The 107625-nt window shown below is 49.7% G+C and overlaps 1 protein-coding gene across 1 annotated transcript; it reads right to left on the bottom strand.

Annotated features, from left to right (window-relative positions):
* Positions 1-8471: 8471 nt before the first annotated feature.
* GALNT16 (polypeptide N-acetylgalactosaminyltransferase 16) lies at positions 8472-92238 on the bottom strand. Its single transcript, XM_037127071.2, has 15 exons — positions 91756-92238; positions 38422-38579; positions 34823-34921; positions 33932-33999; positions 33296-33361; positions 30902-31023; positions 28675-28762; positions 26874-26958; positions 26492-26595; positions 20842-20968; positions 19829-19921; positions 18394-18477; positions 14837-14978; positions 14042-14164; positions 8472-10666 (listed from the first exon to the last, which is right to left on the bottom strand). The coding sequence occupies exons 1-15, from the start codon at positions 91930-91932 to the stop codon at positions 10529-10531; spliced, it is 1674 nt and encodes a 557-aa protein (XP_036982966.1). The 5' UTR covers positions 91933-92238; the 3' UTR covers positions 8472-10528.
* Between the last annotated feature and the right edge of the window lie 15387 nt (positions 92239-107625).

Genomic DNA, 107625 nt, shown 5'->3' with positions numbered 1-107625 from the left:
GTATAATATTGAAATTATAATTATAAAATATAAATTTATAAGTGTGTGTGTGTAAAATTCCAGGAGCCAGACACCCTTAGAGTTCAGGCCCTATGATTTCCTAGCTCTCTGACCTTGAGCAACTCACATAACATCTCCTAACCTTGATTTCCTCACCACAAATGAAGATGGTAATAGTGTCTACCCCACAGAGTTAGCTTCAGAATTAAAATAATACTTAAAACTCTTAGGTCGGGTTCTCGGTGTTCCGAAAACACGAGTTCAATCTCCCAGCTCCCTTCTCCCTGCTCTGCTTCCCCTGACTTTGGCTCCTTCCACTCCCTGTAGTAGACGCTCCTGGGTGGAAAATCTGGGTCAACTTTTGTGGCTGCTAAATGAGAAGAATATTGAGAAAAACCAAGGAATTATAGCCTTCAGGGAAGCAATAACATTTTACTTAAAAATTGCTTGAGCTGAAGATTTTGTAGATGTTTGCAATTTATATGCAAATAAACTAAAGACTTATATCCCGAGCAGAGACATGGCCCATGGCCAGGGGGGGAAATCTTCAAGAAGCCAAGGGCTTGGAGCAGAGGAGCCTTCATTGCTTCCTTTCTGCTGCCAGTTTAAACGAAAACCATAGATAAACGCAATGCTGCAGTTTTCACTGCCTTAGCCGGACTGTAACGAATTCATCAGCATGTAGTCTTCTCACAGGTAGGTGCATCCCCACCTGTATTTGCTGCATCATCTCCGCTCTGTGATTTTTGTTTCCACATTTGTTGCCTGTTTAACCAGGAATTGATTTGGCATTAACTTGCAAATGCTGGGCCTTCTGTGCTGCGGGAAAAGGAATTTTCATGGTCAAACATCAGCTGATTCCTGGGAAACCCAAATCAGCCAGATCAGAAGAGAAAGCTGAGAACAAACCTGACGGGCATCGCAGACTCTGTGGTCCAAGAGCGGACTCCCAGAACGGAGGGGTGACAGCAGTTTTATTTTGCTCATTCAGTCATTCACCGCACACTTACTAAATACCTACCGTGTACCGGGCACTGTATCGGTTGATGTGGACAAGACCTTTTTCATGCAGTTTGCGATCTAATGGGAGTGTAGAAAAGTACAGGCCAGCCCAATACAGCCTCGGTTTGAGGTAAAGGGGAGGTGAATGGACACCCGGGGAGCCCCTAGGAAGGCCATTCACCCAGTGACCTAGAGATGGAGCCCGGGAATGTCAGGGAAGCTTGAGGTTGTAATTCTTGCCCATGAATTACATAATTTGTCCAACTCTCAGCCCCATGTCTGGCAGGACTCCTCTCTTTGCAAAGTTAACAAGCCAATCTTGAACATATACCCACCTTTGGAGTCCTGGGGACCCTGGGCTGGGGCGGGGGCTGCACCTAAAGCTGCCACAGAGAGGCTCCTTTGCCTCACGTGGAGCTGCTCCACTCATTCGCTTATTCACTCACTCACTCCCTCGCAAATGCTTGCTGACTGCTTCCTCTGTGTCAAGTGCAAGCACTCAAGCCCAAATAGGACAACTACCTCCTCAGAGAGTCTGGCCATGCCTTTGGGTACCGCCTGCCTTTTCTTAACTCCATCCCATTCACAAACATCACCTCATTCAAATCTCACAACATCCCTAAGGAGTAGATAGTATTGTCCCTGTGTTATCAGTGAGTGGCCTGAGATCAGAAAGGTGGAGTAATTTGACACGCGTTGCCCGGCTGGTAAGAGAAAACAGCCAGCTTCAGCTCCAAGTTCAGTGCTACCACCTCTGTCCTTGCTCCCCTGCAGGCAGAGTGAGCTCCAGCTGAGGAGCCTCCCAGACCGCAGCTCTGTGCCATTGATAAATATTTGTGGGGAGTTTTCAACAGTGTGGCTTGTCACCCTCCCTCAGAGGGTGCTCTCCTCCTGCAAGCAGCAAGGCCATGTCCTGCAGGGCCTCCACGGACAGAGGCTACCTGCCTGGGACAGTCAGCTCAGCCCTATGTCCTCTGTTCTGTGAGGCAGTTCCAAAGAGCCCTAGCCCATGTCAGGCAGGGGATGTGGATGAGAGAGGGGCAGCTCTGCTTTGAAGACCCCGAAGGAACCATTCTTGTTACCTTATAACCCTCCCGGTCCCCATGCTGTCTCTCCCCACGAGCCTGAACGTTTTCACAGCCTATTAGAACATCAGGACTCCAGCTGAATCTACTTTCCTTGCTTCTCACGTGTCACCAAAAACAGGTTCATAGTCAGGTCAGCCATCTTCAGCTCAGGAGCAAAGTGGATGCCTGGACTCCCCAGCTCTTCTTTTCTGGTTGGCTTTCCACCCCCTCGGACCCCCACGTCTGACCTTCCAGGCCTTGGCCTGATGGCTGGAGAATGTCCGTAGCAGCTGGAAAGTCCCCAGCCTTGGGTCTGACAGCTCTGGCCTGCCCCAGGGCCAGAGAAGCAGTCCCTGATGTCCCCGGGCTGCTGCACAAGCTTCGCAGGCCACAAGGCCCGGCCACAGCACTTTCTCATTTGATCTTCCCCCACGTCGCACCCCCCTTTTACAGTTGAGGACACTGAAACCCAGGAAGCCTAAGTGACTCACTGAAGTGACTTCTTCAGTGGCTGGGCTGGGAGCAATTGTCCTCTCACTGTGAGGCCGGAGCTCTCCACTCCTGCTCTCACACAGTCAAGCAGGCAAGGCATCACCAGGGTGGACAAAGGGGGGTTAGTAAACTTCACCTGAGCCCAGCTAGTTGCTGAGCCTGCGACGCCCCAGGTGCCTGGGGAGCACTGTGGGTGAGCCTACCAGGCTCCACTGGTCACCCTCAAGTCCCCACCTCGGGCTGACAGCGCCACAGGGGCAGGTCTGCAGAAGGACAGTCCCCCTGCACAAGCACACAATGGGCATCAGAAGAGAAATAATGCAGGTCAGGGAAGCTTAAGGCCAGGAAGACATTTGGAAAACAAGATTCCTCAAGAGGATGCAGGAGAGGATGCAGACATTGGAGCAAAGCAGCCTCAGTCTGTTGGGCAAGATCATCACTGAGGGGGTCTCACCCCCGACTGAGCTCCAGGGAAGACACCCGGCACCAGGCAGCGTCATCAGCAACTGACCCGTCACTGTGTCATGTTCTCAGTTCTGCCGAGTCCCAGTAACTGCGAATTCCTGCTCTGTGAATTTTAGGTGTATCAGCCTCTCAAGCTCTTTCTGCGTTGGTAGAGCCGACTTTGGTCCACCCCACCTCGCGGGCTTCAAAGAGTCACTCGTGAAAGGATGTGGGGCGTAGAAGACAAGCCCTGGGTTCCGGGGAGAGACCGAGAGCTTTGCCTGGGGCCCCATTTCCTCATGTGCAAGATGGGCTCTACCCCTTACTAGCCTGGTAGTCTTGGGCAAATGTGTTAACTTCTCTGGGTTTCGATTTCCTAGTTTGTAAATGGGTGACAATGAAACTCCCTACCTGATAAAGTTGTAAAGATTTTGAAGAAGCTGAAATGTGTGAACCTCAGTGACTGGTACACAAGGGATCGTACTGGCTATGAATGTCCTCAGTTGGGTGATGCAGAGGAAGGACGTGGCCATGGAACCCACGGTTTCGTGTGCCCATTCAGAGGGCGGCGAAGTAGCAATGATCCCTTGATTAATGACTCTTCTGGCGCGGAAGCTTTTCTATAATGAAATCAGCGGTATATGGCTGGTGTTGGGAAGAAACTCATAAATCACACAAAGCAAGGTTGGCATGAGGCATCTGGCTCAGTGGGGAACCTTGGCCCAGCCTCATGCCTGCCGTCCTCCACCCAGAGAGATCCGTCACAGCGTCGCAGCCCCTGCATCGGAGTGGAGGCAGCCTGCTTAGCGGAGGCGTGGCCTGCAGCACACAGCGTCTGCTCTGCGTCAGCTATGCTTTCCAGTCAGGACACCAGGACCCATCTCAGCCACCAAACCAGAGGCTTTCAAATTCCAGTGTGCATCAGAAACTCTGGGGCATTTTTTCATTTGTAAATGCAGAGGGCTGAGCCGAAATTCCAGTTTCTAATTCAACTGGTGTGGGTGGAGCCTAAGAGTGTGCATTTCTACTAAGTTCCCAGGTGATACTGATGCTGCTGGCCTGTGAGAATGCACATGGTACCCAGTGCTGGGCACCCAGGAAATGCTCAATCCACGCCGGCCCTTAGCATCACCAATGCACTGTTGCTCAGAGACCACACATAAGGAGGAAGGGTGGAGCTGTGAAGATACCAAGCTTTTAAAGACAAATAAAAGGAAAAACAAACAAATATAAACTGAATGCTTTCTGCATGCAATGCACTGACTACCAAATGCTTTAACTCTCTCTCTCTCTCTCTCTCTCTCTCTCTCTCTCTCACACACACACACACACACACACACACACACAATCCCAGCTAGAATCTTTTATTTCACTTATTTGGCAAGCCAGCACTTAGTGGGAGTCTTGAGAACCAGGTTCTGTGCTGTGGCTGTGGGAGGCATGAAGCTGGAGCAAACATAGGTGGCGCTAGCAAGGAGCTGAGGTCAGACAGGAAACAGAAAAGAGAAGAAGGACTAGAGAGGACAAGTCCACATCGCTGCCTGCGAAGGAAGGGACTCACCACAGCTGGAGAGGTGTGCTGATTCCTCCTGGAGAGGAACGCTGATGACGAAGAAATAATCGAGAGAGCTGCTTTCACACAGGTGATCAGGGAAGGTTCCCTTATGGAAGCAGCATTTGTCTGAACGAATGGGTAGTATATGGCCCGTGGAGATGACATGGTAGAGGGCAGAAGGAACAACAAAAACACAAACAAGAGAAGGCAGAAAACAACTTCCAGAAGCAGGACGCAGGTCAGTTTGGCTGGACTGTAGGTGAAGAACGGAGGCCGGCCTGGCTGTCTGCTTTGGGTGCCGGGCAGTCCTGACCATGAGCGGCTAACAGGGCTCCTCCGAGCCCATTCCATGTCTCTGTGTAGTGGGCACTCAGCACATCGCAGTGGGCTTGATGGTGTTCACGGTAATGAACTTAAGGGTCTCCATGATGCATGAGGGCATCCCTGAGGACCCCCACTCACTGCCCAGAGCCTGCTCACCTTCCCAGCTTCCATCGAAATGAAGGGAAGGTCTGCAGGGTGCGAGCGCAGGGGGGAATTCACACACACTCATGCCGCTCTGCTGGCCTACCTGCTGCTCCTCCACTTCCTGTGACCTTAACAACCTTAACAACCCCCACACTCCCACTGACATGGAGAACAGGGCCCTGGAGATCAGTGTCATCCCAGGAAGGGCAGCCCTCTTGCCCTCATGAACAGAGAAACCTGGAGCTCTGCAGCTGCCAGAGAGGTCTGCGCGGCCTGTGGGCCACCAGGCTTCAGCAAGCCACTGGCTGGGCTGGGAGCTGCCTCAAACCTGGAGGCCCTGTTAGGGAGGCTCTAAGCAGCCACCCTCTGGTTCTGGACCCAGAAGCAAGAACTCCCGCCAGCCCTGGGTTCCTGTCCAGCTGGAGAAATTTCTCCATCACTGTTCTTCTCAGGCACTGGTTCCGGCTCAGACCTCTGTCTCCTAGATCTGGTCCCCGCAGTCATCTGGCTCCCAGGATAAGTGTAATGAGGAGCATGGGGGTGGCCTTCCTTTCCCTTGGCTTCTCCTTCCCACAGTGAGGTTGCAATGAGGTTGCAGTGAGGTCAAGTGCCCTGCATGCAATCTGGAGCCTGGGCCCATCCTGACTCTGTGCCCTGCATGGCCTCCTTTCCCTCTGGCTCCAGGAGGATGCAGGCTCAGTGCACATCAGAATCACCCAGGCCACTCCTCACACATTTGGAAGTTTGGAGGTAGCAGCTGCCCAGGCACTCAGGTGTTAATGAGCACGTCAAGTGATTCCAACAGGTTATGCACCCTGAGAAACACTTACTTGAAAGACAAGCCTAGTTTCCAAGTAGTTTGAGAGGGTCAGGGATACTTGAGCCAGGGAGGAAGGAGGAAACAAATTCTGGAACACCTCTGGTCATTTGTATTCATTCCCTCTAGACAGAATCACTCAGTTTTCCAGGCCATGTGGCCCCACCCTGGCTCTCGTTCTCCACAAAGAAAACTGGGCCATGGAGGAGTGGTCACTGGCTCAAGAAGCAAAAGGCACGTCTGTCTAGGTTTGAACGACTCCCAGAGCAAGATGACAATTGGTCTATATCACCATGACGTGGTGGGCACTGGAGTGGAAAGCCTGGGCCACTCAGCACCGGCCCTCTGAGCTGCCAGCTGGGCTACTAGGACCATTTGACTTCACCAGTCCTCACCCTGCCCACCCTTCACCCAGCCAGGGGGTCACATAGCCCCCAGGCTATAGGGGGACCCCACCTTGCTGCTCCCCTAGCTTCCGCCTTCCTGTGGCTTCTATCTAGTGGCATTATGGCTGCTGGCTCATTGGTCCATCTCCCCTGCTGGAATGTTAGTTCTAAGGGCAAGGACAGTTTCTGTCTTGTTTACATTTGTGTCATCGCCCCAGCGAAGTGCAGAGTATAGAACAGGCCCTCAGAAAACATTTATTAACAATAGCGATGACACTTGCTTACTAAGCCTTGAGAAAGGGTCGGATGCTTTGCAGTCATTGATAAATCCGTCCACAGAAAACCCCTCTCAGGCTGTGAGTACCCCTTCTTACAGGTGAGGAAACCAAGGCTAAGAGAGGAAATAACTTATTTAAGGCCTTGGAGTTAATAAGTGGCAGAGTGGGATAGATCCATCCCCATTGATGAGGTCTCTGGAGTCCATACTCCTAAGACCCTCTTCCCGAACTCCACAGGGTTGAATTCCACAGCAGAGGACTGTCCTCAGGTGGCTCTGGGCCTCGACCTCCCTGGGCCGCCCTGGCCTGGGAGGGAAGAAGGCCCCTCCCTCTTCTGCCTCGAAGTCTGTGCTAAGTGCCTGGCAGTGAAGACCTCTTCAGAGGAGAGAAGCTGCCTGGATCCCCTCCCTCCTGCAGCAAACTGCCTCAGAGCATCACGGGGAATACACAGAAATACCAAATGTTGAGAACATTGTTGGGAATAAAGCTGAGGACATTACGAAGACCAGCCTTTCCCTTCCAGGTTTCTTTTCCCCTTCACCTGGGGGGAGAAGGCCACACCCCACTTGGTGCTAGAAGACACTCCACAGGCCTACGGGGGCAGATCCCTCAGAGGCATGGTTCTGCTGCCAGGGTTATTTCTCCCGACTGCAAAGGAGGAATCTGAGGGGCTGGGGGAAGAGCCTTTGTGAAAGTCACAGTGGCCCAGGGATGGAGCAAGCCCTCACTGCCGGTCAAATGGGAGGCTGGCCCCATGCAGTGTCTCTCCCGTCCTCCCCACCCCAGGGCGCTCTGGGAGGCTTGCTCTTCAGCTGGGTTACATAGGCCCGTTGTTACTGGCCAGCCCAAGGCTATTTGCTGATTCCTCCAGGAGCTGGCCAAAGGCTAACAGCCTTAGTTTGCAGGGGAAGAAAGGCAGGGTGTGAGGGGGAGAGAAAATGGGCCTTGGAGAGGCAGGTCTGGAGGGCAAGTGCATGCCTCAGAAGCAGCACCAGAGCCCTTCGAGGTGGGAGGGAAAATAGAGGAAAAGTGGACAAATGGCCCAGCCTAGCCAGGTGGGGGCCCAAGACGGCGGTGGGCGGTGGTCTGCGCTCCTCGAGAGGACAGACGGATGCATACATAGGGACTGCTTCAACGCGTCTGGCAGTAAATTGCCACCTTTGCTCAGCTTGACCCAAGCTGGGCTCTGCTGCATGCTTGGAACCATCACCCACCAGCACTTTGCTCGAGACCCCTGCAGCCTGGCGTCCTGAGTGCTGGGGAATCCAGATGAGCAGCCCTGAGACAAGGTGGGGACAGGGACAGAAATGTCTGCATTCAGGAGAGGTTTAACCTTGCACTGGCCTGCCCACTATAGTTCCTAAGTGCACCGAAGTGTTTATTTCTACCTGGGTAGATTCAGCTTCTGATCACAGAAACAGAGGGGCTTTCCATTGGTTTCCATGGATACACTAGGCAGAGCATCTGCTACCCCATCAAACAAAGCTAGGCTGCCGGGACTCTTTCTACAATTACTTTCCTGTTTCTACCCAGGAAGGTGGTCCCACTTGCATTTTACCACCGCCTTCTTGCGTGGTGGAGGCGAAGGGCAGTTCAGCGGGGCCAGGGAAGGAGAGCATCGACAAAGGCGAACATTTGGAGAAGCCCCTTGGTTTCCATTTTGAAGCCCCAAGTAGCGTCCCTCAGCGAGGTCACAGAAGCCTGGGCTCTGGTCACAGCCAGCCTCAGTGGCAGGGCCACCTGCTGGCTTCCCCCAGCATAGCCAGCCTGTCATCCAGGGATCCCTGGGGTGCCATGGGGCACGTAGGTCAAAGAGCAAGCTCTCAGGTGCAGGAGGGGGTTCGACGTGAGCGTGTTCAGTTTCACTTTTACAGAATAGAGGCCCCAACTTCCCTGTGAGGCCAGGAGGGTGGCACTGAAGGGCTTGATTCTGGAGTCGGAAAGGAAGGTGCTGGTGCAGTGTATGTGTGAGAAGTGGTTTTATTCCAGGTGTGTGTTTCATAAAGATGAGGTCCTCGAGGACAGCTAGTAACACATGCTTTGGTCAAGAAGAGGAAAAGCAAAAACAGAATAGGGCTGAGTCCCATGGACGATGGCTGACAAGGGCTGCGCCTGGGCTGACCGCAGGGAAGGCGGGGCCTCTCTGAGGCTGTCTGAGCAGCAGCCCTTTTACATTCAAGGGAAGCCCCTGCTCCTCATCCCTAAAGTCCACACTGCGTACCAGGGTGGACACGTACCACGGAGATGGCAGTAGATGAAACATCGCAAGAGGACAGAAGTGTGGCCCCTGTGCCAGTGAGCCCGCAGGGTGCACGCCGGGACACAGGGGCACTGCCAAGAGGACACCAGTGAGAGCCGGGAGGTGAGAGGGCACCTCTGAGGACCCTCCAGGTGGGGTGCTGTGGACCCGGGACCCTTGGCTCCTGGGCCCAAGGGCTTCGTGGAGGGAGCAGGCGACAGCAGTTTAGGCACACCAGGGAGGGAGATGAGGCGTGGCAGCTCAGGTGGGTGGTAGCCCCAATCCAGAGCAGGGGTTCAGACCCTTTGGGGCTCAAGGACCTCTGCAGGCAGCAGGGGAAGTCCGCGGACCCTCTCTCCAGGAAAATGCATATATGCATACTCATGCACTATTTGCAGGGACAATTTCAGGAGATTCCTAGGCCCTCTGGAATCCATAAACTTCCAAGGGATCTCAGGCTAGTTTTCTTTGGGAGGGGGACCACCTAGGGGTCTTGGTACCAGCAGTCTTTTGCCCGAGATCACACTGCCTGAGCCAGGGTGGTGGGAGAAGAGGAACATGGGGAACAACAGAAGTGGTTCCGAGACCAGGCCATGGGGTGGGGCAAAGGCCCAGTGGCTATGAGAAGTAACTGGGACGTCTCTACATAATCGGGAGCCACCGGCCATCCTCCCTCCTACTGCACTGACTGACCCCTGAGGCCTCCCTCCCATAGCAGGGAGGGGTAAGGATGAGGCTTAGCCAGGATGAATTACTCCCAGTGACTGAGGGAATGTCAATACTCCAGAAAGGAGGGCCTGTTCTTACCCGCCACCCGGTTCCACAATGCAGTATTTACAGAGGCAACAGCTTTTGAGAAAGCAGTTGTCAAAAACCACAAATGAGGACGGGGCAGCTGACTGGTGCGTGGTAGCCACCTGTCCTTATGATGTCCTCATGGTGGGTCCAGGCAGGGGGGGCAGGGCGCCTGCAGGTCATTAAGGCCTGAGAGAGAGGTTTCTTCCTGACACGTGGCCGAACAGAAGTGGGGTCCGTTTAGTAAACTGTATCCCAAGGCTGCTCCTGAAGATCGCCCTGTAGCCTCTTGCTAAGAAGGCCAGAGCATAGGACTAGAGGCACAGAGCCCCAGGGCTGGTGTGGCATGGGGATCAGGTCCCTGGGAAGAGACCCGCTCTTTGGGTGATGTGCTGCTTTTCCGTCCATGTCCTTCTACAAATCATCCATCCTTCCCCCCGGATCCCATCCCTCCCACACCCACACCCAACCTCAGACCTGCCTGAGACAGGCCACCGAGCTTCTCACCCCCTTCTGGTTCTCTGTCCACCCCAAAGGCTGCCCCTCTCCTCCCAGCCTCAGGCTCTCCCATCTGTGCCGCCTGTGTTCTTTCCTCCTGCGTGATCCCAGACCCTGTGACACAGTGGGGACCCTGTGTGGGCTTCTGTCCGTGTTCACCCCAAACAACAAGGGAAGGGTCCCCAGGAGGCAAAAGGGAGGGGACCAAGGGCGAGGGCACTTGCCCAGTCTCTGCCCAGCAGCAGGCCAGCATCCTGGCCTTCTCTCCCGGGGTGAGGGCGGGTCGGCAGCCAGGGCATCAGGAGAATGCTTTGGAGTATTCATCAGTACAAGCTTCGGAGAATGGTGTCTCACGGCACGGGTGTTTGCTGATGGTTCCGGCAGAAATGTGAGGAGATGGAAACGGCCCGCTTTACACTCCCCCACCCCATCCCCCTTCCAGTCCCAAAGTCTCATGCAAAAGGTAGCTGAGGCCCCAGGGCCACTGTCATGTGTGCGGCAGCAACTGCCACTGCTGGGCAGGGGCGTCAGCCTGGCACTTGCTGGTCAGGAGCTGGGCAGGCTTGGCCTCCAGGCAGAGGCCACTGACTGAATGCTGGATGAAGGAGGCTTTTCGTTTCCATCTCTGCGGGGAGAAGCAGGGAGGAAGTGAACGAGGAGACTGTGATTAAAAATCATAATGCTCACATCTTCATTGCACATGTGTGTAAGCGGCCCTGCATATACCTGGGACGCCCCCGCCTGCCCCCATTTAAACAGTCTGTGTGTCCCCTACATAAAAGCCCTGCTCCACCACCCAGGACACGAGCTCTAGGCCCCGGCCTCCTGATGCTCTCCCATTCTGTAGTTTGGCCTGAAGTTACTGTCTAGATCGCAGAGATGCATTTGGCCTGCACGGTGTTAACTTAAAATATGGCTTAGTCGCCACATAAAAATCTGTGTTTCCAGCTTCCATTCAGACATGGCTCGGTATCTTTTGTGGTATCAGCTGGTTGGGGCCAAGGGGCTGCTCTCTGCTGTAAATGGACCCTTACCTCAGTTCACCTGAGTCCCACCTGGGCTTCCCCACCAGCTTCCTGGAGACACTTGAGTTTGGGTTTCGGGACAGGTAAATCTTTGACCCCTTCAGACAAGGGTTCTTCCTGCAGCTGGAAGCTGCGTCCCTGGCCTATTGCTGTACAGCTGGTTACCTACACCCCTTAGTGGGAACTGGCCGCCATCTCAACAGAGAGGAAGAATGAGGCCAGCGGGCTGGTGGGGGTGCTTGCGTCCCCTATAGCAGTCGTGAAGGGGTGCCCAGGTCAGTGCCTTCATGTCCTGGTTCCCCGGGCTTAACAAGGGGAAGGAGAGTTGTTTCAGTAGAACATTTTAAGAATACCTGGATAGAGGATAGAGTGTGGTTTGGATGCTTAGTCTACTTTTGGCTTCTTTCCTATTTCCCTCCCATGCATCCGCCTCCCCTCTTCTTATATCCACCTCGTCTTCCCTAAGGAGTGGGACAGTGCTCATGACCATGTGGCTGGAGCCCAGAGGGCTCAGAGGGGTAGAGACCATGTTTTTTTGGAGCAGCTAGGAGAAGGGAGGTGAGCCACATGCAGCTTCAGGTCCAGGGCTGCAGGGGGCCATGGGGTGGGCAGAAAAGGGAACCAACCTGGGATGTGCACACAGGGTGGAGGACGGGGTATCAGAGTCTGGATCCCCCTTGGGAACACAGTGCTGTGAGGCTTGGGGTTGAGAACCAGCCCCTCGGTCCATGTGGCCCCAGCACAGGGGGGATCTCTGGCCTGAAGGTCAGGGGTAGTAGGTGGGACAGGGCCTTTAGTCCCTCTGAAACTCACAGCATGCCATTGCCTGTGGTTTTCTAGTCTGACCTACTGGGAAGGGCTGGCCATGCTCTCCCCAGCTGAGCCTTTCTGGATCCTGCCCTTTCATCCCTGTGGCCAACATGATTTACGCATTCCCGGGCACGAGTAGGCACCCAATGCAGTTTTGTTTCTTGAAGGATGAATGCACAGATGAGTGAATGAATGACCCAATCATTAGGAGGTGCTCCCCCAATCACGGGATTCTCACTTCCTACCAGTACCATTAGGCACAGTCTCAGGGCCTCCCAGAATCCCCGGCACTCTGTTCTGGGCCTGGCCAAAGAAACAGAGTCCCCTCACAGGACTGTCCCACTTCCATAGTCTTGGTTCTTGTGGACTCCTTGTGAGGCAGGCAGGGGAGAAAGGCACTCATTTTATAATGAAAATACTGAGGTTTAGAGAGGCAAGGGGGTGACCGAGCTGGGACTTGCTGATTCCAACACACCGGCTCAAATGCACAGGGGACCTCTTGGATATCGGAACCCCAGGTGACCTGGGACATGGAAACAAAGGGAACCAAGAAGGAAGGCCAAGGTTGGAGACGGTGTTGGCAGTAGAAGAGACTCATCCTGTCCTCCTGGGGGAGGGGCCCAGCTGCCCAGGGTGCTATTGGGAGCCTGGCAGAGCTTGCAGGAGCAGAATGAGTGGAGACAAGGCTAAGTCAGCCAAGGGGAAAGCAGATGCTTTAGCCCCAGGTAAGTATTTGCATAGTGGCTGCCCCGGGAGCTATTTCCCAGCTCCAGCCTCAACAAGGAGGGAGGCCCTGGCTGGGTAGCTCAGTTGATTGGAGCATCCTCCCAGTATGCCAAGGTTGTGGGTTCAATCCGCAGTCAGGGCACATACAGGAGGCAACCAATGAATGCATGAATAAGTGGAACAACAAATAGAGGTTTTTCTCTCTCTCTCTAAAAATCAATTAAAAAAAAAAAGACAATGAGGGAGTGGGAATGGGCTTAAGACTTGACATTCAGAGAGCCCTTCCCAGGAGGTGCTCCAGGAAGGGGGTTTCAGGACCCGCTCACTTCAGGGTAAGGGACAAGCAGCCTTGGAGGGGAAGAGAACCAGTTGCACCCCTCCAGTCTGAGAGGGGCCAGTCATCCCTAAAGAGCGGATCCAGCCAAACAGAACAGGGTGGGAGGAGAACCCTGCAGGCTGAGTCAGACAGCCAGGCAGCCAGCCCCTCGCCCCTTGTACTGCCCCACAGGCTGGGAAGAGTCAGACACAGGGACAGCTACCCAGGACGGGGAGGCAGAGGAAGAGCTGGAGCAGACCTCTGGCCTCTGTGCCCCAGTTCCCAAGCAGAGGCGTGGCATCCCCAGTCACATAGGGAGTGACAGACGAGGGAGCCACGCTGACTCTGTCCCTGGATGCTACGTCCCCTAAGCAGGTAACTTCATTGCTAGGACCATCAGCTTCTTCCTCAACAAGTGGGCCTGACCTGTCTCCCCAGATTAGTGGAGACAGGGAAAAAGAGTGTGTTTGACAAATGGAAAAGACAGTGGTCACGTAAGGCTGGCATGACAGCTTGGAAGTCACTGTATCTGGATTTCAGTTTCCCAGCCAGCCAGCAGCCAAGAAATACTTATCCCAGCATCTACTATGTGCTGGGATAAGACTGTGGGTCTGGTATCACACTTACCTGGGTTTTAATCCCAGTGCCACCCCATCCCAGCTGTGTGGTCTAACATACATTTCTTAAATTGAGGGAGCCTTGGTCTTAGGACCTACCAAATGGGGCTAGTACTAGAGCCTGTGTCACAGGGTTGCTGGGAGGAGTACATGAGATGACCCATGTAAAAGTCCTAGTATGGGCTCTCAGTGAAACTAACGCTCATTTGGGCAGTGGTGGTTGTCACAGGCTAGGGACAGCGTTGACAAGACAAATAGTTGCTGCCCTCATTCACCTCACAGGTGGGCAGGATGGACATTTAACAGATATTTACCTGAAGGACTTCCTCATGAGTAAAACCATACACTTGACCTTGATAATGACTTGGGCCTGCAGAGCTCCTCATTCTGTAGGGCTTGAGTCTGTAATCACTCAGCCTGCAGCTCCCCTGCCAGCGGCTGCCATCCCCGCTCTGCGTCCTCCTGGGGCTACTGGCCATCCTGAGCCCAGGGACAAGGAGGCTTACCTGCCTGCCTTCTCTCGGGTTACACGCCTGTAGTGCGACTGGGGACCCAGGGGAGACAGAAGTGGAGGTGGCGGTCAGGCACTTCCCCTGCTGCTGGATGAGATGGTCACTGAACAGCCATGCCTGCAGGGCAGGAACCAGAGAGCCTAAGTCCAAAAGCACAGCAATGGATGGACAGATGGGTGGATAGGTGATAAGGCAAATACACTGTGTATTTTGGTAAAATTTTCTACTAATAGGGGTGGGTGCATGGGTACTCACTGTACAATTCTTTCAACTTTTCTATATATTTGAAAATTTTCATAATAAAATATTGGGGGAGCTTAGCTGGAGCTGGATAGAGGGCAATGGAGAATGTACCGAGGTGGGGGTGAAAGACAGGATGTGGACCAGGGCAGGCAGGAAATCTGCTCATGCCGGGGGCTCCATGACTGGCTCCAGTCTTGATATGGTACGTTGACATTCATGTTTTGCACACTCATGCACATACAAGAGTCCTGGATGCCCTGTGCCCATCATATCAGCTGACCACAGCTGCAACCCAAGAGAGAGCTGGGTGCTGTTTGGGTAGCATCTCTCCCTCATTAAGCAGAAAGCAGGTGGTGCAGAGAGGGCAGCTGTGTCACAGGCTGGGAAGGAGATGATAATGTGACAGGAGCAGACCCAAGGAGCAGGGGGGAGGGGACAGCTGGCAGGGTCCCTGGGAAAGTGGGTTTGTGGAGAGTGTAGGCAGAGAGAGGAGGTGGATGAGCAGAGGAAAGACCCACACCCCAACGTGGGACCTGAGCAACTTACCTGGGGTGCTGGGGGGTTCTTGGCAGACCCTCTGCAGATCCCCACTCCGAGCAGGAAGTTACCAGCAGTGTCCTGGCCTTGGGATTCTAAGCAGTTCACCCCCTGCTTAATGATACCAGGGAGTACTTCCTTCACTGGGACCCTGAGAGGAAAAGCAGGGTCAGGCTTGTTTTCTGCCCATCTCAGGCTTACCCACACTCACCCAGAAGGCAGCCCAAGTCAGCTCCCTGGGCACCAAGGTCTTGGGAGGAGGACCACTGGAGGACAGGCATAGTTAGTAAGGCAGGGGAGAAGAGAGAAAGGGACCAGGGATTTCTCTGGGAAGACAGGCCTGGGCCCCAGTGGGTTCTGAGCAGCTCCAGGAGCCCCAGGGACTAGACTGGAGGCTGGGTCTGTGAGGGCTCTGGTGGGGAGAGATCTGAGGCCAGAAACCCAGGAGTCCCCAGCACAGAAAGGGCAGAGCCTGGGAGAGGCTGGCACCTGGATGTGGGCTCAATGAGCAATCTCAGAATGATGGGGAGAGGTCACTTGGAAGAAGCAAATTTAAAATGCACAAATATGAAAATGTGTTCAATCTCACTAACAATGAGAGAAATACATCTTAGAGAGTTAGCACTGTTTGTTTACTATATATGTATACACTGTATATTTATTATATGTTTACATATAAAATATATACTTTATATACAAAAATATATATTTATATGTATGCACACAAATATCTATACTTAGCATCATACCCTATGGTGAAAGCATAAATTAGCCTAACTTTTCTGAAAGGCAACATGTTATTATTATTACCAGGTAGCAAAGGCCTTAAAAATGTGCACACCTTTGACCTCACCATCCCACTTTAGGGAGCTTAATATCCTACGGCAATAATTATAGATGTGTGCAGAGATTTAGTCTAAAAATATTCTTCTCAGAGTTGTTGATGGTATGAAATCATTGGAAATTCCTAGATATCCAACAGTGGGTGGGCAAAGCGCACTGTGATGCATCCGTGGGATGGAAAGCCCTGCAGCCATTACACATGACTGTGAAAGACTCCACCAATGGGAAAGCGTTCAGAACATGCTGTTAAGTCAAACAGGCATGTCAAAATATCACTATGAAATCACTGTGTATGCGCAGCAAAATGTGCATGAACACACACGCTGACGTAAGGCACAGCATCTAACCCCATGGGCAAGTAACCTAAGGAGGCTGCTGGCCCCAGCAGATGCAGGCTTGTCTCCTTGGTCTTGGGAGGTTACACGCACTCAGGGATTGTGGACCCACGGCACGGGGATGGGGAACGCGTCTGGCCATGTGCCTATCCTTCTCTGCCTCCTGCTACCTCGGTCAGCAAGAGAACTTGGGCAGGGGCGTGGGCATCAGAACGCTTCTGGCATCCTTCCATGTAGACATGCCACAGGATCTCAGCCAAACCAGGTCTTCCTTCCTCAGAGCTGGTTGGAAGCCCCCAGAACCCTAGAACCAACCTGTTCTCACAGAGCCTCAAGCAGTAGGGTGGGCCAGCTATTAGGATCACCTGTTTGGAAGAAAGTTGGTATCATTTGGGCCTGCTGATCTCCTTTCTAACCTCTGGCCCTCACCCTGAGAACTGAGGCAGATCACAAATGAGTGGACTGGGGAGGAGTCATCTGGATGTAAACGAGGCGTGTGAACTTTCACACAGCCACCTTGACTGGTGTGGCTCAGTGGGTTGGGCGTTGCTGCATGGATCGAAAGATAGCTGGTTCAATCCCCAGTCAGGGCATGGACCTGGGTTGCAGGAAGAGTCCTTCCCCCTCTCTCTAAAAATAAATACATTAAAATCTTTAAAAATCAATAAATAAACTTCCACACCGTGACAGAACAAATGGAAGTTGACTTATGTTCCTCACTTAACATCGCTGGTTTCATCCACTCTCCTGCCTTGGGATCAATGAATCCAGGTTTCTGACAGTTATGACATACTTTCTGGTCCTCAGGGAATGACTTAGGACACTGCCTGGGGACTGGGGAAGACAGGAAGGGCACATCCTCAGTCCCCCACCTCCTAACACCTCCCCCAGGCTTTCCAGCTCCTGCCCAAGCCCTAGAGTCTATGGCTCCACACAAATGTGTGAACTTGGACAGAATGTAAGGAAATGAATTTTTCCCTCAGAGATGACACATAGGAGTGAAAGCGTCCCCTTAGCAGTGGTCACTTGAGGAAACTGTTTATTAAACTCCCATGAACCAGTGTTCCCCCTTCAGGGAGCCTGGAGTTACCCCGGGCTGCCAACTTTCCTCTGAGGACGCTCGAACTATTCTGAAATTCCTCAGGAACTGCTCCCAGCATCAGTTTATTTTCGTGACTTGCTTCAGTCTTATCATACTGTAGTTGAGACCCAGGGTTATGTTATCTGGGCCAGTCTAGTTTATCCCCTGGTCTTGGCTATAATGTAGCTACTGATGTTTTCCGAAAATCAAATCTGCTGCTCAAAGACATGCAAGCTCTAAGGGGTGGAGTGTTCTGGAAAGTCATGGCAGCATCTGCGGGAGAAAACTGGCCCCAGAGTGACAGCCAGGGAAGGAAGAATGCTAATTGCAAAGTTATTACTGAGGCTTATTGACTGTGCAATTTATTCAGTCAAAACTATTTATCGAGAGCTCATTTTATGACAGGCACTATGCTAGGAGCTGGAGAAAAAATGGTGAACAACACAGATGAACACTTCCATCCTCACAGAGCTTACTCTCAAGTACGGGGAGAGCCCCCAAATTAACTGGCTGATGTGTGCTAGACAATAATAAGGCAACAGGAAAACACAAAGCCGGGACGCTGGGGACGGTGGTCTGAGAAGTCAGCGTTCAGGAGGCTGCCCTGAGAAGGGCACGTTTGAGAAAGACCTGAAGAAGGTGAGTAAATGAGCTCTGTGCATGTAGCCAAGACACTCGAAAGGATTGCAAAAGAAGGAAGAATCCTCTCCTGCCCACCCAGCCGTCATAGCTGGTCCCATGCTGTCCCATTCAGCACACAGACATGCTCGCATGCACCGCCATCTGCAGGTTACTTCTGCATTTGCTACCGCAAATGTCCCCATGCTCTTCCACAGCCTTGAGGATGACAATATTAATGGGCATAGAACGTGAAACCCCATTGTGGGCGGTTTCTCAGTTTTCTCCCAGCAGCAGGGCCTACAGTGAACATCTACTTGTTTGTCAACAGTTTTTTGCTTCAGTTGCTTCATTTCCTTGGAACAAACTCCCAGAAGGGAGAGAACAGAGTCAAAGGGGATGATGACTTCTGTGGCCGTTGCTACAAAGTACAGTGTTGTTTTCCTAAGGGGACAACGTCTATTTCTGGCACGAAGAAAATCCCAGTCTATTAAAAATTTGGTTCCTACCACAGATCGTGCTAACTCCTGGTAACATCCTCCCACTTTCCTCAAAGCTTTCACAAGAACATAAACACTGACAGCTAAGAAGAGCCAGGCTTCCTGGGATGGAGAGATCCTGGGGTGAGGGGTCCCCCAGGCTGCCAGCCCCCTCCCAGGGCAGATGCACGGGCTAAGGGCTGCACTCACGTGAGCTCTGGGTAGACGTTTTCCAAGTACCAGCGGAAGGACTTGCAGTTCATCTTCTTCCTCTGCTCAATCCTTGTGGCCACACTGAAAGAAGGGGCCTGATTCAGGCTCTGGCCAGTGGGTTTGGGAGGAAGCCCCAGGGAGGATGGGCAGAGGCTTCACCTGAGCAGGCCAGAACCAGGAGGCTGGGTCCCAGCCTGCCCTCCTGGAGTCATTCTCAGACCTTCAAGTTCACCCAGGTCTTCTGGCCACACCTCTGCTCAAATTCCTGCTCACCTTTCAGGAACAGCCCAGCCTGCAGGGGGCCCTATTTCACTCTCCTTACCCCTGGAGCCCTCAGCTAGCACGGGGCCTTATTTCCACAGAGAACAGAGACTCAGTGAACTCAAGTTTTCCTTTTGTGCACAGCGGTTTAGCAGACAGAGTCGAACAACAGGAGGAAGAGGCTTTAAGGTCTTTCAGGAGTTCTAGCAAATCAGAGCCTTCGATGTGTCAGCGGACACTGCAGTTTGGTCTCCTCACCTGCCTCAGCTACACTGACTGTAATGGCCCCTGACAGGTGCCCTCGCCTCCTCTCTGAGCCTCAGTGTCTCCTCCAGTAAACTGAAGACATAACCACCTACCTCAGGACGTTTTTGTGAGACTCAAATAAATTAAGGGACATAAGTGCACAGCAAATTTTAGCTCCCCACTGAAAGAAATAGCGTTAAAGTCCTTTTTTGTTAAGGGATAGATGTAAGTAAATGGAGGAAGATTCATTGATGATCACTAATAATGGTTTTAAACTTTCCTGACCACAACCGTGAGTAAGAGATAAATACATCCTACGTTGCGGTCAAGTTTACCCAGACACACACTTAGGTAGACACACACACACATGCAATTAAAATAAGAGTTTCGCAAGAACAGTACTACCCTTCACAGCAATCAACTGCTATATTCTATTCTGTTCTGTACTAATCTCTAGTGTTCTCATTCCCCATCATTTTTTTAATGCTAGTCACAACCTACTAAATTGACTTTGCAGCCAATCTGAATTTTGGAAATGCTTAACTACATTGTAGTGTCAACAGTGAGAGATAGGGAAATAGTCCAACAGCACACAGATCGGGAACAACTGGGGGTGGAAGCAAGACCCTAAGTGTTTTCTGCAGACAGTTCCTCCCTCAGTCCTCCCACAGAGGTCCCTTTTCCTGCAGGCAGCTTGTGAGTAGAAACTCTTTTTCATAAACGAGCCATCTCTGGTTATTTCTCCCCACGGGGTTGCACCTGCTTCAAGGTCCTCTGCACTCTATACAGAATGGGCCCCAAGAGCCCAGCAGGTGGGGCTCAGTTACTAAGGAGAACATGAGTACGTGCAAGCCCACTTCATATTCTGGCTAAGGCTGTGTTAAGTGGGTGGAGGGAGGCAAAGAGGGCTGGAGGAAGGACCCACCTGCCGAAGGCCTTCCCAATGGCTGAGGGTCGGGCTTCGTAGTAATATTGCTTATATTCGTCCATCCAAACTTCTGCAGTGCGCTTGGTATTCCTAAAAGAAGAGGAAGGAGCAAAAGAAAGTCACCAAAGCAGCAACAGAGGTAGGGGTAGGATTAAGATCAGCTCTGTGCATTGAAGAGAACACGGAGTGATGCAAATCTCAGGAGCGTATGCAAAACAAGACTGATTGGGGTGGCATACATGAGTTCAGTCTTTTTGGAGAACAATCTGTCAATATCCATCAACTATGTAAGTACATATGCCCTCTGACGCTCTACTTCCAGGAGTCTGTTCCGCCGATAGACCTGCATGTAGGCAATAAGGACATGTACAAGAATATTTGTTTAATGAAGCACTGGCAACAGCCTGCATGCCCATCAATGGAGGATAATGAACTGCTTCCACACAATGGAGTGAATGCCGGGCAACCTTGAACAGTGATGCTACGGTTAGCATGCACTGCCGGGGAAGGACGTCTATAATTTAGTGCTGAGTGGCAGAAAAGTATGCTTCAGAAAACATATAGAGCAGGGTCCCACTTATATAAAAACACAAACACAAATCCCTGGGGTGTATGCACATCTCTCTCCCCCTCTCTCCCCATAAACTGATGTATGAAAATGTATATATTAAAAGGCCTGTGGCTGGGGATGTGGATGGGCAGACACTGACCAAGTCAGAGTCGTCCATGCCATGTGAGTGGAGGGTGGCTCCCAGTTGGTCACTTGGCCAGTTTTCCAAGTCCCTCAAGGACAAAGATAGTAAAGGCAAGATAAACCTGGTGGCAACACCCTCACCTTCATCCTTACACCCCTGAAAGTGCTTGGAATCCTTAATGGAAGACCTGGCAGAGGCCAACAGGGACACTGAGGCCCAGAGAGGTGGGTGGATGCCCACAGTCAGTTGACAGGGCTGGGTCTGGAACCCTGGTGTCCTGGTTCCAAGTTCAGGGCTCTTGGTTCTGTGACCTACCTAATGTAGGTGAGGGCGTTGCCCTCCGGGAAGTTGTAAGGATGCCGCTTCCGGAAGACGTGGCCCACTCGGCTGCAGGGCACGATCTCCAAGCTCCCGCCGCACATCCACACCCTGAAGGAGAGCTCTGTGGGAGACAGTAGCCGTCAGGGGGAGGAAGAGCCCCTTGGCGAGTCCCACTGAGTGAAGAAGGGAAAGAGCTGGCTTCCCTTCCCTTCAGTGTCGCACTGTAGGCACATGCGGGGGCCGGAGCTCCTGGGCCTGTTTGCATGAGCGCACCCACTCCTGACAGTTTGCATGTGCTCTGCCTGCTCACACACACCCACCCTCCACACTCTCCACACCAACGCCTTCCACACAAACACCACCAACACACGCACCCTCCACATACACCACAAACACACACCCTCCCACACCCTCTACACAAACACCTTCCACACACACACCACCAACACATACACCCTCCACACATATCACACACATACCCTCCACCCACACCACCAATACACACACACACATCACACACACACCCTCTATACATTCTGCACACAAACACTATTTGCACACACCACATACACTCTAAGCTCTGGAAGAGCAGCAGGGAAAGCTCTGAAGGAACACCAAGACCACAAGTAGAAGAAAAACAGAATAGAATGGCAGCATCCTTTCCCACCTCTGTCCAGAAAGCACCATCCAGACATGAGCTAAGGAAGAACACGTCTGCTCAGCGGCCCATGCTGGGCTCCTGAGAGGTTGGAAAAGCAGCCACCAACCAAGCCATGGCTGCTGCAGCAGGCCGGCCCTGACCTCCCTCTTGCCTGGCGGTTCCCATTTACAAGCTGCTGCTGGCCCTCCCAAGCCAGGCTTCCTTCTGATGGGGGCAGTGAAGCTGAACAAGGTTTTGCAGATGACTGTGGTCCTCAGCAGTGTTGGAGATGAAAGAAGTGGCCATTCCACCTCCCGGAATGGGAGGGACATCACAAGTCACCCAGTCTGTCCTCCACTCAGCAATCGTCACTTTGCAAGACCCACCCTGGCAATGGGCAGAACCTTATGTAACCTCTTCAGGTTTCCTACTTTCTTTCATATCAGCTCTACAGTTGGACACCCTGTAACTTTGAAAAACCTCCTTTCTGTCCCAGAAAACCCATAACTATAACCCTTCTTTAAAAAAAAAATTCCAAGCCCTGGCTGGTGTAGCTCAGTGGATTGAGCGCAGGCCTGCAAACCAGACAATCACGGTTCAATTCCCAGTCAGAGCGCATGCCTGGGTTGCAGGCTGGTTCCCTGCAGGCCAGTTCCCAGCAGGGGATGCATGAAAGGCAACCATACATTGATGTTTCTGTCCCTCTCTCCTTCCTTTCCCCTCTAAAGATAAATAAATAAAATCTTTAAAAAAATTTTTTTAAATAAAAAAAGATTCCATCCATTCACTCATAGAGAGAGGGGAAGAGAAGGAGAAAGAGAAGAAGAGAAATATCAACATGTGGCTGCCTCTTGAGCACCTCATACTGGGGACCTGGCCCACAACCCAGTCGTGTGCCCTGATGGGGATACAAACCAGCAACCCTTTGGTTCCAGCTCATGCTCAATCCACTGAGCCACACCAGTCAGCCCCATAACACTTTTTTTAAATGGTTTTTTTTTTTAAGCAAGAGCATCCTGTCATGAGTTTTTCAGTCCCTTGGTCTCTCTTCCCACTCTCCAGTTGGCTATAAGGACACTCCTGGCCTGTGGCCAGGCCTGCGGGCCTTCACCTGGTACATTGGGTCCGGGCCTCCCAGCGGCCAGCAGAGTGGGGCGTGAAGGCAGCAGAACCAATGCCTGCCTTCTGGCCCCCTGTGTGCACCAGGAGGCTTCCAGGTGTGGTCCGGCGGCCAGGGCTGGACGTTCGGCATATCTGGACCCGCGCACAGGGCTGGCTACATTGCTGGGCTTCCCTAGTCTGACTGCAAACAGGCAGGCCTCTGTCCCTTCTCACAGCCAGAGCTCTGCAGTCGGCTCAGCAACGGAGATTTGACAGTGGGCACAGACCTGGGGACAGAGATCTGCATCTGGTTCCATTTCTGCCTGAGTAGCTTTGTTATGTTGGTTGTCACTTTCTCCCACTCGGCCCGTATTGCCCATACTGTTATCAAGTGTTCTCATTATCAGCAACAATACCATTAACAATGGCAGCAACCATCATCCATTTACTGAGCACTTACTATGTGCCGTCCTCTTTATAGCCGATGTCTAAATCTCACAGCAGCCATGTGAAGTCAGTACTATTATCCCCGTATATATATTTTTGAAGCATAGATAGTTTTATTTCACCCATTAAGTTAATGACAGACAAGAGCCCTTTGTGACAGGTAGGGTCAATAAAACCAAAAACAAAACCCCAAAGTCAAAATAGTAGGTCCTCAGTTTGGCACCCACTCCATGTTAAATGCCCACTTTTCTTATTTTTTAATTGAATTTATTGGGGTGACATTAGTTAATGAGATCAAACAGATTTCAAGCGTACATTTCTATAGTACATGATCTATATATTGCATTGTGTGTCCCACCATATTTTTAAATAAGAACTGTGGAAATCAAAGATGTTAAATAACCTTTTCAAGGTAACCCAAATAGTTGCAGAATTGCAACATGAAGTTCACACTTTGCCCAGCAAGCTGCACTGTATGACTGGATTTTTTAGTTAATTCAGAATTTAACTGAATTCTTATTTATTGTATGTCACATGCTGACCTAGAATCCCTTACATGCTAGTGGGGTGAGACAGATCTCAGTAAAATAAGAAACAAAAATACAAATAGACGAGAAAATGAGTAGAATACAGGGTCCGGCAGAAGTAACGCCTGCTTGAGTGTGGTTGGTAGGTAACAATATGATTTTAATGTGGGTGTAATAATTTATGCTTTCAGTTTGAACATTTCACCTAAAATATCTTATGGTGTGCTTGCATGTGATATTGTTATGTTACAGAATTACATGCTTATGATTTTGTAAAAAAAAAATTATAATAAAAAGGGGTGTTATTTGTGCCGGACCCTGTCTGTAGTCTACCAGATAATAGTAAGTACAGTGGAGAAGAATGAGGCCAGTAGGGCATGGAAGGGGGTGGGGGCACTGGGGCGGAGGGCTGCAATTTTAACTAGGCTGATGAGGGAAGTTGTCACTGAGAGGGGACATTTGAGCTAAAAGAGGCAAGGAATTGAGTCAGTGGCTCTCGGGGGAAGAGCATTCCCGCATAATGCTCTTCATTACGGGATAAGCAAGGGCAAAGACCTAGATACAAGAGCAAGGCTGGCAAGTTCAAGGCTCAGCAAGGAGGCCAGGAGGCCTGAGCGAAGTGTGGAGTGTGGTAGCTCAGAGCTGAAGGTGCGAGTGTGCGGGGGCAGGGCAGACTCCGGGGCTTCGGGTTTTGCTGTGGGTGACGCAGGAGCCCTGGCAGGGTCTTGAACAGCGGAGTGACATGATCTGACTGGGTTTGGAAAGGACCCCAAATGTGACTTCTAAGGTTTTCATGTGCACCACCTCCACTCCAGGTGGCCTCTGGCTCCTGAGTTTGGCTGGCGGGGAGGGGGAGGCAGGGAAAGCAATGAGTCTCGGTTTGCGCATCTCCCTTCCTGCATCTCCCTTCCTTCGACAAAGAAAAGAAATGAAAGGCCAAACCCACCAGTGGCAGGAGTCTGCCAGCTCAAAGCTGTGGCTAGCCCAGACAGGTCTTTGAGTTTCTTCTGAGAAACAGACCCTCTCCAGAACCGCTCAGCGGTTCGCCTTGCAGTCCCCCAACCACCGAGCCCTCGCTGCAGGTGGAGTGTGAAGTGCAGCCATTTGATCATTCACTTGTTCCCCTGTCAGTCCCCAGCCTGGGTGAACAAAAAAAAGCAAGAAAGAAAAGAAAAGAAAGGAAGTAAGAAAAGGCCTCTGGATGCAAGAGAGACCCTTAGTTTCTCAGTCTCCTAAGCCTTCACAGGAAACCGGCTTTGCCAAAGCTTCCCTCCGGCTGAGGCCGAGGACACAGAGGAGGTCACGAGGCCTAAACACATGGACAGATGTCAGAACGCAAGGGTCATCACACCCCCATCCCCAGATTTACTCCTCCAGATGCCTGTCTTGAAAGGGTTCCGAGGATAAGTCACAGGGGGAGAAAACCCCATGCCTGTCTCCACTCCAGCCGGTTTGGGGGCGGGGTCAGGGCTGTTCGAAGCCTCACTGCTCATCTGTCTCCTGATCAGGGAGAGAGAAGAAAGGCCTGCTCCTCATGTCTCAGAAACACTGGGGTTCACTTAGATCACACCTCACAGCACCTGAGTGGCTCTGGTCAAGGCGCCCCACACACCCGTTAGACGTGGCGTTTCTTGGCTAGAATCTGGAAGGCAGCGGCCACCTCAGTTTTCCCACCTGTCAAATGGATGAGATACCACCAGCCCTATTTACTTCTAAAGAAGCTTGGGGAGGAAGAAAAGGGATGCCGTGGGAAAGAGCTCAGTGGAGGACCCGATCCACTGTCAAAACAAGAACATGCCTCTGTATTTACAGGCTTCCAAGCACCTGCCCGCTTCTGGGGGCCTGCAGGATGCCCTGGTACCCTTCCCACCCCGCTCCTTGCCTGCTAGGCTGCCCGGGTAGGCTGTACCACTGGGCTTCCTACCTGTGCGGCACAGGTTCAACCAGTAGAGGCACCAGTGGGAGATCAGAGAGGGGGGATGGAAGGCCCCATCCCCACGCCCTCCATCCAGGAGCCATGGACTACCTGCCGGTGCCCCAAGACCACAGCTACTGTAGGACAGCGCTCCCTCCCCATCTTTCAGACCTAGGGGTAGTGACACCTCCCAGCAGTCACCAGCCTCATCCAATACAAGGCTGTTCCTCTGGCTCCCTCTACACTTGACCCACTCTATGTAAACAGTCCCTTTAATAAGCCCTCTTAAACTACCCATATCGGACACCCGTATCTGGCCTTTATCTAACCTGAACCTCACCAGCAACCCTGGGAATTCACTGGCTCTTCCCTTTCCTTCTGGCATTAGAGGGTTCTGACAGCCTCAGCAGTCGTGATAATGGCCATGGGCATGGTGCCATGCATTTTAACACATCGTCTCAGTTAGTATTCATAACCGTCTCTTGTGGAAACTGAGGCTTAGGGAGGCTTTAACTTGCCCAGGGCCAAAGAGCTTGTAGGTAATAAGATCTCCACCCAGTAACCCAGTAACTAGCAACCCCAGGGTACTGGTTAAATATAAGCAATGAGATCAGAGGGCCAGGATTTATACGAGGCCCTCTGACCCCATCCCTTACATTTAACCAGTACCCTCTACTGAACACATTCCCAGACCTGGTAGGGAAGCAACCAGTTGTTTAAGTTGTGGTCCACGACACAGCCTGTATGTTCTCCCACATATATGTGTAGCCATGTGGCCACAGGCCCCACTCTAAGCACCTAATTCTGTTTGTTTACTAGCTGTGTGGCTTTGGACAAACTACTGAACCTCTCTGTGCCACAGTTTCTTTATCAGTAAAATGGAGATGATAGTACTTACTTCAGGGGATCGTTGTGAGGATTAAATCCTTAGAACAGGTCCTTACACATAGAAAGTGCTTGATCAGTTACCCATTATTGATGTTGCTGTTGCTATTGTTATATTTCCCAACTTACCAAAATTCTCTCCCCCCCAGATGTCCATCTGGGCATCATACTTCCCCAAGTGGTTGAACCAGGACTTGTCAATCACAAAGATTCCTCCCGCTATGACTGGCGTCCTGGGAGCAAGGAGAGGAGAGAGGCATCACGTGAGCTTACGAAGCTGCTCTGCATGGCCCCAGCACCCCAGCCCATTTGCCCCAGGACCTCTGCCTGCAGAGTCACTGGGGCCAGGTGTCTGGCCAGCCCCCGGGCCTCTGTGCTCTCTGTCCCTGGGGCCCGAACAGAGTCAGCACTTAGACTGGACAGCCTCAGAAGCCCTGGTGACTGAAATGGCCCCCGGCAGCTTCCCACACCCCAGACCCGGGGAAAGAATGGGTCTCACAGCAGCCCTGACCTTATGGGCTTGGTAGGGTCTGTCCGGGCAATCTTCTGCTCGAGAGGGATCTGCTCCCACTTGAAATGCAGGCTCCAGTCGAATCCTAAGGGACAGAACAGGGTAAGAAGCGGGCTCAGGGCAGAGCTCATTGGCAGCTGTTGCCCTGTCAGGGTCTCCCTTGATCTGAGTCCAGTTCACAGGGGGCCTGGGCAATTTGTGCAGTTACCCCTTCAGCAGAGTGAGACAGGTCTCTGCCCTCATGGGGTTTTGGTCTACTGGGTGAGGCAGAGACTGCAAGATGGATCAGCGGGGGGTGCTATGTCACTCAGGGGCGAAACGTGCTTAGAAAAGAAAATGAAGGCGAGACACCTATGCTATTCTCGTCGGGGCAGTCGGAAGTTGCTCCCTGGTGATGCGACATTTGAACAGAGACCTGAATGAAGGACCGATCCATGCGGCTATCTGGGGAAAGGGAATTCCAGGCAGGGGGACAGAAGTGGAGAGGCCCCAAGGTGACTTCCCAGAGGAGAAATGGCCGGCTCCCTCAGAATGCCGCTCAACCCCAAGATCTAATGAATGGTTAAGTCCACTCAAGGAAAATCTGGACCCCGAACACAAAATCCACTGTGCCCGCGAGCTCCCGGCCTTAGATTCTCCAGAGCCTTCACCATTCTCTGCGGCGATGGGCATTTCTGCGTCCGCACTGCGCCACGTAGCTGACACCAGCCACACGCGCCTGCTCAGCCCTCGGAGGTGGCCAGTGTAATGGAGGAACTGGATTTTCAATTTCATTTAATTTTAATTAATATAAATTTAAATAGCCAAATGTGGCTTTTGTGTACTGTATTAGACAGTACAGCCCCAAAGTCTAGACCAGAGCAGCCCCAAAGAAACATAATACAAGCCAGAAATGCAAGCCACATATGTAATTGAAATCTTTCTAGTATCCACATCAAAAAGTAGCAGGAATACCTACAATTAATTTAAGTAACACATTTTAAATGAAACACCCAAAAATATCATTTCAACTTGTAATCAATATAAAAAATTACTAATGAGATATCTCACATTCTTTCACACTGAATCTTCAGAATCTGATGTGTGTTTTACACTACAGCTTGTCTCGGTTCAGACCGGTCATATTTCTTTCTTTTTTTTCCCCAAAGATTTTATTTAGTTTTAGAGAATGGGGAAGGGAAGGAGAAAGGGAGAGAAACACCAATGTGTGTTTGCCTCTTGCATACCCTGCCCTGGGGAGCTGGCCCACAACCCAGGCATGTGCCCTAGACTGGGAATCGAACCAGGACCCTTTGGTTCACAGGCCTGCGCTCAGTCCACTGAGCCACACCAGCCAGGGCCAGAGTGGTCATATTTCGAGAGTATAACAGCCCAACGTGGCTATGGCTGCCACATCAGTAGAGCAGGTTCAGACCATTTCTAGTGGGTCCATGTTAGGAATTCACACAAAGTTGAGGGTCCCCCCACTCCACCCCCAAAACAGTTGTCATATCACACCCTTCTGCCAGAACTTGGCCTTGGTCCCTGGGCTGGCTATGTTTGGGAGGGCATGTCAGTGTTTGTGGGGAGGGAAAGACCAGCTTGGCTCTGCCACTGATTGTGCCAGGAGCCTGCAGCTGCCAGCTCTAACCCTTGACCCCCAGCCCCAGGGCTCTACCCAATCCCTTTCCATTTTCTGGAGGTAATGGTGTTGTGAGAGCCTCTGGCACAACTGGGAAGAAGAGCCCCAAGCTGGGGCTGTTGCCAGCCCTCACCTGCCTCCTTTCTGATCTAGAGCCCCTCCCTCGGTAGCAGGACCCACCTCCGCGAAGGTCAGCAGATGCAGCAAGGTAAGCAAAATTATCCAGACTGATGACATCGATGATGGGGCTCACCACACGGGTGTGGTCCTAGGAGAGAAAAATTCGAGATGGTATGAGGCCAGGGACTCAGGAAAAAGGGCCCGCTGCCTGCTCTGGGAGGAAGGTCTCTGAGGCACAAGGCCACACAGCCAGCTTTTCCTGCAGGGCCATTCGGGCTCCTGGGAGCTGTCCTGTATCATCACACCCAAGTTCCTGGAAGGTCCCACATGGGTCCCACGGGTGCAGTGCTCTCCCAGCCTCTTCCTCTCACATCATATTGAGCCCTGCTGGAATCTCACCTCCTCAGTGAAGCTCTCCCTGATTGCTTTAGGCGGAGGATTTCTTCCTCTCTTAAGATGTTTTCTCATAATTACTTACCATCTAGACAATTCCTGGGACAGTGAATCATATGCTGCCTTCTGTTGCTGGCTTGATCTGTTCTTCTATTCACTGTCGTCACCTTTGTATGTGTTTGGGTTGGGTCTTCCCACCTAGGCCACCAGCAGCTTGAGGACAGGGACTCTGTTCCCTTGTGTAATCTGGGGGTCACTTCTTTCATGCCACAGCCACTGAAAAGTCGGGCTCACTAGCCCCTTCATCACCTTCAGGACACAAATTCACCTCCGAAACATTGGTGGGTAATGTCGGTTTTACCAAAGATGTTTTACTGAGGGGTGGTGGTGGTGGTGGTGAATTATGTCCTGTACCACATATGAAACTCAGCTGGCCTCTATCAGCCCTCTGCGGAGGGGCCTGGGGCGGAGCCTCGTCTTACTCTCCTCTCCCCAACTCTGCACTGACCCTCCATGTCCTCTTGTCTGCAACTTGGAATCTGGCTCTGCCCCTGGGTTACACCCCGTCTCAGGATGACACAGCCTGGGAGGTAAGGGATCAGGGGAGACCACCCTGGCCTCTCTGTGGGGGCCTCGCCTTGTCCTTCTTACAGACTGTTTTGTACTGAGATACAATTCACATTTTTATAGCGATTTTATTAGGTATAACTGATGTACCATTACATTCACCATTTAAAGTGTGCAGTGCGGTGGTTTTTATTACAGTCACAAGGCTGTGCGACCATCATCTGATTCCAGAACGTTCTCATTACCCGAGAACAAACCCTGTACCCACTAGCAGTCGTTCCCCCTCACCAGCCCCCACCTCTGGCAACCACTAAACTACTTTCTGTGCATTTGCTCATCCTGGGCATTTCATATAAACAGAGTCATTTAATACACGTTTTTTAGTGGCCGGCTTCTTTTGCCTAGAATAAGTTCAAAGTTCATCATGTTGTAGTATGTGTGGGTACCTCACTCCTTTCTGAACGCTCGTGTGTAAGTTTTCGTGTGGAGTATGTTTTCATTTCTCTCAGGATGTGCCCCGCAGTGGCCGTGCTGGGCCAGAGGCTAACTCTGTGCTTAGGCTTCGGAGAACCTGCCAGACTGGCCCCAAAGGGCTGCACCATTTGACATTCCCACCTGCCGTGGGCGAAGGCTCCTCCTTGCCCCATCCTCGTCCGTGCTCTTACTGTCCGCCTTTCTGGTTACAGCCATCGTATTAGGCGTCTCATTAGGGTTTGGACTTGCACTTCCCCGCTGACTTCAAAAACCGAGCACCTTTTCATGTGCTTGTTGGCCACGGTGTATCTTCCTTGAAGACACGCCGGTTCGAATCCCGTGCTCATTTTTAAATTGGGACATCTGTCTTTCTATAGTAAGTTGTAACCACTTCATCCTTTCCTCCATCTGTCCCGATCCTCCCCCTTCTGGAGAACAGTAGGCACATGGTCGGGCCTCTGCCTCATCTCTCCCCTGCCCTATCTCTCCTGGAGAACACACTCCCCATCTCCCTCCTCCCCGGGCTTCCCAGCCTGAGCCAAACCACCCCACCCCGCTCCAGCCCAGGACCCTGCCTCTCCCAGGAGGAAAACAACCCATTCATAGTAGTAGCTTTATAGCTCGCCCAGGCTTTCATGCAATTCAATTCTCACAGCAACCTGGTGGGACAAGTATAATGATCTCCACTTTCAGAAGAGAAGGCTCCGTGAGGTGAAGTTGCTCAGGAGGTAGCAGACCACTGAGGCTCCTACTCTGCCTACCCGACGTCAAAGACAGCTCCTAGGCCCTCATGCCAAGAACGTGGCAGGCACATCTGGAGAGAACGAAGCTCTCCAGGGACAGACAGACTCACCTCCTTCACCCGCTGCAGCATGGGCTCTAGCCACTCGGTGTTCACTTCACAGTGGCTGTCCAGAAAGGTGAGGACGGCCGCTGAGGCCACATCTGCCCCGCGAACTCGGGACCGGATCAGCCCTGCAGGGGACAGAGATGGGTTGGTGCTGAGCCGATTTGCTGCCCAGCCATCCCCACAAAGTCTCGGGCTCTCCGCCCCTTCTGGAGCTGAGGTTTCCTCTGAGTTCCTGTGACTGAACTTTACTTTGTATTTGTTTACTTCTTCCCTTTCTCTCGTCCATCTACCGGGCCTCATTACTCCAAGATCCTTCTCAGAATGCCCTCAATGTGCCAGACCCTGTTCTGGGCTCTGGGAACAGCCAGAGTTCAGTGAATGGAAATGGCCAGTAACGTGTTGTTTAATATCAAAGGAGAACCAGAAACCTTTCCCCGGACCCCGGGGGAACCTCGGGGCGGTCCCCAGTGGCTGCACCATCATGGGTGACATGGAGAGAATCTTCTGGACCAGGACAGGCTGGAGTTAGCACGCCAGCCCCTGTGCCCTAGGCATGTTATTTAACCTCTCTGAGCCTCAGATTTTTACGTTGAGGGTCAGAGAGAGAACAGTCCTGCCTGTCAGGGGAGTGCCTGGTGCCCAGGAGGTCTGCGTGAACCGGACTCTGCTCTGCTCCCGCCCCCTTTCCCCCAGACTTGCCCACGGTGCACCCACAGCCAAAAAATGCCCTTGCTTTTGGTGGCTCCCTGGTTAGGGTTGGGGAATAACCTGGTTAGGAGGTAGGAGGCGCAGCTGGCCCTGCCCCTGACAGAGTGGCCACTGGTGCCCTGTAAGCTGGGGAAGGGGGGCGGGTAGAAGGGCCTCACTCTAAGAATTTAAAATACAAGTTGTTTCTTGGAGAGATTTTCCTGGTCACTGCCCTACGCAGCACCTTGCCTCTGTCCGACTATTCACCCATCTCTCCACAAGTCCATCTGTCCCATCTTTTCACTCAATATGCAGTTATAATGCACCTAATTTAAACCTCCTTAAATCCACCGCATAAATGTGCATCTGCAGGCAAAACCCCAGGGAAGAGCATGTTTCCAGGCTTAAAGGTCCCTGCAACCCTGCGCAGTAAGTCCTCACTCAACGCCGTCGGTAGCTTCTGGGACTTGAAGAGAAATGACATATAACAAAGCCAGTTTTTACCATAGGCTAATTAATAGAAGCAAGAGTTAAGTTCCTACAGCATCTTGTCAACGTTATAGTGAAACCACATTATTTGAGGACCTGCCACACTTAGTGATTTCTCTCCAGCCTTTTCCATTCTAATAAGAAGGTCCCCTCAGCCTGGCTGGTCTTTGTTAAATCCATGCATCACATACCTCTCTCCCTCTCTGTCTCTCTCTCTCTCTCTCACACACACACACACACACACACACACACCCCTTCAGTGGCTCCCTACTGTCTGCCTTATTAAGTCTAAATGTCTTTTTCTGGCTTAAGGTCCTCTGTCATCTACTTCCATTCCCCCTGCTGACCAGGCCCGATTCTCCTGGGAAAGGAGAGTGAAAAGGAGGTGGGGAGGCAGGGCTCTGGGGTAAGCTCCTTCCCTGGGTTGGAATCTTGGCTCCTTTCCTCATCCCCACCCTGGGAAATTTCTGAACCCCTTAAACCCAAGTCTCCTCATCTATTATAAGGACTGAGTGTAAGAAAGCTAAAAAAGTGAATGCCAGCTATACAAGATGCGCGCTTGGGAGGAGGGCTGTGAGTGGTCCCTGTGTACCCGCACCTGACCAGAGTGTCTGCGTGCAGAGTCCCTGAGCCTGGAATGCTCTCCCTGACCTGCCGTCTCACAGCCCCCCGTCACCCGCGCAGTGAAGGCCCACGCCCCGATCACTCCACTCTCCTCCAGAGCCTTCTCTTCCGATCTCCATTCCTCCACGTAATTAAAACCTGCCTGTTGGTGTGCTGGATTCTGACCCTCCGGCTACCTCATAGTTCTCCAAGGGCAGGGGCCACATTTTATACTTTCGTGTCCCCTAGAGTGCTGAGCATAACCCTGTGTTGTCATCGATGCCCCAAACACCTCTTAGGTGGAAGTGGTCACATCTGCTTTATGCTGCCCTTTGATGGTCCCAAAGCATTTCCATACGGCCCATCTCATTTCATTTTACAATAACTGTGCAAGGCAGAAAGGGACGAGTATTATCCTCATGTCCCAGCACGGCAGCTTGCCTACAGTCACACTGGGGTGGGGGCTGACCTGGGATAACAGGAGGGTCTTTCTACAGACTTCGCTTCTTGCCGCAGGAACGCAGCAGGTGTGTATGGCATGACACCGAAAGGGCGTGGGGAGGCGTGCAGGTTTAGGCCAAAATGGGATGTGGCGGCACCCCGGGTCTTAGACCTTACCTTCCCGCCGGTCATTGCGCAGGCACTTGACCTTGGGGATCCTGGTCAGGAGGAGACAGTCTTCAGCTAAGGGTGGAAAGAAGGAAACTCATTGAGACATGGGCATCAGACCACAAGAGGTTTGGCCATCATTAGAACTGCCCAGGAGTTGGCCCACACCAGGCCCAGGACAGGCGCTGGGGATGGGGAGGCACGGAGGAGCATGTCACCTCTAGTGGCCAAAGGATTGCCCTGGGTCCCCCACGCCCAGGCCAGACCAAGGACTGCCTGTACTTATGGCATCACCCCTAGGGGCGCCAGAGAGCACCAGCGCATCGCCAGTCTAACATCCGTGGACCTGGATTGAAGGGACAATCTTCTCCCCGTGACAGCTGTAATAAGAAAGCATGCTGCTGATGTTGTTTCAGATTTTTAAAAATGTCATCTCATTGGTGTCCCATCAAAGCAACATCACTCTTTCTCCTCTTTTGGCAACAAAAAGCAGAACCAGGGAGAGCAGCTAGAAAAGACTGAAGATGCCGGTTGGGGGCAGAGGCTGGCCTGTGATAATGGCCAGGACAACCTGGAGAATGCTTGCCTCAGCACTCTGAGGAGATGGAGGGTGGGAGGGGCGCAACAAAAAATGCGCACACTTACGATCTGAGCTGAAGTCATCCACCAGAATGATCTCCTGGATCAGGTTGGCCGGAGTTCGGTTCAGGACACTAGAGCAGTGAAGGGGACATAGAAACCCAGATTTAGGGCCACCTTCCATTTACCCCTCCCTGCCATGGGGCTCCCCCACCACCCTGCTTGGGGGCCAGCATGCTGGCCATGGCAGCTGCTTGCAAACCTTTGGGCCCTGATCCACGGCTCAGGAGCACTGTGTTCCTCAGGCTCTTTCAGCGACCTGGCTGACCCTGTTGCCTAGAAGGCTGGCCAGGCCCGTTTGGGCCTCAGGAGGGGTGTTCTCAGGAAGCCCCCAGGCTCTTTATCTCCCACCATCCCTTCTCCCTCGTCTTCCTCTACTCCCTGGGAAAGGAAACTCGAGCCTCTTCAATCCCTGGAATACCACCGGGCATGCCTTTCTGAGTCCTATTCTCATCTAAGTTCATCAAAGAAACAGGGTGAGTAGGAGTTAAACTTGACCACAGGGCCGAGCTCAGGAGGACAGAAGGGGCGCCTCTGCCTGAATCACTGACAGGTGCCTCTGTCTGAATCACTGACAGGTACCTACTGAGCTGCCATCATCCGCCTAAGGCCTCAGGTTCATCCCAGCCTCTCGGTTCCTGACCCCCCACATTTCTGCCTTCTTCCTAGGGACATGGCCTTGTGTTGACCTGTGCGTTTCACTAACATTTGGACTTGTGGGGTCTCCCTGAGCCTGATTCACCAGCTGCAGCTTCTCAGATGGCAGGACTCCCCCTCCCAGTGCTCATCTGGCCACAGCACTTGGTCTCAATGTCCTCCCCAGCCAGGGGCTCAGCAGGTCACTCCAAGACCTTAGGGGGCACCCCACTGAGATGAGGGTCCTGAGGTGGGGCTTACCTCTTCACTGTGCGCAGGAGGGTCGACCGGGCTTCGTTGTGGAAGGTGATGATGACGCTGGTGGCCGGCAGGTCCGAGGAGTAGGACAGGGATGGACAACTGAGAAGGGAGCAGAGAGGTCAGAGGGCAGCTGTGGGAGTGTCCTCAGGGCAGGCTTTGAGGCTTCTCTCTGTCCGGCCTGCTGCCCCCAGAACACCTCTGTGGGGCAGAAACAAAGCCTGAAGCCAGGGTGTGGGCTTTGCTCCTCCACACCCACGCTCCACCCACTCAGGCCCCCCAGCCGGGAGTCCCTGGAGGAACACCACCGTTTGGCGGACCTTCCCAGGCCAAGAATCTGTCCGCCAAAGACCTCGAGCGCTGGGGTCCCCACAGTCCCTGAGGTGTTTCAGAGGGCTCAGAGCACATGCGGGCACCACAGAACCCGCAGGCAGAGCTGCCTGCTGGATGGAGCAGCTGAGCAACAAAATGGGGTGGAGTGGGGGGCACAGCCTCTGTTTTGTCTCTGACACCCTGCAGCTCTTCCTTCTCGGCCCCCACCCCCACCCCAAGACACCTGGTGGGATCTGGAGAGGAGTCACCCCCCCCCCCCCCCAATGCTGGGACCTGTGAATTCCTCCCTCTCCTGCCCACACTAACAGCTGGCTGGTGACAGGAGAGTGGCCTCTCAGGAGCTCGTGGGGGACACTAGCCTCTGAGAAGACAGCAGAGGCAGTTCCCGCCAGCCCCCTCTCTTCCCAGCAGCTCTGTGCTTACCACCTCCAGACACTAAACACACTTGGCTCCCCCCACCCCCACCCCCGCTGCCTCAGGAAAGGGAAGGAAAACACTCCACTCAGGGCCAGCCTTCATCCGTCTTTCTGCGAAGGCGTTATTCACACTCCTGGGGCGGGCTGGCGGGCGGGCGGGCAGGCAGCCGCCGTGCTGGTTCTCATGGCAATCTCCTTTATTACAATTGCTCTCTGACTATCCCAGCAGTGACGATTTTTTCATTACAGCATTCATTCCACTGACAGCAGCTTACAGCCAAATTCCCAGGCCCACTTCTTGCCCTGCGTAGCACACTGGGTCAGCCAGGCAGGAGGGCTGTACCAGTGGAATGGTACAGCCATGGGAGAGATCTCTCCCCATGGGAGAGATCCTAAGGGGGCTTCAGAATAATTGTCCTCGAGAGGGGCTGGGGGCACGGAAATTCACTTCTTCCAGGCTTCCCAAGTACCCATCCTCCCAGAGCCAGACTGATTTGTGGGTGGAGTCAGGAGGGTGGGCTTGGTCTGATCAGACGTGGAGTGCTGGGAGAAGCAGCCACCCTCTCGGCACCCAGCACCCCCGATATGGACCTCTAGGGCCCCCAGGTCTCTGTCCTTGGACTCCGACCATCCGGTGCCCAGGGAGGGAATCTGGATTGAGATGCTCATCCTCTACCTGATGGGGCCAGACCCCATCTGCAGGGTAGACTCAACCTCTCTCACCTGCCCCCTCCAACTTGCTTCACTGGGCCCTGCTCTGGGATTTGTATCTGTGGTAAAGGGGATTTGTCCGACAGCTTCCAGGAGCCAAGAGCCTCTGAAGAGGTTTGTCCCAAGCTTGTGTTTGAGTTTGGGGCAATGGAGCTGGTAGGTCTGTTTTACGTGGTTTAGGTCTCTCCTCCCCATCGTGGGGGAGCTCCCTAGACTGAGGGCTGAAATGAGAACTAGCCTGGAGTCCAGCAGAAGCAGCAGCCTGGAGGGCCAAGGGCAAGAGGGTGGCTCAGGCCAGCACACTTGGCTACATCACGGGAGGTCCTGCCACCCAAGCCAGACCTCCTTTGCTCACCCTACACACATGCGTGCCCACACACGGACGTACACAGATGCACACACAGACCCGGACCCACTCCGGCTTCTGAAAGGGCTGTACAGCAGCTGTGGGGCAGGAGAAGAGGCCTAACTCACCAACCCACCACTGCCTTGGGTTTGAGGAGTCTCATTTTAAAATGTATGGATTCCCAAAAGGAATTCCCCCTTTAATTTCCTCAGTGAACGCCGGAGAAGGCTCAGAGTGAGGAGGGGTGGGAGGAGGCAGAGGGGACCTAGGCTATCCTCTCAACTCACAGACGTGGGCCCGCGGCCCCTCCAGGCCCTGGGGTCTAGGTTGGCCACGGTCAGGACTGCCCATAAAAGGTCTCCAAGTGCATCTGTGTGAACACAAGCTTGCAGACCCTGCTGCACAGGCAGACAGGAAGCGAGACTGCTCGGGGACAAGCGAGAAAGAATTCCCAGGGCCTGAACTAGCCATTAGACCTGAGGAACAGGATTATTGCCCTGTTGGGGAGCAGGAATTGTTTCTGAAGGCTGACAGTGCTGGTGTTGAGGACAGAAAGGATGGGCTGGGGCTCCCCCACCTCTGCGCCCTTCTCATCTTGCACAGGCCACCAAGGCCACCGGACTCCAGGCACACCTCCATGAGTGACAGGCAAGGCGCTAAAAGCAGGTCCCCTTCTGAACCCTCATCTCACAAATGTCTTTTGTTCTGTGGAGCAGCTGAGTCCACAATGGGCCTGAGTCCCCCTCGCCTACCCTCAAACCAGGACCAGCACGGCTCTGGGAGCATAAGCTGCGCCCAACACCGCCCAGGCTGCCCATCCAAAGCTGCTGGCACGTGGGAGGCCCCTTGCTGTTCCATTAGGTGTCTGCACGGAGAGCAGAGGAAGCCCCCTAACCAGCCCTGGTTGGCGAAGGACCGTTCCTGGAGGAGAAGCCACTGAGGGGAGCTGTGAAGGTGTGTGTGGAGGGGGTTCAGGAGAGGAAACAGTGCGTAAAGACAAGGAGGGAAGCTGGAGAGGTGTAGGACTGGGGAGCACTAAGTGCTGGTGAAGAAGAGCAGAGGCTTTCAAGGGAGGAGGGGAGGCTCCCACTTCAGGGTAAGTTCAGGTTGTTCTGGAGGCAAGGGCAGGGAGAAGACACTGAAGGTGGCAACTCCTGTACTTTAGACAGGACACGACAAGGACCTGAACCCAGGAGGGGGCCGATGACCTGCCCCAGGTCGGGCATTCACGCTGCGTGGAGCCAGAGCTGGGATTAGCGTGGAAGGTGCCCCTGGTCCTGCTCCTCAGCCTCTCCCAGCTCCCGCCCTGCGAGAACTAAGGACGAGACTGAGAAGCATTTCTGCGAGTTTCAAGGAAGTGAGGGCAGGGGGTGGGAAGAGAGGAAGGGAAGGGGTATTAATGGGGTGGGCATAGCACTTCTCAGTCTGCACAGTTTGGGCAGGGCTGGTGGCCCCTCTTCACGTCAGGCACCATCAGCCGGGCACCAAGAACACCAGGCTCGCCCACCTGCTCCGAGCTCCCTGAGGTCCCCTGGCAAGTCGTTCTCCCTGGGACTACAGACTGACGTGCTAAGGGGCCTCCCTGGTCCCAGATGGGAAGTTCTCTTTGGTCAAGTGAAATAAACAGGAGTCAAGTAAACAACCGAAGGTGAGGGTGTGAGTGTCTCTTTGGCAGACTGAGCCTGAGGAAATCATCCTCATTTCTGAAATCCATTTGACTGAAAAAAACACCACGCTCACTGGGGTTGGCCCTTCCCTCCCCCATTCCTTCTCCATCGGCACAATGGAGGCCGCACCTGTAGTGGCGGGTGTCCCGGATGGGCCGGTCAGAGCTCAGTTTGTCGCTCTCCAGCTGGTTGAAGGCGTGCTGCCTGTAGGGGTCCTCTCCGGCCTTCAGCTGCTTGGCCGCCAAGTAGGCCTTCTCATCAAAGCCTCTGGAGGGTGTTCCTGTCACCTGAGACAAAGGTCAGCATCAGAGGGGCCCAGGATGAAGTGGCCACTGTCTGGTGAGCACCTACTACCAGACGGGAGCCAACCGCAAGGCCTCATCTGACCCCGACGCTGACTCTGTGAACATGTCATTGTTTCCCCCACTGTACAGATGAGGAGACTGAGGCTCAAGAAGTCAAAAACAGTATCTGCTTGTGCAGGGCAGGGAATGGGAACTCTTTGTACTTTCTGCTCAATTTTGTAAACCTAAAACTGCTCTAAAAAAAAAAAGTAAAACCTATTTTTTGAAAAAGACCAAGGTCAGAGCTACTAAGTCACAGGTTTCTAGATTCAAACTGGTTGTTTTAACTCTGAAATCCAAACCCTTGACCACTTCTGTGTGCTAGCCATGGAGAGAGTGACTCTACAGCACACCAGACCCCAAGATGCAGTGTCCAAGAAGGTTGAAGTTGCCATGCTACCACAAGATTGACAGTCTCTTAGCAGTGAACTTGGGCCTGCTACTGGGCTAGGTATGATCAGTAAAACACCCAGGGCTTAGACAAGCTGCTATGCAGAGAACTACCTGTGAGGACAAGCAGGTTCTCACAGGCTTGTCAGAAGTGCTAAAAGTCAAGTGCGCAGACAATGATGCATCTTCTCGGTGACTTGTGCTTGCTGCTGAAATAGCCTCATGTCAGCCCTACTGGGTCCACTTGCGCTAAGTGCTGGGGAGTGATGGATGGCAGATGCCATGGCCCAGCCTCCCCCCTCTTAGCCACACCCTACTCTGTGCTCCCCAAGTCCCATCATGAAAGACACCAGGGAAGAACACATCTGAGATGAATGGATGGATCCTGACATCTCATTATTTGAACCAAACTATTGGCCAGACGTTGCCCAGAATGCCTTGAAATGTCATCAGCTGCGAATGCCTCCCAACTCCAACCCTTCCCCGTGACCAGCAGTCTGGGCCAGAGCCATGGGCACACAGAGGTGGCAGGAAGATGGGTGAGAACTGTCCATGTACAGAACCCCTGCAGGAGGACTCTGTCACAGGGCTGGTCCCTACGGGGCTGGTCCCCACAGAGGTGGTCCCAGGAAGGTGGCAGGGCCCGAGGGACAAGAAACCAATGTGTCAAATGAGGCAGGGAACATCCCACAGCCCAGAGCCTCCATGGTCCCTGGAGAGCGCAGCTCCCAACCTCACCAGACAGGAATGCAGATGGCTCCTGGGAGTGCCAGTCTCCTTAAAGGGTGCCATTCTGTAGTGTTCCTGCCTCCCAGTGTCGCCCTGTCCTAGGACCCAGTCCCTGACTCCCAAGGTCCAAAGCAGTGAGGGAGATTTCCTCGTGTGGCCCGGCCAGCCCCGTGGTAGACGCAGATGCTCAGGGCCTCTGTGCTCGGCGGGGCGGCAACAGCTACAGCGGCTGCACTGGGGTGTTCTGAGTTGGTGCCGTGCCAAGGGCTGGACCGATGTAGCAGAGCTCCCATGGGCTCAAACTCCATTTCAGGAAAGACTGAAGGAGGGAGGGAAGGAGGGCAGGAGAACGTTCTGGCGTGAACCCTGGATAGCTGGGAGGACCTACGCTGTCTAGCTTTGAGAGTGAGAATGAAAGATCTTTTGTGCCCTTCCTATCCAGGAAAAGAATGGGTGTTAACTCTTCCTCTCGTACTTCCAGCCCAGGGTTAGGGAGATGTTGAGCAGCTGCCAGCTGATGGCTGAGGAGATAAAAGAAAAGAAAAACTGCAGAAGCTCCCAAAGGGAGAGTATGCCGCTTGATTATCCTTTGACTGTGGGAAATAACATTTATTTAGTTAGGGTTTAAGATCACTCTGTGATCTCGCACTTACCATCACCCAATAAACACTGACAGAGAACACCCATCGACCAGGCACTGGGGCAAGCTTCTGTGAGTTCCAATGCACTGGAGCATTCATTCATTTGCTTACAAATGCTTGAACTCACTCACTCATTCATGCATCCACCCATTTATTCAACAAAGCTCTGCTGAGCACCATTCATGTGTCAGGAAGGGGAAGGAAGACTTCTGAGACTGTTCCCTGATGCCCAGCCTGCTGCCTTCTTTCAAAGCTTCCTCAGAACCACAGAGAATGTTGTGGAAGAGCATCTACTCCAGCCAATGCTCTCTACAGAAGTTCCTTGCAGGGCCTCTGAACTGAGCCAGACATCCCAAAGATGCTGTCAGGAAACATCTGCTACTCCCACCCCCAGACCCATAGTCCATGATGGTCCAACCCTCCTCCAAGGCTAGACCCTTCGCCGCCAGGGAACCAACTTTCGAAGAAGGGTGCCATGGGAACACTAGGCTCGCCTCCTCCCAGAGGTCTCAGCTCTGCATTCACATCGGCCCAGCAGTCCCTGGGGTTTGGAGCTGGGACATGGCTTGGCCCTGCGTCAGCTAAGTAGACAGAACACTGGAAGGGCAGGATGTGACCTCCTCAGGGCTGTTACTTCCTGTCCATCCAGCGTCTTCCTGGCCTCATACCAGGCACCACCCAATGCTCTTCTCCCTGGGATATCTAGCCCCAGTTCCCACGCCCATACTGCAACTCATTTCCTTACAGCTCTCCAACTCTCCTTTCCCTTTGCCCCTGTTCTTTGATCTGGACACTTGGGCCTTTGGGTGTCCCATGGGTACCTCTAACTCAACACCTCAATATCAATTCCTCACTGATCTTCAAAGCAGCTGCTCCTGCACTGCCCATTGCAGACATGGGCAGTTCCATCTCTGGGTCCTCCAAGCCACCGACCCAGGGGTCTCTGATGCCCTCCCCATGCTCCTCGGTGTGATTTAGATCCCTGCCCCAGGTATCCACAAGTGGTATCCTATGGGCATCCCACTAGTATAAACAAATAATGGACTGAAAGTGTCTGTATCAACTGGACTGGAAGTCCAGTAAGTATAGACACTGTGTAAAAGGCTATGAAGACAGAGATAAACACAAACCAGTATGGCCCTCAGAAGAGGAATCTAGAATCTGGTCCCTTTCCTCCCCCAAGGCAGGTCATGGAGGATCGTGAAGAAACCCCCACCCCACCCCCAACCTTAGAGAACAGGTAGCTGGAGGACCAGCCATGGACGCTCCCTCCACCTCAACCCCAGCTGGGGCAGGAGTCTGGAAACGGCACAGGCACCATGGACCGGGTACCCATGAGTGCTGGTCCTCTTCTCCCCATCCTGAAGGGGAAGTGTGTTGCTGCTACCCTCTTTTCTCACCCACGATGCTTACTTAGCACGTGAGCACAGGAGGGCTAGATGCATCCTTTGGCTTCAGGCTGTGGGACCAGGAGGAGCTATATCTCGATCAGCCTGAGAGGCCCAATATCCTGGGCTTGCAGCCACTGAGGGGGCTTGCACTACCGCCCATTCTGCAGGTGGTGAGGGCACTTGAGGTTGTGGAGTTTCTATACCACATGGTGCTGATATCTGTATTTACTTTTCTTTCTTTTCCACTAGATGGTGGAAAAGAAAGAGGCTCCTAATTTTTGAGCTCCCAGCACCTGGCGTTACAGTAGGTGTTGAGGAGGGGTTTGCTGAATAAAGGAATGAATGAATGAGCGAGTAAATGAATGAATACCTAAATACTGTCTCTGGCTCTCAGGTTACTGATGATGCATTGAGGAGAAAACAGCAAACAAACGGGAGCCTCTGCCACTTCACCTGATGTTCCATGGCTTTCACCGTCCCTCAGGGTACAAGCCCCTAAGCTCACAGTGGCACAGGAGACTCTGTGGGTACATACCCTGTCACCTGACTGGACTCAGCTTGTACCAGTGTTCCCTCCCTGGTTCTGTTCCAGTCACACTCACCTCCTTACGTTCCTTGAGCCGGCTGGCACCCTTCCCCTCAGCCCTTTTGTTCCCCCTGCCTTCTTTCTGGGAGGTTCTTCTCCCAGATGACTGCATGGCTCCCTCCTTCACCCCTGCAGGGCGCTGCTCAAATGTGGCCTCCTCTGTGAGCCTTCCCCACCACCATCTGTAAAACTGGCCCCCAACCCCACCCGTAATTCCCTATCCCCCTGCCCTGCTTTATTTTTCCTTATAGAGCACTGTGTGCCATTCTGTGTGTATTTGACTTATTTATCTTTTTGACTGTTTCTTCCCTTAAGAGTATAAGCTTCACCAGGACATGGATTGTCTGTTTTGTTGAATGCTGGGCCCAAAGACCAGAACGGAGTCTGAGTGATCGTGGGACTCAAAAACAATGGCTAATGAGTACATGAATGATGAGCCGTCCTGACCTCAAGCATCCTGCCCCCCCAGCTCCTCATACACACATTCTTGGCCAATGCAACACTTGGGACCGAGATGGACCAAAGAGGTGACAAAGCAGGTTTTACCTGAAATAGGGAGAATCTTGTCCACTCACATGCTCCTGGCAGGGCTGTCAATCACTGTCTCCTGTCTGACCAACAAACATCTTGATCACTACCACAGGGGTAGGCACAAGACCCAGGCTAGGCCTAGCCTATCACTGCACTCCCCAACATAGGGACTGGTTCAGAAATGGTCACTAGACTCACTCTGAGCCAATCAGAATCTTCCCTGAGACTTTCCTATAAGGTGAGCTCTTTTTATCAGCACTGTTGAGTTTGATAGGAAAGCATCTTCTTACCAATTACATGGAGAAAGCTTGTCCCTGTAATGTACAGTATGGTGACTATACTTGACAATACTGTATTGTACAATATATGTGAAAGTTGCTAAGACAGTAGATCTTAATTCTCACCCCAAGAAAAAAAATTTGTAATTATGTGTGGTAGTGGATGTTAATGAGACTTATTGTGGTGATCATTATGCAACATATATAAATATGAAGTCATTATGTTGTACACCTGAAACTAACATAATGTTGTAGGTCTATTATATCTTAATTGAAAGAAAATATTGTCTGAACAATGAAACCAAGAAGAAGCAGAGCCAAGAGACGGAAAGAAAGAGCTCAAATAATATTGTTTTGGGTCCCGGGAGTCAGTCATACCCATTCCAAATTTACTTTTTCTTTAAATCTACCTGTCTGTCTATTCTATCTATTTTCTTAAGCTAGTTTGAATGTTTTCTTCTAATGACCAAAAGTTCAGAAATGTCAGTCTTCAGTCCTTTCAATGAATAGACAACCATTCTCAAACAGTAAGAAACAAAAGGACCTCCCCATCACAGTGACATGGTGTAGGTGGCAGCCATTCATTCCAAGATACCAGGCTGGTCTCTAGCATGTGTCCCAGTGACTTGAGCCCAGAGACGGGTGGGGCATTCTCAGCTGGCAGGTGTGTGGTCAGGCTTTGGCTTGGGGGAGGATGGGGCTTTCCATCTGGACCACGGGTGAAGAGGCTCTTGGTTTGCCACAGCCAGGAACGAGGTTGGGAAGACAAGGAATGACAACCTGGTAAAACTCCTACTGTCCCCCAGCCTCTTGCCGAGCATTCTTGGCTGACATTTAGGCAGCTGCCTGCTCTCCAGGCTTTGTTCTTTTGGGAAGTGTCAAAGCCAGCACTTCCATGTGCAGTAAGGTCAACCACATCTGAAATGGTTTAAGCTGAAATAATGACTCTGCTCTATAAAAGGGAAGAACTGAATTATCTCTCATCTTGGAGAGTTTTATTTTCAGTCCATCACTTCAGTTAAACTTTGAAACTTGCCTGACTTGCTCGATGTTTTTTCTAGCTAGATTTGCATATTTTTTTCTGACTTCTAAATTTAGAAAACAAACAGCAAAGGGGGAGGTTTAAAATGAGAAAGGAAAATATTTTCCATGTCATGTTCGTCAAAAACCATTCAACCCAAATCCCCAAGCCTTGTAAACTTTCTTTTAAAACATACCCATACCCCCTGATTTTAGGTTTAAACAACTCAGACTTCTTTTAAATAACTGCTGTCCAATTTCCTTTTACTGCCAGTAAAACAGGTACCTGCTGGGTTTGCCTTTCGCTAAATTTCAGTGGAACTACAAATAAAAAGGTTCTGGTCCTATTTTATGGAAAAAGCCTCCCGACTCTTTTTCTGAGTCTGCTTTAAACCCAAAACACCTGGTGAACAAAATGTGATTCCCCACCGCTCCCCTAGGACCCAAATCTTATCTGAAGCTGTGCCCCACGTTGAAAGACTGCCATTCATTATGAGAGCTGGGAAACTAAGCACATAATTCACCATCTCTCTGAGCACAAAGTCTCGGGTTCCACCTCTCCCAAATGAACAGGCAGGTCTCCCAAGGCCTCCCCGTGAGACAGTGGGCTATGGGGAAGTAGCCGGCCCCACCAGCCTGCCAGTGTTCCTCCTAGCCACACGCCGGGGTGGCACAGGACCTGGAACCTCAGCTTGGGTGCAGGGGAAACTCACTGAGGGGATCAAGGGTGCCTGAGGGATCTGTCCCAGACATGTCCCCAACTTCCGTTTCACATTGCCTCCGAGGCAGTTATTATGGGGGTTACCAGCCTGAGCTTTGAAATCTGACAGCCTGAATGCCGGCACACACTGCTCTCTTGCCCTTTCTGAGCATGCTTCTTCATCTGGAAAAATGGGGATTCTTGGGAAGATTAAAGGAGATAATGTAGATAATGTGCTTGGCACAGTATCTGGCACATAAATTGTAATTATGAAATTTTTTCTTATGTATTGAATTTATTGGGGTGACATTGGTTAATAACATTACATGTTTCAGGTGTACATTTCTATAATACATCATCTGTATACTGTATTATGTGTTCGCCACCCCAGGTCAAGTCTCCTTCCATCACCATTTATCCCCCTTTATCCTCTCCTACCTCCCCTACCCCCTTTTAGTTATTAATTATTATTAGCTCGCCTGACTTTCACCAGTGGTTCTCCACCTTGGCCACACATTAGGATTATCTTAGAAGACTTAAAATTCTGGTGACCAGGCTTTTCCCAAGACCAATTAAATCAGAAGCTCTGGAGGTGGGACACAAGCCCCCAGGAGTTCTTCGCGCTCTCCAGGAGGTTCTAGTGTGTTCCCAAGGCTGAGCCGCCGCTTCACAGCTCATACAGGTGCAGGATGGTGAGCAGCTGCTAGTTGTGGGCCGGTGAAATCACAGGACCAAGAACTAGGAGGGGCCTTAGTCATTAGTCTCTCCTGATTTCCTTCCCAAGGACCCTCACCGTGAGTCTAATGTGCCGCCTCTATTTGTACTGACCGGGAGCTTCACCTTTAGCAGGGCTGACTGCAACGCAGCTAGAGTTTCCACGGCTGCTATGGAAACCACTGCCATGCACCACCTATTCCCACAGGCCCAGGGAGGCTCTAGTTCAATTACACACTCAGGAGTACAGGGTAGAAGCTGCCTGGGAAGCCCACCTTGGGCTTCCAGTCACATTTCCCACAATGACCTGGCTTTTCCAGGAGTGCCAATGACTTCACAGTTTCACGGCACAAGTGGTCTCACCAGGAAGAGCGGTGTTCACTGTGCATTCATTCCCTTAGGGATCTCAGCCAAACAGGGTCCTCTGTCCAAGGCTGGGACAAGGCATCAGCCTCACCATTCCAGATGGTCTCTGCTCTGATCCAGGGGGATTCCAGGTCGAATCAAGCTCCCCAGGTCTCAGTTTCTACGTTCTGCCCAGCCCAGAGGCCATCAAGGGACAGAGGGACTCTAAGGTTGGTCCATGCTGGGGATATGTGGTGCGGCAGCTCAGTTTCTATGTGCTTATCAGCTTATGCAGCTGGAGTAGAGCATTTCTCAGCCTGTGAAGGGTACCAGAACCTTGCCTTAACCTGCCAACCACGCCTCTGCAGAGCATGAAGAAAGGTTAGGCCTTTTCTGCAGAAATGAGCCAATGCTGACTGCTTGTAGAAGATCAGCAATCATCCTCACCCAGCTTGATGAGAAGCTGGGTGCTAGGGTAAATGCTTATTTCTAATGCCAAGCAACCCTGCCAAAGAGATGCTCTTATTCTCATTTTGCAGGGGCGAAACGGAGGCCCAGAGAGATAAAACAATATGCCTAAGGTCACACAGCTGCTGAGTGGCTGCGTTGGGACTAGATCTGCGGCTGTCTGGCTGCGGGGCCTGAGTGCAGAGCTTCCTCCGTGTACCTTCAGACCACTCCAGGGCCCACATGTGCCAGGCACCCACCCCACTTCCAATGGAGTCTCTCAACTCCAAAGGAAGCTGGATTCTGGCACCCAGAACACAACCAGGCCTGACAAGCGCAGCCTGGAGGCTGCCTCACTCCTGGGCTCAGGCTTCAGAGCATCGGTTTGTGCCTCGGATGCGGACTTGCCCAGTGCCGTCATCTCTTGGCCTGACATGGGCCTGACTCGGCTTATGGCTAGGAAGACTATGGAAAAAATGAAAAGTACAAGAATTTGTATTACTCAGATTTTAAAAAGCCTGCCACCAACCTTCCTTGGGCCATCCTGGGCCCTCCTCAGTCTCCCCAGCGAAGGACACCCTCAGGGTCCTGATGGCCTTTGTCACAATCATAGCAAAGGGGAGACAAAGCTGATTCCTGTTCAGGTTCTTGTCTGTTTATTGGTTCCACCACTTCAAACAACACTGCCATGCTGGGCAGCTGCATGAAAGGAAGCCGCAAGGACAAACTGCTGAGGCAGGATGACCCCAGGGCTCCCCGGGCCCCAGCACCACCCTCCTGGCCAACACAAGGTACGGGTCACTACCCACTCTGGTCTAATCACGCGGCTATAATATGTCAACGTTTGTACACCAGCATTGCACTTCAGGTGTTTCATTTCAGAATCTATTGAACTTGACACTGTCAGGTATTAACTGGAAAAATAAAAAGAATAATGGGTCACGTAACACGTAGAACACATACAGTATGATTATTTCTAGGGTGGCAACAGCCTCCTGCCTCACCGACTGAGGTCAGGACCAGCTGAGTCAGGGTGAAATTCAACCCATTAGAACTCAGCAAGACCTCAATCACAGGCTGGGCACCTCAGTTTATAACACTTTTCAAACAAAGAGCTAAATCAGAGTAGTAGCCGATGCTGTACCTTATTGGCATTATGGGTCAAGCATAGAAGTACTTCACCTGCAGTTCACGACTAATAGTCAAACAGGTTCGATCTGCCGATAGGAGAGAGCACAATAGAGGCAACTTTTAAAATCAGATTAAGGGGGAAAAAAGGGGAGAAGGGGTAGGGAATTGGAAAAAAGCAACCTGCCTTATGTAACTTTCTTTGAGGGCCACCTCTGGGGCAGGCACAAATTGTCTCCTCAAGAGGGACCATGACCCTGGACTGGCCTCTCTCCCTGCAACCCAGCATTTCATCCAGGTACAACATGAAAATTGGCCATAAAATCTGGAAGCAGGAATACTACTAACATTTTCAATGGATAGAGCCTTTTGATTACTTCTGGGATATGCTACACATGCAGTTTTACTCAATGAGAAATCAGAAGCACTAATCATCCACTCGCGGCGCCCGAAGGTGCCTGTGTTGGCATCAGCGGAAATGCGGTGTTACGTACCACACCCACTGCAGGTTTTGCACAGTGCGCTGAACCGTAATTGCTGATGAGCAACAACACAATGACTATGTCATGCTTGTAATATAATCTAAATAAACCATTTGTTACATGTGGTCTTCATATATAAAATATTATATATGTTCTTCATATAGTCTCAGTGATATAAAGATATAAGTCCTCCCTGGCTTCATCTATAAATTTAATGCAATCCTGATTAAATAACAACTGTGGTGCGGGTGGAGGTGGGGTGGGGGAGGGTTCCACTGCAACAGTTCGAACACCAGTGAACAATAAGGGGAAAAAATCTGAAAAAAAAAAAAAAAGGAACTAGATTTACCAGCTATCAAGACATATAAAAGCCCTGGCTGGTGTAGCTCAGTGGATTGAGCGCGGGCCTGTGAACCAGACAATCGCGGTTCGATTCCCAGTCAGGTCACATGCCTGGGTTGCAGGCTGGTTCCCTGCAGGCCAGTTCCCAGCAGGGGACACACAAGAGGCAACCATACATTGATGTTTCTCTCCCTCTCTCCTTCCCTTCCCTTCTAAAGATAAATAAATAAAATCTTAAAAAAAAAAGACATATAAAAGACTGAAGACTTTACATGGAACAACAGCACTGGTATACAGCCAAGTAGAGTGATAAAGAGAAGAGAGAGGTCAGAAATAGACCCAGTATAAATGGACAGTTGGCATAAGATATAGTTGTACTTCAGATGGCAGGGGCATGGGAGAAATATGAATGATGCTCTGTGAACGATGTTACAAAAAGTAACTAGAGCTATGTCCGGGTAGCTCAGTTGGTTAGAGTGTTGTTCCTGATACGCCAAGGTGGCAGGTTGAATCCCCGGTCAGGGCACATAAAGAAGCGACCACTGAATGCATCATTAAGTGGAACAACAAATCGATGTTTCTCTCTCTGTCTCTTTCAAAAACAATAAATAGAAATTATTTATAAAGTGACTAGCCAACATGAAATGAATAAAGCTGAATTTATTTTTAAATGAAAATATTTTAGGTGGCTTAAAACTTAAAAGTTAAAAAAATTGCCCTGGCAGGTGTAGCTCAGTGGATCGAGTGTGGGCTACAAACCAAAGGGTCGCCAGTTCCATTTCTAGTTGGGGCACATGCCTGGGTTGAGAGCCTGGTCCCCAGTGGGGGCCAAGTGAGAGGCAACCACACGCTGATGTTTCTCTCCCTTTTTTTCTCCCTCCCTTCCCCCCTCTCTAAAAATAAATAAATAAACCTTTAAAATAAATAAATAATTTAAAAATTTAAAAAGCATAAAGAAAAAATCAGTTATTTTTTATAATCTTGTATATAAAATCCAAATGTCATATAAAAAACCTACATATAGCCCTGGCTGGTGTAGCTCAGTGGATTGAGTGTGGGCCTGTGAACCAAAGGGCACATTCCCTGTCAGGGCACATGCCTGGGTTGGGGGCCAGGTCCCCAGTACCGGGAGCTCAAGAGGCAACCACAGTTGATGTTTCTCTCCTTCTCTTTCTCCTTCTCTTTCCCCATGTCTAAAAATGAATAAATAAAGTCTTTTTTAAAAAACCCTACATGTAAAGACTTAAAACTTCTTAAGGCTAAAAACACCCAAAGTCAAAATAAAAACATCATTCTGGGTAAAAAATATTAGCCAAAATATGTCAACAAAGAACTAACTTCTTTAATATGCAAAGAGCTCTTACAAATCAATAAAAAAAAGTACCAATAATTTTTTTAAGATTTTATTTATTTTTAGAGAGAGGGGAGGGAGGGAGGAAGAGGGGGAGAGAAACATCAGTGTGTGGTTGCCTCCCATAAGCCCCCTACTCTGGACCCAGTCAGAGACCCAGGCAAGTGACCCAACTGGGAATCGAACCAGCAACCCTTTGGTTCACAGGCCAGGACTCAATCCACTGCGCCACACTGGCCAGGGCAAAAAAGTACCAATAATTTTTTTTAATGTAGACATAAAGGACATAAAGAAGTAATTTGTAAAAATATGAAATACAAAAGACCAATAATAAATGAAAGCTATTCGACCTTGCTGATTCTTAAATAAATACAAATTTAAGAAAAACATAATTTCTTGCTAATTTCTCTGGCATATTCAAGGATAATTATGAATATAGTGCTCAGTGTTTTTAAAGTTGGAAGAAATCAGAGTTCCTATATGTCGGTGGATTATACACTGGTACGACCAAGGCTGTCTGATGACATCAGCGTTTTAAATGCTACCTTTCGACTCAGTAGCAGCTCCGTTTTTTAGGTGAACGCACTCCTGGTTTTCCTGGGACGGTCCCAGCGTGCACCTCGTATGATCGTCCTACATTCCTAGGCATGAATTCTGTAATTAAGCTCACATGAGTACATAAAATATACAAGTATATTAATTACAGTAGTATTTATTCAAAGTGCTGGAAATAAATGACTAAGTAGCAGTAGAGGTCTAGTTAAATAAATTATAGTTTATCCTTACAGTAGAATGCTAAACAAATGTTAGAAGGAATAGTTACATACATGTAGTATTACTCATTTTGTACAAACAGCTCATAAGTACGTGCATATGTATATGCATAGATAATATGTGGGAAAATACCTGGCAAACTGCTCAGCAGTGGTCACCTCCAGAAAGTGGCTTGGGAGTAAATAGGAAGACTGAAGAATATTACCTTTTGGGTTTTTTTTTTAAGATTTTATTTATCTTTAGAGGGGAAGGGAAGGAGAGAGGGAGAAATGTCAATGTATGGTTGCCTCTCGTGCGTCCCCCACTGGGACCTGGCCTGCAACCCAGGCATGTGCCCTGACTGGGAATCTAACTGTGGTTGTTTGGTTTGCAGGCCCGTGCTCAATCCACTGAGCTACACCAGCCAGGGCAGAATTTTACCTTTTATTTTACACAAGTCTGATTTTTTTCATAAATAAGCATTAATCTTTTTTTAAAGTTATTTTTAAAAAACAGATGAACCTTAATTCTCTACCTAAGATAAAGAAGTTGAGCTATTTATTGTCACCATCAGTAAGGTCATCTTCAGAGTGAATCTCAGGGGTAAATAAATTGATGTAAAGTAAGCCCTTCCTCGGCTGTAACTTTTGGGGGCAGAAATATCAGCCAGGAGCAGGCTATCTCTGATGTAGAGGAATGGAAGTCGCCAACGAGGAAAATAATTTTCCCTCACCCTTCTGAGTCCTTGGCTTAGACCTCTGTAATAAGAGACAGATTAACAAGAGAAAAACAGAAATTTATTAATATGTATATCTCATGTATACATGAAAGACACTGGGGGAAAAATAAGTAATTCCCAGAGGTGGCTTAGAAGTCAGGATTAAATACCATCTTAATAGGGAAAGGGGAGAGGAATGCAGGTCTCTCAGGGAAGAGTGCCTGGTGTTTAGCAAAGATGGATGGGCTTCGAGAAGAATAGATGGGCAGTATGACAGTTTGTGACCAGGCGTCTGGGCGTGGTGCTGACTCCTAGTTCCCTCTCCTGTGATAAGAGTCACTCTTCCCTGGTTGATGAAACTCTGGGGAGGGGACTTGATGACAAGTGAGTTCCTTTTGGAGGACCTGTCTTTAGGCAGATGAGGGAGTTCAGAGAAAGGCTGTCCCCACATTTGCTGTTGTTCCAGTGCCTCCAGCTCAAAATAATCAATATACCAAAGTGGCATATTCGGGGGTGGCCTGTTCTGCTCCCTTTCAGAGTGGAGGAGGAGTGAAGCAGTGCTGGGGGGGCTGAGCCCTAGTGCGGAGGTGGGGAGTGCTGTTGCAAGTGAATCCTGTTTAGGTGATGCTTGGATGCCAATGTGATTTCTCCCAAAGCACAGACCTGACATTGAAAACAGAATGGGGGCTTGGGACTAAGCAGCAAACCCTGGTCAAGGCCACTAACCTCACCTGGACGGTAGGTGCCAACCACAGAAGAACACCCTGAAGAGGCTGGTGCTCAGGCATACCAACATTTGGTGCATTTTTTCCCCCATTTTGATCATTTGAAGCTTTTTAAAACCTTTTCTGCAGTCCCTGATGTCTAGTGCTTAACCTAATAACTTGGTTGACAGGGGCAGGCAGACCAAGGAATGTTGAAGAGGGCGGTCAGGCTAGCCCACAGACCATTCTGCAGCACCTGAGCTAACCTCTGTGCGCAGCAGTTCCCACAGCTACAAAAGGACGTAATGATACTCACCGCCCAGGGTATTAAATGCAATCATCGCATCTGGCCCATGGGAGCCCTCACTAAACGATTGTCTAAAAGGAGGGGGTTGAGCAGGCTGATCTCCGAGGCCTCTTCCACCTTGAGCATTAAATGATCTGTGACAACACCCATTCGCTCCATCAGTCTTCGGGATGCATTTATTGAGGATCGTGGAGGACCCCCAAGAGCTTCTTCCTAAGTGACTCACCACTGTGCTTGGCACACAGTAGGTGCTCAGGGGTATTTGTCACATCAACAAGGTGCAGACATTGTGCCCCAGAGACCCTGGTTCCACAGGAACTGGAGGAGCAGCTCTGAACATCATTAAAATGGCACTTCCTCCCGCTGGGTCTTGAGGTGTGGACAGTAGGTAGGAATATGAAGGATCTCCAGAATAGGGGAACTGCAAGACACAGGGTAACCTGGGAGCCCCACTGATGGCTCCTGCCAGGCGCATGGGCTGGGCAGATGGGCATGCTGGCTTTCAGACTGGGAGGGACAGACATGGATGTTTCATTGGAACAGTTCTTTGTGGGGAATGACATCATCATGAGTTAATGGTGGCTAGTGCTTTTCTTTTTTGACTAATACCTTTGAGTATTACATTAAACTGTTTTTAGGCCACTAGAACGGAAATTAAATTAGTACCCTTTTGAAAAACTGTCTAGTAGTACATTTCCAGGGCTGCGTCTTTTGACAGATGGCCTTTTCTGTGTCATTCTGTCCATTACCTTCTCTGACTCAAGGTAGGGTGTCAGCTGAGGCCCGAATCTTTCATATACCAAGAAGAGTTAAATTTTAAAATATTTATTTATTTGTTTGTTTGTTTGTTTATTTTTAGAGAGGGGGAAGGATGGGAGGACAAGAGGGAGAAAAACATAGATATGCGAGAGAAACATTGATCGGCTGTCTCTCGCACGCCCCCAACAGGGGACCTGGTCCACAACCCAGGCGTGTGCCTGACCAGTGACCTTTCCGTTTGCAGGATGACACCCGGCCCACTGAGCCACACCAGTCAGGGCCAGAAGAGTTCGATTTAACCTTTGGAAGGAGGAAGTGGCGTGTAACTATGCCTTCTCGTTTAGGATTCCTATTTTAATCGTATAACTAATTATGGGCAATTATTAGGCACCAAGATGTTGGTGACAGTCTTATTTATAAGACTGGAAATTTGAAAACAATCCAAATGTCAACAGTAGGGAAACAAATAAGTAAGTTATGTTCCATGAACTGAAAAGAATATTTGGCAACCATTTACAATAATTGATGTAGGCTGTGGGGAAGTAAGTACACTCTTATGTGTCATTACAGGGAGTATAACCTAGTAGAAATCTTCTAGAGGCAAATCTACCCGTATGTATCAAGAGTCTGAAAAAGATGTGTACCTATGATTCAATTTCAGAAATCTGTCCTAAGGAAATGATTATAAATGGGCTCCATTTATAACAGCAAGAAATTGTGGAGGAAAAAAACCCGTAGATTTCCAGTCATAGGGAATTAGGTCAATGAATTATGGTACACTCCTTCAATACAATACATTGCAATTATTTCTAAAGATGCAGAAATATATTCTGTTATACAAAGAAAGATATTCACCATATACCATTCAGTGAAAGAAGGCAGGCTACAAATTAATATGGGCATTGTGATTCCATTTTTTGTTTACGTGGATGTTCTAATTTGTCTCAGTGAATAATTACTACCTGTGAAATTGAGAAAAAATAACTCACAACAGCAGCTCCGAAAGCTCTGTAGCCGCACAGAAAAATGCTCGCTCAATAAGGGGAGGAAAGAACAGGATCAAAATTGCATATACTCTGTGATTGCAGATATGTAAAAATTGTGGGCTGCGACGAGGAAGGAATGCAGACTGAAAAACAAAAACAGCAATTTGTCAGGATGGAGAGATTACGGGTGATTTTCCGTCCTTTTGGTTATTACTATGTTTATGTCATTTTTATTTTTTTAAGTGGAAAAAAGAAACCCTGGGAGACTCTTCCTCTTCCCTGCTCGGAATGGCTGTCTTCACGGAACACAGGCTGCTTACTAAAAAGAATGCTTCACAATGAGCCTGGCTCCTCACAGCTTGTTTTTATTCTCCTGAGTGAGATCTGTCACTGTGGCCTCTTCTCCCTGACGGTCTCACACATTTCTACCCTGTCTCAGCTGCCCTGACCCCTGACCCCAAGCACCCCTATGCTGGTGGGCTGCTCAGCCCTGCTGGCCTCCCTGAACCCCATGGGTCAAACTCACCAGCCTTGAAGCTTTATGTCTCAGGGTCTCACCAGGGCAGAGAGACAAGCCATCGTAAACCACTGGTAATGGACCGATGCATGTTTAACCTCTCCCAAAATAAGCACTCACATACCAGCTTTTGAAGGTAGACTCCTTCATGGAAAAAAAATGGCAAATAATTCAAAAGCCTTTAAAATGTTTCCAACCTTCAGTCTAGCAATTATAATTCTAGGGTTTTTTTTTTAAAGATTTTATTTATTTATCTTTAGAGGGGAAGGGAAGGAGAGAGGGAGAGAAGTATCAGTGTATGGTTGCCTCTCATGCATCCCCTGATGGGAACTGGCCTACAACCCAAGCATTTGTCCGGACTGGGGAATTGAACTGTGATCCTTTGGTTCACAGGCCTGTGCTCAATCCACTGAGCTACACCAACCAGGGCTTTAGGATGTTTTAAAATAATAAGTATATGAAGATGTGCGTGCAAAGATATACCACTCCATATTTTTCATACCAGTAAAACATAGGGAAAAACAGCCTAAATGTCCAACAATGAAAGCCTGGTTAGGTGAACTATGGCGTATTATAAGGTCACCATGTGAAATCGAGCATGCCCAGTTAAGTCGGAATTTCAGATAAACAACAAATGCCTTTTAGCATGGCTCAAATAATGAATGCAATACACTTCCTCTACAAACAACCTTCATCGCTTATCTAAAATTCAAATAGGAATATCGTCAGATTAAATATTATTCCTTGTTAATCTGAAATTCTAATTTACTGGACATCTTATATTTGCATTTGCTAAATCTGACCCTACACATCCATATACTAGAATACTGCATCAACATTAAAACTCCTGTTTTTAGAGCAGTGGCTTTCAAATTGCGTTTCTTCTCTCCCTGTGTATGCCCTCCTACCCTGTGCTTTAGCTGGAACTTCTCATCTTTCATCTGCTTTATATTTTAGGCTTCTCTGTGACATTTGGTTGAAATCACAAAAAAACAGTATAAGACAGTTTTAGAAAACAACAGGCAACAGCGCTCACAAAATAATAAGTAGAAAAGGAGTGTTAAAAATCAGTATGATTCCAGGTTGCTTATACACACACACGTATATGGAGAGAGAATGAGAGAGACAGACAGACAGATACCAGACACTCTAAATAAAACTTTTTTTAAACAGTTATTACCTCTGGATGTTGGGATTATAGGTGATTTTTAGGAGATTTCCAGAAGATTTTTTGAGACTTGCTACCATGAAATCAATGCATTTATATCCTGAAAAACAATCACTCTTAGAAATATCTTCCCTCTCAGATGACATTAATACCGTAACATCATTAAGTCTCCATATCTGTGATTCTTAAATTTGGAAGTTGCAGATCCTTGGGAGACGCAGTGCTATCTCCATGTCCTAGTCTCAGCAGGTGCAGTCACACACAAGTTTGCGTATAGTTTCCCCTCCATCCCTTCTTGTTAAGAGCCCCTCCCCAGGTTCTAGAATGCCACTCCTTTACTCTGCCTACTTTTGAAGGCAGCTATTTATTGAAGTAGCTATTTGAAGTAGCTATTTATTCTGCCCTTATGGCGGTGGTTCTTAACCTTTTCTCTTTGGCTAGGGTGGGCGGCGGTCAGTGGTCACAAACCTGCTCTGAGACCCAGTTAAAAGTAGCACCCCTAAACCCACACACTGTTGCAGGCAGTTTTGGACGTTCACACACTTCCCAAGGTCCACTCTTGGACTCCAGATTCAGAGCCCCTGGCGTAACCCCAAGCCTTTGGCACTCCCTGGAGCCCTGACTTAGCTAATTCCCTTTAGGGCCAAACTGGTTAAATATAGATTTCTTAAAAAGGGACAGAGCCAGGGACGGAATCCAGCTCTGCACTCCCAGGGCACTGCCACGCAGCATGCACTTCTAAAGCAGTGTGCAAGTGTGTGAGTGTGTGTGAGAGAGAAGATGATGCTGTGGAATCATTTCTTGCACACGAAGTACTGTTGAAAAACATTAGACTTGGGAGGTTTCTGTGAACAGGAAAAAGAACCAGAGGGAAATCGAGGCTGGTACCTCCTACTTCGTATGATCTGTGCCTTGGGGATGGCTGAATGGGGTAGGGGCGTGGGGTGGGGTACAGGAGCACTGTGTCAACTCTTTGCTGGCTGTCCCCTCCCTTTAATAGCTCTCTAAAACAGCACTACCATGAGCCACCCTCATGCCCCTGAGAACCATGCAGGGGCCACGGACAGGGTGAGGGCGATGCTGAGAGCCTGGGAGGGCGGGTGCATGGAGGGCTGGGCAGTTTGGCAGTAGCTCGTGGGATGTTAAATGTGCATGCCTTCCGGTCCAGCAACTCTACCTCTTGGTATCTCTTAAAAACAAATAAGCAAAGCTTACCTACATACCCGAAGAGGCACATACAGGGTGTTTTTTGAAGTATTCACCTTTTTCACCTTCCTGCCAGGCACTCACGGGGTCACAAGGTCAGTAAGCGCCTGAACCAGCCGCTGCAGTGGCAGGAGCCAGGCTCTCACACTCACCACCTACTGACTAACTTGAACGCCCTTCCAGAGGCAACAACTCTCATTTTCTCTGCCTTCGCTTTCACCGTAACAAAGTAGATTTTTAAAGTTCACTTGGAAGAACAAACATCTGAAAAGAGGACTGCCTCTCTCTATTTCCTATACACCCTGACCCCCAAAAGAAAGCAGAAAACAATGGAAGAGACTTGCCTTGCTAATTATTACAACTAATTCTCACTATACTCGAAAACAGTATGGTACTGGCTGTGTGTAAGACAAACAGATAGTGGAACAGAATATAACCTAGAAATAACATAAGAACTCGCTATATGACAAGTTGGCATTCTAATTCAGTGAGGAAAAGGCAGTTTGGCATAGTGTTGACATAAATGGCTATTTACATGAAATAGACCAAAATGAGGCTCTTACTTCATGACAGACACTAAAGTAAATTCCAGATTAATTTAAAATATAAATATAAAAAATCAATAAAAATATTATAATAAACCTTAGCTAAATAACCAAACAGTGAAGAATACCCTTAAGGTGGGGAGGAAGCCCACGGCCACTGAGAAAAAAGTAGATGGTGCACTCTCCCTCCAGGGAACGTGCACGGGCCTTTCCCTGCTCCCTCTTCGTCCCCCACAGGCACGAATCTCCTGAACTCTAAGGGTCCCCAGGAGACTTGCAACCAGGGAGCAATGGGCAGCAACAGCTCATCCTGGCCTAACCACCTGCACTTGGCCCCAAGGCCTCCTTTTCTGACCCTCCAGTGAGCTGACTGTCCCCGCCTGGGCTCATTTCTTTCCAGTAACGTTTCCGGAGAGCCAACCAACACAGCCGCATCCAGTCTCTGTCCTGTTGCTTCTTCTGCCCTAGGCCTTTTCTTGTTTCGCTGTCTCCAGCTTTAATAAATGTACTCTCAAAATAAAAAATAATAATAATAAAAAAAGAAAAAAGTAGATTGAATTATCCAAAAATTAAGAATTTTTCTACAGCAGAAATACTATGAACAAATTCAAAGGATGAATAACATCCTACTATTTAATAACTCAATATTTACACCATGTTTGACAAAAAGTTAATTCCTGAAATATGCTACGACTTTCCCAAACTGACATGAAAAAGACAAACAATCCAAATAATAAATAGGAACAGGGTATGGACAGTTTATTAAAGAGGAGAAGCGAATTGCCAATGAACATACCAAACAACTGATAGGTAGAAAATGAAAACAAAGTAAGATGCTATTTTCACCTATCACATGGGCAAAAATGAAAACAGAATAATAACATCCACTGCTGGTAAGGATGTGTGTGGGAAATAGGGCTAGTAGAGTATTCATTTCCACCACCTTGGGGAAATAATTTGGCAAGGCAGGTTCAAATGTAAGATAAACAGCTTTAACCAGTAATCCCAGTTTGGACGCTCTACACAACAGAATGAAAGCATGAGCACGTAAAGTCCGATATCTGGGTGCATTGGCCAGACCTGAGACACGCTGAATGTCCATTAGCAGGGACTGTTTAAATGGACCGTCCTAGGGCCATTCTACAGAGGGAGGTTGAGCTAAGCGCACTGTCTTGGAGAGATGTCCCCGATATTTTAAGGGCAAAAGCAAGTTGAGGAATCATTTATAGGGTCTCATTCCCTTTTCTGTGTAAAGAGAGAGCAAGATAGAGAGAGCTAGCTACATATGTATACATGCATTTCTATGATGATAGAAAAAAGAACACAAAATTCCACAGCAGGCTGTTCATGTTTTGCTCAGGGAGATGGGATTGGAGTGGGATGGGGAGAAAGGGCAGGAAGAGAGATTTCACTTTTTCTTTAGAAATTATTTCTCTGTGAAAGAAAACAGAAATTAAAAAATTAAAAAAAAATAGAAATTACTACTCTGAACTATTGCACTTTTATAACAGACATGTGCTGTTTTTGTAATTTTTAAATACCCAATAAGCATTTTAAACGAACATGGGCTTTATTTCTTGGTTTTGCCTCTCACGTTAGCCGGCCTTGTCAGAGGTGGACCAGTGCCCTTGGCCTCCGCCACCGGGCAGTTCAAGGACTCCATACTGAACAAGTACCTCTTCTCCACCTCCAACTCCCACCACCCACCAATGGCCCCATCCTCAGTCCTCTTCCAGTGGGCCCAAACTGACACCACCCCTTCAAACATCAGTGAAACCCAGGAGGTCGCATCTGAAGCCAACCCACCCCCATCCCTCCAGCCCCTCGGTGGATGCGGTGAAAATTCTTGCAGATGCTCCAATGGAGAATTCCCCCAATCTGCACATGAAGCTTCTCCAGCAGCTTCAGACATCATGCAGGGCTCTGGGCAGACAAAAGCAAAAATAGTTTTCCCAGAGATCAGAGACCGTTACCTCGCTCCCTGGAGAAACAGCAGCTCTGAGAGGTGGCCTTGGCAGTAAGAGCAGCATCAGCTGCCACTACGCCAGGGACAGCAAGGGTGAGAATGGCTGCTTCACTCCGGGCCTGACTCCAGTCAGGGTTTCCAGTTCTGGGTCTGCGTGCTTGTATGAGTATGTAGTTGCACCTCTGTGTGTGCATGGGCCTGCTCTTAGGTAGCATGGCTGTGCTCACGCATGTACTTGGGCATGTTTGTGTGTATTGGAATGTGTATGTGTGTGCGCAGGTGTGCTTGTGTGTGTGGCACACGCATATATACTTTAAATATAAAAGCTTCTCAGGACGGCAGAAGGGTTCACCCCAAAGGCTGGAGATTTGCTTACTTTGGCATTGACTTTTGTGGCAAATGGCAGCACCGCATGAAATAACCCTCCCTGACAGCAGTCACTCGAGGACTAAGAAAAGAGAGGCCTGGCTCTCTGGGTCCTCTTCCCTTCATCTTGCCTCTGGGGCTGTTTGAATTATTTTATCACCTGAGAAGAGCTCTATCAGACACTGAACCCCGGCCACCTTGGTCTTCAGAGGAGACAGAGAAGGAACCCAGAGACAGCCCCTCTGGCATCACCTTCCACCTCCCCAACCCCAGCCTGGCAGCTGTACAATGAAGCTGGAGTTCTGGCAGGCAGCCCAGGGCACCTAGAGGTAAGGGAGGAAAGGAAAGGAGGATGGACGGTGTGGGGAGTTGCTTTAGGTCTACGTGATGGGGAGGGAGAATCTGCCCAACCTGCCCTCATTCTTGGTCCCCAAATCTATGAGATGAAGGGCTAGGTCTGTGCTTCTCAAAGGCGAGCCTATGAACGTCAACAATATGGGGTAATCCATTCAGGGATATGCAGACACCAGATATGCACTGTGCATCTTCCTTTGGTTTGAAGATTGAACATTATTTTTCCATTAAACAAGAGGCAGGTTCAAACTTTGCATGCATCTTTAAATAAAAGAGAACCCCACAGCTTTGCAGGGCTTCGGCCCCCTGCCCCAGACCTCTGGGGGGATGTGTTCCTTCTCTTCGGTAGCATTGGGAGCCCTGGGGACAGGCTGGAGGAGCCCTGCAGGGTGCATTCAAGGGTGCCAGGGGGGAGGGTAGTAACTGGCTGATCTACAGACCCTGGCAGGGCCTCCAAGGGACCTGGCCCAAGAGTCGACTCAACATGCTTCTTAGAAGCTCTACAAAGCAAAAGTGAGCCTAGGGTTCTGGGAGGCAGCCAGACTGGGTCTGAGTCTCACCCAACTTCTTACAAGGAGGCCAAGTTGGATAACTTCATCTAGCCTCAACCTCTGCACCTGCAAAATGGGGACAATGACAGAACCTCCTCCACAAGGGCTTTATGAGCATTTGATGAACTAATTCCTGAAGATGGCAGTGCCTGGCACTCCCCAGACTCCAGACCCGTTCGCTGAAGCCTTTACTGCAAGAGCATCACAGCTTTACCTCTCCCTCCACATCCCTTATTCCCCAACAGGTGTTCACCCCAAGGCCCTCTCAGTGAACCAGCTGCATGCAAGACTCTGTCCCAGAGCCTATTCCCCAGGGACCTAAGAGTCAAAGTGAGATCCCTTAGGGAGAGAATCAAGGGAGAACAAAAAGATGATCAAGCCCTGAGCGTGGGGCCCTCCAAAGTGTAAGCATAGTACACAGGAACGGAGGAAATGGCTGGCCTCATGCGGACTCTCAGAAACCAGGAGTGACAAGAAAAAGAGTCACTGATGTCAAAAGCAGCTCACAGAAAAGAAGGATGAAGACTGGGAAGTAACCAGAGGATCCAACCCCGGGAGGTAATTGGTGACCTCGAGAACAGCATTTAAGTGAAATAGGAGGGACAAAAGCCTGCTTGGAGTGGATCAGGGAACAATGGAAGGAGAGGTCCAGTACAGCAAGGATAAGCAACTCTCTGTAGAATTTTGTCATTTTAACTGTATCACAGAGACAAAGAAACAGCACATGGCTTCCCCAGGGCCACCACACACATCAAAATGGGTCCCTAAGGATGGATACCTGCCCTGTCTGCCTCAGTCTCGACCTCACGCAGATGTTTTTAATGTTTTGTCCAGATCTTCCAGCTGTTTTCAGAGGGAGGGATGCTCTTACACATCACAGCTGGGAGCAGAAGTGCAAGGCCATGGCCTTGCTGATGTCTGGAGCTGAGTCTCAGCACCGCTGAGGACATGGACGCAGCTCTCTCATCCCAGGAGACAAACCTCTGTAGGACAAAAGCCTCCAGCCCTCCTCAGTCGCACCCCCCAGGCCTGTACCCTAGTAACACAGAACACACCCAATAAAGCCTCTACCAGATCTTCCCACTGGGCCCCCCAATTTTGGTTTATTAATTTGTCTCCTGCCACAAGGACCACTTACTCACAACAGCTGTTGCCATGGCAACCAAGCAGCCAGCCTGCTGTTCTAGCTAACAGCCATGAGCCTCCTGCTGGCTACTTGGCTTGGGTAAAGCTGGGGGAGGCACCCCAAAGTGTCTGAGAGGCTGGAACATGGTGGGGGGATGTGGGCAGTGGGAGAGGGGAACAGCAGGGCATTCACGAAGTGCACAGCTCAGTGTTTCTGCCGTTGTTGCATAATTCCCCCACAACAGGTTGGGGCTGGGACAGCTGTCAAATGGCTTGTGCCAGAGGGGTACCCACAGCCTCTTGTGATGTTAGCCACTTCACAAACACATCCCTCACCCCCTCCATTCCCTTCCTGCAGGCGGATGCAGGGAGGGCCCCCCAGGGGCCGAGAGGGGCCACACACCACCAGAAAACCCTGCCAATGCCAGTGACAGGCCTGACACAGCCCTACCCCAGACAGAGGGGGCTGGTGTTGGGCTCCAAGGTTGCTCTTGAGGGGCTGTAAACCTTGTGTCCCGGCTCTTCCCCAGGAAGGGCTATTTCTTTGAACCGGTCCTGAATGTCTTTAATCCGAGGCATGTTTTAGTGACCACAGGTTTTGAAGTCACACGGGCAAGAGTTCAAGCCTTGGCTCCTCCCCTGGTTGCCTGTTTAACATTAGGCAGACTACTTTACCTCTCTGAGCCTCAGTTTCTTTTGCTGTAAAATGGGGTGAGCATAGTACCAATATCACCACATTATTTCAAGGAATAACTGAGATTGAGTATATTGTGCAACGCACCAGTGCCTGGCACACAGGCTCACAGTAAGTGGGGAGTATCACTGCCATTATCGCTATTACCATCACCATTAATGATCATTGTGTTGACTATCAGACCTAGAGGCTGAAGACATTAAGCGAGAGGCTTAAAAGAACTGAGAATGATGAAAGCAAACTTCAGCATTGCATATACATTTAGTATTATTTTTGTTTAAAAACATGGTAACAATGGGTATCTTTAGATGATGGCACTACGGTTATTTTTCTTGGTGTGTTTTGTTTTTCCCAGTTTTTTGGACTGAAAAGGTATTCTGTAATTAGAAAAAAAAATTAAAGTTATAGATGAGCATTAAAAATGAGCTACAGACTAAAAATCGCAGTAGGTTGTATTTTGAACAGGTGGATTTTATGGTATGTAAATCGTATCTCAAAAGGGCTCTTAACAGAAAAGCCTTAAAAAGGACATGAGGTGTGCAGGTAAAAAACCCATTCAAAAATTCTTTACATAAAAATGTATACACTAAAGCAAAATAAGAAGAGGAAGAAAGGAAAGGAGGCAAGACCTGAAAAGCAGAGCTATCCTGTGGAAGTGAATGAGCCGGATGAGTCACTGTATCCTCAAGGTGATGGAAATCAAGCACCGGCATCTGCCGCTGGTGGGGTGAGACTCGCGCAACTGCCAGGGCGGGAAAATCAGGGACAGCTGCAGATGCTCCCGATGCGTGTGCTCTCTGACCCAGCAGTTCCTTTTCAGGAAATCTACCCCACAGGGACTCCGCTGTAAGTGAGACATGATGTATGTACAGGTTTGTGGACCATGGCACTGCCTGTGACAGTAAAAATCTGGAAACAGCCCAAATGCCCCCGGTAGGTGGCTTGTTGGATAAGTTATAGTACATCCATACAATGGGACAATACGAAGCTGTAAAAATGAAAAGAAAAGAATAAGGAAAGTATCCATCTTCTGATCTGGAAGATTTCCAAGCTATATGGTTAAGTGAAAAAAAAATCGAGTAACAAAACTATATATATATATATATATATATATATATATATATATATATATATATATAATATCCTGATCTTTTAAGTAAAAAGTGGGCAAAGACTATAGATTCATATTTTCCTTTTTTAAGATTTTATTTATTTATCTTTAGAGGGGAAGGGAAGGAGCGAGGAAGAGAAATATCAATGTATGGTTGCCTTTCATGCATCCCCTGCTGGGAACTGGCCTGCAACCCAGGCATGTGCCCTGACTGGGAATTAAACCGTGTTTGTTTGGTTCACAGGCTTGTGCTCAATCCACTGAGCTATGCCAGCCAGGGCAGATTCATATTTTCTTACATGTGCGTTGTGGATGAATATATAAAAATAAATAGTTGAACCCTGGCCGGGTTGCTCAGTTGGTTGAGCATCATCCTGTACACCAAAAGGTTGCAGGTTGGATTCCCAGTTATGGCACATACTTAAGTTGTAGGTTTGATCCCCAGTCAGGGCACATACGGGAGGCAACCAATGGATGTCTCTCTCTCACATCGATGTTTCTCTCTCTCTCTCTCCCTTCTTCTCTCTCTAAAATCAATAAACATAGCCTCAGATGAGAATTAAAAAATAGTAATAATAAAAGTAAGAATAGTTGAATAGCACTGAGCAAAAACTGAGCAGATGCAAGATAGAAGTTTCCAGAGTGATACTTTTCACTGTATATCTTTTTAACTACATATTTGGTTTTAGAATCTTATGACTATACTACCTATTTAAGAATGAACTAAAAATTATATGCTTAAAGGAAGAAGTCAACGAGTGAAAGGACAGATGTGCGCAGGCAGGCTCTGGATGAAACAAAGCGTGGACGTTAGCGCTACATGTCGAAGCTGGTTGATGGGTCCGTGGGGGTTCACTGTATGTTTGACATTCTTCAAAACAAGTTATTAAATATCTCAAAGGTCTTCAGAATAGCCTGAAGGTGGACACCATCTAAATGTCTATCAACTGGTAAGTGAGTAATCAAAACGAGATGTTTCCATACAGTGGGGTTCTATTTATCACCAGCAGGAACAAACTACTGATACAACTACAACGTGGAGGAACTTCAGAATTTATCAAGTGAAGTGACAGAAGCCAGACTCGTGACCAAATACTAACACACTACATGATTCCATTTATAGAAAATGTCCAAAAATGGCAAATCCACAGAAACAGAAAGGAGATTAGTGGTTGCCTAGAGCTGGGGGAGGGAAAGGGCAGTGACTAAATGGGCAAAGGGGATGTGTGAGGGGTAACAGAAATGTTCTAAACTTGACTTACGGTGATGGTTGCCCAACTGTAAATTTAGGAAAAGTCACTGAATTGCACACCTGAAGTGAGTTTTACAGTGTGAATTGTACAGTGTAAAGCGGCGTGGGACCGGGCTTCTAACAGATGGTGGTGGTTTGTCGCATGGGTCCCAGCATGAGACTCATTGGCTTCAAATGTCAGCTCCCCCAGCTTAGCGCGGCGAGCTTCGTTACTTCCCCGTGCCCTTATCTACAAAACAGGTCTCAGTAACTAATGCTTACCATACAGCCAGACACGACTCCAAGTGCTCTGCATATATTAACGCTCCCGACTCTTCTATGGTGATCATTTTATACCACTTCACAAATGAGGAAACTGGGCACAGAGAGGTTAGGGGGCACGCCATGGTCACACAGCTAGCAAGCAACAGGGCAGGCAGCCTGGTGTTAAGAACCAAGTGCTTATTAACCACTGCACGACCCTACCGCACAGTGAACACCACCTAACTAAGGTTGTTATGAGAACTAAATAAAAACAATTGATACAAAGTGCTTGACATACATTAAGTACTCAATAAATGTCAGTCAGGGAAGAAACCACTATCTAATTCACTCTGATGACTTGGGTTTGTCCAACGGTATTTTGAAGTGTTTGGAGAGTAGAAATAGCTAGGCCTCTTTAAGCAATAGTCTGTTTGAAAGGGAAGTGCCAAACCTACAGAGTGGTCATAAAGAAATCAAATTTCTTTTATGTCTAGTTCAGACATTAAGGGATGGAGAGAAGAGAGAGAAGTCAGCACAATTCCTCATGTTTACTTTAGTGTCTGGGTTTCTTTGCAGGACAGAGGGACACTGTGCTGAGGGGCTTAGAGCCCAGGCTTCGGGCAATGCAGAATGGGGTTTGAATCCAGCTCCTCTACCAATTTGGCCGTCTGATCGGTGACAAGATACTTAACTTCTGTTAAGTCTCAGTTTACGGGAGTCTGTAAAAGGGGTTGAAAAAAAAGTACCAGCTTGTGGGGGTGTAAGGATTACACACTCTAATATGTGTAGAGTGATCAGCACAGGTTCACAGCATATACTTATGGCTTAATAAATAGAAAAATTGTCCTCTAATTTTCTTTTTTTTAAAGATTTTTAAGTTTATTCTTAGAGAGAGGGCAAGGGAGGAAGGAAGAGAGGGAGAGAAACATTGATTTACAATTGGTGGCCTTTTGCATGCCCCCAATCAGGGACCCAGCCCATGACCCAGGCATGTGCCCTCACTGGGAATCCAACCAGTGACATTTCTATTCGCAAGCCACTGGTCAATCCACTGAGCCACAGTAGCCAGGGCTCTATCTAACTTTCTTACCACCTACGTTTCTCATTGCAGATCATTAAGGAAGCACTGCAATTCGTTTAGGATGACTAATTCGTTTAGCATAAGACATTTGGTCTTATGCTCCTAACCCTATTGTTACCGTTGGTGTTTTGCTAGGTATTAAGAAGGGGAGCAGGAGGACTTCCGCCAAGATGGAGACGTAGATGGAGGATCCACCTCACCTCTGTGCACAACCAAATCTAAGAACAACTATTTTTAACAGCAGTCACAACCAAGCCACATGGAAAATCGACAATACGGAGTCCAAAGGACAACTAGATACTCGGCTGGACCGGTACGAGGAGCGAGGCCAGTAGCGGAGCAGGTTAGCAAGAAAAAATTCCCGGGGCGGTGCGCGGCGCGCAGGCAACCGAGGGCACTGATCGCCAGCCAGCTGGCTGCCGGAGCGCACAGGGGAAGAGGCGCGGCGGTGGGTCGGTCGGTCGCGCGCATTTAGTGCGGAGAAGCCAGTGAGAAGGGAAGCGGGCGTGGGGCAGCAGGCTCGCGCAATTCCAATCGGATAAACCCCAGGCGTAGGAGTGACTGGAAGCGCTGGGCTAGCGGAGAGGAACGCCATTGCTCCCTCTCTGACCCCGCCCCCACACACAGCGTCACAAACCAGCGACCTGGGTCGCCCCGTCCTGGTAAACAACTAAAGCTTCGCTCTGCTCACTTAACAGCACGAACAGACCAAAAATGGCTCTAGGACAACTCAGAGCCCCAGAACCGATAGACCTAAGTGATGAAGAAATAGCCAGTCTTTCAGATGCACAGTTCAAAACACTGGTTATAAGGATCCTTACAGAACTGGTTGACTTTAGCCACAAATTAGAGAAACATATGGAAGCTAAATTAATTGAAATGAATGGGGATACAAAAGATTCCAATAGTAATGGAAAGAAAATTGGGACTCAAATCAAGGGAGAGAACCAGACAGAAGAAAAAAATGATAAAACAGAAAGGAATGAAGAAATAAGAATTCAGAAAAATGAGGAGAAGATTAGGAACCTCCAGGACATCTTTAAACGTTCCAACATCCGAATTATAGGGGTACCAGAAGGGGGAAAGGCACGACCACCAGTTGAAAAATTATTTGAACAAATAATAAAGGAGAATTTCCCCAAGATGGCAAAGGAAATAGACTTCCGAGAAATCCAGGAAGCTCAGAGAGTCCCAAAGAAGTTGGACTCAAGGAAGGAACACACCAAGGCACATCATAATTACATTAGCCAGGATTAAAATGAAGGAGAGAATCTTAGAAGCAGCAAGAGCTAAGGGGACAGTCACCTACAAAGGAGTTCCCATCAGACTGTCAGCTGATTTCTCAAAAGAGACCTTACAGGCAAGAAGGGGGCTGGAAAGAGGGTATTCCAAGTCATGAAAACCAAAGATCTACAACCAAGATTGCTCTACCCAGCAAAACTTTCATTTAGAATGGAAGGACAGATAAAGTGCTTGTCAGATAAGACCAAATTCAAGGAGTTCATCATCACCAAGCCCTTATTATATGAAATGTTAAAGGGACTTACCTAAGAAAAAGAAGATAAAAAAGATGAACAGTGAAAGGACAGCAAACTCACAGTTATTAAGAACCACACCTAAAACAAAAGCAAACTAAGAGGATAGCTAGATCAGGAGCAGAACCATAGAAATGAAGATCTCAGGGAGGGTTAGCAATAGGGGAGTGGGAGGAGGGGAAGGGGGAGAAGGTACAGAAAATAAGTAGTATAGACAGTAGATAGAAAATACATAGGGGGAGGGTAAGAATAGTAGGGGAAATACAGAATCTAAAGAAATTGAGACACATGTTCATGAACTAAAGGGGGAAATGGTGGGGGAGGGGTATGCAGGGTGGAGGGGGAAGGGGAGGGGGGGAAATAGAGCAAATGTAATGGCATAATCAATAAAAAAAAAAGATTCAAGGTGGAAATGAGAAAGCAGATATTAATATGAGTTGGCAAAAAATATCTGTATCCTTTTCCTCCCACTCACTGAGTGACTTTTCATACTACTGTTACTTGGGGCCATTGGTCTTTCCTGGAAAATACTAAATACTGAATATAAATTTGACATATAAAGCAATATGTTTTATATATACAAATCCCAGCAAGTTAAGTTTATAAGGGAAGAAAAGATACCTTTCAAAATATCAAAGAGAAAAAGACACTAAACCTATGAAATAAATAAAAGCTAGGCTTAAACAAGAAATCTGTAAGATCTGAGTGAAGAACGTTTTTTAAATGATAGTGTGTGATACAAAATATGACTTAATAAGTGAAAATACCATGTTTTGGGAATGATTCATCATAAATATATTTATGGTTTCCTTTAATGTAATTTAATCGTGTGCAAAATACCTTCAGGTTCGGGAGAACACTTTGTAAAGTATATAATTATCTAACCACTATGCTGTACACCTAAAACTCTGAAACTAATACAAAATAATATTGACTGTATGCTGCATTTGAAAAATAAAATTAAATTAAATAAAAAAAAAAAGAAGGGGAGCAGAAGAGACTAGACATTGAGCTTAATAAACTGGGAAGCAGGAGCCTGTTTGCTTCACCAGGAAATTACAGCTTTTCACACTCTAGGGGACCACAGCATTGCTCTGCCAAGGGGAATAACATACCTCCTTTCACCCCTCCCGTACCGGATTGTTGGGGGTGCAGAGGCTTATCCATCTAACTGGGGAATGGACCCTATCCAAAGCCCACAAAAACTGGGGAAGTTGATTGGTGATTTTGAGAAAGCACCTGGTCCATCCCAAACCCAAGTTCCTGGTTATAACCCCAGGGGGACAAAGAAGCTCTTTCTCCTGCTTGTGACCCACACTTGCGTGGTGCACACAGCTGTTCACTTCATGGCCACGTGGCCTTAGCAGCCAAGTGGCCTATGGCCTCCAGGAGAGAGCCTGAATACTGAAGCACAGCAATGGACAATAGTTGGGAACACATGCTAAGCTAGCTGGATGCTGGACTGAGCTGTAATATGGAGCATAAACTCTGGGCAGTGTCCTTCATCCTGGCACTAATGAAGAAGACACAATTGGACTTTTTCCATGGCAAGATGGACAGAGATGGGACAGTTAGGAGGGGAACTCCCTTAATTGTACATCATCAATAAACCATACCAAAGAGCTCCATCTTCCCCTGCAGGTCTATGGAAATTCTTTTCCTTGCAATACCATGAGAGCCCCACTTCCACTGGCAATACTATGATCCAATTCTCTTCCCTGGGACTAGGCGTCTGGTGGACCAACCCTGTCCTCACCCTGGAGGGGCTACGAGAACTGCAGCCACGGGGCCCAGGAGGCATCTGCAGCCTTCCTACCTGTAAACCAGACGGGTGAGGGGGAGCCAACCTTACCAGACTGGAGAGCAAAGGCTGAGGGCCTTTAGGTGGATCTTTGAGTTTGGTAGAAGAAGTGCTATCGTGGGGGCTCTGGAGAAATTCTCCACCTCCCCAAAGTGCAGAGGAAATGCAGCTGGTCTAGGTTGGGGCAGCAGGCTGGCCAGGTTAGGTATAAAGGAGGACTTCCTGTGGGCCATAAGATCAGTGAAGGGTGGGGTGAAGGGTATGGGGGAGCCCTGCTTTGGTGTCTTAGAGGGCAGGGAGAAGTTGAGCGAGGAGCAATCGGATACACTCCCTGGGCTCTAGGCTGCGCCTCTCACTCCCTGCCCTGTCTGCCTTGGCTTTGGCCTCATTTCCCAGGAGGAATAGGGAGGTAACGCCACATTTGTCTCAGGACAGAGATTGTAATGGCAAACGAAGGGGTCTGGCATCTGAGCTATGGGCATCGACTTGGGGAAGAAACAACCTGGGTGGGAGTCCCAGCTCAGCCATTTACTAGCTATGTAGTGTTGGACAAGTTACTTGACCTCTCTGAGCTCACTCCGCAGGGACGCCGGGAGAAGAAAATGAGATCATGTGTGTACAATACTTAGCATGGTGTGGGGCAGAGTTAACACTCCATAAACTGCAGCTGTTAACTAATGTTAAGGCTGAGACAGAGCTATTCTTTCCTACCCCAGGTTCCCATCTTAAAGAGGGACACACCAGGACTCCACCCAGTCTGGGCCCAGGAGGGGTATCCACACCCCTTCCAAGTTAGCAGTCCTGTGGGGCCACACCCGTTATAGAACCTGGGGCCCCCACTGCAGTGATGACCGTGGTTCCTTAGACTTTGTGGGACTGAATATTTTGTGAAGCAATTTCACATGCACCATCTCATTAGATAAGCCCATGTGTATTATCATAATAGCTGTTATACAGATTTTAAAATGAAGAGACTCAAGGGGTTCCACAGCTGAAAAGATGGACTGAAACCTGGGGTATCAGACTCCTGTTCCGTATCATTCCAGGCCTTCCTGGCAGAGGTGGGCCCTATGCCTCAGCTTCTGTGCCCAGTGGTCAGGCCAGGGTCAAAGTCAGGGCTTGGCATATGTGTCTGCAGAAGGTTGTACCCTCTGCCACTACCCCAGCCAAGAGAAGGAGAGGTGGGACGGGTCCTGGTCTCACCAGGTGGCATCCTCACCAACCCAGCTGTCTGCACAGCTGGCTGTCTGTTGGGGTGGGGGGGGGGGGGGGGAGGAATCCAGTGTAAAGATGCAGGGAAGTCAGAGTTGAATCCCACCTGGAGTGGGGACAAACCTGAAACACTCCTATGTGAAAATTAAAAATATTAAGTCTTACCAAAATAATAAAGACAAGCCCTTCCAAAAAGAATCTCCCAGTGTGGCTCAGTTAGTGGGAGCATCGACCTGTACATCAAAAGGTTGGGAGATCGATTCCTAGTCAGGGCACAGACCTAGATTGGGGGTTCAGTCCCTGGTCGGGGTGTGTATGAGAGACAGCCAATTGATGTTTCTCTCTCATATTGATGCTTCCCTCTTTTTCTCTTCCTCTCTCTCTCAAATCAATAAACATTTTTTAAAAATTTAAAAAGAATCTCCCTTATCCCTTAACTTTACAGAAAGAGCATCGAAGTGGAAAATTTGAACAGGAAAGGAGGGCCGCTGAGCCTCAGCAGAAAGCCTCTGGAAGCCTCTAGCCCCTCTCTCCGGCACGTGGGCAGCAGTGCCCCGCTCTGAGATCATGGACAGCGAGGGAGCTCCCAGCGGTCTAAGAGCAGGTGCGGTCTGCTTGCTCTAACACAACTTAACTGTCACAAATAATGGAACTGGGATGAGGGGGGTTGGCATTTAATTCTTTCCAGATAGGGCTGAAATAGCATTTTTGTTCTACACTCTCATTTTCAAGAGCTGGTAATTTCCTGAGACCGTTACCCTCTGGGCTGAGACTTTGTTCCAGCCCAGAGGCGAAGTGTACAGGTCTGAGGGCCGGAAGGTGCTCTCAGGAGTCACATTCTTCATCTGAATCTTTCAATCACTCTCCGCCACAGCATCTTGGGGTCAATGAGAGCAATAGTATTTTTTACAGCACTTTCATTCACTTCTGTTAGTTTAAAATCATCAACAGTGAAACCAAAGGGCATAAACCCACACGCAAGTCTTGTTGTCTCACCTCTCTGGGGAGGCCCCAAAGAGGGATGATCGTGGAGTCCGCCCTGCAGAGCTGGTCCTGGGTTTAATTCTGATGTTTGGGGACAGCTGTCTGTCCCCACCCCCTTCCTGTTTGCCTGCAAGGCGATGCTAGATGTTGGCTTCCTGAGGCAAAGGGAGCATTGAATTCTAGGAAGGGGCAGTGGGACTGCCTCCTGGGAACCTTGCAAAGATTGGGCAAGCTGTGGTGGGACAAAGTGCAAACTGGAGAGCGTCTACAAATGTTGAGTTCTGATGACAAATATGCACATCTGGGTATGCAACAGTAACTAGCACTGTGGTACTGTTGTCACACTTTTAAGAACCTTACCCATGAGAGCTCTGGCTGGTGTGGCTCAGTGGATTGAGTGCCTGCCTGTAAACCAAAGGGTCGCTGGTACGATTCCCAGTCAGGGCACATGCCTGTGTTGTGGGCCAGATCCCCAGTAGAGGGCGCACTAGAGCAACCACACATTGATCTTTCCCTCTTTCTCTCTCCCTGCTCCTCTATCTAAAAATAAATAAAATCTTTTAATAAAAAATAAAAATTTTACACATTAGAGCATCGACTTTGACCAATAGAGCATATGTTTGTTAAATTCATTAGTAGAAATGTCCCGGAACAATTTCTACATAGGGCATAAACAACAGCTTCTGTTAGGGGAAACCCAGCATCCATTTTGCCTCCCAAAGAACAACCAGGTTTTCTGTTAGGGAATTGTCTCTTGTCTCTGAGGGCAACCTCATTTGTGGGGTAAATCAAAGGACTCCCCCCCAGCACCATCAATATCACACAGAAGCAGAGGGTCCTTGGAGGCCCCTTTGAAGAAATCCCACTTTTTCCCACCAGGACTTAAGCGCAAACACAGTACTTAAGCTGGGCCAAGAAGGCCCTCCCAGGCTTTAGGCTTGAGAACAGCAATAGAGAACTTTAGAGTCTAAGCCTTCTAGCAAAGTGAAGATTTCAGAGGTTTTGACCACCTGAAGCAGTTGGTTTCTAGTGTACCAGGTATCCTAGAAATTTGGTCCCCTAAGATGTAAGTTGGTCATGTTAACTTTAACCAGACTCTAAAATGGTGGCCCCGTCAAAGCACTGACTTCCACACCAGCTCAGCCGTTCTCGGCCTCTCCAGAGCCTCTAGACCACAGCATCCCTCACTGGCCCCAAAGGAAAACAGTGGAAAGATCTCTATCCATTGCTGCCCTGGGCCTTCGTACCCTGGAACATCAGACCCAAATGTGAACACGCTCTCATTTTCTGGGGCTGACTTTCCAGACCCTGGGCTGAGTTTTTCCAGTTTCCAATGTTATGGACACTGACTAATTTCCAATCCACAGACTTCTGGGTTGATGGAAACCTACTGGAACCTTCTGGCCCTTGAGGACATACCCCATGAAAGTCCCCCGCATCTCATTACCTCCGAGTGATTCTAGGTGGTAAACTAGGGTGTCTGGGGCCGCCACTCACCAGCCAGACCGGGTGCTCACTCAGTGCAGCGGAATGCAGGCAGTGCTGGCCCCGCTGGGCCTCAGAGACACGCAGATGCTGGCGTTACGGGCAGGAGTGTTGTGGTCTCGTGGGACCGACATGTTGGTGTGGGTTGGGTTTGGTAGCCTCTCCACTTACTTCGTTCACCACCGAGGCTTCTTCACAGCTGGCTCTCAATTTATTCTGATGGCATAATGGTTTGCCCTAATGAAGAACAAATGTCCTGTGGCTTTCCAAAGGGGCAGCAGGGTATAGTGGGAAGAATCACAGCCAGAAGGCCTGGATCCCAGCCCTCACCTGCCAAATAAGAAACAAACTGTGTGACTTTAAACAAGTGACCCTCTCTCTGTCATTTTCTCCCCTATAAATCAGGCTCCCAGGCGTCTACAATTCCTCAGAGTCTACGGACCCTTCTTCTAGTTCCTGCTGGGAAGCAGGTTGTGGGGACTTGAGAGAGGCAGTGGCAGACATTTTTGCTAGTTTGCTTTGGACTTGCAGGATCACTGGTTCCAAGAAACATTTTGGTTTCTTAGCTCCGAAGTCTTTCAGGATGTAGGAGACTCCAGGGACAATTCAAAGTTCCCGTTGCCGTGGAGAGCTCTCTCCAAGTGCTCAGAATTAGTCACTCAATGCCCAGATGAGACCAAATGGAGAATTTTCTACTGGATTTGGGCCCTGCAGTTAGGATTTTCAGTTATTGGATCTCACTCTCCAGCAGACGCATCATCTCACACATGAATGCAAGAGGCACTGTATCCCAGGAAACAGGCCTGGGGCCACCTGCTTCCAGGTGGGAACTGTGTTGACTCTGCTGCTGGGCAGATTGCTGTTCACCTTCAGGCAATTCACTCAACCTCTCTGAGTCATTTCTTCAATGGCAAAATGAAAAAAATGTTATTTGACGCCTATTCATTTATTTACTATACATTCCCAGTATCATTAAACACAAAAAGACAAGAAATTCAGAGTGTCTGAAGGGAGGGAATGGATACCCGCCAACTACCAGTGAGGGGCCCCAGGCTACTGGAGCAGGTGTAATCGCTCTGTTGCATTTCTAGACATGGCCGAAAAGAAAGCACTGTGTGCTGCTTAGTTCCGTTTGCTAAACAAAAGCTTGCCCGTCTGTCAGGAGAGAGATCCTTCTCTTCCACACCGGATTCTGAAATATGCTCGTGCTTGCATTAGGACAGTGAACGCTCACTGAACACCTGGGAGAGGCCCACCGTGCTGGGCCTGCAACGGTGACCAGCCCAGAGGTCCCCTCCCGGATGGTGAGTTTTCCCTTAGGGATTCTCACACAATGGAAACATGACAACGATGCCACTGGCGACTGTACCAAGAAGCTGAAAGGGGCTCTGTGTAAACAAGGGCATGGCAGCAGAGATGTGATTCTACAAAGACTTTCCAACAGAAAGCAAAACCACAAATCATGGCTGGGTATGCCACTTCCTGGCGACCTGGCTTGGTGCCGGGACTTGATCTGGAAAACCAGGAGTGGTGAGAGACTCGCACATCCTGGACATGCTCTCCATTATTAATCGACTCATCTCAAAACTGGTCAAGAGATGCTGAGCGTTCTGTATCCGGCCTGGGGCCCTGGCGTCCTGCGGTTTTTGACTGGAGAGAGAGCAAACCATGTTGAGCTGGCAGTCAGTCACCTGCCTTTCTTTTTTTAATTAAAACTTCACATTTTGTTATAAACATTTTTATTTTTAAAAAGGAATTTATTTTTAGAGAGAAAGGAAAGGAGGGGGAAAGACAGAAACACCGATTGGTTGCCTCTCTCACGCCCCCAACTGGGGACCTGGCCTGCAACTCAGACTTGTGCCCTGACTTGGAATTGAACTGGTGACCTTTCGGGTCACAGGCTGGCACTCAATCCACTGAGGCACACCAGCCAGGGCTTACTATAAACATCTTTAAATGTGCTGAAAGAATTATACAATAAACACATATCTGCCACCTAGACTTTACCATTGGTGTCTTGCTATATTTGATTTATCATGTACCCACCTCTCTCTCCACTCTTTCATCTATCAATCAGTCCACCTTAATTTTTTGGTGTATTTCAAAGGAAGCTGTAGACCTCAGCATACTTCACCCCTAAACACTTCAACATGCATATCATTAACTGGAGCTCAAAATTTGTTTAAGGTTTTGTGTGGGGGGAGATATAAAATGTACAAAGCTTAAGAGTACCTTTAGATAAATTTTGACACACTCATACATCTGTGTAATCTAAATCCCTATAGGGAAATAGAACATTAACATTATTCCAGAGAGTTCCCTCGTCCACCCCTTTTTAAGGGACTCTGCCCCTGCCCCTTCTACATAGTCCCCGCTGTTCTGATGTCTGTGTTCTGTGCCCCATGAACTTTGCCAAAAATGTTCAACCAGGGTGGGCATCTGATCTGAAAGTGGTCCATCCAGCTAGCTGTTCACTAGTGACCTTTAACCTCTGTGGCTGGGCTCAGCAGGATGAGCCAGGCCAACCAGAGACTCTCTTAGGAGGTGGAAAATGGAGAGACTGCCCTAGCTTGGCAAGGACCCTGAGCTGAAGGCCACAAGACAGACTAGGGGCTGGGTCACCACGATCAAGGGCCACATACAAAAGTACAAGGAAGCCAGAGCTAGTGAGGAACATGGACCGTTTACCGGGGACACACAGCCTCAGTGAGAGGGACATGGCCCCTGTGGGAGGGATGGGCGAGGGGGACTCAGTTTCCTTCATATGCAGCAGCAGATCCAGGCCTTGAATGTCTGGGGTAACGTGGATGGGCAGCTACAATAGCCCCCCCCTAAAATGGAAATGCAGGTGATAGGACAAAGGAGAGTTGAGATGAAAATGAAAGAATCTTTCTTTAATGAGAGCCATCCAACTTCCATGTAGGATAGGCTGTAGGCATGACCTAACGGTCCCTGGAAAATAACACAATAATAAATGACATCAACCTCACAGAGCCAAGCCCAATGTTTTAATGCCTCATCCCATCTGGGCCCCACGGCGATCCTCGCCAGGCACTCTCCTTTCGTTGTCCCCATTTTGCAGTTGAGGAAACAGACACAGAACAGAGATAGAAATCGCCTGGGTTCGCAATAAGCTGTGGCACCAGAGCTCACTGTATTAAGGGACTGAGTCCCAGCGTTTTACTGGATGAGGGGCTGACATGCCTGAGCAGGTGCTGAGTTGGGTGTGGGGGGGGGTCCCAGTGTCACAGGCAGGGTGTGGTGGCAAGTTTTCTGTCATGCACAAGCAGCCCACATATAAAGAATCTCCTTACTCTGGCTTCTACCATCACCGTCCTTGAAATATGCCAGGCAGGGCGCATTCGCTGACTCAAGACTGGGGGCTCCTCTCTTCGACCCTTCCAGGTGCCGTGGCATCTGCCGGAACAACCCTGTTGCTCCAACCCTGCTCCCCACACACCTCTGTTCCTTCATCTGTCCTTGCTGATGGCGACGGCCAGAGCATCTCTGCTCCCTGTTCCTGGGCTGCAGAGCAGGCACTCGCCCGTGAGGAACCTCAGTGAGAGGAGCGGTAAGGAAGAGCTCTAGGTCTCCACTGCCCCTGCAACCTCTGAGAACTTAGGATGATTCTAGTACCAGGAGAGGGTCAAAGAGATGGTACAGCAGGACAGGCATGCGCACCTCAAGTCCATTTGGAGTCCATTTTTCCAAACCAGGAGGGGCATGGCAGAGCTGTATCTTTCTTCTTAGGTACATCCTCCTAGGTATTCATCCATGCCTCTGTCCTCCTCTATTCCCCCAGCAGAGTGTAAGCACTGTGAGGACAGGGGCCAGGATATCTTGTTCACCTTCGATTCCCTGGCACCCTGCAGAGTTCCCGATGCACAGTAGGTCCTTAATGGATATATAGTAACTTGAATGAATGAAGACACAGCACAGGGAAGCTGAGAATTCACAGGGATGATGATAACATAATTAAGGCAGCACTTCCGAAGTGCCAGGCCTCACGCCAATAGCACCGCTTTTAGTAAATAATCAAACCCTTGTAACTACCCTGTGATGTAGGTACTGAGGCACAGAAAGGTTAAATAACTTGCCCAAGGTCACACAGCTAGTAAGTAGTGGAGCTACATCTAAACCCAACATTTAGACTCCTGTGTCCATGGTCTTACCTCCTGTGATGACCACCATCCTATCTTTCCTAGCATAAAGCTTCCTGAAAAAGCTTCCTGGAATAGTAAACCAAGCTCTCCACCTGCCTGAGCCCAGGCTCTGGTGCCGGAGTGGGGATTCAAACCCAGGCCCGGCTGCCTCCAGGCCTGTGTGCTCTAACGCACAATACCGTGTCCGGGCAGCAGTGAGCAAGGCAATGGCACGAGGAATTGCCTTTAGAAGATAAGGGGCCCCAGGTTCCAAGCCCCTCTGAAGGACATGGAACCTTACCAAGCAGCTTGAGCTGTCTGCATGTAAAGAAAAAAAACCAGCTAGTGCGGATATAATCTTTGTCAATTCTGACGTCTCTCAGAGGTCCTTGGGGGCAAACCCCATCAGGTAATTTAGGAGAATTAATAGTCCTAACACTTGGTCTTTGAAGTGCTCTGGGTACCCTGGTACTCACCAGCAGGAAGTAATTTCAGAATGAATATCATTTCTCTAATACTCTTCATGATGTCTTGGGGTTTAGACAGGCCCTGGGGACAGGCTCAGCTCCCACTGAGCATGCCCACGCTCAGGCAGAGGATTGTGTCTGCAGTGATAGGGGACTGCACAGGGCTGCCCAGGCCTGTGAGTTATCAGGACTCGGAAATGCCACAGGCCTGCGTCTCGGGAGAAGGGAGAGCAATGTCAATGTGTTTGAGCAAGTCACGTCTCTCCTGGTCACATGGGTGCATGGAGCCCAGGAGGACGGAGGGCTGGGCTGGTCAGCTGTCACGACCACACACCCTGCTGGAACAAAGAAGACAGACTTCCACGGCTGAGCTCACAGAGCACCTGAGAGTGGGGAGGGCAGATTCGCAGAGCACTGGGGGCCCTGGGCTTGGGAACTGCTCTGCTCCTCCTCTCGTCCTTTCCCTCTCCCTCCTGCTCTAGGGATTCAGCTGGGGGCTTCGAGTGAGACCTCACAAACCTCATGAGGTACGGGCTGAAATGCGAGGTACGGGCTGAAATGGATTTCCCCTCTCCACACACGAGCATGGAGCACTGGAGCACCGAGAATTGCTTTACTGTCCTCCAGGGAAATGAAGTGGTGCGGGGCGGGAGGCAGGCTCTGCAGAAGGCCGGAGGCGCAGGAACCTTGCCTGCGGTCCTCCACGACCCTCAAGCTCCATCTTCATGCAGTTCAGACCTGGCAACCTCCGGGCAGCAGCTCTTTCTTTCCTTTTAAAGTGTTTTTAGATGTAAAGATTTTTTTAATTTCAAAAAGTACAAAGACTAACACTCACCTGGACTGCCATCAGAATTCACAGTTTGTTAACATTTTGTCAGATTGGCTTTAAGCTTCTCTCCTTTAAACAACTGAAATAAAATGTTACAAATAAAGCCAAACTCCCCACTGGGCCACCCCCCATCTCCCTCCAGCACCGTTCCCAGACGCGTGCTGGGCATCCTGTCTGGCCCATTGCTATACTTTGAAATGAATATACGCACGCAGACACACACGCATCCAGGAACAGTAGACACAACTGTTTTGTATTATTCTAATTTGCACAAATGTATTTATTACACTACATTATCTGCAATCGGGTTTTTCTCCCTCACTAACATCATGTTTTTAAGCTCCATTCATGCTGATACATATTGATCTAGTTCATTTATTTTACTCTTGCAAGGCAATCCAGCCCAGGTAGTGGGGTCAGACTCCTTTGCGTGGGACTCTCTGGAGCTGAGTTAACACCAAGACTTCCCCTGACCTCAGAGGTTCTGCTAATTTGGAGAGCCTACACCAACTGCAGGGACTCTGCCCGCCACATCCTTCTGGTCCATAAGACCCTCCAATCCTCACCCTGACCCCTGGATCTTCCCTCCAGCTCCAATCCCCACCCCATTCCTCTGTCTAACCTGTGAATACTTCTTCTCCTTTTTAGGTTTTCCATCCTGAATTCAAGAAATAAGGAAATTAAGCTTCTTCACAAAGTCTGTTCCCCCCCCCCCCCGTAAGCCATGCTATCAGGTGGTGGGCATCCTGAGAAGCTGGCATCTCTGCAGACTTTGGTGCCAGGAAAACCTGGCTGAACTCTGGCTCTGGTGGCACGTAAGCTGCCCTCCCTGGGTCAGACCCCTTATCTGTGAAATGGGGGTAGTAATATTCAGGTCGCAAGCCAGCTGTGACAGTATCAGGGAAAAGTAGATGAAACACAACTGGCAATCTCCCGGCACATATCAGGCGATCACAAAGGGCTGCCGTCACCCTTCTGTCTCAAACCTGCAGTCACAGCGGGTCTCTCAGAATGTAATCAGACCACATCACTGCTTTGCTAATGCGACTTCCCAGATTAAGTCAAGCAGGCTTTGCAATATCTCCCTTTGTCTGCTGGAGTGCCTGCTCTGGAGGAAGCCAGCCACCACAGCATGAAGACACTCAACCAGGCCTGTGAAGAAGCCCACATGTGAAGAACTGAGGCCTCCTGACAACAGCCAGCACCAGCCTTCCAGCCACGTGAGACGGCCACCTTCGACACTTTCCATGACTGCAGCCCCAGCTGACATCTGACCGCAACCGCATCGAGAAACCCCGAGGCAGGGCCACCCAGCCAAGTTACTCCCAAATTTGTGACCCACAGACACAAAAGAGAATAACTGATTATTGTTTTTTAAAGTATATATATTTTATTGATTATGCTATTACAGTTGTCCCATTCCCCCCCTTTATTCCCCTGTGCCCTGCACAACCCCTCCCACATGCATTCCCCCCCTTTTAGTTCATGCCCGTGGGTCATACATATAAGTTCTTTGGCTTCTCCATTTCCTGTACTATTCTTAACCTCCCCCCATCTATTTTGTACCTACCCTTTATGCTTCTTATTCCCTGTACCTTTTTCCCCTTTCTCTCCCTCCCACTCCCTCGCTGATAACTCTCCATGTGATCTCTGTTTCTGTGATTGTATTCCTGTTTTAATTGTTTGCTTAGTTGTTTTTTTTAAATGGTTCGGTTGTTAATAGTTGTGAGTCTGTTGTCATTTACTGTTCATATTTTTATCTTATTTTTCTTAGATAAGTGCCTTTAACATTTCATGTAATAAGGCCTGGTGATGATGAACTCCTTGAACTTGATCTTATCTTGGAAGCACTTTATCTGTCCTTCCATTCCAAATGACAGTTTCGCTGAATAGAGTAATCTTGGATGTAGGTCCTTGCCTTTCATGACTTGGAGTACTTCTTTCCAGCCTCTTCTTGCCTGTAAGGTTTCTTCTGAGAAATCAGCTGAAATTCACATGGGCACTCCTTTGTAGGCAATTGTCTCCTTTTCTTTTGCTGCTTTTAAGATTCTCTCTTTATCTTTAATCTTGGATAATGTAATTATGATGTGTCTTGGTGTGTGCGTCCTTGGGCCCAACTTCTTTGGGACTCTCCAAGCTTCCCGGACTTCCTAGAAGTCTATTTCCTTTGCCAGATTGGAGAAGTCCTCCTTCATTATTTTTTCAACTAAGTTTTCCACTTGTTGCCCTTCCTCTTCCCCTTCTGGTACCCCCATAATTTGGATGTTGGAACATTTAAAGTTGTCCTGGAGGTTCCTAAGCCTCTCCTAATTTTTTTTGAATTTTTGTTTCTTCATTCTGTTCTGGTTGACAGTTTATTTCTTCCTTCTGCTCCAAACCAATGATTTGAGTCCCAGTTTCCTTCCCGTTGGTTCCCTGTACATTTTCCTTTATTTCACTTTTCATAGCCTTCAGCTTTTCCTCTATTTTGCAACCATATTCAACCAATTCTGTGAGCACCCTGATTAGCAGTGTTTTGAACTGTGCATCTGACAGGCTGGCTATCTCTTTGTCACTTAGCTGTGTTTTTTTCTGGAGCTTTGACCTGTTCTTTCATTTGGGCCTTTTTTTTTTTTTGTCTCATGTGCCTGTTACATAGTAAGGGGCGGAGTCTTAGGTGTGCGCTATGGCGGGGCAACCCATGTTACTATGGGAACAATGCCACTTGCTCAGTTCTTTGCCAGTTTTTGGTCACTTCCTCTGCTTTCCACAAAGAAATTGGGCCCTTCTGGTGCTGATTCCCCTGTGGGTGGGCTTGTGTACGTTCTAGGACCCTGCGGAACTCTCTAACAAACTCCTGTGAGGCTGGAAGTTTCTCCGGCTGCTGCCTCAACCCCCCAGGTGTTTTTAGTCAGAGGCTTTGAGGTTTTATTTCCCCGAGCTGAAGCCCTGGTTTGTGTAGTCTGTATCATTCCCCAGTTATTCCTCCTAGTTTATGTGCACGCAAATGTGGGACACCCCCCAGCCCTCCGGCCACCACCTCGCCTCGAGTCCTCTCTGCCTGGCTGCCTGTCTCCGCCCCTCCTACAGGTCAGGATGACTGTTTCTTCTTTAACTCCTTGGTTGTCGGACTTCCATACAGTTCGATTTTCTGTCAGTTCTAGTTGTTTTTTGTTTCTAAATTTGTTGTTGTCCTTCTTTTGGTTGTGCAAGGAGGCACACTGTGTCTACCTATGCTTCCATTTTGGCCAGCAGTCTGTTTTTTTTTTTTTTTTAATTAAATTTTAAGGTGGTTTGTTATGCAGCATTAAATAAGTAATGTACAAGTTAACAAATAATGACGTATTGTTATTACTAATTTGTATACTAGTGCTAGTATAGCACTTACTATGTGCTAGGCACTACTCTGTTACTTTTTTATCCTCATCTGAGGATATGTTTTTATTGATTTTAGAAAGTGAGAAAGGGAGAGAGAGAAACATCAAGGTGAGAGAGAAATATCCACCAGTTGCCTCCCCTACATGCAACAACCGGGGATCAAACTTGTAACCTAGTTATGTACCCTGACCGGGAATCAAACCCACAACCTTTTGGTGTATGGGATGACACTCCAACCAACTGAGCCATCCAGGCAGGGATAGGCACTATTCTAAATACTTTATGTGAATTAATTCATTTAATCTTCATAGCAACCATCTAAAACAGGAACTACTAGTATCCCCATTTTATAGGTAAGATAACTGAGGCACAGAATGCTTAAATAACTTGCTAGTAAGTGGCAGAGCTGAAACATGAACCGTGACACTCCAGCCACTGTGCCCATAACCACTATCTCATGCTGCATTCTTGAACAAAACCACAACCAGAGTGGTGGCACCAAAAAGCAAGAAATGTTCTCAAATTCACTGAGAACAATTTTAAGGGAGGAAAGAAAGAAAGAAAGAGAGAGAGAGAAGGAAGGAAGGAAGGAAGGAAGGAAGGAAGGAAGGAAGGAAGGAAGGAAGGAAGGAAGGAAGGAAGGAAGGAAGGAAGGAAGAAAGGAAGAAAGAAAGGAAGAAAGGAGAAAGAAAGAAAGAAAGAAAGAAAGAAAGAAAGAAAGAAAGAAAGAAAGAAAGAAAGAAAGAAAGAAAGAAAGAAACGAAAAAAACCCAACCCTCTTTTCTTCCCCCAGATCCTCTAGGTTCCTGTCCTTCTCCTTGGGTTTCAGCTCGAATCATCTCCCATGCCACCAGTGGGCTGGTCCCAGACCACAGCCAACTCACCTCCACCAAGTTTTTAAAAGGTTTGTACAATGTTTTAAAACTCTTAACACATCTCCTTAGTTAGGGTTCTGATCCATGGAGACGACCAGTATTCCCTCTGCACATCTGCTGATTCAACACAAGCCTCATCCCTGCTTCTTCAAATGGGTCAACATCTTATAACATATCAGGTCTTTATTATCCAGTGTGGACAAACCCAAGGAGGAACACACCAACACACATCATAATTAAGTTACCTAAGATTAAAGAGAAGGAGAGAATCTTAAAAGCAGCAAAAGGAGACAGTTACCTACAAAGGAGTTCCCATCAGACTGTCAGCTGATTTCTCAAAAGAAACCTTATAGGCAAGAAGGGGCTGGAAAGAAGTATTCCAAGTCATGAAAGGCAAGGACCTGCATCCAAGATTACTCTATCCAGCAAAGCTTTCATTTAGAATGGAAGGACAGATAAAGTGCTTCCCAGATAAGGTCAAGTTCAAGGAGTTCATCATCACCAAGCCCTTATTATATGAAATGTTAAAGGCACTTATCTAGGAAAAATAAGATCAAAACTATGAACAATAAAATGACAAGAAAGTATCAACAATTGGTCCTAAAAAACAATAACAAAACCAAAAACAAACTAAGCAAACAAGTAGAACAGGAACAGAATCACAGAAATGGAGATAACATGGAGAATTATCCGTGGGGAGGGGAAGGGAGGAGAATGGGGTAAAAGGTACAGGGAATAAGAAGCATGAAGGGTAGGTACAAAATAGACATGGGGAGGTTAAGAATAGTATAGGAAATGGAGAAGCCAAAGAACTTATATGTATGACCCATGGACATGGACTAAGGGGAGGGGGAGTGCTGGAGCGAGCAGGGTTGCAGGGTGGAAGAGAATAAAGGGGAGAAAAAATAAGACAATTGTAATAGCATAATCAATAAAATATACTTTTAAAAAATGTGGTATACCACTGGCTGGTATAGCTCAGTGGATTGAGCGCAGACCTGCGAACCAAAGGATCACGGTTCAGTTCCCAGTCAGGGCACATGCCTGGGTTGCGGGCCAGTTCCCAGCAGGGGACACATGAGAGGCAACCATACATTGATGTTTGTCTTCCTTTCTCCTTCCCTCCTAAAGATAAATAAATAAAATCTTTTTAAAAAATCAGATCTTTAAGGTGGAGCAAAATCACTCCAGGAAAACAACATCATCAATGCAGGATCAGCAAATACAAAGCACATGTTCTACAATCCCCTCCCTTGCCCTTTGCAGACATGGCTAATCAATCGCTTCTTTCCCACTCAGTCTGGAGGCAGCTTCAGAACCTGTCTCACACCAGCCTCCTGACTGCTATTTCCACAGGTTCTGAGTTGCCAAGTAGAGCTGAGGCCTGTTTGTCATTCTGGCTCTAACAGGACAAAGATGAACACCAAAAGCAACAGACGAGAACTAATCTCCCTTCTTCCCAAGGGAGTGAAGGGCTCTCTACCTCCACTGCTCTTATGTCTCCTCGAAAACCCACAGTCCCCACAGCTAGAGCTTCAAAGGGATTTTAAAAAGAGAAGACACTGCAAAACACTTTGACCTTGGTTTTAGTGATGGGACAAGGACAAGGGCCCATGCTGATAGGTGTCCCATGCCTATAGATGATAGTGACTTAGGAACTCAGCAGCAGATGGACCAGGAAGAACTAACCTGGAGACAAGGTAAACCAGGAACGTAGCCATATTCTTTATGCATAACCTTCCACTGACAACCTCTGAGAAGGGTCATGAACATACACCAGGACGAGAGCTGTCCAATGGAAATACAATGCAAGTCTCATCTAGAATGAAAATTATTCTGCTAGCATATTTAAAAAGTAAAAAGAAAAGAGGTAAGATTAATAATATATTTTATTTAGTCCAATATGTTCAGATATTATCATTTCAATACATCAACAATATTTTTTAATCAGGTATAATTTAATTATTTTTCTTTTGTACTAAGTCTTTAAATTCCAGTATGTATTTTACCCTTACATCTCATTTCTACTTAGATACTAAATTTTCACCAGAAATACTTGACCTGTATTGAGCTGTCATAAAGTTTACAGTTGAAGATGTAGATCCCATATATTGACATTCTTATAAATGCTTCTAAAAGTTTTCCAATAACTGAAATGAGTGACTGGGTTTAAATTAAATCAACTGAATTAAATAAAATTAAAAATTCATTTCCTCCTACTGCTCCAGCCCCATTCGAAGTGCTCAATAGCCACATGTGGATGGTGGCAACTGTGCGGCCACTTATCCCTGTATTCACTGGCTGATTCTCGTACGAGTGTGTCCTGACTGGGGATCGAAACCTCAACCTTAGCGTATTAGGATGATGCTCTAACCAACTGAGTACCCAGCTAGGGCTGAGTACCATTAACTTTTGTCTTGTAAATCTCTTCAGCCACCAGCACCCTCCATGGCCCCTCACTAGCTTCACACACACACACACACACACACACACACACACATGTGTGCACACACACAAGTACCTCATTGCTTTCACATTAGAAAGAAATGAAGTGTTCCAGCCATAGAATATTTTTCAAAGAACTTAGGTTTACCTGTTTAAGAACCAACACTTACTAATATATTTGACCACACTGCTGGAAAATGTTCCGAACTGAATGACACAGTTCCCTGACATCCCAAGCCCATACACTGAATGTAATTTATCACTTCCTGATGACTCAGGGACATTTCTGAGCCTGCCTTCACTATGGCCTGTGAGGCCTAATGATCTGGCCTTCCACTCAGGCCACTTCTGCCCTTGCTTACACTGTCCCAGCCAAGTGCACCGAGCACACCCCATGCAGAGATGGTGCCCTGGGCTTTGGCTGGAACGCTCTCTCCCTAGGGACCTGTATGGCTCACTCTTTCCATTGAAAATCAGCTCAAACACTGTATTGTCAGAGAGGCCTTTCTTGGCCACTTTTCTCTCATCTTCCTGTTCCCTTTGGCTGCTTTATTTTCCTTTGCTCCACAAACACACTGCTCAGGTACACTGCTACTCAAGATCGCCCTGACAAGCAATGGGCAGGGGGGCCCTGGAAGGTAGGACAGGCTACCTGCAAACTCTCCCCAGGTCAGATGAGGGGCATAAAAAAAGAAGTGGAATATGGGAATGTCAGACTCAAGGGGCCTCAGTGGGGCAGAGAAGCCTTCGTGGGCCTCCATGCCCAGGAGCAGGAAAGATGCTAGTGACCAGCGCCAGCGCTCCGTACTCTGCAGCTTCGCCTCTGACCAGCCCTGGCCCCCTCCCCTTCCCTGCTTGGCAGCTCCAAAGAAACAGGGAGGGGACAGCAGAGCAGCAGGTATGGGCTTCTTTTAGTCACCCTCCACCCTGGGCTCTGCGTTGGGCCAGCCCTGCCTCCCAGGTGCCAGATCTCTTGCGGTGCAATAATTGGACTATTTCAGACTCGGTTAGCGAGCTGCCTGACATCTCAGGGACAGCCAGGACAAGGAGCCTTTTTCGTCCTCCTCCCCACGGCTGTTGGAAGAAAGCACTGACCTGCTGACAGGGAGCGCGAGGGAAACCCTGGTCGGCCTCCGCGCCGTTCAGTGATGGGCAGGTTCAGTGAGAAAGTTTTCCTCCTGCTGCAAAGAAGTCTCTCTCTCTGCAACTTTTACTCGGTGGCCTCAGCTCTGTTTCTACAGAATAATTCAAATAAGCCTCCTGCTTTTTCCGCTGGCTCAGTGCTAAGGACTGACGGGGAATTCAGAAGTGGGAGACATGGTTAAGGGGTGTACACGTTAGCTCAGGAGTCAAGAATGATTTTATTCAGCCTTCAAATCGTTTTTTAAATTATTATCTTCAGTGGCCTTATTGTTATAACATTAATAGGTACTTACTATAGTCAATGTTGGAAAAAGCCAACATATGAAAGGGGAATTACCCATAATCCTACTTTACTATGCTAGCATTTTGTTCTGTATGGTTTTGCAGTTTCTCCTCCTATAAATGTTTATGACATGAATACAAAGCAGGGTGCTGCTCTAGGTGCTCCAGGAAAGAAGTGCTGATGCATAGGATTCAGCTCTTGCCCTGACGATGCTCCAAGGGAAATGAGACACTTGCATGGCCTTCAGAGGTGGAAATACCGAGTTTCAGAAGCACGCACCAGCTGCTGGGTCACGGGTGAGCCACTGAACCTCTCTAAGCTTCACTTTATGCCTATGTTAACTGGACCTCATAACGCCGCCTCCTCACAAGTTGTTGAGGGGATTCAAAGTTTGTAAAGCACCTAACACCATGTCCAAGTGTCCAGTGAGTCAGCCACCATAAGTGTAATACAGAGGTGACAGCGATTATGGAGGCTGGGTGGACACAGAGCAAAGACCACAAGTGCTCAGAGAGAGGCGAAGCCACCTGAAGCCGTTTCCAGAGTGGGCTGCGCACTGTCTGTAACCACACCAAACCCAGAGTCCGATTCAGTGAACCGAATCGCTGCCCAAGGGTAACCAGCACTGGCTCACGTCTGAAAGCTCTGCTCCCAGCTCCTTTCCAGGAGCCTCGGGTTGCCTGTCTGTTTAGCCTGCTGTGTCTTTGCCCAGCTGTTCACCGGGAAGGTGTTTCAGGTCTCAAGAAGCAGATGGGAATAAATCTTCAATCTTCTAGCTGTAATGAACTGTTCAGCTTCAGGCTCACCTCTAACCCCAGGGCGGTTTCTTCCGTTCCGACCAGACAGTCCCCCAGGGAGGTCGGCCCAGCCTTGCCAATCAGTGCCCCTCCACGTGGGCTTAGATGGCACTTTCAGAGCTCCGCTCACAGAGCCAATAATCCGTTACCAGAGAAGAAAGCCAGGCCCAAGCCCTGGAGCAGTCATGTCACAGAAATAAGGGACGGGAAGGAGCAGCACCCTACAAGTGATCCTGTGCCCTTGGGCTGTGGACCTCCCGGGGAGGTGACTCAGGCTGTCAGGGCCCTTACCGGCCTTGGTGCCTCTGGTCTGTCCCTAACTCCCAGGATGGGACCCCAGTGACGGAAAACCAGGTCCTTTCAATCTGAACATTTGGCGAGAGGGATTGTGGGTGTTTGTGCTTTTCGTGAGCAGCACCTAGATAAATTAATTAAAAAATCATTTCACCATTTAAGCAAATCATATTTCCACGGTTTCAAAACGCACACATTATAAATGAAATATAAACCTAGACAGATCTAACTGAGGCCTCTGCTCTCCAGGAACATGCCGGGAAGCTACCACCGGTGGCTTCAGTGTTCTTTGCTGCTGGGGAAGGGGTGTCCCTGCAAAGCCTGAGGGTGACAAGCCATGCACCTCACAGTGTTCTTCGGGAGAAGTCCCTTAGAGTCATTTAGTCACGTCAAGAAATGAATAAGCTTATCTAAGGATCAACAGAAATCATTTAACCCAAATTTAACACATAGAATAACCAAGGGCCAGAGGTGTTAAGTATTTTATCCATGGTCACCCAGAAGTATCCCAATTGTTGGATAAGACACCCCCGTTTAGAAAAACTCTTGCCTAAAACTTCCCCGGTTCCAAATAGATGTTGCAAATGAGTCTACCTATCTTTAAAATATCCATAATAGATAGTCTTTTTAAAACAGGTCTGTAAAGTGACACTTCCACCTAAGGCCTGAGCACCCAACCTACACCTGTTAGAGAATTTGCGTGCGGAAAACCCGAGTCCCAAACCTGCCACCAATGTCCTTCCCGACTGCGACTCCAAGGCCCGAAGCCGGCAGGCCAGAGGTGCCTGTTTCGCCTCCTGCTTCGCAGCATCCAGTGCCACTTAGATTCCAGCGGATGTCCCCAAACCCATCGTCTTCCCCATCGAGGGATGCAGCCAGTATCTCCCTTCCGTTTTACAGAGCCTGGGACCAATTTTTCACATTGAAATTTGTGAGACATGCGCTGACAGCAGGACAGGATGTTAGAAATCGGGACCTCCCCAAGAAATCGGGACCTTATGGTTGCCATGTTGACACTCCACAATGTCAAACAAGCGCGTCTGAGGTCCAGAAGCAATTTGGCTGGATTCAGAGAGCCCCGACCTTGTGAAGGCAGAGCTGCCTCCTGGCCCGGCTGCTGGGCAGGGCCTCCCTCCGAAACCTGGCTCTGGTTCCCCAGGGGAGTGATGATGACGGCACCTGTCTGAATTTCCGAGTGGACTGTCAGCAGAGCTGGCCACCTCATTCCCTAAGCAGCTAAAAATCCCCACGCAGTGTCTGGGCCCAACTAGAGATGTGTTTGGGGATAGCAAGAAGACTAGCGAAACGTCAACCAGATTTCAGGGAGAAAGCCAATCCTCAGCTACGCCTGAGCCTTTTAAGTTAGTTAAACAAAGGGTTCAACTTCTGAAGAAGCGGAATAGGCAGTCCCCCATCTCCTAAATTAGGTAGTCAGGTTGGAGCTGGGAATGATTGAAGTATGAGAGCTATGGAGCTAGGACCACTGACTGCTCCCAGAGATGGGCAGAAATCTTACTTCACTCATCTAACTAGTCCTTCCATCTGGCTGTGTGCATCTACATGGGGCCCCAAGAAGCTTCCTGCATAGTCCCTGCGTGATAGCTTACATTCAGTGACAAGACAGGGTAAATGACCGAAGTGTGCTACCTCGGAAGACCGGGATACAAACACAAGGCTGCGACAAAGGCGGCGTTGCGTCTGGGGCCCGATGCCTACGGAACAGACACCCAGGACTAAAGCTTAAGAAGACAGCGAGGGGGCTGACTATTACCCCACATTGCCAAAGACGCTTCTACCACTCACTCCCCAGGAACTTCCTCTCTCCCTCTCTTCTGCCACTTCCACTCCCTTGGCGCCTTCACCTTGAAAGTTGGCTTCCAGTTCACAGCCCTTTCTAATCTGCAGCAAGTCAAAAGCCCCAAGGAACCAGGACAGGCAGAGAGGAGGTTCACTTGAACCCCCTCCACAACCTCCAATTTCCACCCCTCAAAAGGAGTACTGCCGGCCTCCAGCAGTGCCCCTCCCCCCACACCATCCTGGGGCTCTCAGCCCCAGTAGAGTAGCCTTCTGGGCTGATCTCCACTGGCTGGGAGGAGAATGGGGAGAGGTCCGTGTGCAAGGTCAGGATTCTGCAGCAGAGGCACAAGTGATGAGACCCAGCCTGGGGTTCTGAGCAGCAGTATCCCTGTGCTCTCTCCCCCACCCCCATTTTCCCTCCTCTCTCCCTTCCCTCTCCTCTTCTAGCTCAGACCCTCCGCCCCCACAGAGGACAGAACGATCTGACCAGATGGCCAGTCCCCTGCGGCTCTGGGCCCTCCTACCCTGAGACCTACACTGGATGTAAGAAAGGGGCAGCTTGGAGGAGTCCCTGGTGTGGAAGCTCAGCTCCCAGGGTACCTGGGGCCACACTGGTTGGGCCAGTTCCACTCCAATCTGTCAGTCCATCCCTATAGATCCCAACACTCTGGAGGCTTCTCCTCATCAGCGTTCTATCCAAACACCCACAAGTGCTTTGGAACCAGTGTCCGAGTGACAGGGACCCTAGGCCAGAAAAGGAAATTCCTGCTAATTAGGCTCGCCCCCCCTAGAGTTCAACCAGACAGTGTTTGGGAGGGTGGGGGGCTGGGAAAACCAGCAAACCCCAAGGCAAGTATCTCAGGCAAAGCCAGGAAATACAGTTCCTTTGCAGGGATTTTTACTTCTTCCCGGGTGGGTAACAAAACACAGAATCTGGAGTAGGATGGGAATATGAGATTCCACACCGAAACCCCCCACTGCCACAACCACATTCTTGGGGCTCAGCTGCCTCTGCAAAAACATCTCGAATTCTCCGCACAAGCCCTCGCCCTCCTGACCTGTATCTCCCCGGGAGCTCCTCAACCCCTCCCTCCCCCAGCCCAGGTCAGACTGGCCGCCCTGATCGACTCCCCCACCCTCAGCCCCACACTTTGCTTTCCCTCCCCCCCGTCTATGTCTGGCCAGGCTGCATCCGCCCAGCAGTTGGTCCCGACGGTTGCCCATGGATGTCGCCCGACACCCGGCCGGGTCTGAAGAACGCAGCCCGCCGGAGCGCGCCCTCTCCGCGGATCCGGAAGCCTCCGGCCTCAACAGGTGCCCCTGCCACAGAGCCCTCACCCCACGCCCCGGCGGAGGCGGTGGCAGGCACGCCACCTGCAGGACGACGGGGCTCCGCACGCCCCAACCCAGGTCCCTGGAGCGCCTAGGGCCCCTGCAGCTCCGCCGAGGCCCTAGCCTTGCTCGGCCGCCTTTGTTTCCCCGCCCGCCTCGACCTCTCGAGGCTGACCAAAGGAAATCTCCGAGTCCGGCCGCAGACACTGCACGCTCACCTGTTCGTGATGGGGTGATGGGTTCGTACAGGACGAGACCTTTCCCCAACCCAAAGAACGCCGGGGCTGTTAGTGGGGAGTACTTCGTGTCAAAGAAGCAGGTTCAAGTTGACCCGGGCTTAAGAAGGTGACGCAAAGCCGGGCGCAGCCCACAGCGACCCTGCCTCACCTAACATCCCCCTACCTCAGGTCCTTGGCCCCCAGCAGGTTGGAGAGGGGGTGCGCATGGTCACCTACGCGCTTAGCCGCGCGAGGTTCCCACTGCCGGCTCGCTGCGCCTAAGGTCCAGCCGCCTTCCCGAGCGGGCGAGGCGCCGGCAACCCCCCACCCCAGCCCGGCGGCGCAGTGCCGAGAGAGCCGCCACGTTCCCAGTAGCTCGCGCACGCGGGGCCCACCAAACTTGCAGCACTTTCTCCCAACCCCCACTCACTGTCACCCTTCCTCCATCCGTGCGCCCTGGCCTCGCTGGCCCTACGGAGGTTGCCATAACAACGTGCAGGAATGCTCCAACATATACAAAGCCGAAAGGGCGCGGCGGGCACGCAGCCCCCGGCCCGGCCCCGCGCCCTTCGCAGCCGCGCGGGTCTAGGACGCGCGCCGCGGTTCCTCGGTTGGCTGCCTGGGCGCACAGGGAGGACTCACAATAAGCGGGATGGTGCGGTCTTCGCGGAGCTGCTCCGGCCTCCCTCCGGCCCTCTGCCCGCCCCGGCCGCTTGAGGATGCTGCGTGGGCTCGGTTGTCCTGCCATAAGTAGTAGAAAGTGCCCAGTATCCAGGCTACGGTCAGGATGGCGATGGCATTGGCACGGATCTTCCTCATGGTGGGCGGGCGGGCGCCCCGAGTGGGGGCCGGGGCCGGCAAGCTCTAGGGGCTGGGGCGGGGGTGCTCGCAGCCCCAGCTGTTTGTTTTCGCTCGCGCCGGGCTGCTCAGTCCTGCAGAGCAGAAAAAGGAGGGAGGTGGAGGGTGGCGGGGTGATAGGGAGAGACAGGCGCGCGGAGCGATCCTCACGGTCCTAATGCCCTTCAGTCCCGCGCGCGTCCCCCGGGGGCCCATTCATTCACGCGCAGAGCCCGCCCAGAGCTCCAGCCGCGTCGGCTGTCCGGGCAGCTGCGCTCCGGGAGAGAAGCACCACGGGTGCGACTAGGCGCGAGAGGAAGGCCCGGAGAGGCAGACGCCAGCGGCGGAATGGCGACGGGTTAGAGCCGGTCTCCACTCTCAACGCCCCGCGACAGAGCGCCAAGCCGCTGCCCCCGCGCGGCCTTGGTCTGTCCCGCCTACCTTCACCCACCCCGGGCTGGAGCGGCCCTGAGTCACAGTCTGAAGATGCGTGACCTCGACCCCGGCCCGGGCCTGGGCGGTGGAGCTGCGGATCTGGGGCTGTGCTTGAACTGCGCTCTGGAGCGTTGTTTAAGTTATAGTCGGGGAGCCCTTGGGAAGGGGCGGCGGGGCTAGAGGAGTTTACACCGGAATTCTTTCCAGCCTAGGATCCCAAGCCAACCGTGGGCCCGCCTTGAGGAGGGATTGGAAACTAGTGCACTTGACATTCGAAGAGAGCTCCGCTTCACAGCGGTGAAAGGAGAATAGGGGTACAACCACCTCACATGTTCCGTTGGCCTGGGGCTCCCAGCTTTCGTGATGCTTCATTCTATCCTGCCTCACTGTCCCCTGGACAACACTGAGGTACCATCATCACTACTTCATCTGGAAGAAGAGAGCCCAAAGGGGCAGGAAGATTCGCCCAGGGCCGGGTGACTAATTAGTGGGCAGAACCTAGTCCAGAAGCCACCTCTCCATCTGACACTTTGGACAAAGTACAAAACACAGTGGTGAGGGACGCAGACCCAGAAGTCATTGAGATTCTGCCCCAGTCCCTGGTGGCATTGAGAATGCCGTGTGAACTGCGCTCACTCAGGCAGAAGACAAGGTGGGCTAAATTGATCCTGGAAGGCCAGCACAGGCTGGTGGGCACAGAGCAGACACGAAATGAATGGGTGTTAAATAAACCAACCAAGTGGGGGGCACGGAGGAAGAAATAATGCAGTGCAGAGTTAGGTAAGGCTTCTCGAAGAAGGTGGATAAATCTTTGAATAAATCCTTAAGAGGCAGGGAAGGAGGAGGCAGGGCAGGGTGTGGGCTGCATGTACAAGTAGCGGGAGAAAAGGTTCCCTCTAAGGGGGGAAGGAGTTGATGTTTTCAAGGAAAAGACCTGCCTGGCATTGCTGGGGTCCAGGATGCTGGGGAGGTCTTGGTGGAAGTTGAGGTTGGCCAGGCTGGCCGAGCCTGGGCTCAGGAGGCCCTTGGATGCCAGGGAGTTTGCTTCCCGCAGGTGCAGCTGGACAGTGGCTAATCTGAAGGCCCACAGAGGGTCCTGACCTCTAAATGCAGCCCCCTCAGGAATCAGGCAAATGGTGGTGTCACAGATTGTGCCTCCCTACTCCAGCCACCTCATGTCACCACCGCTCAGTCCCCCATTTCTCCAGCACTCAGGACTGAACCACACAAGTAGCAGATGCAGGAATCATGGAGCAGACCCAGCAGTCATGTCCTCTGTTGGAGGCCAGGGCGACCTTGCTCCTTAGGAATCAGACCCCATAGGAATCGCAGACAACAAGAAAGTGTAAGAGAACTGCTCTCCTGGTGTCCCCACTTCCACACAGGCTTTCAGGTCAGCCAGGTGGCCACAGGCTGTACCCCTCATCCTAGCGTGGCCCGTGCATAGCTAGTTGGCTTTGGTTTTGAGAGAACCAGGTGAGAACATGTGGGATCCAAACTCATTACATTAACCCCTAGTAAAAACTCCAAACTCAGTCCCAGGACCATGCCAAACAGAAACCAGGCTGGTAAAGAAGGGCTCTGTGAGCAGTGGGAGGGAAGGGACAGCTGGAATTTAGCAGTTTCTACAAGTCTCACTCCTTATTCCCCAGGGTTCGGTGGTGAGGATGCTACACATATGCACCAAATTGTCACTCCCTGGTAGCTCTGTCCCAAAGAGAAGCCCTCCTCATCCTTCCCCCAACCCCCACCAGAAAACGCCACAGGAGCACTGGCCTCACTGGATGGTGGCAGACTTCACAGCCAACCCTTCCTTAGACAGACACGACAAACTTCCCTTGGGGTGGGGTTAGGGGGCGGGTAACTACCATGCTCATTTGACCACAGAAATTTAACACAGAGGGTGAGTGATGGGCCTGAAGCCATAGGCCTTCTGGAAGGGACGAGAACTAGCAGCTGCTACCTCAGCTACAGCTCATGGTCTTTCTTCCAGAGTCTAACGCCGAATAGATGCAGAGCTGAGCCTTGGCGTCCCTGAGACGGATTTCCGTGTTCAGAGGCGACAGTGAGCACTCTTTCCTCACTGGTCCTGGGAATGGATTCTAGCAGAACCACAGAATCAAGCGACACCTAAGGACCAGTGTTGCCTAACATTTGTCGAACTTCTAAAACAACAAGAGTGATGATAATAGCTCCAGTTCACTGAGTACATAGCAGGTGCCAGCTGCCGTGCTGGCATCTCACACACATTATCTCTAACACACCCACAACCCCAGGATGAAGACTTGAAGGCTAAGCCAGGCTCTCAGTTGCTGAGAGTCCCACAGCAGGTAAGCAGTGGGGCTGGGTTTCAGTCCTTTCTCCACGGCAGTGTCTGGGCTCCAGGCAGGGTTTCCGACACCACAGGGAAGTCTGCAGGGTGGTCAGAAGTTCTGTATGCAGGGAACTCGCCTGCCCTTCTGGGACTCCATTTTCTTCTCTGTAAAAGGAGGGATCCTGAGAAATGACCTCTAAGATCCCTCCAACTGCACTACTTTGGACTTCCAGTTCCCTGAGCATGTTCTCCCTTGTGACATTGCTTTTGGGCATGGTCCCCTTCTCTTTTAATGCTGCTTAAGCCAGCACTCAGATAAGCTGGGCAAAGGGCTATGAGCTCCTGGTGCTCCCAGAGGCCCCAGGGAACTCCCTGCCCCTGCATTGGATGGATTTAGGAGGTGGGTGGATAACGGGGGAGAAAGGGCATACCTCAGTGTAAGGTCCTAGCTCTGGAGTTTGACAACCTGAACTCAAATTGCTGGTCTGTCACATATAGGAGAGGGACCTGGGCAAGTTCTTAACCTCTCAGCATCAGTTTCCTCGACTGTAAAATGGGGTGTGACAGCCTTTAACTTAGCTGAGAGAGGTCAGATGAAATAAAGCATGCAGAATCCAGTGCCCGGTAACCAGCCCGGTGCCCTGGAGGCACTGCTGCTGGCGGCTGGGTGAGGGGAGCTTCTGAAGGGCCTGCCCAGGGCACCCACACAGCACTGCTGACCAGTGCTGAAAGAGTACAGACCCCACGAGGGCCTCCTTGGCCACACCCAAGGTCCAACAAGGACAACCGCCTGCCCTGCAGGTGGGTGGCTGCCTCTTCCCAAGTTTCTGCTGAGTAGACTGGAGGCAGAGCAGGAGGGCTGGAGGGTCAGAGAGCAAGGCACCAGCCTCTGCTGCTGCCTCTTCCTGACGGCACACCCATTGCCTTTGAGACCCTGTGCCAGCTCAGAAGCCTCTTGTCCTGTCTGCAGCCGCAGTGGGGGCCCAGAAGGTGGGTGAAGGGAACAGCTTAGAACCCCATGGCTCCTCTAAGCAGGAAAGGAGGCATGGATGGTGAACAGAATATACGTTACCACGCAACAGGCGCTACCCCCATACACGATCTCAGAACATCCCCACGACCCTGCCAGGAAGGTGTGACCGCTCCACTCCACAGACGAGAAACCGATGCCTGCAGAGGTCAGGCAGCCACGGGGTGACACGTCTGCTACTCGCTGCCAGGTGACCGCACTTAATGCACTGGTGCATCTGAGGGAAAGTTATTTATAAGTTCAGTTTACATAAACCGTGATAGATTGAGGAGAAGACTTGGCTCTTTGAAAGGAACTCGAAGAGTCTTCTGAGTCATCATTCTGTTTGTCTGATAACTATGGCTTTTCATATCAGCTTCTGCCGCGGGAACGGCAGCTCCGTAAGGCAGGGGTTCTGACATGCTTTGTGCACCACTGCTTCCCTTGCGTTTAGAGCAGCACTTGGCATATAGTGGCACATTGTACATGCTCCTCATTAAGAATTCGCTGATGGCCCTGGCTGGGTAGCTCAGTTGGTTAGACCATCGTCTCAATACACCAACTTTGCAGTTTCCGCCCGCCCCCCCGTCAAAGCACATACAAGACTCAACCAATGAATGCATCAATAAGTGGTACAACAAATCTCTTTCTCTCTCTCTCTCTAATTAATTCTTATTTTTAAGTATTCTTTGATGGAAGGAAGGGAGGGAAAGAGGAAGACAGAAAAGGAAAAAGATAGGGTAGCTTTGTGAAACATGCGCTTCTCTTAGGTCAAAGACTTCCGAGTCAGGTGCAGGAACAGGACCCAGAGAAAAGGAGGGCTGCATCTAAGGTCAGTGTGGGCGTGTGCAGTCAGTAACACAGGTGCCCTAACAGTGCTTCCTCGGAAGCAGCTGGCTCCCTCCCCCAACCATGGGCCAGAAGCCAAACCCTGCTGCCCCAGGATGAGGGGGGAGAAGTCCTCTACAGTCCCATCAGAAGTCAGGGAAGCAGTGCCCCCAGTTTGATGGATAACTGCGGGAACTACAAATGTTCTTACTGATCGTGAAATAACCCAGCTGTTGCATTTGGGAATAATAGGATTGCAGAGTCTGAGGGCTAATTAGAAATGTGTCAACTGCTTTTTTGTTAACAGCAAGGAATTCCTACAAAGGAGAAACGCATAAATAAAGCCAGCTGGTCAGCAGAATTGATCCGAGAGGCAGAACACTGTCCACGTCCTTCCTGACCTCTGCATCTCCACCACATTCTTCTTGGTCCCCTCCTCCACGGCCTCTGTGGAGCTGAGTGGCAGAGGTCCTCCGAGCAGGCCAGATGGCCCAAAATGCTAGGCCAGTGCCTGTCACGTGCCTGAACTCCCTTGAACGGGAGTTCCTCTGAGTGGGGCTGTGTATCACCAGTTTCCAGCACAGTATTAGGCATCATGGCAACATCACTAAATATTTGTGCAATGAGCAAATGGATGAGTAAGTATGTGAGGCAGCAGGCTGCTGCTTTTCCCCTTTTGTCCGAGGAAAATGCCACACGGCCCACTCAGGTTGTAAAGCCCATGCCTGTTTGCCCATTGGGGTGGTACTTCCAGTCCCTTTCTTTCCCCCCCTTCTTTTAATGCCTACCATGCCAGGCACTTCTAGGTTCCAGGGATATAAAAATGAACAAAACCTGATCCCAGCTTCTGACAATGGTGGAATCTAAATAAATGGTTCAGAATATATGAGTTCATAGAAGCCCAAAGGGGGCTTTTTGGCAAGGAAGGATTTCATCTGAGAGCTGAGTCTTAAAGGATAAATGGGTAGGCAAGACGTGGAAGGGAATTCTTGGAAGACAAACAGGCAAACAAAGGAACTGAGACGTGGAAGTGTACGGCAGCTCGGGAACGATGAGTGGCTTGGTGTGTATGGTGTTTGGTAGTGATGCTTCTGGGGTTAGAGAGGCCAGTGTGGGCCAGTTAACCAGCGTCTTCTATGCTTTTGTAAGACGTCTGCACTTATTCTGGTAAGCCATGGGAGAACCGTCCAGAAGTCTGAAACAGAGTGACATGATCAGTTATAAATTTCAGTGAGGAGGCTGAAGAGTAGTGGCAGGGGATCATGATGACATTGCAGTAGTCCAAGCAAGCAGTTCTGTGGGCCTGGATTAGTGCAGAAACATTGGAAGAGAAAGAAGGTGGACTTGAAGGATGCGGTGATCAGTGGAGGCGAGAATAACATGTAAATTTCCTGCCTGGGAGACAAGTGATTTGGAGTTAGGTAACTATGAACTGACATGGGGAATACAGGAGGAGATGCAGGTTCCAGAGGCACGTGCCACTGAATTTGACTTCCCTGTGGTCCTTTCAGCAAGGCATCTGTAAACCCAGGTCTGGTGCTCAGGAAGAGGAATGGAAGAAGCCAGTAAGGTAGAGGTAGGAAAACCAGAGTACAACTGGGGCAAGGCATTGTTGGGTGGCTGGCTGCCCAGGTACCCAGCACCTAGACATGGGGAAGAAGCCAGGCACATCAGAGATTAAGACTTCTGGATCCCTCCTGTGAAGAGGCAGAGAAGCAGGCTTTGTTTTTCTGCCTCCATCAGATGCCCTGATTCCAGGCTCTGAAGAATACTCATTTCTTTATCAAGGACCTCATCATCTGCTACATATTAGGATGGACCCCATACCTAGAGCTGGAAAAAGGTTTGGCCCACAGAGAGGTTATATGAAAAGACCAGAGAGACTCTGAATTAAGAACCAGGGTCTTGGTTCTGTTATTTCCTTCAGCCTATGATATCTATAATTGATACTTGCATTTTTATTTTTATTTTTTAAAGGTTTTATTTATTTTTAGAGGGATAAGAAGTAAGGAAAAGAGGGAGAGAAACATCCATCAGTCGTCTCTCTCACATGCACCCAACCGGGACCTAGCCTGCAACCCAGGCATGTGCCCTGACCTGGAATTGAACCAGTGGCCTTTCAGTCTTCAGGACAACGCCCAACCTACTGAGCCACACGGGTCAGAGCATACTTGTATTTTTCTTGAGGAACTGGGAAGTAGAAATTAAGAGAATATTCCCGGGAATGGTATACATTTTGAAGCTCTCAGCAAGGCTGAAAATACCCATCGATATATTTCGAGGTGCAATTTCCACTCCGTTAACAGCCAAAATAATTGAACAGGAAGAAAAAGCTGTTAATGCAGAAGGCGTGTAACATCAGACCTACACTGCCTGGCAATTCACCACTGTCAGGCAGCTGAGGGTTTTTACAGCCAGTGTTTACGGTCACACGCGTCCCCTCGCACCGAGCCACCCTCGGAAGCCATCAACAGGCCCATCAATCTGGCTTGGATACTGAAACTGTTCACAGTGTCTGGAGCTAATGTCAAAGCAGAGAAAACTTTTCAAAAAACCATCCTGCCACTTTGTCAGCCTGTAAATCTTGGGGTGTTTCCTCCTGGTGAGTGGTATGAACAGTCGGGGCTCTCGGGGCCCACGGGGCCAGTAGTGGCAGAGCTCTGCGGTGGCCCGGCCGGCACACCCGCCCCTCTCACCCGGCGTCCCGGCCCCGAGTGCAAGCGCAGCTTGTCATCTCCCTCTAGTCTAGGTTGGCGTCTCTCCCCACAGCCCAGCAACCCAGACGCCTGTTTCTGCCTCCAGCCCTGGACAGCGGGTGCGAAGGGTGCAAGTTCCCCCGCAGAGGGTGGCGTCCAGACGGACGGTGGATGTTACCGATTTTCACCTTGTCTTCTGTCAATGCCTGTGCGCATGCGCGCGCACTATTTTCAAATTGGAATTTGACTTCCCGTCTTTCTCCTGAAATTATTGATTTCTTTCCCTGTATTTGTGTCCCATAATAAAAACTTCTGAGTCTATGTCCAATCATTTGTCCTTCCTTCCATTTCCGAACCACATATTTTATAAAGGCCAGTACCTAAAGATGGAGCATTTGGTGTGTTCTTGAACACCGGGGAAGATCAAGAGGTGAGAAACCTGGGCATGAGTCCCAGGTGTGCCAAGGGCTAGCGTGGCAACCCTGGAAAGCCACCTGGACCTCCTTATGTTTAAGATAAAATCACTGGAAAAAAAGGACTTGGAAAGTCTTTTCTAATGCTAGTGTTTTAGGATTCTAATGACTTATTTCAATATTTTCAACCATTCCCTGCCCTAGAAAGAATTATTGGCAAAGAACTGAGACATAATTTTCTTTATTATCATTTGGTTCCCCTAAATATATTACATACATGCATACACATCCAAAAAATTTAAAATATTCCACTGGATCAATCTGAAAACTTCTAGATTGCAACATACCTAAAAAGGAGAAATGAGAACAATGTACAAGAACTTGGCCCGTCCAGGGAGGGATGCCGCTGAGGGGGACTTGAGGAGTGAGAGGCTTGCATATTTTGTACCTTTTTAATTTTTTGCCACATGCGTTTATTACCTCTTCCATTATTTTTTTTTTTAAGTAAGAGAAGAGTTTTTCTTTTTCTTTCTTCTACCACAGGCCTTTGTGCAGCTCAGTTCCTGGGGGAGAGGGGCCCAAGAAGAGGCTGACATCACAGGCTGGAGGCCCTGCCTTAGCCCAGACCCTGCCTAAGACCAGCTCCAGCCGGGGTGGCTAGTAGCCCTACCCCCGGCTGCCCATGGCCAGAGGGCTCTGTGGGTGCATAGCGCAGCTGGCTGCCCTTGTTGCTGGCACTCAGCTGGGCTGTCAAGCCAGTACAGGCCTCCATTCAAAGGCTCCAATCAGGGGCTGGCTCTCCTGGCTCCAGCAGCCAGAGTTCAGCAAAGGCAGAGGTGTGTCCTCCTTAAACTCTCTAGATCTTGCCATTCCCTTTCAAAGATAGACTGCCTTTTGTTTCGTTTTGTTTTTGTTTTCTGCTAACACAGCATGAGGACAGGAGTGGGAAAGAAAAATGAGCAAGAGGACCAAAGATGAGTAGGGAGAAAGGGCTCGAAGGCTCCCTTTCCTCCTGGCCCCGCCCCCATGCCACACACTTCCACTTGGCAGGGCTGGGCTGCGCCCCTGCAGCCCATTCCCCTGGTTTTCGTCCCCAGAGCCAGACCCTCCACAGCTTTGCCTCAGGGCATCCGGCTTCCACCTGGCCTTCCTCTTCTGCCTCCTTTTCTGATAATCGCCTTGGACTGATACCAGCCAATCACATCGGAGTCCCCCACTGCCCTCCCTCTGCTCCTCTGATCTCTCCACCCCTGGCTTACCCAAGTGGTTTACCTATGGCACTGCCACTCTGCCCACAAACAGCTGCCATCTTTAAGGTCCATTTTCCAGACAGGAGCTGTCACCTGCCCACCATCGGGGCTGGTCAAGGCAGGTTCTGCCACCCTCCACTCGCATTCCTTGCACCCCACTTCTTCTCAGGTAGGGGCGTGTTGCTCCCCAACAGGCCACAGGAGGGTGGGGGCAAGAGGACAGTTAAGAAGTGACGACAGAGGCAGACAAGGAGCGGCAGACGGAGAATGTGCATGTGGGGGAGTGGACACAAGTGGACTCCCATGGATGTAAAGGCACCGCACGTGAGGAAAAACAGCTGCAGGGAAAGAGAAAGCAGAGAGTGAAAACCAATAAAAGTGTGATCAGTACTAAGAGCGGAAAGGCCGGAGGACAACCACGCAGAGAGCAGTGAAAGGACAACTAGCTCAGTGGAGTTAGGTCGGAGGAGGGAAGTGGGAGGGCACGGGTGGTCAGCACACGAGGGGCTGGGAGCTGCAGGAGTGGAGCAACAGAAATCTCTCAGGAAGGGTCGCTCGCCTCCCAAGCTGTTGGGCTTACTGGCTGCAGTAAGCAGAATCTATTTAAAACACACCAGGCATTTTGCCTCCTTCTGTTTCCCTGCCCAGACAGGGCGGGAGCCAAAGGCTTAGGGAACTATTCCAGCATCAGGACCCTGCAGAGACCACCGGGCTGAGCCCATGAAGACCCCTGCCCCATGTGAGAATTGCCTGCCTCTCCACCCCTCTCATAAGCTGCCTGGCCACTAAATTCACAGCATGTTGGTCATGGTCTCAAAGGTCACTTGTGCCACCCACTTCCACCGGGGAAGACTCGATGAGCATCTTCATTCTGTCTTCGAGCTTGTTGGAAAGCAGATGCTGCTCAGATGGGACATCTGCTCTGAAGAGATGCTGAAAGGGAGCTCCCTGACCGGTGGGAACACTCCTGATGGCGGCCTCGGGTGATTAGATTACAGGAAGACAAAGAAGAGAGCACGAAAGGCCATGGAGAGTGAAAGGGCCCTGGGGAAGCCAGATGGACCTGGACTTGGAAAGCACCGAGAGCCACACTCCGTTCCCTGGGGGGGGTGTCCTCGGGAAGCTCTACTCTGGAGAAGACATGACTACCGACCCACCTGCCCCGGAGGAGCAGAAACTAAGGATGGGAGCTGGGAGAAGCAGCCAAGGAAAGCTCTCTGTGCAAGCTTCGTTTTTCTCTCTGACTGAAAGGGTCGGGAATGAGAGCTTCTTCCTTCCCTGGCTGTTAAACCCATAAGTTGTGTAAAATACTGCTCTGCATGATATTTATGAGTGATTTATTGGCTTGTGATCAAATCAAATTTTGCCTGCCAAAGAAGTTGGCTTTTCGAAATAAATGTGAGATCAATCCCGTGTTTAAAGAGAAGGATGGCTTGTGGAGGTGAATAATCATTCCAGTCCATGCCGTAACTTTGGAGTTGTGAATGTCTGAGTTGGGTGGATGTTGGGGAGAGGGGTGACTGTTCATGGACCTACCCATAGTCTGCTTTCAGGGTACAATCAAGCATTACTTTAAAACAAACAAAACACCTGACAGGTATGAGCGTGCAGTAGTTACCGCTAAAGAAAGAAGAATAAAAAACATGGAACTGTGGAAAATTCCAAATCCATCTTTAAAAAATAGTAAACCTAATTTTTTTTTTTTTTAAAAACTGAGCTTCATGCCCTGGCTTGTGAAGCTCAGTGGATTGAGTGCTGGCCTTTGAACCAAAGGGTTGCCAGTTCAATTCCCAGTCCCGGCACATGCCTGGGTTGCGAGCCAGGTCCCCAGTGGGGTGCGCACGAGAGGCAACCACACACTGATGTTTCTCTCCTTCTGTTTCTCCCTCCCATCCCCTCTCTAAAAATAAATAAATAAAATCTTTTTTTAAAAGCCCCCAAAACCCAGCTTCAACAATTATCAACCCATGGCAAATTCTGTGAGAAACACAGACTTTAAACCGGATGACAGAGAGAATGAACTTTTCCATACAGGACAAATAGGATTAGTCCCACTGAGGCTGCGGAATGCAAGTTTCTGTGTATGTGCCCTAGACGAGAGCCTAGAGGATGAAGAGAAGGGCAGAGAAACCTATTCCTGATTAACAGTCAGAAAAGACACCTGGGACTTAATAAAGAAAACAAACCTACCTACCTACCTACCTACCTACCTCTCTCTTTCTCTCTCTGAAGGCAATACCATGGACAAGTGATAGTAACCGGCTTACCTTCAAGGAAGGAAAGAACTAGCAGGGAGATTCCCTTTTCATGCTACCAGTTTTTTTTGTTTGTTTGTTTAATAAGTGTTTTTTAATTTTTTAAAAATTTATTTATCTTTAGAAGGGAAGGGAAGGAAAAAAGGAGAGAAATATCAATGTATGGTTGCTTCTGGTGCATCCCTTGCTGGGAACTGGCCCCTGCTGGGAACTGGCCTGCAACCCAGGCATGTGCCCTGACGGGGAATCAAACCCCGTCTGGTTCACAGGCCCGCACTCAATCCACTGAGCTACGCCAGCCAGGGCTTCATGCTACCAGTTTGTTAAAGTTTTATACTAGGTGCACATATTACCTACTTTTAAAAACAACTTGCTAAAAACAAACATCATGAAGCTTTGCAGTAACCAAGCTTACAAGTGACAAAGGGGCAAATTGTGCGGACAGGAACCACCAATCCTTCAGTGCACTTTGACCCGGATGTGCTGTATTACAGTAATTTTCTCAGCTGGGTGAGTGTGTGACCTTCTAACTCCAAGCTGTACATCATCAGGAGAGAGATTTCATGTTAAAAAAAAACCCAGACAAAAACCCCCAGCCCAAAAGCCCTTAATGGTTACAGGGGTGTGTACATTTGTCAAAATTTCACCGAGCTGTACTCTTAGGATTTGTACACATTACTGTATGTTCGTTATAGTGCAATTCAATAAAGTATTATTAACAACAACAACAAAAATTTCAGCCATTGTGTACAAATAAGCCAAAGAGTTGGGGGGTTATTGGGTTGGTGGTTCACAGAAAGCTGTCGTTTTGGGAAAACAACATGATGTGGACTTTGTGCAAAAACTTGCTCTTTGGAAACTGCCGCTACAGCATGTGCTTTTGGTTAAGCATTCCACGGCTGAAACGCAACTCTGTGCTGAAATGCCGAGAGGATGAGGCAAAATCTTGGCCAAGGTCAAGCTCTGCTGATGGTTTGGGAGGGGATGGCAGCCAACTGCTCTGCACTTGTATAACATTTAAAACAGAAAAAGTAACCCGGAGTCATCTTCTGTTCCTTTTCTGAGCCAACTTTAGTCCTGCTCATTGCATCCAGGAACTCAGAGGCCGTATGTGCTGCAGCTCAGGCCTACCAAGCTTCCAGGGCCCACATGTGTATCCTGACTGACAAGAAACTAAGCTAGGTAACTGGGGCTCCAGGTGACCTTCTGGGGTGTAATGAAAGAGGCAGAATTTTACATAAAGTTAGGGTTCATTTGTGGGGGGGCTGAGAACTATATTTGGCTTCCCTTTTGGCTACCCGGTCACTTTCTCTGGAATAACCACCAACTTGGTAGAAAGTGGAGACTCACGTCTATGCTTAGGTGGTTATCGTAACACGAACTCCAAGTTTAGCATACGTGGTGCAAATCCGTGCCACACAAAGAAAAGCCAACACACCGCATTCTCTCTAGAACTGAAAATAAGCACAAGGATGGACAGGAGAATGTGTTTTCTGCCAGGTCACAGGGAATAGATACAGAGAGAAGTGTCTTCCAGCTGCTTATAAAATACAAACTTCACCTTTTGCACATGTTTGTCCAGCCCGGCAAAAGCAAGCAGGACAAAGTCCCAGGCAAGTCAGGGTTATAAGAAATGCAGGCCCCGAGTTTCCAGTTTCCAGTCTCCCTGCGAGTCCCTCAAGTCTTAGCATTCACAGATGGGTAACAGCGTGTTAACACGTGGGCCCCTCGCATTTTCTTAGGCAGTCGTGACAACGTAAGAAAAGAGAGTATTTTTAACTTACTGGTTTAATGTTTTCCTTTTAAAGTATCCAATTCTTTTCAATTCTCTCCATTTAGTAGTCTTCATTTCTCCTACCCTTAAAATGACAAGGAGTCACTCTTTTTTTCCCTCAGTATCCTCCCACCTACAACACTTGGCAAAATCGCCTCATTTCCATTCTGTGCTTATCTCTTATTAAACCTTACAGCACTAGCAATGTGGCTGAAGATAAAGATGGACTTTTTGCAAAAATTTGCTCTTTGGAAACCACCAGAGGTTTCCAGAAGAAAGGCTTCTCCTCTTTCTTTGTTGGTGAATAGTGATCTGAGTCTAAATGTGAGTCCCCTAAGGCCACACACACACCGCGCACAGGTGGTGAGAAGAGTATTTGACCCCAGGTGGAGCAGCAGATGGAGGCAGCAGGCTTCTCCCAGCCAGCGAGGCCGGGAGGACACTGCGTGGCATCCTGCATCCCTCGTTCCCTCGTTTCCATGCACTGTCTCCATTGCCAGGGCTGCAGGGGAGAGGGCAGAGTGCACAACGAGGCATAAGGCACACAGCACCCAAGGGAGTGTGCCGCATAAAGAAACAGCGGCTGTGTTACAGATCACTACAGCGAAGAAGGCCGTAACAGTGTGTCTAATTCCGACCCATAATTTTATTTGGTCAGTAAAGAAGCCCAGGAGAGTTAAGTGATGAATCCAAAGAAACACGCCAGATGGTCAGAACCAGACCCCAGGCCACCAGCTCACTCTTCTGACCCTCCAACTTACAGCAGAACTGAGAACAGAAAAAAGCAAAATGTAAAGTACATGGACCCCCCCCCTTGCCCCTCACCAGCTAAACAGACCCCCTTTTAAAATGACCCACGTCTCCCATTTCTTTCAGCCTGTTAGCTCACTAAACTCGAATTTCTGATTCTTACCCAGGACTTAGTCGAGACCCTGGTGGCCTGAGCAGTCAGAACCCGAACTGTGCCCCAGTGTGGTACAGCGGGAGAGGGGGGAATCTCTGAGAAGCAGGAGTAGAATACAAGCAGCCTCTTCAGCTCAGGAATATTCTGGACCACAGATCATGCTTATAACAATGCTGACTCTAAACTCAACAGCTTTGAAAGTTTATGCTGGCAGAAAGGCAGCAGGGTACCCATTTAGTAAGAGAGAAAAATTAAAGAATTAATAACAAAGAAGAAAGCTGAAAGGCTCGAAGTGCTTTGAGTGTGGTCTGGAGGGTGTGAGGCTAGTTGCCTCCACTCGGTCTGCGTGGAGAACGGCCTGCCCAGGCAGCACGCACCACACTAGAAGAGGCGCGAGCCGGGATGCGTGAACTAGGGCCTCTGACGTCCTCTGCTCCCGTGCAGATGGAGTCAGCTCTTGATTATGCCCAGGGATGCCCAGTTGGTCCCACCAGCCAGTGTCTAGGGGCCTCCAACCAGACTTGCCAACAGACAAAGCTAATTAGAAGGAAACAATGGCCTAATGTACTCCCCCACCTTCCCAAATAACATGTTGGCGTTTAAGCAAGGGCCTTGGTGCCTCATAAAAAGAGAGTGACTAACGCATCTCCTAGCAGGCTGGTGGGACAGGTGCTTTGGAACAAGTGGACGGCTGGTGCGTCAGCCCTGCTCCAGGGCTGGGGACAGGCGTAAACGTGAGCAGGCAGCCTGGTGAGTGCCTGAAAATGACAGTTGAGTTCTCAAATAAAAACATTCGGGGGGTTATGTATCAGTTTCATGTTATTCAGATCAAGAGTTAATCATAACAATAATCATTCTTATACCCTCTTTTCGCTGGTCTCATTCCAGAGAAATCGGTTCTTGCTGCTTCCTGAGGGATGACGTGCTCCAAAGATGCCCGTCTTCATAAAAAAAAAAAAGGACGAAAGACCAGGGAAAGGAACCCCTTCACCATGTGCACTGACGGCGAACTAGCAAACTGAGGAACTCTCTCTTCTAAAAACAAAAAGGGACACCTCTCAGGACGGTGACACATAATGAAGGAAACAGGAAGCAAAGATAAACGAGTGGATAAAAAACTCAAGAGAGGCAAGGAAAACTAAGAACTGAAGTTTAGTCAAACGTTCGGGCCCCAAACTAAGAGGCAGAATAGGAGGCTGAACAAAAGCTCTTTCCGCCTGCTGGGCTCCTAAGAGTCAAAAGTGAGGGATCAGAATGGCTTTACTTCACCAGGACACGTTTTGCCATCCAATCTCTACCCGAGACACGGATAAGAATAAGTAACTTACAGCTGCACCCCTTAAGTGGGAACAAATCCCTGAATATTGTGCTTTGTTCACTTTAGGAGAGCAAATCACTAATTGTTTGTCAAGCAGGCAGGGGAAATCTGTCTATAACTTTTATTTTAAAAGATTTTATTTATTTATTTTTAGAGAGAGGGGAAAGGAGGAAGAAAGCAAGGGAGAGAAACATCCATGTGCGAAAGAAACACCGATCAGTTGCCTCTCTCACGCCCCCAACTGGGGACCCGGCCCACAACGCAGGCACGTGCCCTGACTGGGAATCAGACCTGCAACGCTTTGATTCACAGGTCGGCACTCAATCTACTGAGCCGCACCAGCCAGGGCTAAAATACATGTTTAAATAAGCAGTCCCCCCCAAAAAAAAAACCACTGACTGCACGGGGAAAACGAGGTGAGAAAGAGTGGGACCCAGGAGGGACACAGAGAAGGGACTCTGAGCCTGCAAACGTAATGA

This window comes from Artibeus jamaicensis, unplaced genomic scaffold (assembly GCF_021234435.1).
Source record: "Artibeus jamaicensis isolate MK-2021 breed Jamaican fruit bat unplaced genomic scaffold, CSHL_Jam_final contig_851, whole genome shotgun sequence".
NCBI lineage: Eukaryota > Metazoa > Chordata > Mammalia > Chiroptera > Phyllostomidae > Artibeus > Artibeus jamaicensis.
This window is presented reverse-complemented; position numbering and strand designations above follow the sequence as displayed.

Excerpts from the sequence above, each read along its gene's own strand:
- GALNT16 (XM_037127071.2), bottom strand. The coding sequence starts at position 91,932 with ATGAGGAAGATCCGTGCCAATGCCATCGCCATCCTGACCGTAGCCTGG. Across the intron at positions 31,024-33,295 it reads GCGCAATGACCGGCGGGAAG|GGCTGATCCGGTCCCGAGTT; the intron begins GTAAGGTCTAAG and ends TGTCCCCTGCAG. Across the intron at positions 28,763-30,901 it reads TGCTGCAGCGGGTGAAGGAG|GACCACACCCGTGTGGTGAG; the intron begins GTGAGTCTGTCT and ends TTTCTCTCCTAG.